A 124614-nucleotide genomic window follows, 5' to 3' on the forward strand; every position below is an offset into this window, starting at 1 on the left:
AGCTCCACCGATTGCTCTGATACAGACCTCAGACTGCCCTTTGCAGTGCACTGGTTGCGGGGTCTCACCCCAGCTCCAACCCTGCTTCAGGGTCACCCTGAGGCCCTCCTTCCCATTTTGTCTGTTTCATCTGCTGTCAGGTAGTGGAAGGCCTCCTGGTGATCTCGGCTGCTTATTTGGGGTCTTCAGCCTAAGTCCCCTGCCCCCTGGCCCCAACCCTTATTCTTCACCCACTGTCGGGCTCTGACCCTTTCCCCACCTTGACCTGGCCGAGGATGTGTGCTATGCCCTCTGTGGCTGGCCTGAGCCAGCCCAAGAGTCAGCAGTCTCAGCCTGGTGGACAGAGCTTCGGGGGTCCCATCGAGCAAACCCTTCATCTGGGGTGTCCCCTCTGTGGAGATGAGGGGTAGGCAGCAAGCCTGGGGCTCGGTGGGGAGAAGGAGGTGGAAACCTTGTCCTAATAACCAGGGGGTGGAGGGCTTGGCCTGGCCAGCTACCTCCCATGCTCAAGCATGTGTGGGATGCCACTGGGCTATTTTTACTCCTGTCAAGGAAACAGCGTGATTTATGAGAGGCCTGGTCCCCTTCAGGGCTGTGTTATAAATACATCTGGCCCCACGCTCACTCACTTGGAGGGGAAGCTCAGGCCCTGTCCTCTCTCCTGCCTCCCTCCTGGCCTCACTGGGCCGTGTCCACACGTGGCCTTCTTGGGGGCGTCCTTCCCCTATGCAGCTGTCCCGCGTGATGGCCCAGCTCTCCTCAGTCCCCAGGGCCTCGGTGTGAGTGAGTTTTTCAGGCACTTTCAAGAGTAATGGTTCTCTGAGCTGCCTTTGATGAAGGGAAGAGGAGAGAGGCTTCAAATTTGAGGTTCACACTTCCTTCAAGGGTCGGGTCTGGGTAAGAGGAAGGGGAGAGGGGCACAGGTAGGAGGCTTAAGAAAAACTCTGCCTCTCTCCCAAGATGTACCCATCTGCTCAGAGTCCCCTCCTGGAAGGTAGCAGGCCAGATGGAGAGGGGCCCCTCTGGGCCCAAGACTGGTCCCTGCCCATGCCCTCCCTTCAGCTGCAGAAGGTAGACAGTGGCCTGGCATGGGAAACGTGGGCTGGGCTGCTCCACTTACCGGCTGCGTGGTCTTGGACAATTCCCTCAACATCTCTGACCTTCCAGTTTTCCTTCTGGAAATGGATGCAAAGATGCCTGCCTTCTGGATTGATGTGTGTGAAATGCAGGCCAGGCTGGGCTGACAAGGGAGATGTTCAGGCAGGCAGCCTAGCCCATGTCCACATCATCCCCTTCCTCTGAGGAAACCTGGTCCCTCATTTGCAGGGGCACAAGGGCAACACTGATCAGAGGACCCCCCCTCTCTGTTCTGCCCACGGCAAGGTGGGGGGAGGCAGGGCTGCTTCTCCATGAGCCCCTGGGACTCAGATCCTTCACTCTTAGGAGGCAGGGATTATTCAATGCAACATCCAGTCCAGACAAGTGGGTGTTCACACCTGGCCAGGATTGGTCCTGTTGTAGAGGCTGAGAGCTGTAAGGGGTCTCAGAGTTCATCTAACAGCACCAGTCAGATATTGCCCCAGTAATGCTAAGTAACAAACTACTCAAGTGTTTATTTCTTGCTTATGCTTCTGCGGGGCAGCTGGGCTTGGCTCTAAGCCCAGTTGAGTCTCAGATTCTCCATGGAGCTCTCAACCTCCTAGGACCAGTGGGCTGGCCAGGGCACATGCTTCCTAGGACTAAGACGGGAAGCTCAAGGGGGCAAGCACTTTTCAAGCCTCTGCGCACCTCATGTCTGCTTATATCCCATTGGCCAAATCAAGTCACATGGCCAAGCCCAACCTAAACAGGGTGGGGCACACTGCTCCTGTGGTGGGGAGCGGGAGGGGAGGGAGTGACTATTACTGACCCATAATCTAATGAGCTGATTTTACAGCTCTGCGTTGCATGATGATCAGGGTTTCTGGACGCACTTTGGGGCAGGAAGAGGGTGAAGGAGCAGACTGGGTGCAACATCTCCACCCAGCTCCATCCAGAGCCAGGAAGAGTCTTGCAGGTCGGGAGTTGGGGAGACGCTTAGTTATTCATGTGCTTCACTCTTTGGTCACGTCCTTCCGTCAGCCAGGGGGAGACCAGGATTTGTTACAGAGGCAAAGAGAAAGAGGAGACACGGGGGCACCTCTGACGTTCAAAGGTACAATCTTGCCATCTTGAAAAAGAGTAAACTTAACGTCAGTATCTCCCATTGTAACTTGGTCCAGGCTTGGCGAACTAGTTTTCTGTAGAGATTATTATGAGGAAAATGATCCCATCGAGAAGAAGGGGAGGGGTCTTCCGCTTCCTGGACCCTGGGAATCGTGGGAGAGGAAGTGACTGGATTGGGTGTCCCAGTTTGGGGGACCCCACCTGGGCTTCTGCCTGGAGGGGCAGTTGTGAGGGATAAACAGAGAGGGGCACCACTGGCAGGGCTCTCTTGTGCTGCTACCTGTGGGGACTTGGCCACACGAAAGCAGACATGGTGGCCAGCGTGGTCAGGCCAGGGAAGGCCTGGAGGCAGAGCTCTCCGAAGCCCTTGCATGGGTCCTGCGGGAGGACCCCTGGGATTAAAAGCCCGTGGGTCAGCCAAGGGGACAACTCACAGACACCAGCAGGCACCAGTGCAGGCCCTGGGCAAGCAGGAAGCCGGACCCTTCACCCTGTGCCCCTTCCCCATATCCAGGCCACCCTCTTTGACAGAGAAGCGGCGTGTGGAAAGGGTGGTTCTCAGAGAGACAGGCTTTGTTCTAATCTGTGAGAGACTAAGAGCCACTTAAATGGACTTCACAAATTATCAGAGCAGACATACAGGATTCCTGCCCACCCCAGCCCAGCCTCCAGCCCCTGCCCACCACCCTAATGCAGCCCACAGAGTGATCCTGCTGGCATCATCCTCCCCCAGAATAAGTCTGAGCAGTCTTTTTTTTTTTTTAATAAATTTATTTATTTATTTATTGGCTGCATTGGGTCTTTGTTGCTGCACATGGGCTTTCTCTAGTTGCAGAAAGCGGGGGTCGCTCTTCATTGTGGTGCACAGGCTCCTCATTGCAGTGGATTCTCTTGTTGCAGAGCACAGTCTCTAGGCTGTGGGCTTCAGTAGTTGCAGCACACAGACTCAATAGTTGTGGCACACAGGCTCTAGAGCGCAGACTCCGTAGTAGTGGCTTGAGGGCTCTGGAGTGCAGGCTCAGTTGTGGTGCACGGACTTAGTTGCTCCGCAGCATGTGGGATCTTCCTGGAGCAGGGATCAAACCCATGTCCCCTGCACTGGCAGATGGATTCTTAACCACTGCGCCACCAGGGAAGTCCAAGTCTGGGCAGTCTTCACTCTCTTGCTTAACACGTACGCCCATCCCCTTGCCCGTGGGGCTGAGGCCCACTCCAGGCAGCCCCTCAGGCAGGCAGCCCCTTCTGAGCCCTTGCTGTGGCTGGTGGCACACTTCCTTCCCTAGGTCAGCCCTTCGAGGTGGCACAGCTGGGACGGAAGCCCAGGGAACTGCCGTCCACCTCAGAGCTGTTTCCACCATCAGCTGCTGTCTCCCCTGCCTGGGAGTCCCTGCTGGGGGTCCCTGGCTCCTGGGCTTCCTCTCTGGGGGCAGCCCCTGGCTGAGGGCGGGGACTAGGGGCACAGAGCAGCCCAAACCCTCTGGGGTCCTGCTCTCCCAGGGGTCAGCAAAGCTCAGGGGGTGGCGGCTCAGCCTCCCCATCCTATCCCGCCCCAGTGGCCACACACCAACTGTGGCTGTGGGGTTGGGGTTGGGGGGGGGGCAAAACCCCAACACCCCGCTTTCCACCCCAGGCCCCAGCTTCTCCGTATTTGTTTATTTACTTTGGAAAAGGCCCTGCGGCCCAGGCAGGAAACGGGCCAATTCCAGGAGGCTTGGCCGGGCTGGGGAACAAGGAGCCACATTGTGCTCCAAGCCTGGCCGCTCCCCACCCTGGGCCTGTGAGTAGCCCGGAGAGGGGGACTGGCGTGGGGGCCTGGCAGGAAGGAGGCGTGGGGCCGAGGGGCTGCCAGCGCTCCAAGCCCGCCCGCCCATGAAAGGGCTTCTGTGCAGGGGTGGGACGGGGGCTGCCTCGTTCCCACCCCACCAGTGAGTGGATGAGGTGGGGATGCTGGGCGGGGGATGGCCCCTAGTTATGGCCTAGGACCCACCAGGCACCGACCTGGCAGCCCAGGGGGGAGGGAAGAGACCTGGGAGCTGCCTGGCCCTGGTGCCTCCGGCTTCTCATGGGCAGATGCCACCCCTCCATGGGGGGACGTCCTGCCCTCAGCCTCCCCTCCCCGTCCCAATTCCTGCCAGGCAGCTGGCCCGACCTCAGGCCTCCCTGCCCAGCAGAAGCTGGAGGCTGGAGAGTCCTGTGGTCAGAGCTCAGCCCTGGCTGATGAGGCCCAGGCTGGCGTGTGGCTTGATGTCATCATGGGGGCACATGGGGAGGGCTGACCCCTCCTCGAGCCTGGACTCTTCCTCACCGACAGGCTGATGTCTATACGGGCTGATCTTCCATTCATTCATTCATTTGTTCTTTCATTCAATACGTGGCTCCCTTCCTCTCATTCCTGTCGCCCTAACTTGTGGCGACAGCCTCCTCTAAGACCCCCCTCCCTGGTTCCCAGCGTGTTGTTTGAGAAATGCAGATCTGATTATGTCACTTCTGTCTCTGAAGGTCTTCAGAGACTTCCTACGCCTTTCTGGGTAAAGAGGTTCACAGACCCATTGAGCTCAGCCCCACCTGCCCCTCAGGCCCATGAACACCAACAACTAGGTTGTGGTGGGATGTGAGGGGGTCAGATGTGAGATGGATTTCTCCCACCCAGCCCTCACAGGGAGGGGCTCTGGGTAGGCATGTCCTTCCAGCTGGAAGGGAGTCCAGGGGACCTCAGAGTTGGGGTGAAGACCTGGGACAAGAAATGTACATGGCAGTCACCTGGTCAGTGCCTCTGCGTCCTTCCAGGACAGCCCCCCCCAAATGAATTGTCACCTCCCACCCCCACTCAGGGCATTGCTCTTGGCCCCCAGCCCTGCTGTCCTCACAGCCGACAACACTCTGTGTGTGTGTTCATCTCCAGATGGGCAGGCTCGATGTTGTAAAGATGGCAGTTCCCCCCAAAGTAATCTGTAAACTTCATTAAATCATGCTCTAAATCCAATAAGATTATTTCTGGGACTAGATGACAAAGTTCATCTAGAAGAGAAAATGAGGAAGAAGAGCCAAGACAATCATCAAAGTAAAGAACAAAGACAGGGAAGCTTGCCCTTCCCAGTAGAAAAGCAAACTGCACGTTTACAATGATGAAAACAAGTGGTTCCTGCGCATTTACCACCGTTACAGCCAATGCTGTCATGCGCTTACCTGTGTCAGGCACTGTTGGGATCAGCTTTTCCTGTGTTGACCCCTTTGATCTTTGCATTAATCCCATGCCTGGTCTGCCCCAGGCCCTGTTCTAAGCAACTGGCATCCAGTATCTCATTTAATCCTCGTAGCACCCCCTGCGGTAGGTACTATTACTAATTCAGTCCAGCTGTGATATATTAATACTATAGAGAAGATGGTCCATTGAGCTTCAGATGGGCCCAAGACCCATCAAGTGAAAAAAAGTTACAGAATGACACATGTATCATTTAAGGGAAACACAAGAAAACAACTAACCTGTATACACTTGTGTATAGGGATGTAAGTGCATAGAAAAGCGGAAAGAAAGGAAATGAGACCCACATCATTAACCTTTGCAGAGGGGAGAAGGATGGGGACGTTCCCTCTTTGCCTCATATATTTCATGGGCCTTTTCCTTCTTAAATAGTAAAATACAACACACGGAAAAGCGCACAAAACTTGTTCACATTAAAGTCTGTCATCAAATGAGCACCTGGGTCACCCCACCCAGTAAAGAAGTAGAGTGCTGCCAGCCCTCAGAAGCCCCCACCTGCCCTTCCCAAACCTGCCCAACCCCTGCCCTGACCCCGACTCCACACCCTACCCAATAATTATGATGTTCCCCTCTTTGCATTTTCTTAACACCTACCATAAATATCAATCTAGTTTAATTTTGCCCATTTCCAAACTTTATATTAAGGAATCATATGTATTCTATTGGGCCTGGCTTCTTTCACTCAGCTTGTGGTTGAAAGACTCACCTTCTTGGTGCACATAGCTGCACTTCATTGCTCTGCAGATTCTTTCTCAATGTGCTTAAAAAATTTTTTTTATAATGAAACAAGAACAGGATGATGTAAAAAAGGAAAAAAATAGAGAACAAGAAAGGGCTCTTTGCAAATTAAAACTATGATCATTAAAAGTAAAAAGGACGGGGAGGGTGAGGGGGACTCGAGGGAGGGAGGGAATATGGGGATATGTGTATAAAAACAGATGATTGAACTTGGTGTACCCCCCAAAAATAATAAATAAGTAAATAAAATAAAATAAAATAAAATAAAACACAAAAAAGTAAAAAGGAGAAGGGGAAATAATAATAATACAAGTTTGGAAGATAAAGATGAGGAAGTTTCCCAGGAATCTACTAAGAAGATAAAGGGGTAGACGCTAGACAGAAAAGAATATTAGAGATCTATCCAGGGGATCCAGCATCCAGCTCATAGGCCTTCTGCATCAGGCTCAGTGGGTGCCAGGTCTGCAGCACTTTTTTTTTTTTTTTCTTTTTTAAAGATTATTTATTTATTTATTTAATTTTTGGCTATGTTGGGTCTTGTTGCTGTGCACAGGCTCTCTCTAGTTGTGGCGAGCAGGTGCTACTCTTCATTGCAGTGTGCTGGCTTCTCATTGCAGTGGCTTCTCTTGTTGTGGAGCACAGGCTCTAGGCATGCAGGCTTCAGTAGTCGCAGCATGTGGGCTCAGTAGTTGTGGCTTGTGGTCTCCAGAGCACAGGCTCAGTAGTTGTGGTGCACAGGCTTAGTTGCTCCACGGCATGCGGGATCTTCCTGGACCAGAACTTGAATCCGTGTCCCCTGCATTGGCAGGCAGATTCTTAACCACCTGAAGCACTTCTAAGGGGCCCACTGAAAGGCTTTCTCTTAAAATCAGGAAAAAATAAATTAATTTTAGATCAAAAAGTGTTTTCATAGACAATATATTCATCTTTATACTAATGTAGCCGTAAAATACAATTTTTGAAATTTTACTTTAATGGAGGAAGGGACCCAGGAAAGCAAAAGTGCCTAAAGACCATGAAAATCAAAATGCGGTCCTGATGACAACTGGGCTTCCAGTGACAGCTTGAGACAGTAGTTTACCCTAGAGTCCTGGAGAGCTGAGTGGAGGATGTGTGTGTGAGGGAGGGAGGGAGGGAGAGCAGGTTGGGGTGTGGACTGGCAGTGATGAGACACCCACTTGAATGCAGAGCCCTGGCCCACACTGTGCAGATTAGCCAACCCTCCTAGCAGCCCTGGGACACAGGCACCACCGGAGTGTTCCCTTAACGGCCAGGTGAAGTGCAGCCCAGAGAGGCTGGGCACATGAGCTAAGATGACAGCTGTGGGGTACGATTTGAGTCCAAGCCAGTGGATCCAGCACCTGTGTCATCGCCTCCCACTGCCTGGACACCTCAAAAATATACTCGAGGTGTTCCCTGTGTGGCGCCTGCAGAAGTGGTAACACAAGCAACAGAAAAAGACCTGTGGGCAGGAGGCTGGGGAAGGGGGGCTTCTGTCCTTCACATGGAATAACTTCCCCTTGCCTCACCCCACCACACACCCAGGAAAAGTCAGGACCGGGGCAAGGACCAGGAGAAGCCAAGATGCGTAGGGACACACTCCTTGCCCATGGGAGTTTCTGGTGCAGCCCCCTGTGGAGAGAGGCCAGTGAGGTCTCAGACCCGCTGACTGGGCCAGGGGAGCACGTGGACCCGTCCGGTGGGATGACCTCAGAGAGAAGTGAGGCAAGCCACAGGCTCCACCTTGCAGCCTCCCAAGGCTCAGTTTCCTCATCTGTAAAATGGGGGCAAACAAAGTGATGGGTGTGAAAGGCCCTCACCAGGCACAGCGACTGTTGGACAAAAGGAAGGGGAGGCGGGCTGTGCCATGGAGAGCTGGAAGGCCCTCCCTGGGCTGGGTGTGGTGGGAGGGCCTGGGGGCAACGTCCACACCTTTTCCTCCACACGTCCACCCCTACCTGAGGGACGACAGGGTCTGGAGTGGTTAAAGGTCACGCCTCCGCATCCGATGGGCCTCGTTGGGCTCTGCCCTCACACCTTGAGAGGCAGCGTGGCCTGAAGCCAGGGCCTGCGTTGGCTGTAGGGAGGGTTTGTGGGGACAGAAGAAGGGTTCCAGAACACACTAGGGACCGCTACCCAGGAGCTTCCCCTGGCAGAGGTGGGGCACAGCGATGAGCTGAAGCCATGGTGAGGGCCTGCTTATCCTGGTGGCAGGTGACTTTCCCTGGGAGGAGCCAGCGGGGTGGGGAGGGTCCCAGGCCCACCAGGCCCCCCTCTCCGGGGGCAGAGTGAGGCCCACAGCTGCTGGGAGAGCCTGGGCTCCATCTGAGGCTGCTGGCTGGGCCGGGCAGAGTGGTGGGGGCCAGGCAGAGGCCAGGCTAGGGCCTCTTTCCTCTTAGCTCGGCAGCTGAGGTTATTTTTTTCCCCTCTTCTGCTGCTGAATTTCCCTTCGAGTTGGATAAATAAGCCGCAGGTTCCAACATCAACGAAACAGGAGCTTGAGCGGCCGCACAAAAGCGGCTTTCAGCAGCACCAGGCGCCTCTGGCCCGTCCTGGCCGCAGGGTGGCCGCAGCGCCCTGGCAGGGGTTGGGGGGGAGGAACGCAGGATGGGGGTCTCCGGAGGTGGGGGTGCCCCTGGGCACGCAAATGCCACACCCTTTCCCAGCAGCTCCCCCAGAGCCGCAGCCGCAAATGCCCTCCCTTCCTCTCCAGGACTCACACACTTGTCGCCTCTTCTGGTCCCCACCCGCCCCCAGCAGAGCCCTCGCTTGTCCTTTGCCCCTGGTAGCACTCTATACAGACCGTGTAAAGCCCTCCCTCCCTTAAAACCTTCCGACGCATGCCTCCCCATGGCTGGAGGGTCAATCCCAGCTTTCCAGCCTCTGCTGTGGGCCCCGGGAGGCTGCTTCTGTTTTCTCTCCAAAGCTTCTGCAAAGGCTGTTCCCTCTGTCTAGAACACCCCCTGTCTCCTGCCTGGCTCCCAGTGGGCTATGCGACCCTGTTCAAGTATCACCTTCTCTGACACCCGCCCCAGCTTCTCTCTCTAGTCACAGACATCAGCTGACCCCAGAGTGGTCATGATTAATCAGCTGACCATGAGCAAACAGAAGGCAGCTTCATCTCGTGCACCCAGCGCCCAGCCCAGTCCATGTCACGTGCTGTGGGGGCACAAAGGAGGCGTCCAATTAATGTTCGCTGCTCCATATTCCCATAACGTCACCTTAAACTTCCACTTATATAAACTAAATGCAAACTGATCTATAGTGACAGCAGTTCTGTGGCTGCCTGGGAAAGGGAGGGAAGGCACAAAAAAACTTTGGGAAGTGAAGAATATGATTTTTTAAAATTATTTTTTAATTTTTTAAATTGAAGTATTGTTGATTTATAGTGTTGTGCCAATCTCTGCTGTACAGAAAAGTGACTTAGTTATATACATAAAGACATTCTTTTTGTGTGTGTGTGCTTTTCCATTGTGGTTGATCACAGGATATAGAATATAATTCCCTGTGCTATAGAGTGGGACCTTGTTGTTTATCCATCCTATGTATACTAGTTTGCATCTGCTAATCCCACACTCCCAGTCCTTCCCTCCCCACCCCCTTGGCAGCCACAAGTCTGTTCTGTGTGTCTGTGAGTCTGTTTCTGTTTTGTAGATGGTTCATTTATGCCGTATTGTGGACTCCACTTGTGAGTGGTAAAGAGTATGATGGATTTTTTTAACCTGGATGCTATCACTAGCCTGAAGCGAATTTCCTCCACTCTTTCTAAGCCTGTTTCCTCATCTAGCATTTAGGGTAATAACCACCTCATGAGGTGTTACGAGGATTAAATGAGATGTAAATTAATACTTAATAAATGGTGGTTTTATTAAGCTCATTTCACACCGTATGACCATATATTGATACATATACCAGTTATTAACATTTTAATTTACTACTTCACAGTAAGAGAGCTGCATTTTAACTAGAGGATACTTATTACCTGGATCAATTGTGATTTCCCAAGTATATCCTTATGTCAAAATGCATCGAATTGTACACTTTAAATATGTGCAAGCTATGTGTATAAAAACAGATGATTGAACTTGGTGTACCCCCCCAAAAAAAAATGAAAATTAAAAAGAAAAAACAAATAAATAAACAAATATGTGCAAGCTAATTGCACATCAGTAGTGTACCTCGATAATGCTGTAAAAAAAATTCAAAGACCCATCGACCCAGCAAGTTCTCAGAGTCTATGCTATGGAAATAAAAGCACAAGTACACTCAGGGGTCAGCAAACATCTTGTGCAAAGGGCCAGATAGTAAATGTTTTTGGCTTTGCAGGCCATTTGGTCTCTATTATAACTACTCGATTCTGCCAATGTACTATAGCTGGAAAGCAACCACAGATTCTACATAAAACAATGAGCATAGCAGTGTTCCAATAAAGCTTTATTTATAAAAACAGGCAGTGGGCCAGATTTGGACTACGGGCCACAGTTTGCAGATCCTGAAACTATATACGTCTACCTATGTTGAGATCAAAGCAGAAACAACCTACATATCTATCCCTAGGAGACTGGTTGAGTCGTTTGTAGTAAACCCACAATGTGGAAATCAGAATGGCTATTAAAAAGGATGGGTTGGATCCTGTGTGTTGACCTGGAAAGACATTCATGATAGATTATTTTTCAAATATTTTATTGTGACAATGTAAAAATATGCAGAAAATTTTGTTTATAGGGAGCACCTGAATGCCCACGAGATTCTACCATTAATATTTTATTACACTTATTCTCTATCATATGTCCATCCATCTATTCATGATAGATTCTTAGGTGAGAAAAATGAGGTGTAAAATGTACAATATTAATTCCATTTTAGTAAAAGAAAGAAAAGATCAGAAAAGACTGCACAACGAGTATTTGTTTGTAAAGCCTAGAAAAAAGTATCAGAAGAGAAGCCTGAACTCTTTTTTTTTTTAAATTGGAGTAGAGTTGATTTACAATGTAGTGTTAGTTTCAAGTGTACAAGATAGTCATTCAGTTATATAGATATAGATATTCTTTTTCAGATTCTTTTCTACAATATTATAGGTTTTTACAAGATACAGTTCCCTGTGCTATGCAGTAGGTCCTTATTGTTTATCTTTTTTATACATAGTAGTGTGTGTATGTTAATCCCAAACTCCTAATTTATCCCACCCTACACCCTTTCCCTTTGGTAATCATAAGTTTCTTTTCTATGTCCGTGAGTCTGTTTCTTTTCTTTTTTAAAAAAATATTTATTTACTTTGTTTTCTTTATTTTTTTGGTTGCATCGGGTCTTAGTTGCTGCACACAGGATCTTTGTTTAGGCAAGTGGGGTCTTTCGTTGTGGCGCATGGGCTTCTCTCTAGTTGTGGCATGCAGGTTTTTTTTTTTCCTCTCTCTAGTTGTGGCATGTGGGCTCAGTAGTTGCAATGCATGGGCTTAGTTGCCCTGTGGAATGTGGGATCTTAGTTCCCAGACCAGGGATCAACCTGTGTCCCCTGCATTGCAAGGCAGAGTCTTTACCACTGGACCACCGGGAAGGTCCCTGTGTGTCTATTTCTGTTTTGTAAATAAGTTCATTTGTATCATTTTTTTAGATTTTACATATAAGTGATACTGTATATTTGTCTTTCTCTGACTTACTTCACTTAGTATGATAATCTCTAGGTCCATCCATGCTGCTGCAAATGGCATTATTTCATTCTTTCTTATGGCTGAGTAATATTCCATTGTGTATATATCTTCTTTATCCACTCCTCTGTAGATGGACACTTAGGTTGCTTCCATGTCCTGGCTATTGTAAATAGTGCCACTGTGAACACTGGGGTGCATGTGTCTTTTCAAATTCGAGTTTTCATCTTTTCCAGATAGATGCCCAGAAGTGGGGTTGCTGGATCATATGGTAGTTCTAGTTTTAGTTTTTTAAGGAACCTCCATACTGTTCTCTGTAGTGGCTGCACCAGCTTACATTCCCACCAACAGTGTAGTAGGGTTTTCTTTTCTCCACACGCTGTCCAGCATTTATTATTTGCAGACATTTTGATGACGGCCATTCTGACTAGTGTGAGGTGGTACCTCATTATACTTTTGATTTGCATTTCTCTGATAATTTGTGATGTTGAGTAGCTTTTCATGTGCCTATTGGCCATCGGTATGTCTTCTTTGGAGAAATGTCTATTTAAGTCTTCCGCCCATGTTTTGGTGGGTTGTTTGTTTTTTTGATATTGAGCTATATGAGCTGTTGTTTATTTTGGAAATTAAGCCTTTGTTGGTGGCAGGAGATGCCTGACCTCCTGATACTAATTACCTGAGGACAAGGGTTGCAAGGGAATTAGTAATTAAAATTTTAAAAGCCTTAATAAGAAAGTTTTTTAATGCTTCTTTAGTAAGAATAGAAGAGTCTAGTCCAGCCCTTGACATCCCAGTAAAGGGACCCTGAGGCAGCAGCAGGGCTCGAGCTGCTGGGAGGTGGGCCCATTCCCTGAGCCTGCCCCGTGCAAGGGCGAGTGTGTGCACATGCAGGCATAACCAGGCCCCTGAATGTCCTTGTGTGTGTATACACACTTAACTCGCCTCCAGACCCACCTACACAGCATGCGCACGTGCTGGCGCCCACTGCTGTGTCACTCCACCCCTGCCCCAGCCCGGGTGTCAGTGTTATACCCACTGAGCCCTTCATCAGCACCAGCAGCCCCTCCTGAGGCCTGTCCTGGGCACCTGGAGGAGGTGCAGGATGGCCCTCCTCCTGGTTCCTGCTTACTCACATGGATACCTCTGTCCCCCAGGGTCCAATCAGTACTCCTTCCCCAACCCCAGGCCCCATTTACATGCAGCCTCTTCCAGAAGGATCTGCAGCTACCTCCTCATTATGACAATCTTTCATTTAACAGACATTTATGGGAGCCTATTCCAAGCTAGACACCCAGGAGCATGGCCCGTCTCCTGACCTCCTGAAACTCCCAAGTTTGTGGAGAGACAGGCACAGTGATGGCAGGCACTAGGGCCATCGGGCAGGGGGTCATCCTGGAGGAGGCAGTATCAGGGTCAAGTTGGGGAAGGGTCAGCATGCGTCTGGTAGGGGTGAGTGGTGGCTACAGTCAAGGAGGACGTGGTAAGAAGGCTCTCCAGGAGTGTGGGAAGACTAGAGGGTTGGAATTGGGGGACACAGGTCGGGAGGATGTCCCTTCCCACTTGTGCAGGGCAGCTCATTGGCCTACAGCCAAGGGCCCCTGGAAGGGAGTCATCTCTCCTGGGAGGAGGAGTTGGGAGGGGTTCTGTTCCCACCTCGCTTGATTCTGACCCCTCTGCCCAGTGAGCAGGAGTGGGGGGGTGGGCATTGATGGTAATCTCCCTCCTCCCGGCTGGTCCTCCTCATAGTCTCCTTTTCAGTGAGTGCCTGGCCTATTGTTCTGCCTTTGCAAAGACTGGGATTGAGTGACAAAGCAGGGTGGGTGGGCAGGCAGCCCAAGAGGCCTTTTCTCTCCCAGGCAGCATCTGCATGGGGGAGGGGCTGTTCCACACCCCCACCTCTGGCTTCCCAGGAGCAGCTGTTGTCATGGTGACAAGCCTGGCATGCCATAGCTCCTGGGGCATCCTCCCCACTATGGCTGCCAGAGGAAGGCCTCCCCCACCCCAACCCCGCCCCCCCCCCACCCTGGTTGGGGGCAGGGGCACAAGAAAAACCTGGCTCCCAGGCCAGTCCTAGCAGGGGGAAGCCTCCAGCATTCTCTGCCTCCCAATCCGGCTGCCTGCAGAGGGGCAGCTCCAGAGCTCCCTCCTCTACCACTACAGACACTATGATGTGGGGGCTCAGGCCATGCACCACTACTGTCCATGCATCTGTGCCTCCTTGGGGCAAGATACAGAGAGAAATAAAATGTCCCCAGGGTCCTTGAGCAGCTGCTGGCATTGGGGCAGAGGGAGGGGATGGATGGAAGGCTTACAGTACGTGGGTGTACAAGTGGGGGACAGTGGGTGGGGCAAGGACTCTGGGCCCACAGAGCAGAGCCTCCAGCCCCTTCCAGGAGAGCTGGGGGGCTGCCCCTAGGAGGCTGGTGTGCCCAACACAGCAGAAGAGAAGGGCCTTCTCGAGTGGCCGGGAGATTGGAGGCATGACATGGCATGGGTTTCCAAGGAGTTGGTTGTGGCAGAAAAGGAAGATGTGGGTGGGGCTACACCTGGAAGGGCTTCTGCTGCCATCCGCGGGAGCACGAACTTCCCCCCGGCAGTGGGAAGCTGCCACTGGCATTTCGGGAACCTCCTTGACCAGGTGGTCAAAGTCAGGTCCTTATCTCAAAATTACTCTATTTCTGTGCTACCTCTTTGGGACGTTCAGGAGCTTGCTGCTGCACTTCTCAGGGCTCAGGTGGGCCAAATATAAATTTCATGCTGGGCAGAGGGCTGGCTGCATCTCCACGGAGTCCCAATCTCTTGGGTCCTTTTGGAGAGCGAGAGGCTGTGTCCTTCTCCCTTCCCCACTCCAGCACAGCTCTCTAAGAGGAGGTGAGCACTAATTACAGCCCCTGCCCCAACTCCTTGCTGCACCCCTACCACATGCCAGGCTCTACAGCAGAGCAGTGTTGGCTGAGCGGGGCCAGCTGGGCCCTTTCTCTGGTGGTGACAGGCAGCCTCATGCAGTATAAGAGCCTGAATGCCAGCCTTGACGCTTGTGAGCTGTGTAATCCCAGCAAATATCTTGAGTTTTCTGAGTATCCATTTTTCATCTGTAAAATGGGCACTTGAAGGGCTATTAGAGTTTAAAAGGTCACTGTGTAAAATGCCTGGCCCAGGGCCCACTTGGCTCACCTTGGGTCCTCAACCAGTTTTCTAGGCCCCCTGCAGTGCAGGCCACTCCTCAATCCTTCATCTGCTAAGCATCCCTGAGCAGCTGCTAGGGCTGGACCTATGCCTAGTGCTCACGCGGGATATGAGTCTGAGTCTTCCAGGTGCGTCTAGGCCAAGAGGGTGCGGGCAGACAGGGGTGGGCCAGGCAGGAAGGAGGCAGTCTCAAAGGGAGCTCCAGACCAGAGCAGGGCCCCTTGGGTGGTCTGCTGGATGCACTTGGGTTTCACCCACAAAACTACCCGGGAACCATGGTGGAAATCTAGCTGGGCAGAGGGGTGAGGGCTGAGCAGCTTTGGGACTCCAGGTGGCCCCTGGCTACCCCAGCCTCTCAGAAACACCTTCCTAATCTTAGGGTGGATGAGTGGGGTGGTGTGGGCAGCTCAGGGGTCGCAGTCTCAGTCTTCACTCACTTATTTGTCACCTGTCGCCACGAGGCTGAGTCATATGCCTAGGACTGCCTTGATTGGTTCCATCTGTACAAAGGGAAGGACAGTCCTCTCCCCTTGCCACGGTTTAGGTGCTGCCCGTGGAAGCATAATCTGGTATCCTGAAGGCTGTCACGTTTAAGTGAGGGGGGTATGAGGTGAACTAAAATAGTTCATGGGTGTCGCTGTATGCGGCCCCCTGCTCTGCAGACACAGGAAGGAGCAGGGGGCTCTCTGGGGCCCCTGGGGGTGGGGAGGGGGAGTGGGGGGGTGAAGGGGGTTCCGGCAGAGAGCGGCAGGCTTCCTGGGCAGAGAGGAATTCACAGGGGAAACCCTGTGTACCTAGGAGCGTAGAGGACAGGAGGGGAGCGGGCAGAGGGAGACTGGGTCCTCCAGCTCTGTGGAAGCAGTTTTCAAGCGGTCCGGAGGTGTCAAGGGGGCACCCTAGACCGCAGAGCCTCCCGCGGATAAGGTGACACCTCTCCCGAGGCCCGCCTGGGAAAGGGAGAAGGTAGCGTTCCTGGACTGCGGAGAAGAGACCATGAGGTCAAGTGCGCAGTGTGACGGGTAAGTAGCACGTGAGCAACAAATGAATTGTTCGTTTTTACAGGATTATCTGCCTGTTTTGCAGAAAAGAAAACAGAGCGAAGAGGCCAGAGCCACCTACAACTAGTGAAGAGACAGAGGCTGCACTTGAATTGTCCCAGAGTACAAGGTCGAGGCGTCCCACGCGTAGAAGCCTTAGAAATGGTGCCGCCTGGGGTGAAAAGAGGTGACGCGGTATGAGGGCAGGGAAGCCCTCGGGCTGAGCGTCCTGTCGTGGGGAGACGTTGGGCAGCAGCCACCCAGCAGGGGAAGGGCCGAGTGTGAGAGGGCAGACGAGGCGGCTTGTACACCCCCGCGCCGCCAGACCGCGCTCAGGTCGGCGCCTCCCGGTGCAGCTGCGAGACGCTGCGCCTTTAAAGCCCGGACGGGGGCGTGCCCGGCGCGCGGAGGGCCCGCCCCTGGGCGTGTCTGCCCCGCGGTGGGCCCGGCCCTGGGCGTGTCGTCTCGGCGCCCCCGCCCCCCAGGCTAGTAGCCGCGGCCCCGGGAGGCGGTGTCCGCTGCGGCTCGGCGGCCGTTCGAGCGGCCGCGGCGGTGGCGGTTCGGCAGCTCAGCGCCTCCTTTTCCTCGGGCGGCTTCCCCGCACGCTTCCCAGGGCGCCCGGTCGCTCCCGGACACACGCGGCCGGCCCGGCTATGGCCCGCGCCCCGCGACGTGGCGGGCGGGCACGGGGGCGCCGGACGGCGCGGCCCGAGTGAGGCGGGGCCGCCCTCCGGCCCCCGGCCGGGGCCGTCCGGGATGGCCGTGCCGCCGCTCCGCCGGGCGCTGCTGCTGTGGCAGCTGCTGGCGGCGGGCGGCGCGGCGCTGGAGATCGGCCGCTTCGACCCGGAGCGCGGGCGCGGGCCGGCGCCGTGCCAGGCGGTGGAGATCCCCATGTGCCGCGGCATCGGCTACAACCTGACCCGTATGCCCAACCTGCTGGGCCACACGTCGCAGGGCGAGGCGGCCGCCGAGCTGGCCGAGTTCGCGCCGCTCGTGCAGTACGGCTGCCACAGCCACCTGCGCTTCTTCCTGTGCTCGCTCTACGCGCCCATGTGCACCGACCAGGTCTCGACGCCCATTCCCGCCTGCCGGCCCATGTGCGAGCAGGCGCGCCTGCGCTGCGCGCCCATCATGGAGCAGTTCAACTTCGGCTGGCCGGACTCGCTGGACTGCGCCCGGCTGCCCACGCGCAACGACCCGCACGCGCTCTGCATGGAGGCGCCTGAGAACGCCACGGCCGGCCCTGCCGAGCCCCATAAGGGCCTGGGCATGCTGCCCGTGGCGCCGCGGCCCGCGCGGCCCCCCGGCGACGCCGCCCTAGGCGCCGGCGGCGGCACCTGCGAGAACCCGGAAAAGTTCCAATACGTGGAGAAGAGCCGCTCGTGCGCACCGCGCTGCGGGCCCGGCGTCGAGGTGTTCTGGTCGCGGCGCGACAAGGACTTCGCCCTCGTCTGGATGGCTGTGTGGTCGGCGCTGTGCTTCTTCTCCACCGCCTTCACCGTGCTCACCTTCCTGCTGGAACCTCACCGCTTCCAGTACCCGGAGCGCCCCATCATCTTCCTCTCCATGTGCTACAACGTCTACTCGCTGGCCTTCCTCATCCGGGCCGTGGCTGGGGCCCAGAGCGTGGCCTGCGACCAGGAGGCGGGTGCGCTCTACGTGATCCAGGAGGGCCTGGAGAACACGGGCTGCACCCTCGTCTTCCTGCTGCTCTACTACTTCGGCATGGCCAGCTCGCTATGGTGGGTGGTACTGACCCTCACCTGGTTCCTGGCAGCCGGCAAGAAATGGGGTCACGAGGCCATCGAGGCCCACGGCAGCTACTTCCACATGGCGGCCTGGGGCCTGCCGGCTCTCAAGACCATCGTTATCCTGACGCTGCGTAAGGTGGCAGGGGATGAGCTGACCGGGCTCTGTTACGTGGCCAGCATGGATGCAGGGGCCCTCACTGGCTTTGTGCTGGTGCCCCTCTCCTGCTACCTGGTGCTGGGCACTAGCTTCCTTCTGACCGGCTTTGTGGCCCTCTTCCACATCCGCAAGATCATGAAGACAGGGGGTACCAACACGGAGAAGCTGGAGAAGCTCATGGTCAAGATTGGGGTCTTCTCCATCCTCTACACTGTGCCTGCCACCTGCGTCATTGTGTGCTACGTCTATGAACGCCTCAACATGGACTTCTGGCGCCTGCGGGCCACAGAGCAACCCTGCTCGGCAGCCACCATGCCCGGTGGCCGGAGGGACTGCTCGCTGCAAGGGGGCTCAGTGCCCACCGTGGCTGTCTTTATGCTCAAGATCTTCATGTCGCTGGTGGTGGGCATCACCAGCGGCGTCTGGGTATGGAGCTCCAAGACTTTCCAGACCTGGCAGAGCCTGTGCCACCGCAAGATGGCAGCTGGCCGGGCCCGGGCGAAGGCCTGCCGGACCCCTGGGGGCTATGGCCGTGGCACCCACTGCCACTATAAGGCCCCCACCGTGGTCTTGCACATGACTAAGACGGATCCTTCTCTGGAGAACCCCACACACCTCTAGGGACACAGGCCTGCGTGGGGCGGCTGTCGCGCCCTCCTAGCCCCCCTTCGGAGGAGACAGCTGACTAGCAGCTGCCCAGCTGTCAAGGTCAGGCAAGTGAGTGCGAGGGGCCGAGGACCAGGGCGGGGAGACTCTCCTTCAACCCTCACTTGTCAGAACCCAGTGAGGCTCACTCCCCTGTTGCCTAGAGCAAAGGGGTGGGCCTGGCTGGGTCCCCACAGGGCCCTGGGGGGGGCATGTGGAGAGGAGGAGGAGTAGAAGGGGGTGTGGTCCAGCAGAGTTTATTTAATGATGTAATTTATTGTTGAGTTTCTCTGGAAGCTGTGACGAATAAACCCCCGTGTGGCACCGCTGTCTTCTCTGGACTGGAGAGGGGGAAGGTAGGAGGGTGAGGGCCCTGCAGGAGTCTCCCTTGTGAGGAGAGCTGGGGGTGGGCTCTGGGCTCATCCCCAGACCCTGTTTTCTGGCTCTCCATCAATCAGGAGGACATCCTGCCGTGAAACAACTGTTTTGCAGGAGTCCCAGATTCTGTGGGTGTGTGTTTTCTCCTCTTTGCTCCTTTTGGCAACCTGCTTGCCTGTCTGAGCCCTGGGTTCCTGCTTCCCAAAGTGAGACTGGGATGCCTGTTGGGATACTCAGGGAATCCCCTGGGACAACACTCTCCCCTCTGGCCCCAGGGAGTCTAGCCTGTTTGGGGGCTGTAAGACTCTGCTTTCCTCATTTGTATTAAAAAAAAAAAAGAGGGCATCAGCCTGTCTCAAAGTTTCCCTCGGAGGCTCAGGATCTGTTCCCACTGTCTTTCTGGACCATTCTGCTGTCCCCTCCCTTCGAAGATCACTGTTGTAGCCACTTCCCTCCTTGGAGCCCTAGTCAAGGCACCCCACCCCCCTCATCCCTTTGGGTGGAGATGGTTCTGGGCTGCTAGATGGGCATCTTGGTAGCAGACACAGGCATAGAGACAGCCCTTGAGGATAGGTGGGGATTGAGTCCCCAGCTCCTAAAGGACCGTGGAAAGATTTGAGGTGCTGGGCACAGCAGTGAGAAGGACAGATGCTGGGGCGTGTGCATGGCTCCCCTGAGGCAGCTCCCACATTCGTGTACCGGCACAGGAAAAGGTACCGTGCTGATCTGTGTGCCGGGGAGAGGCCCTGGGGCTGCCATGACCTGTGCCACTTGTGTGTGTGGCCGTCCTAGAGACCCTGTCAGCGTGGAGTCAGACCTCAGGGTCCTATCCTAGCCTCTGCTTTGGCCACTGTGACTCCAGCCAGCTGAAGGTCTTGGTTCCTGTCCCTGGGTGCACGACATGTTCAGTGTCACTGTCAGGAGGCCCCAGGGTCCGGTCCCAATGCCAGCCCAAGGGAGGCTCAAGGTCAACTGCTTCATATCACAGTAGAGTTGAGCCCCCAAACTCAGCATCTCTCTGGTCAGAGCCCTTTACGCTGCACCAACCACCAGTCTCACAGGAACAAGAACGAAGCCAAATGGAAATCAAACAGGTCGTGTCAGCTCCCTCAAGAGGTGAGAGGAAAAGGGCTGTCCCTCACAAGGAACAATACTGACCCCTTAAGGGAATTCTGCAACCCTCACATCTTTGCTTCTTGCAGGTGGAATGTGTACCCGCCCCCCCAATCTAAATCCTTCCCTTCTCATAGAGCACAGCTAAGTCCTCGTGCCTTCTTTGACCAGTGAAGCCAAGTGACCCTAACATGTTGCAACTCTCCCGGGGAGAGTCCGAGAAACGGAATGAGCTTACTGAAGGTGACAGGGGCCCAAGTTGGGGCGGGGCCGGGGGGGGGGGGTGGCGGGCAGTGGCTGCACAGAGCTTGGCTTATAGGCCAGAATTACGTGGAGCTGAGCTGAAGCCGCTGAGGGCCTGCACTAGGGCAGGAGCAGCTGGAGCCAAAGGAGAGGATTCTGGAAACAGGGGAGGAGAAAGGCAAGTGACATGTACGGGCCAAGGGTGGAAGGGAGGGTGGGCATCAGGAGTGGCACCAGTTCACCCAATTCCTTGCCAGTCAGTGGACGGGGGTGGGGGGCACTTGGCTATGTCCCGCTCAGCAGAAACAAGACTGGCTTCCAGGACAACTGGGTTGGGGGGGAGGGGGGCAGTGCAATCAGGACAGGCCCCAAGGGGGCTCTGCTTTGAGGCTGAGATGGTTCACTTGGGCCAGGACCTGGGAGGGAAGGAGGGAGGGAGGGAGGGCGGGCCTTGCCAGTTAAGGCTTCTCAGTGCTGGACGACACTATGGAAAAGTCCCAGACCCTGGAGGAAAAGGAAGAAGGAAACATTATTAAAGACTTTTTACAGAAGTCCTCCATCTGATCCACCTCTCCCCATTTTACAGACAAGGGAAGTGTCTGAAGGGCTTGGCTGGTTCAAGATCACACAGCCAGGGAGACTGTGGCCTCCAGTGCTTCTGTGACTTTACCACACCATGGAGTCCATCTGGGCATAGCGTGAGAATGGACACGGTGGGTGTTATAACCTAGGGCGGTTTTGTCCAGAGCAACCTGTCCCACAGGTGGGACCTCCCCTCACCCCCAAAGAGATTCCAGAACCCGAAAGAAATGCCTCTGAAGCCAACACCTGCTGGCCTGTGCATCTTGTGCGCCCCACCCCCGCCCCTTCCTTCAGGGGCCTGGTAGCCCAGCACAGGACCCCTTAGAGCAGCACATCTGTGCGTGTGTCCATGCCTGTGTCCGTGCCGGCTGAGCCTGAGCTTGTTCTTAAAGGAACTTCTGAGCCCTGACCTCAGTCGTATCAGTTCCAGGAAAACAATTCAAAGTTCACCAGTATCAGCAGGGGTGATCTTAATTGAGAAGTGGTCCTGGGGGGCCAGTAGCTGCCCTCACTCTCTGCTCAGTCCCACCCTGAAGGAGGAAGCTCCAGGACAATCCTGGTGTGAAAAGGTCTGGGGGTCCTGCGCAGGGGGAATAATGGAAGAGCAACCTTCTCCTCTTACCTGGTTTAAGTATCTCGCTTGGTACCCTGCTGGGGAGACCCTGGCTCTCAGGCAAGTGGGAGACCTGGTTCCCTAGTGGAAGTGGCACCACCCTTGAGGCTTTGGAATCCAGTCACCAGCTCACTGCCACCCCTGACTGTGCCCCCTCCCCAGGGACAGGGTTTGAGGAGAAAGAACAGTAGGCAGGACGAGGGAGAGGTCTCTGATGATTGCCAGAGTAATGGTTCAGAACCCTTGCCCTCAGGGAAAAAGTTCTCATCTCCAGTTGCAGTAGTCAACCCAAATTCGATGTCTCCTAATTTGGGTCACACCCTGATAGGGAGGAATGGGCTGGGATGGTTGAATAGAACCAGGATACAGACCCTAGGTGAGGTGACAGAGGCACTGTCCTAGTGTAGCCTAAGAAACCCACCCCAGCAACAGGACTTCACAGGTGTGGGTGGGCTGGGAGCCCTAAGTCAACTGTGACTATAGAGAAGATGCTTGCAGGTTGCACAACTCCCTTCTCCAGGGTGTGAGGGCTGGTCAAATTCAATTTGACCTTGGGGCAAACCACTTCCTCCCCTGCAGGACTGAAAATCTCCAAGTGCTTGGCACAGGCCTGGCGCAAAGCCCAGGCTCACCAAGGCCACAGAGGGAGGGAGTGGCAGAACCTGCACCCAGGGCTTAGGTTTCTCCTCAAATTTCTTCCTATTTTACCGTATGCCGGCCCTGGTGCAGCTGGTCAGGAACTGGCGGTTTCACTTCTCAGTGAATGGGATCATGCAGTGGCCATACAAAATCCTGGAACGCCACAGGCAGGCTGCCAGCCAGCAGTGGCCTCCTGGACTCAACCAGTCTGACTTTACAAAAACTCCCAGCATAAAATATAAATGAAGGCACAAATAAAACAAGATTGGCTATGTAGAAAAATTGCTGAAGCTGAGTAGGTGGGAATTTGTTACATTTCCACTTTTTCTGTGTATGTTTGAAATTTTCCTTGAAAAGTTTTAAAATGCCAAGAGTTTCCCCAAAATTAAGTCCTGAAGGTCTACACAAATTCCCATAGCAAAGCCTTAAAAAATACTTTCTCCTAGTTCTTATAAGTTTCAAATGGAATTGGGGGGTGGGGTTAGGGGTGGGGGTCGGGAACGACACCTGGAGAGGCTTGAAGGTCACAGCTTTAATTACCCAGGGCACCAGAACTCTCTCCTGGAAGCAAAGAAATGCAGTAGATGGATCTGACCTGTGGTTAAAAAAACTAAGTCAGAGGTCCTCTCCTGAAGCACAGGTTCCAGGAGTCCACAGGAAAATGGCGCATGGGACTGCACTATCAGCTATAACCTCCAAGAGCACAAAGAAAAATTCACCAGAATTATTTCTTCTTTATAAACACAAGTACATAATGTTTATTTGAAATTCCAATTTATTACAAGTTTACCCTTTAATGGGGCCCTTCCTCCTTAAAGACAATTTAGAAAACAACAAAACTCAGGTGTCACTGAAGTGGGAACACGGAATTCTCACTGTTAACAAGAACAGACTGGCTCTAGGGTAAGAGGCAGGGAAGGTGTTGGCGGCTGGGATTGTGAAACTGTAACTTCAGCGCTAACTCCAAGCCTGGGGGAGCCAGGATGGTAAACCTATCCAGCAGCCCCTGGAGCAAACCCCAAGGCGGCCAGGGAACAGGGACCACACCTTGAAGTTTCACTTCAAGAGGCTTTATTCTCGGGTTCTGTGAGCTGCAATCCCCTTGGTGGACTTCTTTTCCCTTAATTTAAATAGGTACAGAACAGCTTAGGTGCTCACATTTTTCCAAATTCAAAGCTGATAGAAAAGAAAAGTAAACCCTGTTTTGCATTTTTATCAAAACCTGCCATAAAAGGGAAAGAAGACTACAAAGTTTTGCCTAAACATAACTACTAGTGCTAGACTCACTGTGGGAAGGGGCCGCTGAGCCCCCCAGCCAGCCCCCCACCCCGGCACTGAGCACTGAGAGATTCAGGTTCTCCGGGAGTTCGAGTCGGAGGCCAGAACAGCACTGCAGGGGCACTGCACACACAGGCAGCGGGAGGAGCCACCAGGCAGGCAGAGGGACCGTCCGTGACCAGGTCCCCACTGCCGGCCCTGATAAGCCCCTACCCAGCTTCCCTAAAGAAGAGACGCTGGGCCGAGGGAGGAGACTGGGCAAAGTAAAGAAGCACGTTATCATATAAAGTGTACTGTACATGTGCCAAAGCAAGATGACAGAAATATTTTTACAAGATGTTCTTTATACAATATCACTGCTGAAACAAGCAACTCTTAATAACTAGAAAAGTCAATTAAAAAAAATTAAACATTTAAATTCTTCCTGCTTTTCTTCTGCTCCCCTAAGAGCTTGTCTGGTATGTGGGTGGGCTGGGCTCCAACACCCCTCTGGCCAGACCCATCAAAGTAAAGGTTATATGCATGGTTACAAGCAGGGCTCCAGTCTCTGAGTGAAGTGCCTTGGTTTTTTTTTTTTGTTTTTGAGGGGGTGAGGTGGGGCAGGAGCAGGGAGAGCTGTCACAAAGAAAGGGAGGGGTACTCGGGAATGGCTGCAGGACATGTCCCTTTACTCTGCCAAGATCAACTCAACAGACCACAACTGTTTCATGATGCTGGTGAACATAGAATTGTGTGTGGCACTCACCGATACCATCACCTGAGAGGGAAGGAGGGAGAGACAGAGCACGGGCTTAAAGAACCAAGACTGGGTATAAATATAGATGAAAAAAAATCGACACTACCTCCCCAGTTGGCCTGATTATTACCCTTCATCCTTCTATGTAATACAGTAATCCCTCCCCTGGAGACCAGAGGGCTTGGCACTGTTGTGGTGGCCAAAGTGGGAGGGACCTTAGGAAAGAAGAAAGAAAAGGAACTGGGTTCAGGAGAAAAGCCATACCGTGGACTCCTCCTGGAAACTTTCAGGAAGGGGGGTTAAGGCCATCTATCCCCCACAGTATTTCTGGGCGAAGACCACCAACCCAATACTAGGCTCTCCAAAGTGCTCTGCTTGATTAAGGCCCATGGAGAGTTTTGGAGACACGGCACAAGCTCGGATGACAGGCATTCCTGGGCTCCCCGTGACCTCCTCCCTTGCACATTCTTCTCCAGCTTCCTCTCTCGTCTCCCTACCCCCCACCCCGCTCTCTCCCTTGATTCCCCCAACCTCAGCTCCCTTACCAGAGCCCTGCCTCTCTACTTCTTCTGTCTTCGTCCCCTGGACTGTCCGGCAGGCTCTGGCTCACTGTCCCCTTCATCTTCAGCAAGCCGGTCGGGAAACTTCTTGCGTTTCCTACGGACATATGGGTGGCCAGGAAGGTGTTTATGCAACAGAGCCACCAGACACTGTTCTGTCTTCACCATGCAGTTTAGCACATGGCTGCCTCGGCAGTTGTAAAGCTCAGCGTTGGTAAACACTTGCTTCATGTCAGTAAGAAACTCCTGCACAGAGCGGTAGCTCCCACAGGAACATTTGTTCTGCATCGTCTGGAAGTCCATGGGGTGGGTGATCACATCATAGTAGTCCTCAGCCTCATCCCTGGTCACGGGCTCCCTGTGGAGAAGAACCAAATGGAGAGATTAACGCAGCCGTGAATCCAATGGACAGAAACCTGGTTATCAAACCACCAGCCCCAGAACGCCCACCCTGCTGAGGCCAGCCCAGTGGCAGGCAGAGCAGGTGTGTTCACTTGTTCTCAGAGCAGGCTCTGCCAGTCTGGAAGCTCGTGTCCCCGCTGCTGAGATACGTCATGGGGTTCAGCTGCAAGGTTGGCCCTACTCCCCTGTGCCTGAGGCCACAGAGCTCACCTGAAGGGCCAGCTGAAGCGGTACTTCACGATCTTGTAGAGGATCTCTTCACACTTCTGCAATTCCAGGCTTTGCCTCCGGGAGCTCCGCTTGGTCTGAAGTACCTGGCGCCAAAGAAAGAAGACATATTATTACAGGTCTGAGAGAAGAAGAGTGGACAGAGCAGAAAAGGCATATATCTGCTTAAAATAGAGAAGAAAAAGTTCAACCATCTTATTGGAGCAGAGACAGTCAAAATCATCTGACTTCCACCCAGGGAGTGCTCTCAGCCGGGGGGCATCAGCCCACCTGCCTCCTCCCTGGTGGACAGTGAGCAAAGCAGTGGAGGACACGCAGCAGTTGCTGTATTACAGGAGTCTCGCTAGGGGCCAGCTAGAGAGGGCCACTGTCACCAGGATGCTAGCCCTCTGAGAGCAGATGGACCCGGGGTTATGGTCACACCGTGGATGAGTTTAAGCAACTGCAGAAGGCCAGGAGGGTTACAGGGACGACCCACAGCCAATTTTGTGGGGGTGGAGTATCTGAGGGAAGAAAAGCAAGAGGTACCATCCCTTTCCTGGCTCTCCCCTGCAGGCCTGCAGCAGCTAAGCGGCTAAACAGAAAGGTGCAGGCCTCCCTTCCAGGCGGCAGGAACGGGCCATGACTCAGCAATAGGAGCACAGAGGTGAAAGGTTTGGGGCCAGGCACGTGGGAGGCACCCACAATGCCCTCTGAGCACCCTAATGACCTGCTTTATGCCCCCAGCCCACCTCCAACTCCAATTTAATCTCCCAAAACAAGCATGTTTTCAAGAGGCACAGTGGTTAAGAATCCACCTGCCAATGCAGGGGACACGGGTTCGATCCCTGGTCCAGGAAGATCCCACGTGCCACGGAGCACCTAAGCCCATGCGCCACAACTATTGAGCTTGCACTGTAGAGCCCACAAGCCACAACTGCTGAGCCTGCGTGTCACAACTACTGAAGCCCACGTGCCAAGAGCCCATGCTCTGCAACAAGAGAAGCCACCACAATGAGAAGCCTGTGCACCACAATGAAGAGGAGCCCCGGCTCGCCACAACTAGAGAAGGCCCATGCACAGCAACAAAGACCCAAGGCAGCCAAAAAAACTAAATTAATAATCAATTAATTAAAATAAAAAAAATTCAAGTGAAACCTAAGGCAAAACCACTAAAATTACATTGGTTGAGGAGCAGAAGGGAGGGTAACGTCCCTCCCATGACAACTGTCGGCAAAAGACCCAAGAGTGAGTGAGGCTCCAACATTGCTGACATTCCCACAACAGAGACCCAGCCCCTCTGAGCCACGAGAGACACATGGATGCTATTTTAAAATCCTTAACAAGTCGTGGGCTGCCTGTTAACTAGAGGAGATGTTTGCAGGCTACAGCAGGGGATGCCGGACATAGCTGCTCCCGGAGGGCTGCTGCCTCGTTTGCCTGCAGGGCCGTCCATCTGCCTCATCAGGCTCCAAAGTTAGGGAGGAGGGTGCAGAGGGGAGGCTCCCACCTGTTGCCTAATGAATTCCTAATACTGGAGTAGGGGGTATGAAACAGAAATGCTAGAGGGAAGATGATAAATGACTTTACCAGCTCATCAACTTCGGCCTCGTCCACAGGTGCTGCCTTCGGCCGAGACCTCCTGGTAGGATGCGGCTTCTTACCTGGTCGTCGGCCTGGCCTTGCCCCAGAGGGGATGATACCCTGCTTGCCCCGCACAGTCTTTCGAGGTCTCACTGAAATAAAAAAGATGCATTCAGAGCAGAAGTGAGGATGAAGGGAGCAGGCCCATGGAAGGGCGATACTCTGGACGAGCAGAGCAACGGCTCCCTTTGGTCAGGAGGTGCTCCTGCTGTCCGTCTCCCGCCGACCTCACAGGACACTTTAAGGGCAGCAGTAGCAGATGAAGAACGGATACCTTTCGTCAACTGCCAAAGACCTTTTTGAGAGTGTCTTCAGAAGGCCAATTCCTTTAGTACACCTACCCTCTGTCCCCACCCTGTTCAGTTACTCTCAGGAAGGAGGGCCCGGAAGGAGTGAACTGTAAACTAACTCAGAAGAAAAGGCCATTTGCTGATGGGTCTGCCTGGAATTCCTTCAGCCCGAGCTCAGCCTGAGAATGCATGTATTTACATGTGAGATGGAATTTGATTGTGGAACAGATCCTGTTTCATAATTCCCAGAGTCATCCTATACTCACCACCACAATCTTTCCAGAGAAAAGCTGATACTTATGTGAAGTCTTCCTCATTGAATCCAATTTAAGGTTAGCCCAGTCCTGCTTTCTTTGATTTCTAAAAACCACGGACAGTAGACCAGGCCACTTCCACAAAAGCCCTGCTTGGAATCCCCCAAGAGGGAATAAAAACTACAAAGGTCACCCAAGACTGCCTGTTTCTCAGTTTTACAACAGGCGCTCAATGTCAGACACACCAAAATTTCTCAATACATCCTCAGGAAGCAACGCTCCATAGAGATTAGCTCAAGGCCGCTCCACTAAGCAAATTTTCCCCCAGAAAATGGGGAGGGGCATTTGGACACAGACAGGGGTATACAGAGGCAATGATACAGAGAATCAACAAACAATGTTTTATATTCTACCTGAGACCATGATGACCCCTCATTGACTATTTTAGGTTCTCTAAGTTGTAAGACTAGGCAAGGAAGAGAGAGTAAGAAGCTGATGCCAAGGATGAAATCCAGCATGCAGGGAATAGCCCCTGGCCCAGGGTCTTGAGTTGCGCTAGGGAACCACATCTTTGCTGGCCTAAAAGGCTTCCTGGATTCTTCTGATAGTCAAGGCCCTAGAAACCTGGAGAAGGAACAATTCTCCTTAGAAAGAGAGCAATAAGTTGAAAGTAGAAAGCAACCATTACTTGGAAAATAAACAAAATCAGTACATCATTTATATTTAGAATCTGTTCCCAGAGGACCATGCATCCAAATCACAGCTCTCCGGCAGCACTCTGTGGTCTCTAATGTAGGGTTAATGAACTACTTGTCTCCTTACCTGGATACCTGAAAAATCATGCCTTGTGAACAAACAAAAGGACCCCTAGAGGAATGAGAGAAATGTGCGTCCCAAATTAAAACCCTGCAGGACAGGGGAAGGCGCTAGCAGGGGTGCAAGCTCCAAGCCCTCAGGTTTTGGCAGTACCAGTACAGCAAGGACCAGGCGTGCCAAACATCGTCTCTCTCCTTACACCAAGTACCATGGTCTAGAGAGCTATGATCCTGGGAACTGTACCTGTCTTCAAAAGCTCATCAAAATCTTGTATTAATCTACAAAAAAGGGTATATTTTGCAAAAAGGGAGCCTGTTAAAAGGCTAGACTGGGGGCTTCCTAGGTGGCGCAGTGGTTAAGAATCCGCCTGTCAATGCAGAGGTCACGGGTTCGATCCCAGCTCCAGGAAGATCCCACATGCCGCGGAGCAACTAAGCCCGTGTGCCCAAAAAAAAAAAAAAAGGCTAGACTGTAGGACTTCAGGTTTAACAATTTAAAATGACATGACTCTCAAAGCCTCATGAAAAATGAACATGAGAGACTAAGTCGGGACTTCCCTGGCGGTCCGGCGGTTAAGAATCCGCCTTGCAACGCAGGGGAGGCGGGTTCGATCCCTGGTCAGGGAACTAAGATTCCACATGCCGCGGGGCAACTAAGTCCACATGCTGCAACTACTGAGCCTGCATGCCACAACTAGAGAGAAGCCCACACTGCAATGAAGATCCTGCATCCCTAACTAAGACCTGATGCAGCCAAAGTAATTAATTAATTAAAATACTAAAAAAAGAGAGAGAGAGACTGAGTCAACAAGGTGAGCATAAATGATGAGGCCTTTCTCCTCTGCTGACATCTAGAGAGAAAGAGATCTGAACTTTCCTAATAGCTATGCCTAAACCATGGGAAAAAGTCTTCTCTTTTCAACTAGCAAATCTATAGCCCTGCACACTATAGGGAAGAGGAAAATCACTGTAACCGGAGAAAAAAATAACTTGCCTAAAAGCAACACTGCACCAGAGGCCAAAAGAACTGCAAGAGACAGCAATGGGTCTAGACCCTCATTACCCCCTCCTCACACCGAGGGGCTCAGAACCAGCAGACCTGTCATAAACATATTTGGGGCCTTGAATTCCACAAAATCTTGGACCAAGTGGATCTGCCATAGTTTGATGTTCTGAGACCAAGGCACCCAATCTCCTACTATGAAGATAGTTAACTGGCATCTTGAAAACCCATTTAAAACATGGCAGCAGAGTCGCCCCTCTGCCACGACTTGTGGAGAAAGGAAGATGGCATGAGGCCTTCTTAGGTATCTACTGCCAACCCAGTCTTTCCAAGTCAGCTTAGAAGACTGTGAGGTTAACTATGAAAGCAAACAATACTTACATCGCAAACCAGCCACCTCATAGTCCTCCTCCTCTTCGTCCTCCTCTTCTTCTTCCTCTTCATCGCTCTCATCATCTTCGCTGTCCTCAGAGGCAGACTCTTCAGTATAATTTCTGTCGGGGGAGAAACACTTGTAGAGAACACGGGTCTAGGCCAAAGTGGCCCTAAGAAAGGTAAAGACCCACATAAATCGCGGCAACTTTTCCCTCTTCACAGACCAGACAGATTTCATGATAAGAGGAGGGAACCTGAATCTAGGCCAGGACACAGTAAGCAGAATGAAAACCTAAGCTTTAACAGCATGTCTCCTCTACCGGGTCCCAAACGCTTTGGCTAGGACACCAATGGCAACAAAACACCAAGGCAAAATGCAACCCCACCCCTCAACCCACAAAACTCCATTCCTTTTGTCTCACAAAAACAGCCAGATAATGTAACATTTCAGGTATTAAAAGCTGTCCCCAATGCTGGGGTAGACTGAAAGGATAAACAGCCCAGACAGGTGTTACTCCACCTTGATGGCCCCCTTCCAGGAGCTGAAACAGCTTGCAGATGACCACAACATCAAAGCACTGGTAATCCCAGCTCATAACAGCTGGTCCAAAGCTTCACCATCTCAGAGCAGCAGCCTCGTGTCTCTGAGTGTAGCTGGAATGGAGTGAGAAGTAACCCAGTAATGCTGCTGGGCAGGGTGAGGATCCAACCGCTCTGCCCTTTCAAAGAGACACCAAGCCCGAGTGCCTACAAGCTGCTCTTCTACAACCTCGAATTTCAACGTGGAAAACGATGTTAACTGTGGCAAATAGTAGGTGTCTCCTCTTTACAAGGCCCTGTGTGTGGCCTTCCTGGGATGAGGGTGAAGAACCATCTCACAGGAAGACACCCGTGGATAAAACTAACCAAGGAGGCAAAATGCATCAAAATACAACTTCAGACACCGAAAGCTGAGCTGGAACACAGGCGGGCCAGGGGCAGTTTAGCCAGATGGGAGTTCTAGGGACAGGGAGGAAAGCATAAGAGGGAAGGATGCACAATGAACAGTCTGTAACAAGCACACAAATATGGAAACAAGAGCTCATAAAAACAGAAGCTAGGACTGTATAATAAGAGTCTCAAAAGTCAGGCTAGGGAGTTTGAGCTTTATTCTAGAGGCAACAGAAAGATGGATGTTTCTGAATAGGACAGTGACATAAGCAGATCTTTGTCTTGCGTAAACCGTTCTGGTATCACCTCAAAAGCTGAATGGATAAGAGGGAGGAAGAAATGAGGTAGAGTTGAGAAGCCACTGAAGGAGCCCAGAGGGCCAAACAACAGCAGGGACCAAGGGGGATGGCCAAACAACAGCAGGGACCAAGGGGAATGGACAGCAGGATGATGACTCATAAGACATCTAGACACTGAGGTGATAACACCTGGCAAGTAAATGAATATGGAGATGGGGGAGGGGAAGATGTCCAAGTTGATACCAAAATTCTAATCATGCTAAGGAAGGAAAAGAGTAGGTACAGGTGAGGAAGGTAATGAGTTTCAAGGTTTTCAGCAGTGAGTGGCTGCAGAAGTCATCACCAACTAAGAAGTGCGCAAAGTGGAAACAAAAGACAGAGGATATGTTATTTGAGAAGAAGGTATGACCAAGAAGATATAAAACTAGAAATGCCGACATTAAGCTAAAATTAAATCAGAGCCCTTTGAGCCCCCACTGTAATACCTTAAATGACGGGGCTCTGCACACAAGAGATAAACTTAAAGCTCCTCAGTATCATTCAGTCTGAATAACTGAAGCTCAAGTATAACAGCTATTCATTAATTTGTTTTTAAAAGAAGAAATTCTCACCTGCCACGGGAGTTGCGCCTGGCAGTAGCAGGCTGGCAGGCTGGGCACTGCCACTCACCATCTGGTACTTCATAGAGGGCCGGCCTCAGACAGAACAGGTGGAAGGCTTTATTACACTCGTCACACAAGATCAGCTTGTCATCCTCACCTGCAAGAAGATAAACTTGTATAGCACTGTCGGGAGCACAGCAGCAGTCAGTGAGTTGTAAGGAAGAGCTGTTCAGCCTCCATTAACCCAATGGGAGAACAACCATTCTAGTACACTGCTATCCTATTTTAAAAATGCAGTCATCTTCTGAAAAGAAATGTAGCCTTAACTAGACTATAGGTAATTTAGGATTCAGGTCTTCTAACATATCCCCAGATCTACTCAGGGCTGGAAGACGACCGATAACATTTACTAGGAGGCAGCAAAAAATCAAGCACAAACAGGATATTTCAGCTGCCCTTCTCCCACTAAGAAATGAATCCCCCATGAAGTGTTACATTTTCTGCCCTCCTTCCTCCTCCCCGACCACACAAATGCTTCCTAATTCTTATCTGATATGGTTCTCCTAAACCATTCAGTTTCCCTACATTTGAAAATACACCAAACCAACTTAAATGATCATTTCCCTCTCCAACCTTCATTCTACATCAGTTTTTAGAGCAACTGAATGACTTTACATAGACCTTTCCATTCTTGGAAAGTAAATCCTAACCTAAGTCACAAAACAGCTTTATCCACTAAAGAAGTCAGTCGCTGGGGGTTTTTTAGCCATTTAGTTCCTTTTATACATAATGGGGCTCTAAAAGTTCTCAGCATTAAACAGTCCCAAATGCTTTGCTCTGTAGGATTTCATGCCAGAAGGTCCAAACCCGACTGTTCTTCACAATGTTCAAATACTGCCCTCTACTGGTAGCACCCATCTTACATCATGGATAACTAATAAAATTCAGAGATAATAAAAGAGATTTAAAATTTTAGGTTAAACTAATTTGTTCCCTATAGAAAAGTTCAGGATTGACAAGATAAACTGCTCCCATCCTCAAAACTGAGGCACAAAGGACCTGCTTTGATCTGCCAGCATGTGACTTCAAAGACTAGCATTTTATGGGCTTTCAGGAGAAGGTAAAATCTGTCCCACCACATTTAAGAGTGGTGCACACAAAATTCTTTAGGGGGTAAAAGATCTTGGAAATGGAAGTCCTAGTGCCCAATACACTCAGATAAGCAACCCTGATTTAAATATACCTTTCTTTCGACAAACTTTGCATCTAGCATTTTCTGCTGACATATCCCATTTGATACAGGCATCAAGCATCCCAAGTAGAACATGCATTCTGGAAAAAGTCTGAGCTTCACGGATTGCTGTCTTCCACTTTTCCAGAGCAGATGCGACCTAAACAGAGAGCAAACCAGGCCAGCATTACTACAATGACTTCAAAGGCATGAAATGTGGATTTTTCACATAATACTGACAGTATACACTGAAGAGGACTAGGACTAGGTAAAGCTATTAGAAAAGCCTGCGTAAGCTCACCTCCTAGAGCTCCTCCAATCTGACCCATTTATCTTATAGAAGAAACCAAGGATCCAAAGGGTGGAAAAAAGTTGGTCACACAAAGAATTCAAGGGGAGAAATGACTAGAGAGAGGTCTCTTCTGGTGAAATCCACTTAAAGATTCAGTACGATTTAAAAGCAGTACATTATTTACACTTGTACTGTGTAAATAATGCTAGAATGCAACGTCATGTAGCTAACAAAACTCTGGTCAACACGATTATCAGTTTCTGCACTAATATGTACCACAATCCCAGATTACAGGGCCTAGAAATAGTAGAATAGTATCTGTAAAGCATTCTACAATCCTTAAAAGTATTAAGTACTGATAAGAAATATTCTCTTGACTTTACACCAACTTCTAACTTAGGTGAAAACTGTGAAGCCCCAGGGTTGGGCCGGATTTCATTCCGGGCAGTCACTCAGCATAACACACAGCTGCCCACTCTCATCATCAGAAAATGCAAATTAATTCAGAATCAGCAAGGCAAAAGAGTTAAGATGGAGAAAAACATAATCAGGAATTTTCAACCCTCTCTCTAAAAAATACACATTTTGAGGAGGAACAAAACTGCCATTTTAGGATAATTCATGTATTTGTGTTGCTGTTTCATTAATTAAAAGGTGACTTTTGGGGGCGGATGTTTTCAAAGCACTAAAAAAGCCTTACATGATTAGGTGAGCATCCACGTAAACAAATGCCACTCACTATAGGGTCATCATTCTCAGACAGTCAGAAAATACAACAGAGCTGGACATGGAAAAGCTCAGGCAGTCCACCCAAAGCTGAGAGATGAGGCTATCTCACTCTCATCTACCTTGTGGAGGTCATACTGCTTAACTCAGTCATGGCTGAACTAGAGTTAGCAATGCCGGCTACTTTTACAACCTGGCTAGCTCTAGCTAACTGACAACACCACTGCTGGGTGTCACTGCCCTGTCCTAGGCAAAAAGCCTATTTTAAGTAATAGTCTTCCTCCTATAAGAAAAGCCTGTTATCCTGGAAATCCATAGGCTTTAAAACAGAGCTGCCACGGGACAAAGACAGTTGAGCTACTTCTGAAGCTGTAGCATGAGAGTTGAGGGAGGGGAACAAAGGCTATCCTTTCTCTTTCCTACAGAAACAGAGAACCACTGAAAGCCTTGTGTGTATAAATTTATGAATAACAAGCATAAGTAAGATACACACATCAAAAAGATCTATTTAAGAGGCTGCTAAAGTTCTGATGGAAACTGACTCATTCCTTACTCCAACCTGCAGTGCGGATATTTCAGCATCTGCCTTTGCAATACGATTTCCTTCCTTCCCTTTTCAGAGTTCCTCAGTAGCACGTAAGATCTACAATCACAGCTGCCTCACTGGGCTTCTCCCCTAATGTAATGGAGAGCTGACGTATGGTACCATAGATTCTCTTACTGTAAAAACCCAAATCTCTTCATTCGATGGAATATAAACTTAAGAATTTTTGGTTCAGTTACTAAAAGAGTGTTATTGAGAACAGCCAGGGAATGGCTAAAATGGGCTTTGCCGTCCTCTAGTGGACAGTCAGATGCACATAAGTATTAAAAAAAAAAATCATCACTATACAGTATTACTTTTTACTTATTTCCTATAAATTATAAAATATGAGCACCAGCGCATGTGGCCTCATTAAAACAAGCAACCAAAAACACTGGAAGAGATCATGAGAATAAGCTTATTTAACCTCATTTTAAAAACAGATTTATTGAGATATAATTTATATACTATTAATAATAAGCTCCTCATGTAAAGCATAGTCAATGGCTTTTCATATATTCGCACAGTTGTACAACTATCAATCTTCATTTTTAGAACATCTTCATCACCCAAGAAAGAGACTTGTCACTCCCCATTCCCTACCATCATGTACAATTCCCTACCCTAACCCCCCACTTCACCAGCCCTAGGCAACCACAACCTTCTGCTTTACAGATTTACCCATTCTGACACTTCAAATAACACGTGGGCTTTTGTGACTGGCTTCTTTTACTGTGCATGTTTTCTAGCTTCATCCACATCCTAGCACGTAACAGTACTTCATTCCACTCTAACTGCTGAGTAATACCTCCATCTGGTTTATCCGTTCATCAGTTGGCAGACATTTGGATTGTTTCCACTTTTTGACTGTTCTGAATAACACTGCTATGAACGTTTGTGCACATTTGTGTAATGTTCATTTATTATTTTTTGTGAACAGAAAGTTTGCCCAAGGTCTCATGGCAGTTTAGGGCCATGTATCCTGATCCCCAATCCAATGCTCCTGGCTTTATACATTAGCATCCTGTTTTTTATCCACTGAGGTATCCATCTAGATCAGCCTCATCTCCAAAGAGCCAGTCATCTTGAGGGCAAAAACAACAGGCACTCAAGATTTTAAAGAACATCTTAGTCTCCTCCCATTGTACAAAATTCCAATCAGTCCAGAATATTAAAACAAAAAACAAAAAAAAACCACCCACAGTATCCAAGACTTTTTAAAAACAAAAACAACGGCAAGATAAAGTTTCGATATACAACATGGTGGCATCAAGTAAATATTTTGCAGTACTGCTGGGAAGCAGTAGACACTAGACACTATTCTGATGAGAAGTCAAATTCTTTAGCATATTTAAATAAAGTTGGGCTCTAGTCAGAAGTGGCAGAAGTGCATATAACAAAATCAAGGGGAAGCCAGCTTATGGTTAGTCACCATCAATCACTTTACCTAACAGTAAAAAGGCAATATCATACCTTGGCAAGAATATAATGAGGCTTCAGACCATATTCTTCCATAAAAGCACATTTAAAATGGAAAAACAGATTATCAGGTTGTCAGGACAAATGCATCCAAAGTAAACAGAGAGGCTAACAGAACCCAGGATTTGGCCAAATTATACAACATCTTCCCATTTAATGCAAGAAAATAAAATAAACATTAAATATTTGAAATAATTGACTATTACAAAAAGGGATTTGAGAGATAATCTACTTTTACAAATAAGGAAACTGATTTGTAAAGAGATTAGAGACTGATATTAGCTCATGCAGCAACCTGGTGCCAGGTGAAAAAACCCTGGCCCCGGGCTAAGTGGAAACCTTCAAAGCAAAGGACAGTGGAAAATTTCAGAGCTGTGGCAAGGTTGACCTTCGGTGGGGAACTGCAGGGCATAATGTCATTTTAATGGAGAACATTGTTGAACTACTTAGTAGGCAACCTAATTGATTTTCCAAGAAACTCTTCCATGTTTTCCATTTGTGTACTATGTGTCTGGGCCTCAAGGTTAAATCTGCAAAGTGCTCATATTTTCCTCCCCAGTCAAGCTAAGAATCGTTTCATATGACAAACTAAAGAGATTACTTCACTATGGGGTTGAATACTAACAAAGAACTTAATGAGAACTCTACATCTACTAGTTCCCAATGAGAAGAAAATGCTATGAGTAAAGAAATGGCAAGGAAAGATGACATGAAGGATACTATTCTGAATACAGCTGGGTTAAAAACAAAACCCATGTAGCATTCAGCAAGGCTGAAAATCATGCCTAATGAGAAGAGATATAGCAAAGGAGACAAACTATCTAATAGTTCGTCTAGAAGGTTACCTGGATGCTATATTCCAGTAAGATAATGACACGTGTGTGAAATCTCTGAGTCTATGCCATGAATTAATAGTTAAACGTTTATTTAATTGAATCTTAGTTCTCTGCTCACCTCTCACCCACAATGCTCCTTCTTGTATCACGTATCACTCTTGGCCTCGGGGAGAAAATCAGGGGGAACATGACTACTACGTACAACTACCCGAGGAGCTTTAGAGTAAACATTCTGTGTAGACTGAGGGCAAAACAAGGACCGGCTGCCAATGATGAGAAGGCAATTTCAGCTCAATCTAACAAACATTATGCCCGCCCCATGACCTAATTAATTTCTACTTGCTCTTCAAAAATCCAGCTGATAGGTTCTCTTCTCTGCGAAGTTCTAAGTTGCCCTTGGTATCCCTCACAGGTGAGCCAGTAGTGCTCTTTCTCACCATACATGTCACACTACTCTAACCATCTCTCACATGCAAGAGTTCCTTGAGAGCAAAGACTTCTGGCTTCTACTTATCACCAAAACCCCCAGACTTTGTACAATGACTGGCATAGGCAAGCCTTTACCAGATGTTCGTGAAAAAAAGGAAAGGAGGGAGGGAGAGAGGGAGGGAAGTCAAAAATAAGAGAAAGTATTCCACTAGATAATGGCTGAGAGCTCTCCCTTAACGTAATGTTTTCAAATTCTTTTCTTCACAAGTAATCTTAAGCAGAAATCTAATACACAAAACAGAAAAAAATGGAGCTGCTAATTATCCTAAAAATGAAAAACCAGAGACAGCATAATATTCATCAATAAGGAATTAAGATGTTAAAACAAAACAAAACAAAACAAAACAACAACCAAAAAAACCCCAAATAATATCAGGTAGATTTGTATGGACCGACAGGGAGAGGGGACAGATGCCCAGGATATGTTGATGTGTGAAAAACTGCACAATATGATGCAGAGGGTTCCACTGTAAAAATCCAACAAAACTATCTTTGTATGTATATAGAAACACATCAGACTATTCAAGAGTGATATCCCTGAGGGGTATGAAACTAAGATGGGAATTGTTTCATATTTTATCTACCTCACATTTGATTTATTTACAATGAGCTCCTTTTAAAATTAAACCAGAAAACTGGATATACACATACAAAAAAAAAATGAAGTTGGACCCTTACCTTATACTATATACAAAAAATAACTCAAAATGGATCAAAGATCTAAATTAAATGCTAAAACTATAAAACTTGTAGAAGAAAATACAGGAGAAAGCTTCACAACACTGGATTTGACACCAAAGGCAGAGGCAACAAAAGGAAAAATAGATCATCAAAGTTTACATCAAAAGACACTATCAGCAGAATGAAAAAGCAGGGAATTCCTTGGTGGTCCAGTGGTTATGACTCCACACTTCCACTGTAGGGGGCAAGGGTTCCATCCCTGGTTGGGGAACTAAGATTCCCACATGCCACTCAGCATGGCCCAAAAAAAAAAAAAAAAGAAAAGTATGAAAAAGCTCACGAAATGGGAGAATATATTTGCAAATCATATATCTGATAAAGGATTACTATTCAGAACATATAAGGAACCTACACATCTCCCCACCCCACCCCTCAAAAAACAATTAAAAAATAGCCAAATGACTCAGACATTTCCCCCAAAAGATAAGGAGCCAATAAGTACATGAAAAGATGCTCAACATCACTAATCATTAGAGAATGTAAACCAAAACCACAAGGTGTTGGGCTTCCCTGATAGCGCAGTGGTTAAGAATCCGCCTGCCAAAGCAGGCGACACAGGTTCAATTCCCGGGCCAGGAAGATTCCACATGCCGCGGAGCAACTAAGCCTGCGCACCGCAACTACTGAGACCGTGTGCCACAGCTATTAAGCCCATGTACCACAGCTACTGAAGCCCACATGCCTAGAGCCCATGCTCCGCAACAGGAGAAGCCATCGCATTGAGAAGCCTGTGCACTGCAACAAAGAGTAGCCCCCGCTCACCGCAAGTAGAGAAAGCCCACTCGCAACAAAGACCCAATGCAGCCAATAAATAAATAAATAAATTTATTTAAAAAAAACCACACACACAAGGTGTCACTTCACATTCGCTCAAATGGCTACTATAAAAGAAACATGAATTACAAGTATTGGCAAGGATGTAGAGAAATTAAGACCCTTGTGCACTGCTGGTGGGAATGTAAAGTGGTGCAGCTGCTACGGAAAACACTATGGCAGTTCCTCAAAAAATTAAACAGAATTACTATGTGATGCAGCAATTCTACTCCTGGGTATATATCCAAAAGAATTTAAAGTAGGAACTAGAACAGATATTTGTATGCCCATGTTCACAGCAGCATTATTGGATGTGAGGGTAATCTGACTACGATGTCTGTCATCCCACTGATAACCAGAGTTGATCCAGTTGATCTGGCTGGCTAAAGTGGGTGTCCCCTTCCTCCCTCACCACTCCAAGTGCATCCCATCCATCTTCAAGCTTGGTCAAAGAGGACAACCTTCCCTGACAGAGGAGGACCATTCTTCAGTCAGGGTATACAAGTAGCTGTGTTTACCTGCTAGAACCTCCAAACAAGCTCTCATGACCTATAACAGCATTATTCACAACAGTCAAAATGTGGAAGTGACCCAAGTGTCCATCGATGGACAAATAAACAAGACGTGGCCTATACACACAATGGAATATTACTCAGTCTTGAAAAGGAAGGAAATTCTGGCACATGCTACAATGCAGATAACTTTAAAGAAGTTAAACAAATTAGTCTCAAAAGGACAAATATTGTATGATTTCACTTACGTGAGGTACCTAGAGTAGTCAAATTCATAGACACAGAAAGAAAATGATGGCTGCCAGGGATTGGGCAGGAGGGTGAAATGGGTAGTTTATTGTTTAATGGGCATAGTTTTCACTTGGGAAGATAAAAAAATTCTGGAGACAGATGGTGGTAATAGTTGCAGAACAACGTGAATGCACTTAATGACACAGAACCATACATGTAACAATGGCTAAGCTGTTCACTGTGTATATTTTACAATTTTTTAAAGATTTAAAAACCATCACCTTTAAAAAAAAAGAATTAGCTATGGTAAAGGGGGAGGGGAGACTGACACATTATCCAGCTCTACAGGAAAGGCTGTACTGCACGGACCAGTTTGAAAACTGCAACATCTGGAGAAACTGATAAAGATGCAATGCTGGCTCGGGGAACAGTGCTTACACAGCTAACAAGCACAGGGTCAGATCATTTTAAAATCAGATCACATACTTCTACATAGTAATAAAACTACATCTTCCTTAGCTAAATACCTTTGCTTCCTCTGCCATTTTTTTCTCTTCATCCACCTCTTCAATTTTTGCTGAATCTTCACTTTGGAGTTTTCTTCTCTTTTGCTTGGGAGCCATGAAGCCTTGGAGAAATTTCTTTATGACACTGGCTTGAAGGGCAATCACACACTCACCAAAATCCTTCAGTTTCTCTAGTGAGATCACCTACAGAAAATGATTTAAAAACCAGACTGAGTGAAAAGCCAAGAGGAAGATGAAAGCAGACAATCACCTATTAAATTCAAATCAACCTAGACCCAAATTGGTCACGTAACATTAATTTAACTGAGTCCCTCAGTTCAATGGATGGCTTATGCATCTGAAAGGAGCCAACTACTTGGAGTTCTCTGACGAAGGCATCCATGGGATGCTGAAACTTGCTGTACTTAAGAACGTTACTGAACTCTTTCACTCAGTGACTGAGTGACTACTACAAATGGCAGTGCAAATGGCAGTCTCAAGGCAAAGAAAAACTGAGAAGTAAAAATTTACCAACCTACCAGCTTACAAACTATAAGCCAGGTAATATATTTTTATACATATCTGATCTAAGTTTCACATTTATTTTATGGATGAGGAAGCAGAAGCTAAATCGTGCTCTGACCCAAATCATGCTCTTAAAGACTGAAACTACCTTCTCAGTCACACAACACATGCCAATTAAAAAAATACAATTTTATAACTACAAAGAGAAACAAAGAATGATAATAATCCAATGTTAGCAAGCTGTGGGCCTGGGTTTGGCACAAAGTAGGCAATTGATAAGTATTTGCTAAATAAACAAAAAAGTAATTGCAATATTTGAAACTGGCAAAACTCTTTTGGTTTTGAATAATTCCTGAAAAAAGTCTTTAAGAACAATAAAGATGTTTAAATCTTTTTCCCAGGGAATGTATCAAGAATTCATAACCAGACTAATGAAAAAAAGGTACATATATAAGATGCATATATAATTTGCTGATTCTAACAGCAAAGAAACAGAAATATAAAAGTCTGACAGTAAAAGATTTACCATATCAACTCCAAGTGTTATGTACTCCAAAGTGATATAAAGACTAAAAAGTATTTATAAATGAGGGAAAATTGCACAGGGGGGTGGGGGAACGTTCAAGTGCTCATAAAAATCACATAACTATTAACACGTTGCTATAATGCAAATGAACAATATGAAAAGACTCAAATATTAACGTTTGGAGTTACAGGGACTTTATTACTGAAAATTAACCAAAAAAATTTCTTACAGTAATAACTCATGGACAGTGTTCTCCAATCTTTTCTCCAGCTTTGATACCTAAAATCTAATGTGGGACATGGGGTCTCTCGAACTGTTTCACCTATAACACTTGAGGGTCCTTCTGAGCAGTAAGTAACAAGACTTTAAATGCACCTTCACTGAAATGTACCTGTTAACAGCATGAGTGTTGCCCAACACATGTGTAACTCTACCAAGCTGATCAAGTGCAGACAATGAACAAAAAAGCAGGATCCACAAATGTTTCATAGCTTACAGCACAGACATCTCACGGGAATAGATAGGTTAAATGATGTTACATGACTAAGATTCCAGGCCTAGTTTTCATTCAACTTAATAGAAAAGCTCTTTTTGAACAAAGGTTCTGAACCAACTATTAGATTTTTCTGGATACCAGCAGAAGATGACAAAGGATAAATAACATATGTACATAGAGAATTTAGGGTTCCACATGTGTCTTTCAAGACAAACGCAAATATATGATTTCCACAGTTATCTAGGGAAGTCAAGAGCAATTATTAGGGAACAATTCCAAACTGAGTTTCCATGAGTAACAGATTCCAAAGGGTGTTTTCCTTATATTCTTACCCGGGCTTCAAATTCTGATGTTTCTTCCACATAACCAAGTCCTCCCTTTTGTAACCTTGTTGCAACTTCAATGAGATCACTCCGAAGGAAGTTTAAAAGCTCCTGGTTGCCATCACAGGATTTTAGACCCAAATTTGGCTTCCGGGCCAGATGAATAGAATGAATAATGTCCTGGTACCTAGAAAAGTTGGGGCAAAGGGGAGGAGGAATAAAGGAACTTTAAAAAATGGTCTACAAATTTCAATTACTTGAAATGACATGTTTTATTTCTAGAAGACTTATTTAGATCCTTTTCATCTCTCGTTTTTTTAAGTCTCATGTTTCTTGCACAAAATTTCAAATTTCTTATTCTTTTTTTTCGGCTGCAGCTGCGTTGGGTCTTTGTTGCTGTGTGCGGGCTTTCTCTAGCTGTGGTGATTGGGAGCTACTCTTCCTTGCAGTGCGCAGGCTTCTCATTGCAGTGGCTTCTCTTGTTGTGGAGCACGGGCTCCAGGCACGAGGGCTTCAGCAGTTGCAGCACCCAGGCCCTAGAGCACAGGCTCAACAGTTGTGGTGCAGTTGCTCCGTGACACGTGGGATCTTCCCAGATCAGGGATCAAACCCGTGTCCCCTGCGTTGGCAGGTGGATTCTCAACCACTGCGCCACCAGGGAAGTCGCTCTCTTCTTCTTTTTAAAAACGTATATTTTATTCTATTTATGGTAATTCCAGTATCTGAAGTGTGTTTCTTTACCTAGCTCTCATTCATGGTAACTGGTTTGTGTGGGTTTGTTCGTTTTCTCTTTCTTTTTTTCTCTTTCTTCTTTCTTTTCTTTTTCTCTCTCTCTCTCTCCCTCCCTCCCTCTCTTTCTTTCTTCTTTCTCTCTCTTTCTTTTTCTCTTTTACCATGAGTTTCTTGGAATTTCACCTGTGGAAATTCTTTGAGGCCTGGTGTGAAGTTAAGCTCCTCCAGAGAGAGTGTGCATTTGCTTATGTTAGTTGCCAGAAATTGCTACCAATCCAAGACAACTTTAAATTGTCTGCCTGGAATTCTTCACAACACAGAAGAAACATAAATTTGAGCTGAAAACCTATGTAAGGACCTTCAAAGTTCACATTCACACTAAAGATTAACCCTTTGAGGTCACAGTAATAAAGACTCTAATAAGATTCTCTCCCCTGGATGGGCCATAAGCTTCACTGTTGGCTTCTTACACCAAAAACTAATGTTCAAGGTCATCGAAGCTGAATATTAAGTTCTTTTCATTCTTAATAATAAGAAGTTTTAATATGATTTTCCTCTGAAAATAACGTCATTGTGTCCCACTGGTTTTCTTATAAAGGATTCTGCTTTCATTGCCTTCTATATACCACATAATTTCTCTTTTATTTTCTTCTTTGATCTAAGTGTTATCAAGACAGCACGATTCTGAATACAATTTTAATTCATTTACACATTAAGCAGTGGACTAAAACCAATGATGTACCCATTATCACTCTCAAAAGTCTGGCAAAATTGCAGAGTATGTACTGAACGGTATTTTCCTTCTCTCTTCAATTAAACCTAAATTCAAGCATGAAAGCATGCAGTCAGATATTAAAACCTATCTCAGCTTTGACAGAAACAATTGCTAGAACAGGAGAGACACGAGAAAATCTAGATGGCACTGATATTAATTAATTAATTTTGTAGGCAGTTTTTTGGTGTGGATTTTTGGAGATATATACTCACCATTTTAAGGCCTATACTTCCAGTGGTTTTCATGTTTTAGAACCATCAAAACTACCTAATTCCAGAACATTTTCATCATTCCATACAGAAATCCAGTACCGGTTAGCAGTCACTCTCAGTTGTCCTCATCCCTCATCTCCTGGCAACCACTAATCTATTTTCTGACTATACATTTGCCTATTGTGGAGTCTCATATAAATGAAACCACACAAGTGGACTTTTATGTCTGGCTTCTTGGACTCAGCATAATGTTCATCCACATTGCAGCATTTTTCAGGACTTTGTTCCTTTTTATGGCTGAATTTATGGATATAACACATTTTGTTTATCCACTCATCAGTTGATGAAATTTAGTTTGTTTTCATTTTTTTGGCCATTTTGGATACTGACAGAATACTTTTGAATACCAACTGATGTGGAACTGCATTTACAAGGCTGCCTAACCTCAGTCAGGCTCTTAGTCTGGTGTGTGGCATGTTAGTCAATGAATAATCCCGCTACCCTGTATATACATGGTTTAAATGCATACTTTTCCAAATAATCATGAGGTGTCAAGAAAATACCAAACAAGAATATAAGCGGGTTACAGATTTTTTAAATTTTCATGTATGCTTTTACAGATAAACCACCACTACAAAAAAGCCCTAAGATATGTCTAATATCTAATGCTGAAGAGAAGATGTGAGGAGTGAGATGAAAACCTTACCTCTTCTCCAGTCTCTCTTTAAGCTGACTTTCTCTTATTCCCTGAGGGTGAAGGCAGTTTAGCAACTCATCCAATTCCTTCTGACTATCACATAAAAACCTGTAGGAGCAAAACAAACAAACAAACAAAACAAAAAACCCTATTAACTCTGAAAAAAAAAAGAAGAATCAAACATTAAGAAAGGGATCTAGGGTTGGTGGTAGGAGTTGGGAAAGCAGAATTCCAACCTTGCTCAAAAGTTGAACAATTTACTGTTTTCATGAGACTTAATGTTAACTTTATCCTAGGACACTGGAGCCAATGTTTCCTACTAAAATGTACTATGAGGGGACTTTCCTGGCAGTCCAGTGGTCAAGATTCTGCACTTCCACTTCAAGGGGTGCAGGTTTGATCCCTGGTTGGGGAACTAAGATCCCATGTGCACTAGGAGTGCCCCCCCCCCAAAATAAACAAATAAAAATAAAAAATAAGCTGTAATATGAGACAAATTTTATAAAGTTAATAGTCACACTTGTCTGTACCCCTTTCAAAGAGTAAACTTATATCCAAAAATAAAAGATAAAAGGTCATTAAACCAAAGGTGATCACAGCTAAAGCAGTTAATGATATCACAAAGCAGAAGGGACCCTCTCAAAACCTAGCTCCCTGCCTAAAAGGAGAATAGACACAAAGGAAGATTAATAGTTATATTTATAATTCTTTATTTTTTAATAAAGATGAAAATCCTAAATACTTCTATTCCCAAGCAGACTGAAAGGCATTTCCAATGCTATGTAAGATCTATCATATAATATACAAAGTTACATTACAAGGAAAAAATAAAATAGTAAACCTTAAAGCAAACAAGTATATTCTTATCAAAATATCAAGTCTGCTTTTAAAGCAATGAGCTTACATATCCAAGAAATCAAAGTCACACAAAATGCTAACAGATAATCACGAACTCACTGGTGTCACTATATCAAATATTTTCTTAACACTGAAAAAGAAAAAGAAAGAGCAACCAGATGAATGCTCACATTACCATAAATTCTGTCCTTGTTTGGGTATAGTGGTCTCTACAGCAATTTCTGTTGCTGGTCCATGTTGTGTGTTCATGCTTACATTTTTGCCTAGGTTTGCTTTCTTACCTAAGAAAAAATTATACATCAGGCTGAATACAGGAAATACTCAATTCCTAGTTTCAAACCTAAGCAGTACACAGTGCAAATTCAACAACCAATAACACAGATGCTGCCTATTAAATATACCCACATGTACAACAGATGCTAATTTCTCTTACAACATCTTATATACAGCACATTATCTGAGACAGCTGCTCTCTATACAGCTATACAGATGAACAGGTCAAGGTTTAAGAGTATCACAAGTTATTGCAACAGAATGGAGAGAGATGACTAAATGTCTCAGAGCAAATAAATAATCTGCTCCTTGTACATGATGTTTATTAGCACAAAGGCATCTGTGGTGAAGTAGACACAACTGAAACATATAAACTACTACAAACCTACCTCTAGAGGCTTCAAATGTCAAATATGATTAACTTTTTGGGAAACCGGCTCCTGTATACTAATACACGACATTACTATAGATAGATTTAAGCCAGTATTTGAGGCCTTACCTAATTCTACAATTGGTTCTCTTCCCTGCTCCCCTTCTCTCCCTGCTTTAACCTGCAGTGTCTTCCCTGCAATACTAACACATAAACTTGTTTGCTCTTTTCAGTTAGGTAATTCTGAAGAAACCCTGCCATGCTGGAACTAGAAAACACAAACAACATCCACCAGGATCCTCTAGAAGTAAAGGGATGTGGATGCCAGTCTTCTCTTGGGAGCTGTAACTGTGGACCTGATTTCTAAAAACAGCCATTAAGCTTTTGAGACACATTATAAAATCACAGTCCTTCATCCCACTGGAATCTCTCTCAAGTCTGAAGATCCCAACTTCACATTTACTGCCCTCACCCAGGTATTTACAAAGTCTACCAAAACTACACTTTTCTACTAAGTGCTACAATCTAACAAATGAAAATGCCTTAAACTTGAAGTTTTGGGCTATATATTAGTTTCCTTATTTAACATTTTTGTGAGTTTAAAGTTTGGGTTATTATGAGTTTCTCTAAAATAAAACTACTTTCTGAGAAGCAATTTTCATTAGGTTACATAAAGCACAGCTGAAAGGAAGCTTATGGATTATCTACTGCAGTGGTTCTCAACAGAAAGCCATGCTGCCTCCTACAGAACATCTGGCAATATCTGTTGACATCTGGTTGTCACTAACGGCATCCAGTGGGTAGAGGTCAGGGATGCTGCTAAAAAACCTCCAATGCATAGGACAACTCCCCATTACAAAGAATTATCTGGCCCAAAATGTCAGCAACAGTGAAGTTAAGAAAACTCGATCTAACTTAAACATCTGGCATTCTTAAATTAAAAAAATTTTTCTTTGTACCTCTTTCTTGGGGGAAAAAAATACATATGTAAGTAAAAAAATTTATATCTATAGTTCAAGAAAGAATATATATACACATACACATAAATATTATATTTAGAAAAGTACACTTTTCGATTTATTTTACAAACTGAACATACTTATGTAACCAGAACCCAAATCAAGAACATTATCAGTGCCTCTTATGACCATTCTCAGTCACTTATTCTTTTTTTAATAAATTTATTTATTTATTTTATTGGCTGTGTTGGGTCTTTTTTTTTGCTGTGCGCAGGCTTTCTTTAGCTGCGGTGAGTGGGGGCTACTCTTCGTTGTGGTGCGCGGGCTCCTCACTGCCATGGCTTCTCTTGTTGCGGAGCACGGGTTCTAGGTGCATGGGCTTCAGTAGTTGCAGCACATGGGCTCAATAGTTGTGGCTCACGGGCTCTAAAGCACAGGCTCAATAGTTGTGGCGCATGGGCTTAGTTGCTCCGCGGCATGTGGGACCTTCCTGGAGCAGGGATCGAACCCGTGTCCCCTGCACTGGCAGGCAAATTCTTAACCACTGCGCCACCTAGGAAGTCCATCAGTCACTTATTTTTAGTTGGGTATTTGCTGTGTTTCTCCCCACTGGACTTTTAGATAATTGACATTCAGGACCTTTTGACATTCAGGACCTTTTATCTTGTATCACAGCGCATGAAAAACTGGTTGGCAAATAAGAGATGCTCCATAAATATTAAATAAGTGAAGTTTTTAAGTGGAGGAAGAAGACACATAACTGCCTTCTTGTCCCCTTACCTCAATTCCAGTCCTTGAAGTACCTACAAAGAGACTTCCAAGGAACAAAGTTTGAAAAGTACTTGTATAAATCTAATACCCAAATATCCTAATATTCAAGTTATCTTTTCATGCTATGCCTGGAACAAAGTTGGTAATCAAATGTTAAGTTTCTTTCCTCCTTCTACGCATTTCACATCTTCCCATCTCACTCAAATAAACCTACCTAAGAAGGTGATAAAGAAATTTAGCAAGTAAAAAAAACTGATAGAGGAAAGACAGTCTTAGCCTACTTGAACAGGGTAAAATAACTAATAGATATACATACTACGGGGACAGTAATCCTCATCAGGAGAGTCTGCATGGTCTTTTCGATGATGGCTGAATCGGTAGTCAATGCTGTCATGTACCCAGCCCTTCTCAATGAACAAACCTGGAACTTCATCTGAGAAGAGCCAGTATCTACAAATCACAACCACATATTAATATGTTAATATAAGATCATAAGCACATTATTACTTCATTGTTCAGGAAGATGATTACAGAACATCACTGAACATACAGCAGATACAAATTCTAAAGTAAAGCACAGAATACTAAAATTTGGGGAATTTGAGATTCACTTAATATCTGTAATTTTTATAACTTCGTTCCATACAATGTATGCATTGAAAACACCTTACCATTTTTAAAGACTTCTATTAGGATTATATTTCTCCTATCGCCATAATTTAAGCTTCATATCTGTGGTATCTTCAAGGACAGGATCATGTCTTATTTAACTTTGTAACCCTAGCATTTGGCACAGTAAATACTGAAATAAATGTGCGATGAGCAATTCTGTTTCCAGTACCCACGAACAGGGGAGCTTGTTTAGTCTTAGTACTAACTAGTAACAATATAGCAGCCCTAAAAGATGATAAAAATTAAGCTTAATAACTTACCTATTATGGTTTCGATCTGTACCAATTGGAGTCCTACGCATGACTAGTTTTGCCTTGGCAATTCCTTCCTGGAAAGCCTTCTCAGCAGCTGCTTTGTGCTTTCGTATTCGTTCTTCTTCAGCTTCACGCTCTAGTTTCACTGTTAAAGATAAAAAAAAAATCAATTAAGTTTTTCCTACTAAATTCTACTCTTGCAAACTTAAATAAGATATGGAGTGAAAAAGTACCTGGTATAAAGTAGATTTTCATCAAACCTTAGTTTCCCTTCTCCTAATTCTAATCTGTTATAAGAAATAATGTGTAAGGCAGCAATTTCTATCTGGTCCTTCTACATTCTTTAAATTTTGGTGATGTGTCAGCCATCAACTCGTTGCAAAATCTTTTCTCTCCAAAATTTCACTTCTTATTAACTTTATAATAAATTAATTTTATTTTATTGATAATTTAAAATGTAACTTTACAATAGTCCTTAAATGGAATTAATGGAAACATTTTCTGACATGACCAGCCATAGGATCCTCAAAATGATGAGGATGAAGGAAACCAACACAGCTGTTTCAGAATAAAACATACTTCAGTCCTAAGGAGCTTAGAACAAAGGACTGAGAAAGCTAGGGCAGGGAATCATCAGCAGATAATAATAATCACTGCATCTTTAATACTGTTTTTTGAGTTTTTCAGCAAGTTACTACTGTTAATGATGAAAAAAAGTTTTAATCAATTTATTTCTGATCATTCATTATATAAGTTAATTCTATCCAAACAGAAATTTCCCTCAATAATGAAAGCAGCCCAGGAATCTTGCCTTTTAAGTTTTTCTACAACTGTCACAAATATTGACACTGTAAATAAAGGGCACTGCTATTTACAGTGCCGGAAGTGTTACTGCTGGTCCTCTACTGATGACAACATCTACAATGTAGTGAGAATCTACAAAATACATCAGCCTAAAGACGTTGCTTAAAAAATTTAAGACAAATTTCATCTATTTAAAATCAATATGGGGGAATTCCCTGGCAGTTCAGTGGTCAAGACTTGGCACTCTCACTGCAATGGGACCAGGTTCAATCCCTAGTCAAGGAACTATGATCCCGCAAGCCGCACCATGCGGCCAAAAAACCCAAAATAAAACAATATGGTGCTTGTTACCTTTAATAAATGGTTTTCTAGCCTGAAGAGAACTGTACTTTTGCAGCAATGATTACAGTCGAAATCAGTACAAAGGTAAATGACAAAAAGAGTAATGGCCAAATCACAATAAAGGAAAAGCTCCTTCTCCTGTAGCTACAAACAAACAAAAACCAATCTAGAGAAAATCATCAAAAAAAAACTAAATTTAGTTCCAGAGGTTACAGCACTGAACTAGACATCAAAAGACCTGAACTTTAATTCATATACTGTCTTTGGCAAAGTATTGATGTTATATATTTCATAATTATATATTTTTAATATTCTCTATTCCTTGTTTCCTTTATCAATAATCAACTTATTTCTGGCTTCTCAATTCTGTTCAAGACACTGCAGTATTGGTATAAAGACACACATATCCAGAAATAAGTCAATGTGTTTATAGTCAAATTAACTCAAAATGAATCAAGCACCTAAATGTAAGAGCTAAAACTCTTTAAGGACTTTTAGAAGAATATGTAAATCTTCATGACTTTGGATTTGGCAGCAGATTCTTGCATATGACACCAAAACCACAACCAACCAAAGAAAAAAATAAATTGGACCTAATCAAAAAATTTTTAATTTGTGCTTAAATGGACACAATCAAGAAAGTAAAAAGACAACAAACACAAAACAGGCGAAAATGTTTATGGATCGTATATCTTAAGGGATCTGTATCTAGAATATATAAAGAACCCTTGTAATTCAATAACAAAAAGACAACCCAATTTGAAAATGGGCAAAAGGTCTGAGTTAATATCCTCCTAAGAAGATATACAGATGATAAACAGGCACAAGAGAGGATGACGTGATTAGTCATCAAGGAAATGCATATCAAAACCACGAGATACCAATTCACAATCATTCGAATGGCTATACTCAAAATCACATAATAACAAGCACTGGTGAAGATGCAGAAGCGGAGAAACTAGAACCCTCACATACTACTAGTAGGAAAGCAAAACTGTGCAGCCACTTTGAAAAAGAGTCTAGTACTTCCTCAGTTAAATACAGTTACCATATGATAAAGCCATTCCATCCCTAGGTATATATACCCATGAGAAATGAAAACGTACACCCATGCAAAAACTTGCAGCAGCATTATTCCTAACAGCCAAAAAAGATTAAAACAAACCAAATGTTCATCAACTGATAAATGGATAAACAAAATGTGGCATATCCAAACAATAAAATAATATTCAGCCATAAAAAGGAATTAAGTACTGAGACATGCTATAACTTGAACCTTGAAAACATGGTAAGTAAAAGAAGCCAGTCACAAAAGACTGGCTTCTTTTCATTATATAATTATGGAATTATATAATTTACTTATTATACAGCTCCACTGATATGATGTATCAGAATAGGCAAATAGAGATACAACAGTGGATGGTGACTGCTTAGGGCTGGGGAAGATGGGGTCATGGTAGCTAAAAGGCATGCCGTTTCTTATTGAGGTGATGAAAACATTCTAAAATTGCCTGTGATAAAGGCTGCACAAATCTGTGAATATATTTTTTAAAAATGAACTGTACAATAAACATGGATGAATTGCATAGTATGTGAATTATTTCTTAATAAAGCTGCTTTTTAAAAAGTCCAGACAATGGTGCTGTGAAAGCCCAAAATTTTTATTTCCTTACATCTTAATAAGGGAAAGATTAATATCTGAGTTGGTAACTGTGCTGAGGGCTTCAAATACCTTGTCACTCAATTGTCACAATAATCTTAAGCATATGAGGAAACTGATGCACAGATAAGCAACTTGCTCAAAGAACCATAGCTAAGTCGGAGGTGGGGTTTAAACCCAGGTCAGCCTATTCCCAAGCCACATGTTATTTCCATTATGTCTATTTGTGGATCTGGTCCTTTACTAGAGCCAGAAAAGATGCCAACATCACAGTAATCCAAGTCAAACTATCATTAACTGCAGAATGCCAGGCTGAACACTCCTGCCAGAATCTTACACACCTAGAAAGGTCTAGGTTATTCCACAAAGAAATAACTAAACAGTTGTGACAAATGAAGACGCTACCATTACCTTAGTAATTGCCTTCCTTCTACTATCTTCTAAAGGGCTTCCCCTTTTCTCTCAACACAAGATTTTACCTTTCATTTCTCTCTCCTGAATTTCCCGCTCCTTCTTAGCCTGAATGGCAAGCAGCCGTCTGCTCTTCACAGCACTGATCATGTCTTCAGCTTCCATATCTACTTGGGGCTCAAACTTCACGACTTCTTTTTTCCTATCAGCTTTGCCTAACCCATTCTCCTCTTTTCCATTTTCTTTATTTCTAGCTTCCATTTCTTTACGTTTCTGTTTCTCTGCTCTCTTCTTATCATTTTCTTCCTTCAATACAGCAAGCCGTTCCTTCCACAATTCTGCAGACATCTGCTGCCTCGTTTCCATGTGGTCCTGCACCGAGTACGTCATGAGAATCCGGTGGCAGAGTGCCGTCAAGATCTGCAGTTTCTCTTCTGATGTTAGTTCAAAAAATTCAGAGGTCTCCAGCTTTTCTAGAAACTCATCTTGTACCTCATTGTCCTCAAATGGTGCTGAATCTTTATTGTCATCTGTGTCTGAGCCCTCACTTTCTTCCTGAATGTCAGATTTGCGCAAGCAGAGCCGAACCAGCTCTGAAACAGAATGCAGGGTCAGAGGGATCTCTGACAGCTTCATTCCCAATTCACCATAGTCTTCTGCTATCTCATCTTGTAACAACGTCTGTAAGAGGATGACCAGCACTCTATTCAGGTATAAAAAGCCACCCTTTTCTGCACTCAAGGCTTCCATAAGGGACACAGCAGTGATAGGATACTGAGCATCTGGTAAGAGTAACCCAGAATAACAGCTCAAGAACTCCACCACCATGGCCACATCCCCAAAGAGTGTGTTGGGCAGCCCTTCAGGGGTATCCACCAACTTAAATGCTGGAAGGTTTTTGCCAGTTAACTCTTGGTCCTCATACCGCTTCTGTTTCTCCAGTTTCTCAAGCATTTCTTTCTCTCTCCGCTCCTTGGCTTTCTCCTTCAACTTTTCTTTCAGCTCCTCTCGTTTCTTTTTCAAATATTCTTTGCGCTGCTCTTCAGACATAGAAGCCCATCTCTTTTTGTGCTCTAGAAGCTCAAAGCGTTTTTGAACAATACTTCGCAATTCTTCTGGGAGACGAGCTCTATCTTCACTAGAGAGGAGACGAGCTGTTTTGGAGATGACACAGGACAGGGCACTCTTCTTGTCCTCCCTGTCTTTGTTTTCTTTGTAGTAGGCAATAAGGTGGAGGGCAGCAGGAGGCAGGTGTTTATGAGGTTTACTAGAGGACCTGGGTGTGCCCCCAGAATTCCTCGGGGCTCGTGTCACCTTCTGAGTGCCTTTGGCCATGTCCAACAAAGTCATCTGCTTCATTTTGGTTTTAGGAGTCTTCAAGCCCTTTTTAGGAGATCTGGAATTCCCTGTGGATTTCTGTCCATTCAGGATGCCTTTGCTTCTGCCCTTTGCTTTCAAAGGTTTGTCACTATGTTTCCCTGATTTCTTGCCAGGTGGGCCCTTCTTAGGAATGTGAAAGTTAGCATGTAGCTTGTTGGGAGACATCATCTTCATCACTTCTTCCAGATGCTCTTCTGGAGATTTGGAGTTCTTTGAGTTCTTCACTTTGAGTGGTGAGCCATTCAAGGATTTCTTCAAGTGTACGTGACACCATAACTTAGGATTTAGTGGTGAACTGAGAGAAGAGTTGTCTGTCTTGGATTTCTTTGAGGGCTTCCTGTCTGGAGATCCAGTATTCTTCCTCTTAGTAGAGGGATTGAGAGTCATGTACTAGAATTTAAGAACAGGAGCAAAAATAATTTTAAAAACTAATGTAAAGAAGCAATATTTAAGCATCCTAAAGGCCCTCTTCCCTATCTATTCAGGTAGAGCTACATATTCATTTCTCTTCATAGATACTCAGTCCCTGAAAAAACAAAGCCATGAATGTTAGCTAATGTTTTAGCCATATCAACACAAAACTCTCGATGCTCAGACTTAAAAATCTATACTATGGGACTTCCCTGGCGGGGCAGTGGTTAAGACTCCACGCTTCCACTGCAAGGGGCATTGGTTTGACCCCTGGTCAGGAAACTAAGATCCCCCATGCTATGTGGTGCAGCCAAAAAAAAAAAAAGAAAAGAAAAGAAAAGAAAATCTTCTATACTCTAATATTAGACACAGACATTTTGGCTATGTAACTAGTTTTCTGTTTATTATCCTTTAAACCTTTGTTACAACTGAGGGTATTCTACGCTTAGAATGGTAGAAAGTATACCATTTAAGTACCTTTGTTTAAATTCAGCATATTTTCCTATTAGGAGTAACAGTGTGTACCCTAACAACAAAACACTGCTCACAAATAAGGAGCCCTACTGATCCCGACCTCCTGGTTCCTCAACCTCCTCTTTGTCCTCGCCCCACACATCAAGAACTCATTCCCATGAATACACTAACTACAAGTCCCTTAAGTTCTCAAACTCACACAGTTCTCTTTGATCATCCCCTCACATCTTTCAAATTCACTCCCTTTAGTACTCCAACTCTGCAATCCTTCAGTCTCAGCAGCACCTTAAATCAGTTAATTCTATTATATTTTCACCAATTTCACTTCCTTGTCCTTCTTAACCCAGGTTAAATTCCAGCCAGTCATTCCAATCAATCTTGCCTAAACCTATGGTTCCCTTGTCTCTCTTGCTCTATTACATCAAGTTACTCCCTGCCTGCACATGTTCAGCTTAAACATGACTTGAATAAAAGACACAATGACAGTGTATGGACTTACTTTAAATTCATGATCAGGTACCTCAAATGGATCCTGAATGCCACTGAGTAATCACAATATATTCCCCTTCTCCATTTACCTTCTCACTCTCCTGGATATACATCTTCTCCTATCTCCTAAAATCTCCACCTTATCCCCATTATACAGAATTATCATTTTCTTCCTTCAATAAAGCAAGCCGTTCCTTCCACAACTCTACAGACATCTGCTGCCTGGTTTCCATTATTAGGTTAGAACGCAGTCAACCTGTCACGATACTATTGTTTCTGTTTAAATGTGTACTAAAACAAAAACAAAAACACTGTTGATTTTGATGCTTTAAAATATAATTAGAAAGGAAAAAAGCCTGGAAATTAAAACACAAACTACATGAAATAATAGCAAAGCAATAAAAAGTACAGCCAATTCAAAAAGAAAAATTATTGTTTCAAATGATTAGGAGAAAGACTAGAAATCCCTAGAATACTTGACTTCTATTACCAAAAGAAGCTAAGCATATAGAAGGCACTGAAAGACTGCTGAGTTTAACTTCAAGTTTCTGAGTGGAAAGGACTAACTTGTAAAGTACCAGTGTGGAGGCAGTGGATAAGACAGGCTAGTGTGAGATGAGACTGCAAGCAAGGAAACCAGTGACAACTACTGAATATGAAATTAGGACCCGTTTAAAAAGGCAATAGGGAAATGGCTATGATGAAATAAATCTCAGAGACAATACAGAAGAACACCTATGTTCTTGTTAGGAGTAAACAACACAGGAAGGGTAAAATTGAGTAAGTTGTACTACAATGCCAAGTAAGATTTAAACATTAAGGATACAATCATCAGAGAAACAAACTCACAGAACCTAAGCAGCACAAGAGGTAGAAATACAGTCTGCAATGAATGAGTGGATGATACTTAACAAATCCTACCTCTGGCTAAGTTCTCTAAAGGCCAAGCTGCCTTTTAAGAACTGTAGGCAGGGGCTTCCCTGGTGGCACAGTGGTTAATAATCCGCCTGCCAATGCAGGGGGACATGTGCTTGAGCCCTGGTCCGGAAAGATCCCACATGCCGCAGAGCAACTAAGCCCGTGCACCACAACTGAGCCTGCACTCTAGAGCCCTCGAGCCACAACTACTGAGCCCATGCACTGCAACTACTGAAGCCCACACACCTAGAGCCTGTGCTCTGCAACAAGAGAAGCCACTGCAATAAGAAGTCCATGCACTGCAATGAAGAGTAGCTCCCACTCTCTGCAACTACAGAAAGCCCGTGCACAGCAACAAAGACCCAACACAGCCAATAAATAAAAATAAATAAGTAAATAAACAATAAAATAAATCTTTAAAAAAAAAAGGAAAAAGAACTATAGGCAATTGAAGGTTACTGTTCCTCTAGCTGGTTGTTTTTGTTCCCTGACCAAAATTGTTTTGTTCCCCAATTATCATCCTCAGTATGGGTTGACAAAGACGTTTCATAGTTTATAGAATATAAACATTATCTGTGACTTAGGGGACACTTTCCCCAGAGGCAAGAATTTCCCAGTTCTAGTTCCCCAGAACTACACTTCAAAATATTAAAAAGAATAAGTGGGCTTCCTAGGTGGCGCAGTGGTTAAGAATCCACCTGTCAAAGCAGGGGAAACGGGTTCGATCCCTGCTCCAGGAAGATCCCACATGCCACGGAGCAACTAAGCCCATGTGCCACAACTATTGAGGCTGCGCTTTAGAGCCCGTGAACCACAACTAATGAGCCCATGTGCTGCAACTACTGAAGCCCACGCGCCTAGAGCTTGTGCTCTGCAACAAGAGAAGCCACAGTAATGAGGAGCCCGTGCACCACAACGAAGAGTAGCCCCCACTCACTGCAACCAAAAAAAAGCCCATGCACAGCAAAAAAAAAAAAAAAAAAGAATAAGCAATGATAACTTACGTAAGACTTCATTCTTCTTTTGGTCAGTAATAGTACCAAAACACCAAAGAGAACAATATTTCAGAGACTACCCTACAAATCACAGAGCAAGACCGAGAACTACCCTGGCAGGAATTAAAGACAAATATGTGCCTTCCAAAAGTTACTCATCCACTTCAGCTAGCCTTGGAAAATCCTCAGAGTATAGACACAACAGACTGATACTTCTTCTAGTGTGCAGGATAACAGATTATCTCTAAAGTCATTCTAAAACAAAATTTATCACTAAAAAGGAGATTGGTGTGAGACTGTTTCACTTTTACCATTTTAAATAGATATCTTGTAATAGGGTCTATTATAATTGGGCCACTTCTTAAGTTACTGATTGTATTTCTTTCTATTTAAAAAGTCACTCAAGGACTTCTCTGGTGGCGCAGTGGTTAGGAATTCGCCTGCCAATGCAGGGGACACGGGTTCAATCCCTGGGCCAGGAGGATACCACATACTGCGGAGCAGCTGGGCCCGTGTGCCACAACTACTGAGCCTGTGCTCCGGAGCCTGCGAGCCACAATTGCTGAGCCCAAGTGCCACAACTGCTGAGGCCCTCCTACCTGGAGCCCGTGTTCCGCAACAAGAGAGACCATTGCCACAAGAAGCTGCGCACAGCAGCAAAGAGTAGCCCCCACTCGCCGCAGCTAGAGAGGGCCCACACAGCAACGAAGACCCAATGCAGCCAATAAAAAATTTTTTAAAATTAAAAAAATAAAGTCACTCAAATTTAGCATACATTTCTTCTACTTAGAAGCACTGTAGAGAAAAGATGGCGGCGAAGTAGAGAGACGTGGAGTGCATCCCTCTCCACAGATGCATTGGGAATGCACGGAAGGACGCAGTAATTCCCACAGAGAACCAGCTGAACACCAGCAGACGGCCTCGGGCACCAGAAAGGGCTGCGGGGAGCCCGACATAGCCGGTAGGGAGGCATCTACGACAGCTCAAAGAGGGTGAGGCGGCGGAGCTGTGGCAGACGGGAGGGAGTGAGAAACATACGGAGGGTCCGCAGCGCAGCTCAGCGTTCCAGGACCGAGACATCGATCAGCGGCTGAACGGAGGGTCCAGGAGCGGGAGCGTGGGAACCGGAGAGCTGGTTCAGGGTGAGAAACATTGTTGCCGGTAAGGGTGATGGACCGAGAGGACAGGAGGGAGGAGGTCCGCGGAGAGGAGTGCCCGTCCCTGAGAGCTGCCAGGCCTTGATGGCGGCTGGAAGCTGCAGGCTCACGGGCGGGGGGAGGAGCCGCGCTCATAGCCTCTCTCTCTCTCTCTCTCTCTTTCGGCGCCTCTGCAACAGGCAGTGGAGAGACGCCCTGAGGGCCACCTAAGGCTCTCAGGGATAACAAGCACCCTCAGGCACTCGGGCAGGGCTCGATTAAAACCCCTTGCAACGCCAGCAGCAGGGAGGCTGCCCGAGAGAAAAAAAAAAAAAACAACAACAGCAACAACAACAAAAAAAACCGAGAGGCCCAACTCTAAGACTTTCTGTTTACGCCTGAGCCACCAGCGTCCCTCTGCAACAGGCACCTCCAAGCCCGACTGAAACAACAGTGCGCCACTGCTCACTCACTCCCAGGAGAAGGAGCCACTATTGTACCCTCTCCCTCCCCACACACTGATGCTTACAGATGAACAATAAAGGAACCTCTGCTGGTCACAGAATAATGCAAAAAAACCCAAGGCAAGGAGAAGGACACTTACAGCTGAGACGCTAAGGAAACAGAAATAGTAGTACCAATACCTATTGAACTGGTCCATTCTGGGATCAGTTCTGGATTTTTTTTTTTTTCTTTCTCTCTCTCTCTTTTTTTATTAAATACGATCTTAGCCCTAAGGGATCTACAAGTTTTATAACATAATTTTTTAAGGATTTTTTTTATTCTTTTTTTTGCCTTTTTATATACTTCTATATCTAGCTAAGTTCTTGGTAGTACAGACAATATATCTCTCATACTTTCCTTTCATCCCTATCTTTTATACATTTCTATTCCTTTCTTTTTATTTGCATATTTCCAACCACATTACGCTCTTCTGTTCCCCTTTCTTCCAGCCTTTTTAAGTTTATTTTATCTTAACATACTTATAAGCAACACTATCGGTCTGCTCAGACTCCTTGCTCTATTCTCCAGATGACGCACTGCCGTGGTATTTAATATTAGGCTTTTGTCTTTATCTTAGTTCTTAGTACAGTTGTCTAATTACATTCTGAGAATCTCCATTCTCTCTGGTGGTACTCTGGCTCTTTTCTATATTTGATCCTAGTTTACAAAATCTCCCTGGATTAATGTTTGTATGTGTAAGGTGTTATTTGTTTGTTTGCTTTTGCTTTTGTCTCTGATTTATTCTGTTTCAATTGTCAATTTCTGTTGGGTTTCTCTTTGAATATCTGATAGCACACTGGGGTTCTGTCAGGTCTTTCTAGAGCCTTATGTCCTAACGGATTCAGTAATTGTGTGTCTTATACATGTATGTGTTTCCTAGACTTAATATTCGTTTAATCCAATACTTGGACATTAGTCTGAGGCTTGGACAGTCTTCTATAAACACCTCTATCGCCAGGACAAGCAACCCCAAAAGCTTGGACAACCATGAGGAAACAAAGAAACACCATGCAGGCAAAGGAGCAGGAAAAAAACCCACAAGACCAAATAAATGAGAAGGAAATAGGAAAAATGCCTGAAAAAGAATTTAGAGTAATGATAGTAAAAATGATACAAAATCTCGATAACAAAATAGAGAAAGTACAAGAAACAGTTCATAAGAACTCAGAAAAACAAACAGCAATGGATAACAAAATAACTGAAATTAAAAATACTCTAGATGCTATAACCAGCAGAATGACTGAGGCAGAAGAACGAATAAGTGAGTTGGAAGACAGAATGGGGGAAATAACTGCCACAGAGCAGGAAAAAGAAAAAAGAATAAAAAGATTAGAAGACAGTCTCAGAGACCTCAGTGATAACATTAAGAGTACCAACATTTGAATTACAGGCATCCCAGAAGAAGAAGAAAACAAGAAAGGGTCTGAGAAAATATCTGAAGAGGTTCTAGTGGAAAACTTCCCCAACATGGGAAAGAAAATAATTAACCAAGTCCAAGAAGCACAGAGAGTCCCATACAGAATAAACCCAAGGAGAAATACACCAAGACACATATTAATCAAACTAACGACAATTAAACACAAAGAAAAAATATTAAAAGCAGCAAGAGAAAAGCAACAAACAACATATAAGGGAAAACCCATAAGGATAACAGCTGACCTTTCTACAGAAACTCTGCAGGCCAGAAGGGAATGGCAGGATATCCTGAAAGTCCTGAAAGAGAAAAACCTACAGCCAAGAATACTCTACCCAGCAAGAATCTCATTCAGATTTGAGGGAGAAATCAAAAGCTTTCCAGACAAGCAAAAGTTAAGAGAATTCAGCACCACCAAACCAGCCTTACAACAAGTGCTAAAGGAACTTCTCTAAGTAGGAAACACAAGAAAAGGAAAACACCTACAAAAACAAACCCAAAACAATTAAGAAAATGGTCATTGGAACACACATGTCAATAATCACTTTAAATGTAAATGGATTAAATGCACCAACCAAAAGACACAGACTGGCTGAATGGATACAAAAACAAGACCCTTCTATATGCTGCCTACAAGAAACCCACTTCAGACCAAGGGATACATATGGACTGAAAGCAAAGGGATGGAAAAAGATATTCCATGCAAATGGAAGTCAAAAGAAAGCTGGAGTAGCAATACTCATATCAGACAAATTAGACTTGAAAGTAAAGACTATTACAAGAGACAAGGAAGGACACTACATAATGATCAAGGGATCCATTCAAGAAGAACATATCACAATGGTAAATATCTATGCCCCCAATATAGGAGCTCCTCAATACATAAGGCAAATACTAACAGCCCTAAAAGGGGACATCGACAGTAACACAATAATAGTGGGAGACTTGAACACCCCACTTACATCAATGGACAGATCATCCAAACAGAAAATAAAGACACACAAGCTTTAAATGACACATTAGACCATCTCGACTTAATTGATATTTATAGGACATTCCATCCAAAAACGACAGACTACACTTTCTTCTCAAGTGCACACGGAACATTTTCCAGGATAGATCACATCTTGGGTCACAAATCAAACCTCAGCAAATTCAAGAAAACTGAAATCATATCAAGCATCTTCTCAGATCACAACGCCATGAGACTAGATATCAATTACAGGAAAAAAGCTGCAAAAAATACAAACACATGGAGGCTAAACAATTCACTCCTCAACAACCAAGGAATCACTAAAGAAATCAAAGAGGAAATCAAAATATATCTAGAAACAAATGACAACGAAAACACAACAACCCAAAACCTATGGGACGCAGCAAAAGCAGTTCTAAGAGGGAAGTTTATAGCAATACAGTCCTACCTTAAGAAACAAGAAAATGATCGAATAAACAACCTAACCTTACACCTAAAACTACTAGAGAAAGAAGAACAAAGAAACCCCAAAGTGAGCAGAAGGAAAGAAATCATAAAGATCAGAGCAGAAATAAATGAAAAAGAAAGGAAAGAAACCATAAGAAAAATAAATAAAACTAAAAGCTGGTTCTTTGAGAAGATTAACAAAGTTGATAAACCATTAGCCAGACTCAACAAGAAAAAAAGGGAGAAGATGCAAATCAACAGAATTAGAAATGAAAAAGGAGAAGTCACAACGGACACCTCAGAAATACAAAAGATCATGAGAGACTACTACAAGCAACTGTATGCCAACCAATTGGATAACCTGGAAGAAATGGATACATTCTTAGAAAAATACAATCTTCCAAGACTGAACCAGGAAGAAATAGAAACCATGAACAGACCAATCACAAGTACGGAAATTGAGGCAGTGATTAAAAATCTCCCAACACACAAAAGCCCAGGACCAGATGGGTTCATGGGCGAATTCTATCAAACATTTCGAGAAGAGTTAACACCTATCCTTCTCAAACTCTTCCAAAATATTGCAGAAGGCGGAACACTCCCAAACTCATTCTACGAGGCTACCATCACCCTGATACCAAAACCAGGCAAAGATGTCACAAAAAAAGAAAACTACAGACCAATATCACTGATGAATATAGATGCAAAAATCCTCAACAAAATACTAGCTAACAGACTGCAACAGCACATTAAAAAAATCATACACCATGATCAAGTGGGGTTTATCCCTGGGATGCAAGGATTCTTCAATATACGCAAATCAATCAACGTGATACATCATATCAACAAATTGAAGGATAAAAACCATATGATCATTTCAATAGATGCAGAAAAAGCTTTTGACAAAGTTCAACATCCATTTATGATAAAAGCTCTCCAGAAAATGGGCATAGAAGGAAATTACCTCAACATAATAAAAGCCATATATGACAAACCAAAAGCCAACATCGTTCTCAATGGGGAAAAACTGGAAGAATTCCCTCTAAGAACAGGAACAAGACAAGGGTGTCCACTCTCACCACTATTATTCAACATAGTTTTGGAAGTTTTAGCCACAGCAATCAGAGAAGAAAAAGAAATCAAAGGAATCCAAATTGGAAAAGAAGAAGTCAAATTGTCACTCTTTGCAGATGACATGATATTATACATAGAAAACCCTAAAGACTCTACCAGAAAACTGCTAGCACTCATTGATGAGTTTAGTAAAGTAGCAGGATACAAAATTAATGCACAGAAATCTCTTGCATTCCTATACGCTAACAACGGAAGAGCAGAAAGAGAAATTAAGGAAACTCTCCCATTCACCATTGCAACAAAAAGAATAAAATACCTAGGAATAAACCTGCCTAAGGAGGCAAAAGATCTGTATGCAGAAAACTTTAAGACATTAATGAAAGAAATCAAAGACGACACAAACAGATGGAGGGACATACCATGTTCCTGGATTGGAAGAATCAACATCGTGAAAATGACTGTACTACCCAAAGCAATTTACAGATTCAATGCAATCCCTATCAAATTACCAATGGCATTTTTCACAGAACTAGAGCAAGAAATCTTACGATTTGTATGGAAACACAAAAGACCCCGAATAGCCAAAGCAATCTTGAGAAGGAAAAATGGAGCTGGTGGAATCAGGCTTCCTGACTTCAAACTATACTACAAGGCCAGAGTGATCAAGACAGTATGGTACTGGCACAAAAATAGAAAGGAAGATCAATGGAATAGAATAGAGAACTCAGAAGTAAGCCCAAACACATATGGACACCTTATCTTTGACAAAGGAGGCATGAATATACAATGGAAAAAAGACAGCCTCTTCAATAAGTGGTGCTGGGAAGACTGGACAGCAACATGTAAAAGAATGAAATTAGAACACTTCCTAACACCATACACAAAAATAAACTCCAAATGGATTAAAGACCTACATGTAAAGCCAGACACTATAAAACTCCTAGAGGAAAACATAGGCAGAACACTCTATGACATACATCAAAGCAACATCCTTTTTGACCCACCTCCTAGAATCAGGGAAATAAAATCAAGAATAAACAAATGGGACCTCATGAAACTTAAAAGCTTTTGCACAGTGAAAGAAACCATAAACAAGACTAAAAGGCAACCCTCAGAATGGGAAAAAATAATTGCCTATGAAACATCGGACAAAGGATTAACCTCCAAAATATACAAGCAGCTCATGAAGCTTAATACCAAAAAAGCAAATAACCCAATCCACAAATGGGCGGAAGACCTAAATAGACATTTCTCCAAAGAAGACATACAGATGGCCAACAAACACATGAAAAGATGCTCCACATCACTCATCATCAGAGAAATGCAAGTCAAAGCCACAATGAGGTATCACCTCACACCAATCAGAATGGCCATCATCACAAAATCTGGAAACAACAAATGTTGGAGAGGGTGTGGAGAAAAGGGAACTCTCCTGCACTGTTGGTGGGACTGTAAGTTGGTACAGCCACTATGGAAAACAATTTGGAGGTTCCTTAAAAAACTACAAATAGAATTACCATATGATCCAGTCATCCCACTCCTGGGCATATACCCAAAGAAAACCATAATCCCAAAAGAAACTTGTACCATAATGTTTATTGCAGCACTATTTACAATAGCCAGGACATGGAAGCAACCGAAATGCCCATCAACAAATGAATGGATACAGAAGATGTGGCATATATATACAATGGAATATTAGTCAGCTATAAAAAGGGATGAGATGGAGCTAAATGTAATGAGGTGGATAGACCTACAATCTGTCATACAGAGTGAAGTAAGTCAGAAAGAGAAGGACAAATATTGTATGCTAACTCACATATACGGAATCTAAAAATGGTACTGATGAACTCAGTGACAAGAACAAGGATGCAGATACAGAGAATGGACTGGAGAACTCGAGGTATGGGAGGGGGCAGGGGGTGAAGGGGAAACTGAGACGAAACGAGAGAGTAGCACAGACATATATATACTACCAACTGTAAAATAGTCAGTGGGAAGTTGTTGTATAACAAAGGGAGTCCAACTCGAGGATGGAAGGAAGATGCCTTAGAGGACTGGGGCGGGGAAGGTGGGGGGGACTCAAGGAAGGGAGGGAATATGGGGATATGTGTATAAAAACAGATGATTGAACCTGGTGTACCCCCCCAAAAAAATAAAATAAAATAAAATTAAAAAAAGAAGCACTGTATTACACAGAAATGATGCAAGAAAGAGCTGGGATGGCTTAGCCATGAGATGGTCCAGCAGCCCATTTTTATTTTATAAGGTGTGTTTTTTTTTTACCAAGCCACACCACATAATTTTTTTTTCTTAAAAAATGAAAGAAATTAACTCACCCAACCCCCTCCCAAAAGGCCGGCTCCCGGCGTGAGCAGTCCTTCAGTAACTGGATCATCTCAGCATAGGGCATGCTGGGCAGTCACAGCCAATGGGAGCCGGCATGGCTGGACTCAGGGGGAATCTGAAAAAGTACAAAACCACTTATGTGCTAAGGGTCTCCCCTGTCCCCCATTAAGCATAAGTAATCTTCTAGAGTAGTGCACAGAGAGGGAGAAAAGAATGGGCATCTGGATTAGCAGTATTACAGTTTTTTGGCAAAGGCCCTTCTTAACTGCTAAACAGGATGTCTCAGCAACATAAGAGGCTATAAGAAAAATAATGTATACAATTCCATACTTGTTCCCTGCCACCTGGAACAAAGCACCACCACAAATAAGGAAATCCAATAAATAAGATAAAAATGAAGAAACTTAATATTTATAACAGCTCATTCAGATGCTAAATTTAACTTAATAGTAAGCAGTAAGAACCCTAAATTAGAAAACTCTGGCAATCTATATTCTGATTCTTTTTTCACTCTTCTCATTCGCCCAAGGAACCATGTTAGGAGTTTCAAGGCAACATTCACATAGTGCGCTTGTCTCAATCTCTAGATACCTTTATCAGCAAATCTGTGAAATGTTACTATAAAATATTTTTAAGTGTTTTGAAAATTAATATAATTTATCTTTATAAGTACTTCTGTTCTAGTCTCTAACTCATAAACAACCTTAACAAACTTCAAGCACCAAAATTTATTCAAAGAAAAATCTTAGGACTATAAACACTTGAAACATCAGTTATTAGGAGAGATAAGAAACATCTTTTAAAATGTATAATATTAGTATCACTAGTAATGAGACAGTTACACCATGTGCCTTCTAATAAGAGTTACTGAGAAGAATACAGCATCAATTCTGTGGTATTTCTAAGCATGAAGAAATAAACTCAAATTGAGGAGCATTATACAAAATAATTGGCTTGTATTCTTAAAAATGTCGAGGTTTTTAAAAGACAAAGGAAACCTGAGGGACTAATCCAGATTAGAGAAGGCTATAGAGACAGGACAAGTAAATGTAACACATGATACTACGCTGGATCCTAGTAGGGCCAAAACAAAGCATGTCTGGCTAAAAGGATGTTATTGGGACAACTGGCAAAACCTGTAGAATCTACAGTGTAGATCAATTCTTCCCACACCAACAGCACTCTCGCATACATGGTAACCATTCTTAAAATCTGCTGGGCTTTCTGTAGTGTCATAAGCACCAGCCCATAAAGTGACACAGTACAAGAAGCACAATGATTCTCTGTATTCTCCAGGGAAAGGAGCGTTATGACAGGAAGCAGAGTAGCTATTGTGGACAGACTTAAACCGGTTTTCCAGAAAAAGGCTAAAACCACAAAAAAGATTTTGCCTAGGCTTGAATGCACTGAACCCAACTGAAGATCTAAGAGAATGCTGGTTATTAAGAGAAGCAAGCATTTTGAGCTGGGAGAATGTAAGAAGAGAAAGAGCCAAGTGATCCAGTCCTAAGCTTCATATTGTTTTATTACGAAGATAATAAAATCTTGAGATTATGTTTACTTTAAAAAAAAAAAACTATAGTTCAAGTAATAGTATTGTTTTGATGTTAATTTCTTGATTTTGATAACTGTACTATAGTTATTATAGAAAATATTCTTGTCTTTTAGGAAACACATTTTCAAGTATTTTGTAAAAGGGCATCCTGTCTTATAACCTACTACCAAGGGCTCAGAAAAAAATAATGTATGTGTGTAAAGAGAAAAGTAATAAAACAAATGTGGTAAATGTTGAGGAATCTACTTGAAGAGTACACAGAAATTCTTTATATATTTGTCAGCTTTCCTATATGAAATTATTCCAAAATAAAATGTTTTTTAAATGTATTAAGAATCATATTAAATCAATCCAAATTATCTTAGGACTCCATATGTCTTGATAAGTGTTATTTTCTTGTTACTTCTCTATCCAAATGCTTCCCTACTGGGATATACCACTCAAAAACAAGAGTCCAAAATGTGGACAGGGAATTCCCTGGCAGTCCAGTGGTTAGGACTCCGTGCTTCCACTGTTGGGGGCACGGGTTCCATCCCTGACTGGGAAACTAAGATCCTGCATCCTGCATGCTAGGCGGTGAGGTAAAAAAAGAAAAAAAAAGGCAAAACATTATGGACAGACTAACAAAATACTAGAGCTGCAATGCATTACAAGAGGAAGATGAACTAAGATGGTTGATTTCATCTTAAGTTATTTTTATCATCCAAGTGCCTTGTAAATCATTCCAAGTCATTAGGCCTATAAAACACGTCATCCCTAAACTCAACTGTCAGTTGCCTTTTTCTCCTTAACGAACAGAACAGAACTTCTTAAAGAAATGAATTCACTGGCCATGTACATATTATACCTATGCTAAACATCACAGGATATAAAATGAGCAAGATAGCTCTTAATCTCAAGTAATTTATATTCTAAGGTTTACAAAACCACAAACATACCCTATGATTACACTAGGCCCTACTCAGATAACACTCCAAAATTCTACATTTCTCAATAACTTTCCTCTCTCCCACCTAAGCTCTCCCAGTTGGTCCTTTCCTAAAACTATTACTCACAACTTACTTTCTATCTCCAGACCTCATCTCTCTCTACAGTAGTTATATTCAGCAGCCTAGCAGAACATTAAATTCTACAAAAACCAAATAAAATAAACTTTTAACCTATTGCTTTTGGTTCCAATTTTAGTGCACATGCTGCTGAAATAAGCACAAACCCACTGCCTTTGGGACATACAGATCATATGTGATCAATTTTAATTCTCAATGCATTATTTTAAATTTCCTTTAGCCCAGGAAAGAATCCAAAGCACTCTTTTATGGTCTACTTATCCATGGCTTTACTACATTCTGTCCTCGCTGAGATGCCAAAAATTCTTTAAGAAAACCAATTTTATAAAAAGGAAAAATAAACATATATAAACTCAAAAGACAAAATCAGTGAAATGTCAAATAGTATTGGGGAATAAGAAATTATTGTTTAACGTATGCAAAATACATAAAAAGATAAGTATATGCTCTTAATTTATAGACTGGTATCTTACATGACTCTCAATTTCTCTCATTAAGTAGAATCACTGCCTTCTTATGGCAGTTTAGTCTAAACGAGCTTGCACTTCCTAGTCTCAATCAGAATTACAGCCAAAATTCATTAAGTTAATATTTTAAGCCCTCATTAGAAAATTTCAGAGTAGTCAATTTCTTCAGAAATTGCTTTTCAGGATATAATATATTCCTAAAACACAAGTAAACAAACAAACAAAAGATATAAATTCCTGGAATTCTAAGTCTCTGGCTCCTACAAAAAGTGTGGATCAGCTTTTTTGTTCTAATAAAACCCAAAGACCTTTTACCCATAAATTATACTGAGTCTTTCAAGTTATCCACGTATTTGAATCACTAAACTAAAATACATAAAAGACAACCGTAAAACTTAAAAAGAAGAAAATTTAAGGATTCAAATGATCCAAGAGTCTAAAACCCATTTAGAGATGATTGTATACAGAATTCTCATACAGTAATGATAGTAAGTTCCTATTATAACCACCAAAAGCTGTATCACAGTTCCAAAACTCTATAGCAATGAAATGAAAATGAATTAAAATTTCCCCTCAGTAAATAAAAATATTTAAGAAAAAGGTTAGGTTTACTAAATAGTGATTCATGGAAATTTCAGTCCTGATCTGGAAAAAGCCAACTAATCCCTAAATAAATCTTTTTATACAAATGATAAAAATTTAAAGAGCATAATGGAAAATAATGCTTGATGGGGCTGGTCTAGAATAAGAAAACATGCTAATGCTAAACTACAGTTGACGGTAATTACCATTGTCTGAAGAAATAAAATTATTTCTCAAAATACTTTTGTAAATGATAGCAACATAAACGAAGTAATTTAGTTGTATGACTCACTTGTAAGATGTCCTTAGTTTTTCATAATTACAAGAAAGATTAAAAAAGAAATCCTGGAACTCTGACCTAGTTTTAATCTATCAGCAGCCTTCTTGTCCCATTCTGGCCCAGAGACAAGAGGAAATATCAGTATGCAAATAAGTAAATTTACCCACAAAACAAACATAAATACTCTCAAAACCTACATTAAAAAATCTTATTGGAGAAACCCTGAGATGGAAATGGCAATCAGAAATCCAAGGTCAATGTCTTAGCTTCTGTCATTTACTTTCTGTTGGTTCTAATTAGACTAGTCTCAGTTTCCCCATCTGAAAAATAAGATTTATATATATATATATACCATACAACTTCATAAGAATATTCTGAAAATCAAATGAGATAATTAAACAGAAAAAAAAAATAAAGAGAAGTACTAAATTTTCTACTAATCTGTCATACAAAGCAATACTTATTTCAAGTCCTTTTCAAGGTTGCCAGTGTATCTGATCTTCTTACATGACCCACAAAAATCAGTTTTCATTTTTAGGAATCAATTTGGGGAATTTTTTTTTAATACCATGCCTCATTCCAAGCAAGATCTGAGACAAAAAAGCACATGCGTGTAACTTATTTCTTCGTTTTAATTATGCAACTATAGTAAAAATAAGTCAAATTAGAAGAGGAGATATTCAATGTGGCCTCTTCCCTACCAACCTCATTACCACAACCTATATGAAATAGATATATGTGAAAATTTTTGAATTCCTTATCTGAAGTTAGAGTTCAAAACGTACTATAAATCTAATCCTACTGGAGACATCAGAGTAAATAAATTCACTTAATAGTGTTCTGTCCTGCTGTCCAAAAATTAAGTGACCTTACCTTGTATGGATCAAGTAGAAAGTCACTGAACTTGCTAGGCAGGGAATATTTCTTCACTAATTCATCTTCTACCACCCAAGGTGCATTTTCACCAGTACCAGCCCGTAACGCATTATGCCGTATAAAGTATCGAAGTATCTCCTTATTTGGTGGGCGTTCTGTACGAATCAAGCTGTCTGCTGGCACGTTACTGATGATCTAGGTTAACAAATAAAAATAACTCACTACTGAGGTAAAAAGCAATTAACCAATGAGAACAAAGATTTATATTCTCTCCAGAAAACTCATAATTCCACCTATAAAATAGGATTGTAAACTAGATAGAAGTAGAATAATTTTCAGAGACAGAATGTTAATTTAAAAATACCTCTAGCCAATTTGTCAACACATATCAAAGCCCTAAAAATGTGTATATTCACTGAACCAAGAGTTCCTCTTATTAAGAATTTAGAAGTAAATGGAGGGGGACTTCCCTGGTGGTGCCATGGTTAAGAATCCACCTGCCAATGCAGGAGACACGGGTTCAATCCCTGGTCCAAGAAGATCCCACATGCCTCGGAGCAACTAAGCCCATGTGCCAAAACTACTGAGTCTGTGCACCGCAACTACTGAAGCTTGCATGCCTAGAGCTCATGCTCCACAAGAGAAGCCACCACAATGAGAAGCCCGTGCACCACAACGAAGAGCAGCACCTGCTCACAGCAACTAGAGAAAGCCCATGCGCAGCAACAAAGACCCAACACAGCCTAAATAAACTAATCAATTAATTTTAAAAAAAAAAACAGGTAAATGGAGGGATGGTAGTCCAGCGGTTAAAACTCCGTGCTCCCAATGCAGAAGGCCCAGGTTCGATCCCTGGTCAGAGAACTAGATCCCACATGCCACAACTAAGATCCTGCATACCGCAACTAAAAAAAGACCCCACACGCCACAACTAAAGATCTCGCGTGCCTCAATGAAGATCCTGGATGCTGCAACCAAGACCCGATGCAGCCAAATAAATAAATAAATATTGAAAAAAATTAAAAATGGAGAGTCATCATCAACTGCTTATAAAAGGAGGAGGGAAAAGGAAGGGAATGGAATACAACATAAAGGTACATCAATAAGGGATTCATTTCTCAAATTAAAATACCTCCATATAATGGACACTCTGCAGACATGAGGGAAAAATGTTTCTCAGTCAGGACAGATTTATTAGAATCATCTAGGGTGTTATTAAAATGCAGATGCTTAGGTCTCATCCCAAAGTTACTGAATTAGAAAAACTTGTGGTGGTAAAGTCTGGGAATCTACATTTTTAATAAACTCTCTTGGTGACTATCATACATGCTACAACTTGAGAATACTGTTTTGGAAGAAAATTTAAAGATACCATATAGTAAATTAAAAAGCAAGTTACAAAATACTATGCACAGAATATTCCCACTTTTGATAGTCACTTAAAAACTAACCATCATTAACTACATCTCTATTCACCAATTACCATCTCTAAGTATGGGATTAGAGATAACTTTTTTCTTATTTGTATTTTCTATTTGCCTATAAACCATAATTACTACATGACAACAAAACAATTTACACTCATCAGTAAGAACACAAATGATAATGAGGGAAGTGGTTGAGACTCACTAGCAACAATGTTTTAACTAGCTAACCCTGCTGAATGGGAGGTAAGAAACTTAGTGAAAAATTGTATTTAACACCCAATTTTCAAATATAAACAAATCCTAACAATCCAGTCATGTGGTCAGATCTCTAACTGTAAAACAAATGAGTCAAAATGAAATAAGACTTGTCGACATTCTGATCTGTGAAAAAAACAACACTCTAAAGAAGCAAGAGATCCAGGTTATAATCCTTCCCAATCTCACTGACTAAATTAGGAACTTTCATAGAACTATTTACTTTCTCAGGCCTCAGCTGTTTCTTCTATAACACAGTTAAAGAAGAAGACAAATGTGCAGCTGCCTTCCACAGCTAGGCGCCCTCCCACTTCTTTCTAATGATGAGATTTTCACACATACAGGAATACGAGTACCCAAGAGCAACATGCCACGTCATGAAATCTAAGATGCTATTAATGAAAGACACACTACTTTATGCACCACAAAGAAAAAAATTCTTGCCAGTTGATATTAAGATATATCCAGATTGCAGCAGATACAAACTACTATATATAAAATAAACTAATAATGCACAAGAATATGAAAATAAGAATATACATATATATGTGTAACTGAATCACTCTGCTGTACACAAGAAACTAACACAACATTATAAATAAACTATACTTCAATTTAAAAAAAAGAGATATATCCTGATTCTGGAAATGTAATAATATGAAAGTTCAACATCTTAGAATCAATAAAACATAGTATTAAGTTACTTAAAGGGTATTTACCATTTTAGATTATTAGCTCCATAGATTCTTTATAAAAGCACTGGTTAGAGTTAACTCAGTATCTGAGTTTAATTATATTACAAATTGCTCTACTTTTAACTGGGAAGAGCTATTTCCTCGAGAAGTCCATAACCACTGGAAACAGCCTTATTTTTTCAAATAACTAAGTTTGAAGCTCAAATGCAAATTACTCTTACACCCTAATAATTCCTATTAAAAAGGAAAAAGCATGCTATCTCCTAGGAAAGAAAATACAATTTAACTTAAAGTCATAATTACTAAGACCAGAAAACCACTCAAAATTTGTTGCAGAAACGTATTTATTTACATTTTTCCTTAGCACATTTTCTATGAGAAAACTAGCCCTTTGATATTTTCTTAAACAACATCTACTACATGTAAGAGGTTTGATATAAAGTGCCAACTAACCTTATCTTCATTTTGTAGTTTCACATCATATTTGTGAGGCAGAAATTTTGGAGGAGCCCATTTCCTCTCTCCTTTCTTTAATGAAGTAGGAAGTTTTCGTGGAGATCTACGTGCTCTGTCATCTAGTCAAATCAACAGAAAATTAGTGAAAAAATAATTCTTTTAATTCTATCCACTCATTAACAATAATCTTACTGAACACCTACTCTGCAACCAAGCACTGAGTGATGGGGCCCAAAGATAAAACATGAAGTCCTTACCTCAAGCAGCTAAAGTCTATGGGAGGAGACAACAATAGTTACAACACAATGTGGTGAATACTGTAATAGAGGCTGGTATAGAAAAATACTAGATTAGAGAGAAAAATACTCAAAAAGAGAGAAGCAATGTCTAATTTACTCTGGAAGATAGGCAGGGAAGGCCTAGAAAAAATATGACTTGTTCAGAGACTGCTAATAATGAGATACAGGTGAATATGATCTACAGTGCAATTAAAAAAATCAGACTAAAGAGGTAAGTCGGAGCTTATAAATTATAACGAACCTTGTATACTATTCAAATAGACTGGAATTTGTCTTATGGACACTAGGGAAACAAAAGATTTTTGATCTAACTGGATATACATTTTGGAAAGAGCACTAGTGTGAAAAATGAAAAAGAAAAAGCCCTTTTAGCAGCTAGAAAATGAGTAAAATGGAAAGGTGAAAGTGAAGAACGGAAATGAGACTCAACCCTAAACATCTGGATTAATGCATCAGGAACGATGAAGGAAACAATCAGAAGACAGACTTGGTAACCAACTAGATGCAGGAATGTTAAAGGTTTCCAAGTTTTCTGCCTTAGAAATCAAGTAGATGATGATGTATTGAAAAATAAAAAGAAGGCAGAACAAAACCATATGAAAAAAAATCTAAGGAATGGCAGTAGGGAAAAAGGAAGTTAAAAAAAAAAAGAAAGAAAGAAAAGTAGTTGGAGAAATAGGAGACTGTGATATCAAATAAACTAAAAGATAGAGTGACCAACAGTGTTAAATGTAAAAGTAAAACGGACTAAGAAGAAATCAGTGGATTTGGCAATTAGGGGCACCTATAACCTTATTAGGAACAGTTTTAGGTGTAAACAGACAGAAGTTAGACTATAATAGCATAAGGAATAAACTGATGGTTAGAAAGTGGAGGCAACATGCTCAAGAATTTTGGCTTGAATGAGTAAGACAGAAATAGAACAACAGCATCAAGAGAGGGTATTTTCTTGTTTTTAGAAAATGGGGGCTTGCCTGGTGGCACAGTGGTTAAGAATCTGCCTGCCAATGCAGGGGACATGGGTTCGATCCCTGCTCCAGGAAGATCCCACGTGCCGCGGAGCAACAAAGCCGGTGTGCCACAACTACTGAGCCTGTGCTCTAGAGCCCGTGAGCCACAACTACTGAGCCCACACGCCATAGAGCCCACATATACATACATAATTTCAACTTAAAGAGAAGAGGAAGGCAAACTTTCCTTCCCCATCTTGAGTAGCTAGGTATGTACTCACAGATTTCTAAGCAACTAGAGGAAATGAATTCCCAAATGTGTAGTGAGATTAAATTTTGATTCACTTTGTAGGTATTTTAGTTGTCTTCCAAATCATAAATGAACAAAACCATGTCTATCTATCAACAAACTCAATTACAAATTTAATTGCTAGAGAACTCAAAAAGATTTGTGCATAATAAAATAGTTGCATAGCTCATTAAGGAAAAGCTAGCATCATACATACTAATACTCTCTCTCCTTCCTTCATCCTCTTTCACAATTGCCTCCTTCTTCTGATGGTCATGGGCAATTTGGCTAGAATTCTCTTTGTCACTTGAGGGAGAATCACAGGTACCATCAGATTTCTTCTCAGTAGCCTCCTCATCCACCTTCTCCAAAGGATGAATCTTCACAATCCTCACCTTGAGCATTTTTTCCTTCCCAACCTATAAGGGAGATCACAGAAAGAATCAAATACAATAATTAGGGGGACTTCCCCAGTGGCTAAGACTCCAAACTCCCAATGCAGGGGGCCTGGGTTCCATCCCTGGTCAGAGAACTAGATCCCACATGCCACAACTAAGAGTTTGCATGCCGCAACTAAGACCCGGCATAGCCAAATAAATAAATATTAAAATAATAATAATAATTAAGAACTAGAAAGCTAAAGGTAATGTTTAGAATATATTATTCAATACACATTCCACCTCACCTGACAAACGTTCACTAAAACTCTAGTCAAGCACAGTGATTTTTTCCAACTTTATTTCTCAGATCTCCAGGTTGAAACATGACATTTTAAAAAATAAAATAATCAGAATCTAGTTCATAATTCACTTGCCAATGTACTAAGGCCAAAGGGCAACTACCCACACAAACCTGAGATATATGTAAATAAAGTTCAAGAATTTCCATTTTCTGAAAGAAATCAATTATATATATGGATATCCAATTATGCAGAACCATCTGTAGAAAAGACCATCTTTTCTTCACTTAATTACTCTTCCACCTCTATCAAAAATCAGTGGGGGAGAGTGTGTGAGTGTGTGTGTGTGTGTGAGTGTGTGTGTGCGCGCGCGCGCGCGTGCGCACATGCGCACACATCTATTTCTGGATGCTATTCTGCTCCACTGATCTACTGGTCTATCTTTATACCAATTTCATACCATCTTAATACTTTAAAATAAGACTAAAATCAGAGAGAATTAGGACTCTAACTTCATTCTTTTTCAAAGTTGTTCTGGCAAGGTTTTTTGCATTACAATTAGCTTGGCAATCCCTACAAAGAAGCTGCTGGGATTTTACTATTAATTGTCTTGAATCTACACATCAATTTGGGAAGAACTGACATCTTAAGAATATTTAGTTTTCTGACCAATGAACAAAGTCTACCTCTCCACCATTTAAGGCCTTCTTTAATTTCCCTGAGCAATGTTTTATAGTTTTGTGTATAGGTCTTGTATATCTTTTGTCAGATTTACTCCCAGAGTATTCCATACTTTTTGATGTTACTATGAATGGTACTGATTTTTAAAATTTCAATTTCCACTGTTTGTTGCTAACACATAGAAATACAAATTGATTTTTGTATAGTTGGCCCTTCATTTCCATGGATTCCACTTCTGTGGATTCAACCAACCATGGATCGAAAATATTAAAAAGAAAAAAAAACAAAGAAAAGAAAAGAAAAAGAAGAATTCCAAAAAGCAAAATCTGAATTTGCTGTACACTGGCAACTATTTACATAGCATTTACATTGTGTATTATATATTATAAGTAATCTACAGATGATTTAAAGTATACCACAGGGACTTCTTAGGTGGCACAGTGGTTGAGAATCTGCCTGCCAATGCAGGGGATACGGGTTCGATTCCTGCTCCAGGAGGATCCCACACGCCACAAAGCAACTAAGCCGGTGCACCACAACTATTAAGCCTGTGCTCTACAGCCCGTGAGCCACAACTATTGAGCTCATGTGCTGCAACTACTGAAGCCCATGCACCTAGAGCCGGTGCTCCGCAGCAGGAGAAGCCACTGCAATGAGGAGCCCGCGCACCACAATAAAGGAGTGGCCCCCGCTCACCACAACTACAGAAAGCCGGTGTGCAACAACAGAGACCCAATGCAGCCAATAAACAAATAAATAAATTTATTAAAAATAAATACCGCAGAATATGCACAGGTTACATGCGAACACTACACCATTTTATATAAGGGACTTGAGCACCTGCAGATTTTGGTATCCACAGAGTCCTGGAATGAATCCCCCACAGATACCAAGGGATGACTGTATTTATCTTGTATCCTGCTACCTTGCTAAACTCACTTATTAGTTCTAGTACCTTATATGGTAGACTCCATGAGATTTTCTACATAGACAATAGTGGTGTCTGAAATTTTACATCTTCCTTTCCAATTTGGATGCCTTTTACTTCTTTTTCTGACTAGAACCCCCAATACAATATTAAATAGAGTAGGAAAGTAGACATTCAGTCTTTTACCATTAGGTATGATGTTAGCAGTCGGTTATTCTGTAAACACCATTTATCAGGTTGAAGAAGTTTCTATTTTCAGCTCTCTGGGAGTTTTTATTAGAAATTTGGATACTGTCGAATGCTGTGTGTAAACTGAGATGATCACATGGTTTTTCTTCTTGTTTATCAATCAGGAGAATTAGAAATTTAAAACCTTGCACTTTTAGGATAAGCCCCACTTGGTCATGATGTATTATCCTTTTAACATAATGTTGGATTTCATTTGCTAAAATTCTTACTAGAATTTTTACATCTGGTTCGCAAGAGAGTTTTGTGAACATACTTTTTTTCCTTAGTCTGTGGCTTTTTCTTGTAATGTGCTAATATGGTTTTCATATCAGGGTAATGCTGACCCCACAAAATGATCTGCCAAGAATTCCCTCCTCTTTTATTTTCTAAAATAATTTATATAGAATCAGTATTATTCCTTCCTTAAATGTTTGGTAGAATTCACCAGTGATGACATCTGGGCCTGCAGTTTTCTTTGTGGGAAGATTTTTATTACAGATTCTATTTATTTAATAGATACAGGGCTATTAAATGTTTCTATTTCTCCTTCAGTGGGTTTTGGCAGTTTGTGTCTTTCAAGGAATGTTTTCATTTAAGTTGTCAGATTTATTGGCATTAGGTGTTCATGATATTCCCTTTTTATTCTATGAATATCTGTAGGCTCTGTTGGGATATCACCTAATTCTTCATATTGGTTAATTTGTATCTTCTCTCTTTTTTACCTGAGTTTGACTACAGGTTTATTAATTTTATTGATCTTCTCAAACTACCAGCTTTTGGTTTCCCTGACTTCCTCTATAGTTTTCCTGTTTTCTATTTTATTGATTTCTGCTCTGATTTTTGCTAATTTATTTCTTCTTCTGCTTCCCTTGGGTTCTTTTCTTATTTCTCAAGGTAAAAGCCAAGGTCAATGATTTGAGACCATTTTTTCCTAACAGATGTTTAGTGCTATACACTTCTCCTAAACACTACTGTAAGCAGTATCTCACAAATTCTAATACACTGTGTTTTCATTGTCATTCAGTTCAAATTACTGTCTAATTTCCCTTTTGATTTCTTCTTTAATCTATGAGCTAAGTTAAAGGTGTGTTATTTAGTTTCCAATTATTTGCAGAGTTTCCAGACATCTGTTATTGATTTCTAATTTAATTCCATTTTGATCAGAGTATATACTTTGTATGATTTGAATCCTTGTAAGTTTGACTTTTTTTTGTGGCCCAGACTATCGTCTACCATCATAAACTATGCACTGGAAAGGAATGTGTATTCTGCAGTTACTAGGTGGAATGTTTTATAAATGACAATTAGGTCAAGTTGGTTGAAAATGTTACTCAAGTTTTCTATAATCTTGCTGACTTTCTGTCTACTTTTTCTACCAATTATTGAGAAAGGGGGAGGGGGTTGAAATCAACTATAATTTTAACTTGTCTATTTCTTTTTGTAGTTCTATTTTTCCTTCATGTATTTTGAAGCTCTCATTAGTAAACACATACACATTAAGGACCACTGTGTCCTCTTAATAAACTGGCTCCTTTGTCACCATGCAATACTTCTTTATTCCTGGTATATTCTTTGTCCTGAAACCTACTCTGATGCTTACACAGCCATTCCAGATTTCTTTTGACTAATATTAGGATGGTATCTTTTTCTCACCCTTTTACAATTATTCTATTTGTATCTTTGTTATAGGCAGCATATACTTAGTTGGGTGTTGCTTTTTTATCCAATCTGATAATCTCTACCTTTTAACTGAAGTTTTTAGAACATTTATATTACATATAATTATAGATATGGTTAAGTATTTTCTTTCTATTGGGCTTCATCAAAACTAAAAAATTCTGCTCTTCAAAAGAGACTGTTAAGAGAATAAAAACACAAGCCCTAGATTGGGAAAAAAAGCAAAAGCATATTATCTAATAAAGGATTTGTATCCACAATAAATAAGTCTCACAACTTAAAAACAAGAAAATAAACAACCCAATTTAAAGTTTAAAATTAAATTTTTAAACAGACAAAGGTTTCAACAGACACTTGCCCCAAGAAAATACAAACAAAAGGATAGCAACAAGGACATAAGGCACTCAATATTATTAGTTATCAAAAGAGTAAATACTCAAGAATAAAAACCCTAGTCAAAGGGCATATTCAACTGTATTCAATTGTGCCAAAGTATTTATCAAAATAGCAGTGAATGAGCAGCTCCACATTCTTCTCAAAACTTGGCATTATTCTGACTTTTTCTTATTTACCAGTCTGATGTGTATAAAATGATCTCACTATGGTTTCAATTTGATTTCCTGGATTACTAACGAATTTAAACATCTTTTCATATGTTTATGGACACACCTATCTCCCTAATCTCTTTCTCCCTCTTTCTGGAACTTTTCCTCTTCCACCTTGCAGATGTGTATAGAGTATCTTCCTTTTGCCACTCCAAACCTGTCTCCAGTTTTACCCTGCCATGTGCTTAAACAGGCTGACCTTCAGAAACTACATCAAAGGGCTCCCTTGCCCTCTCGATTTTGGTGAGTCCTACCCATCCATGGGAAGCATGAGCAGAAAATCATATGGTGTATTTCATTTCCCTGACTGTCTCCCTAGCAGGTTGGTTACTTCTTACTACCAAAGTACTCTTCCACAATTACATTACTCTCTCCTGGTTCCTGTATCCACTCCTCCTCCCCTCATTTACTTGGGGTTTAGAAGTAGTAAAGCCTCTCCACTATTGATAGCAATGAGGTATTTAACCCTTCCTTGCTAGTTTTCCTTGACCTAGATCAGACTATGGTCTGTCATCTGTAGTTCCTTTATTAAACTCAATTCAATTACACCATTTAAATATGCCATCTGTTTCCTGCCAGGAAACTGAATGATATAAACCGTGCGATTAAAACCCAGTGATGATCCCACAGACATTACAAATATAAAAGTAGCTAGGAGATACAGGGAGTCAAAGTAAATTAAGGAAAGAACAAGGACTTTGGAATCAGACAGACATAGGCTTACTGGCTATTGTGTTGTTGGGTTACCTAAGCTATTCCCCTCCTCCTTTTCTCTTGCCAGCCTGTCTCTTTCAAGGCTTAAAAAAAAAGGGAGTATTCACTTTCTCAGCCCCCTCGCAGCTAAGGATGGTTATGTAAGCCATGGTCTAGGCAATAACATGTAAAGATAAAAGGGGACAAGGAGAAATATGCTTCTGGTAAAGATTTTCTTACTATGCTTAGATAAGCATTTGTTCACTCTGAATTTGTTCACAACCAAAAGGCAACAAAGCTAAGGACAAAACCAAACGCACCAAGAAAAGCAGAGAAGAGAGGCAGAAAGACGGAGTCAAAGTCCTTGACAGTATTATTCAGCCTCTACACCAACTCTGGAATTGCCTGCCTCTAAGACTTAACACGTGAGATAATCAAACATCTTCATCGGTTAAGCCAATGTGACTCAAAATGTTGTCCCCAGAGTGCCCATTATCATCACATTCTAGAGCTTGTTAGAACTGCAAACTTTCAGGCCCTACCCTAGACCTTCTGAGTCACGCTCTCAGGGAATGGAGCCCAAGAATGTATATTCAGAAATCCTCTAAGTGATTTTATTTAGGCTAAAGTTTGAGAAGTCCTGGCCACTGTCAGTCAGCCATTTCACTATATACAGCTGAAATCACTAATATTAACTAGTACATTATATCAACCTAAACAAGCTATTTAAACATCTTAGGCTGTTTACCACCTCAACCTTTCTGTGCAGATTCTTTAAGACATTATGTAAAGCAACTAGCCCAGTATCCAGTACATGCAGAAATTCAACAAATGTTAGTTTCCTTCCTTCCCAATCTTACTTTAAGTTTTCAAAGGATTATATAAGGATTGCTTTAGTGTTATGTAAATACTTTGCCTATTTACTTTAGTAAATCCTTTAGAAACAGTAATAATTATCCTATTTACTTCAGTAATAGTTATCCTTTAGTAATGGGCTAGAAAATTTTAAAACAAATTTAAATAGAAAAAGAAAACAGTCCACTCGATCACTGTTGTAGGGAAATGAAACTTTTGCCCGTAGATTCTATAGATGTGGACTAAAAATATCTGAAAATCTTTTAAGCAAGTATGAAAAAAATGACAGGGGCCTCCTAGGTGGCACAGTGGTTGAGAATCTGCCTGCCCAATGCAGGGGACACGGGTTCAATCCCTGGTCCAGGAAGAGCCCACATGCCGCGTAGCGGCTGGGCCCGTGTGCTACAACTATTGAGCTTGCACTTTGGAGCCCGTGAGCCACAACTGTTGAGCCCATGTGCTGCAACTACTGAAGCCCACATGCCCAGAGCCTGTGCTCTGCAACAAGAGAAGCCACCACAATGAGGAGCCTGCACACCACAAAGAAGAGTAGCCCCCACTCACCGCAACTAAAGAAAGCCCTCGGGCAGCAACAAAGACCCAACACAGCCAATAAATAAATAAATAAATTTATTTTTTAAAAAAAGACAAAATAAAAAGAGCCAATACAGTATTGAGTTACCAAAAAAGGATAAAACGGAAAACAAGGTTGTAATGGTACAGAGTGTAACAATTATTGTAATATTCAACATTCCCAATAACGAACACAGTTCTAATATTTGGTGATTAAAATATTTGATATTAAGTAAAGTGGACTTCAAATGTAACACAATTTTACTCACACAGAAATACATTCTGCAATCTGTCGGATGCTCCAATCTTGACATATGGTTAGTGAGTCAAATCACATTAAAAAAATGAAAATAGGTGCTCACCTCAAAGTCGCACTCTTCTCCCACAGCATATTTGGTCATGATCTCCAACCAAGCAGAATCTACTAACTTCTCTAAGGAGGCTGTGTTATGGTGAACCATTTCCAGAACAAGTTTCTCATACCAGGCAGGGAACTCCTCCTTCAAACTAAACAAACATGTCATTAGTTACCAAGAAAATGCAGAAAAGCCTATCCAGAAAGTTATCCAGGTCAATTCAAAAAGTTCTTTAGCAAATACATGTGGGGCACTGGAGAATACGAAGACTGAAAACTACGTGGTATACAGGAGAAAGAAAGAACCTTTAAATAGCTCTGTCTGACTGACTTATCCATGTTAATTTTCTCATCTATAAAATGAAAATAAGCACATCATTAGTAAGGCTGAACATTTTTCCATTAGTTTGTTTTTGCAGTTGACTTCCCTTTATAGGTATGAATTATTTATTCATATCCTTTGCCCAGTTTCTGGTTAGGAGACCATAACTTGATTATTATGTCTCAATCAATAAAATGCTTTCATACACATTCATTCATTTAGTTCTCACTTGTGAGGGGTCTAGAATTTTCATTTTCTGGATAAGAAAAATAAATCATGAATGGTTAAAGTGTTGGAACCATAACGTGAAATCCTTGCAAAGTGAAACAATGATGTACCACTTTTCATTTATTAAACTAGCAAAAAAGAACTTTAATTATCACACCTAATAGGAGCAAGCGAATAGTGCAAAATAGCACACACACACTGCCAAAAGCCTATGTTTCAACTCTTTTGGAAAGCAGTTTGACAACAGTTATGAAAACTGTCATATGTACACAGATATTCACTGCTGGATTCTTGATGACAGCAGAAAATGGGAAGCAACCTAAATGGAGAGTTGTTAGATATCCAATTCTGACCAGCTAGTTTAACATACCAAGGGCAAAAGGGAGGATCTGGCATGAGAACATTCATACAAATGCAACTATCAGGTTTATTATCATATTACAATATTCTCAATCACTCCCTGTGCCGTTCATAACAACAAATGTTCCTCTGACTATTAGACTTAAAACCTCTTATCATACTCCCTTCACAATTAATTAACCTACCAAGTTATCTGCTACTTTCCAGTCATGATCAACAACCTTCTCCCTGCCTTTGTTAAGACTGTTAACTTTGTCCTCTCCTCACTTTCCTCCCTCCCATCCTTCCAAGATGTCCTCAGACTTCCTTAATTCCATGAGGCCTTTCCTGGCCCCTATAAATTCACTCTCTCTTTCCATTAAGCCTCCTGGTCACTCAGGCTGAAAGCTTCATCGTCTGTGGTTACTTCTGGGGAGTGAAGTTGGACAATGACGTTCAGATTCTTTTACTAACTCTGTATTGTTTACATTCTTATAACAAATATGCATTTCTTTTATAATCAGAAAAAAAGTATTTCTACTTTGAATAAAAATTATAAAACCTGTTTTTTTCAACAATTTCTCCTATCACCTCCTATATTCCATTAGCTATCAAATCACATAAAACATTCTCCAAGTGTGTTCTTCAGAACTTCCCTCTGATATAAGGTCAAACAAGTTTAAAACCCATAAGATTAAACCAAGCTGGAGTTTCTTTACTACAGTCTTCTGAAAATCTTTAATATGCTAATGTGTATTATGACTTTTCAAGAACAAAGTTTGTAGTGGTTTTCCAAAATTATGACCAAAACCCCTTTATCAGAATGAGAACCCATCTCATTCTTTCTATTCCCAGTAATGCCATGATTCCTGCCCCAAATACTCTCCTGGCTAGCCTACACAGACTTCCCAATCTGCCTCTTTCCTCTCTAACTCATCTGGCACCCCGCTTCCGGATTAATCTTCCCAAAGCACAACCCCGATCGTCAAAATCATCAAATGCGCCTCTGCTGCTCAAAAAGGACTGCTGCCCTCACACTGTTCACCAAAGTAAATACAAACATCTCATCTTGTCTTCTGCAATGTGGCACAAATCATCCTTCAAGTGTCAGCTTTTTCATTAAGTCCCTGGGAGTTTTCCCTAGCACCTAGTTAGTGTTTCTAACCTCTAAATTCCCACCGTACTTTGTGTAGAAAAGCAATTTTTCATCTTGAAACTGAATTTTCTGATTTGTTCCTAACAGTTTTCCACCTGATTGTCTTTGGGTTTTCCAGGTACATAATCATATTACAAACAACAATAACTGACCACCCCCTTACTACTCTTTATTTTCTTTACTTGTTGTAGGTTAATGGTAATTATCTTTTATTTAAGGGAATTTTCACACACCCAAAAAGACACTGAGAGAAGGTAGCATTATCTCTGTTTTGCAAAGAGCAAACAGTAAGTGCTTATACAACACAGAGGATTGTGCCTAGGCGCTGTCACCAATTCAAGAATAAGTCAAATATGAGACCTGCCCTCAAGTTTACAGGCTACTACAGGGGTCAGCAACAGCCCATGAGCCAAATCCACTGTGTTACCAGTTTTTGTAAATAAACTTTTATTGGAACCTAGTCACTCCCATTCATTTACGTATTATCACTGGCTGTTTTCACTGTACAACCTCAAAACTGAATAGTTGAGACAGAGACCATAGGGTCCACAAACCCTAAAATATTTACTAACTGGCACTTTACAGAAAAGGTAGGCCAACCCCGAGTCTAGTACACTAAACAAGGTATATACATAAATGACAATAATCCAAAACAGAACTATGTCAGTGACCCGAGCAAAGAAGAAACAGGCTCTGGGTTAACAGACTTGACTAATTATTAATCAGTGACGGAGTCATTACTAGACCCCAGGTCTCAACTGAAGGCAGTGCTCTGTTACACAGGCAAAAGAGCAGAATGGTAACTACAAACCTGTATGCTCTCTGCTTATATACTATCAAGGGAAATCAATGAGAAGTCCACAGAAAAAGTTTCTACTCCAAATTTCCAAAAGTACTGTTATTTTTTATAGTAACTATAAATGGAGTATAACCTTTAAAAATTGTGAATCACTATATCGTACACCTGTAACATATAATACTGTATATCAACCATACTTCAATTAAAAAAAACACTTAAAAAAAAGTATTGTTTTGTCATCCCTAGTTTCTACCTATCTTTACCTCATTCAACCACCCCACTCAAATGAACTGTCTTTGAACTGTGTATTCTTTTTTCTTTTTTTTTTTTAGCTTAAAACCACCATTTTATTTTGCTCACAAGTTTGCAGGTCAGGAATTTGAGAAGGATTCAGCTAGGTGTCTGCTAGGTGGCTGGGGGCTTTCTTAATGTGTTCATAGCATCAAACAGCTTCCAAGGTTGATAGAGATTAGAGTTATGACCTAGGAGACCCCTGTTGGAAGAACTGTGTATTCATTTTTGATAGCAGCTATAAACACTGTCTTAAATTTTGAATGACCACAAAATAAAGAAAATGTTCTGCTAATTTGCTGCCTCCATATTACCTCTAGATTATATCAGCTTCCTTTGATTAGAACCACATTTTCAAAGTATTTACAAGGTACAAGTATTCAGCAAGAACACTCAAAAGCCTAGTGCCTAGTAAATACCTAAATAAGTGTACACACAGTATGTATTCCACATACCTTGTTACCTGCAAAATGACAATAGTCAAGACACCAGTACATTATACTAATCTAATGTGTTCCAATTCATGCCCCACTAATTTAAATACAAATATTGTTTTATGGTTAATACTCCCCCTTTTCTAATAATGTGAAGATAGTACAAGAGCAGTGCTTCTACTACTTACAGTTCAGCAACTTCCTGTTCCTCCTCCCAGGCCTCTTTGTGTGTTAGCTGACTGCTTCCGGTACTCTTACAGGTCCAAATGCGCTCACTGTACCTTTCCAAGCGCGCTTCATACTCTCTGTTAGCAGTGGCTCAGGAACACATTATTCAAGCAACGGAGACAACTAATCCACAAAATACTTCTCATGTATGGGAAAAAGCTATAGTATCCTTTCTATAATGTACAGCGTAAGATAAAATTGAAATCAGAGTTAACTGAAATCAACTTTCAAATGGCAAATCCAAACAAGATGATTAACACTAAAGTATGATTAGAACTGTCTACAAATATGCTTCCTTCCACTTCCTAGGTGGCGCAGTGGTTAAGAATCTGCCTGCCAATGCAGGGGACATGGGTTCGATCCCTGCCCCAGGAAGATCCCACATGCCGTGGATCAACTAAGCCTATGCGCCACAACTACTGAGCCTGCACTTTAGAGCCCGTGAGCCACAACTATTGAGCCCATGTGCAGCAACTACTGAAGCCCATGCACCTAGAGCCCGTGTTCTGCAACAAGAGAAGCCATGGCAATGAGGAGCCTGTGCACCACAACGAAGAGTAGCCCCCCACTCACCGCAACGAAAGAAAGCAAGCCCGCGCACAGCAACAAAGACCCAACAGAGCCAATAAAATAAATTAATTAATTTAAAAATATATACATATGCTTCCTTCAATTCACCCACGTTTCATTTCACAAGACTCACACAGTACTAAAAATTCGTAAGAAAATATAAAATATGTGACATAAGGAATAAGAATTTAAGGTATGTGAAATTGTTACACAACTCAGATGGTCAGCAAGTTTAAGAGTCAGGCCCACAGTAAGAGGAGATGGCTACAGCAGTCTCCCAGGCATATGCTAATGACTCATCTACTAACAGCCTTCCCGCCTACCTTGGACACACTTGCTGATTCTCTAGGGTTTAAAAAAAATTCCATAAAGTCCTAGAAATAATTCTGATATAGCAACATTTATCCAGAGTTTCTGTTATCTCCAATAATACCACGTTCACAAGCACAAGTCGTTTACCAGTCCTTATTCCGTCTGTGAGGGAAATGGAGGAAGAGAGGCCGTGTATATGGTAACTTTCCACACCATCCCAATTGGAATTATCAGCCAGCCACACTCAAATTCAAATGACAGGGGCGGGATGAACTGGGAGATTGGGATTGACATATATACACTATTGATACTATGCATAAAACAGCTAACTGAGAACCTACTGTATAGCACAGGGAACTCCACTCAATGCTGTGTGGTGATCTAATGGGAAGGAAATCCTTGCTGCACAGTTGAAACACAACATTGTAAAGTAACTATACTCCAATAAGAAGTTAAAAAAAAAAAAGGAAAGAAAAAACGCAAATGACAAGTAACTAACTTACTTTTATGTACAGCAAAAGATGCTATGCAGGAAAATAAATGGTCACCACAACTAGAGAATTAGCTGCCAATCTCTGTATATTTTCCAGGTGACAGTTTTTATATATAATGGTATTTAAACAGCTCCCCTTGTAATATTAACTCACAACTAAACAGTTAAAAGACAAATGATAGGGATAAATCCATTAATAATCCAAAACTGTAGTTTTAGTCAACAGTACAAGCACTTTCTGCCAAAAACAGCAATATGTCTCTTTTCCTCACCAGGGTGTTGCTAATATTTAAATTATTAAACAAAACAGAGTACCAGTAAAAACCAGGATTTAGACTTCCAGAGAAAGCTATGTAAATTTAATCACTGAAAATTTATAAAATCCTATAGAGAAAAGGAAATTGCATGGTTTCCACAGGGACATTATCATAACTAACTAGTCAACAAAATGGATTTGTTTTCTGTTTGTTTCCACCTGGGGAGGAGAGGTAAAATAAAGAGAGAGAATCAGTACGTGGATTTATTTAAACATTCAAAAAGCTTTATAACATTCTAATACATCACTCAGCTACACTGAAGAAATTCACTGTGTAATCAGAGAGATTATATGTCCTAAATTATATGTCCTAAAGAGAAAACATTGTTTTTAGTGTTAGTTGTTATTTTTAAAAGTAGGAATATTGTGGGAATTCCCTGGTAATCCAGTGGCTGAGGGCACAGGTTCAGTACCTGGTCGGGGAACTAAGATCCTGCAAGTCTTGAGGCTCAGGCCAAAAAAAAAAAAAAAAAAAAAAAAAAGAGTAGGAATAATGAGTCCAGTCCATTCTCCTTAGATCAAGACCCAAAGATCCATATGGCCAATAACACACAAGACTGCTATCACCTGGATGCCTCAGTGATCCCTCAAATCCAACTTTTTCTAAAACCAAACTCGTCCTACTCCTCCACTCCCTCCCAAACTTGCTCTTTAACAAATATTCCCAATCTCACTGAATGGCCCTAGTGTCCAAGTCAGAAATCAGGAAATCATCCTAACCTCTTCAGTCCCTAACTGTAACCAGTTACGTATTTCTCAATTAAGTCCTTTCTCTCCAATAACACAGCCATCATCCAAAACCAGCTTCTGATCTTCATTTCTCATCCAATCATAACATTTTAAAACATTTTAATTGGCCTCACTGGTGATGCTCTCCTTCTCCGGTCCTTTGTACTTCTTACCCTCACATCCTTTTTTCTCAGACTTATTTGTTTTCAAACCCATTTCTTCTGATTTAAAAATCTCACTTGCCCTCAGGCTCCCTGAAATGCAAATATGTTGTAAAGGGAAAAATCCTCTGGCCCCCACAGTACTAAAAATCACTCCACTCACTGAGATTTCATTGGGTTTTATTTTCTATGATTTTTATTATTTTAAGAAGAAAAAAAGGAGGAACGTTTTTTCAAACAATATGTATTTAAATACCAAATATTGATTGATTATGGTTTTTCAAATAAAGACAGTCCCTTCTACCCTGATACAGATCTTTCCCACCCTCCTTTGAAAATCATTACCAGTACAGCTTTCTTATTCTGGGTGACCTCATCCATGCCCATAACTTCAATTACTATACATATATATATGCTAATAACTTCTATCACCAACTGAGTCTCCTCTCGCTGAACACCAGGCCCATATCAGCAACATATACATCTCCATTTGGATATCCTCAGCAATTCAATATAAAATCGTCCAAACTAAACACTCACTTAATATCCACCTCCCCCACCTTCCACAATCAAAAGAAACACTTGATTCTCTTCCAGGTGAAACCCCACACCTCAGATTGGGACTCAAACCCAATCACATCTCAGATGGGACTTGAACCCACAATCTCCCTGCTGAAACCACACACCGGGTCTCAGGACTTAATGAAGCTCAGGTTCTTTGTGTCTCAATGCAGAAGGAATTCACCCAGAGGCAAAGCCATAGGCAAGAAGTAGATTAATACAGTATGCTTGTGAAGGATGCAAGCAGTCAGGCAAGGGGGTTTTCCCCAAGACCTAAGTGGGAAAGCAAGTTTATTTAGGGAGATACACACTCCATAGACAGAGTGTGGGCAATCTCAGAAGGTGAGAAGCCCTTAAATATGGGATGGTTAGTTATTATGGGCAGGATAATTTCATAGACTAACCAGTAGGAAGATTACGCCAACTATTTTGGAGAAGAGGCGGGGATTTCCAGGAATTAAGCTACCACCCACTTTCTGGCCTTTTATGGTTGGCCTCAGAACCATTATGGTGCCTGTGGGTGTCATTTAGCATATTCTACTATATTACAATGAGTGCATAATGAGGCTCAAGGTCTACTGGAAGTCGATTCTTCTGCCATCTTGGGCCTAATGGGTTCTAACCACTTTATGTCCTCAGGGGCTACGTCATTCTTTTAAGGCTGTGCCCTCCCCACTTCCCTCCTGTCTCACCGGGTCCCCTACATCAGGGGACACCACTAACCAAGTGATAACCAAAACATAATCCTTGACTCCTCCCCATTCACCAAAACCTATCAAGCCTACTTATTTCAGAAATCCATCTACTGTACTTCTCTCCACCTCAAGGGCTAGTAAATTTATTCAGACCACCATTATCTATTGCCTAGATTATTTAACTGCCCATCTAGTTGCCACTAGTCTCAAGGCTGGAAATCCATTCTCAACGCTGCAGCCACAATGATCTTCCTAATCTAAAAGCCTGCTTCTTTCCTGTTCAAATTTTTTAACAGCCTCCACTAAATTTAACAGAGTCCAAACTCCTCAGCCTATCTCACAAGGATCTGTGATGCAGCCTTTTTCAGTATTTCTCATCACTGCATCTCCATTCCCGCTTCATTTCAGCCATAGGAAACTTCTTTCAAGTTTTCAAAATCAGGAATTCCCTGGTGGTCCAGTGGTTAGGACTCCATGTTCTCACTGCCAGGGGCCTGATTCGATCCCTGGTCAGGGAACTAAGAACCCACAAGCCGCACAGCACAGCCAGAACAAACAAACAAACAAACAAAAACAGCTCACTGATATGTAACTGGCAAAATAAACTAAATTCTAACCATCCTTTAGATCTCAACTTAAAAGCAGCTTTCCCCAGGAAACATCCCCTGAACCCTAAAATGTGGCAGACTGCACTATTCTTTCCAAATGTCCACCTCCCTTCCATAAAAGGATTCTACATCTCCACCCACTGCCATGTGGCTTGCAATGCCTCCTGGGAAGAGGAAAGCACATCCCCTCCCCACAGATGTTGGACCTGGCCACATGACTTGCTCTGACCAACAGACGTGGTCACCTCCAGGAGGAAACTTAAAAAGCCGTCATGATTTCCTCCTGATCTTTCTGCCACAATAAAGGATGCTGCAGACAGGGACTGCTCCTTCAGCCTGAGTCCTGGAATAAGAAAAATGTGCCTTTCCTTTTTTTCACCCATTTCCTTTTCTTCAAATGTGGCCACAAAAAAATTTTAATTACATGTGGCTCACATCCCATTTCTGGTGGACGACACCATAAACCTAATGCTTACATCTAGGAATGAATGCCCCCTGACAACACAATGTTTAATGGACTAGTCATTCAAGTTAGATTAATTTCAAAAAATCTAAAACTGAAATTTCTACAACCCTTAACATTAGGTAGTTTTAAGTTTATATAACTCTGTTCTGGTTATTACTTTGACAACATTAAGAGAAAAGTTAAAGAAAAAATGAAAATGAAAGGAGGGGGGAAAAAGCCCATTAGAAGGATACTGAGTCAGCCACCTCTAAATCCTATTTCAGATTTTAGGCTACCAAAATAAGTCACTCATTCTCAAATAACTGCTCAGAGCAAATGCCAATTGAGGTTTTTATGTTCCAGCAACTGCTGCACTTATAATTGCAGACAAAATGTCAAAGCAATCCTCCAAAGGTTGTGTAAGCTGTAAATGATATTTTCAAATTCTAGACTATCTCATTATGCACCTACTTTTTCAAGAGTTCAAGAGCTACCTCCTTACCACCATATGCTGCTTCTTTGTTCTCTTTAGCCTTGTAAGTATTGTTTCTTTCAATAAAGTACCTGATAGCCTGAAAGGAAGTGGCCCAGAAAAGTATGGAGGTTAAATAAGCGTAACTGTAAGCCTAAAAGTTCTAAGTGAGAAGACAAAGCACCAACTCAAGGTCTGCTTTTTATCCTATTTTCTCTCTTTGGACTAGTCTGTCACTAAATTAAAAAGAACTCTAATCTGATAACTTGTTAAAGAAATTAAATTATAAAAATCAATATAAGAGCTCAGTATTCCAACTGTCCAAAAAAATCCTGTCTTGCAACTACAACTTAACCCCAGCTCTTAAAACGCTCTAGGCAAATCAGGTTATTCTTGCCTAGAGCCAGAATAACTGTATATTCTAATAACCCCTCCTTATTACACCATCTAGAAGTTCTCATATTGATACTACTAAGGTTATGAACTAGTTTTTTGGCTTTAGAAACTATGATAGTTAAAGCAATACCAAAAAAAAAAAATTAATCTAGAGCAGGCTGCTTGTAGGTTCAGTTCCTCCTTAAAATCCATCTTGACTTAAACACAGTGTAGAATTCTACCGTCAAATGATCACATCAAGAAGTGATTCTGACAGTTAATTTTTCCAACCAAGATCTACTGTCTTGCCTGTAGTAGTACTATCCCAGGAAGCAATGTGCTATAGCTTTAAAGCTACAGTACAATAATCATCAATATATAACCCAGTCATTAAATGTGTGCATCATTCACAACTACCACTGTAAGTTTAATGAAGATGTACAATAATACCTTCAGGAACACAATGCTCACAGCTTTAAGTCCACAAAATACCACACAAATTTGCTATAGAATATACATGCAATCAAAAGGTAGGTATTAGGAGAAAATTAAAGCATGAAATCCTATTAAAAATTATAACTATAAATTAAGAACTGGAAATAACAATACTTCAAATGCAGCAGTTATCCAACCACATACTTGTTCTCCTCTATGAAATCACTAATAGCCTAATAAAGAAATGTATCAACCTGCCAACCAAACAGTACAACAGTTTAAAAACCATTCTTGAAGTGCTTTCGCTTGTAGAAATTCCCAAGGAAGCAATTTCCCCCAAATATGTAACACATTTTAAGCACTCCTTTGTTAAAAGGGTTCTAAATACTGGTATGGGAAATTTTAAAGATGAAGAATTTTTATTAAATACATACCACTTAAAAAGTTTCACGTATCAGTTTTTAACTGTCATTAAAAGAAACTCCTCACTTATATCACTGTATTTCAGTGATTTCAGTAAATAATATGAAAAAGCCTAGGCTGCCAGTTCTAAATTAGCTATCTACAGTCATTTTTTCACAGAGTTCAGTACCTAGTACAGACTTAGAATCTGTCTCCTCCCTGTAGCAATTTCTTATACTCCACTAGAACCAGACCTGAAAAAGCAACACCCAGTAATATTAGTGTGAATAACCATCAACTGCTCAAAAGATGACATCTGAAAAGGATATGGCAGACTACCACAAGTAATTTTTTTACTTCACTGATGTTTTGGAATGTTATTAAAAAAAACAAATAGGGCACTTTTAGAATAATGCTGTATTTGGTAGAGCTAGAGCACTTCTCCAAAACAATCCAAAAGTCCTAACAGGGCAAGAAAAAGAACCAGACTACCACTCCAATACCTCCCTTAAATGCACCTTATCTTATACCACCAACTGACACAAACTGTGGACTAACATTATTAAAAGTGAAGGAATAGCATTCCACGTTTCTCTCTTGATTTACTTTCAGGGATGAGGTACGAAGAGCACTGGATTCCAGTCCTGACCCTCATCGTTTACAGAGTGTGTGACCTTTAACAAGCCAACCTCAACTGTCTGGGCCCACTTGGCATACCCAGGCAGGAGAACCCCACCATCTCCAAGGTCCATTTCAGCTCTGAGATGCTCTAGCTGCATTTCTTCAAGAGCCCTCCTACAGAACGGACTCACTTTCCAAGTCCCTTTATATGTAAACACCTAACATCCACAAACTGCACTCAAACAAGAATGAAGTTATTCCATAAAGCATTACATTAAAGGGAGGCTCAAAGAGAAATGAAATCAAATGATATAGCTCACAATGGCACTTTCTTCTATACTGAAGCAAGCAAACAAACTACTAAGAAATCCAGTCCTTTCAAAGGGAAAAAGGCGATAAAACTAAACAACACATTAGCTTTCACTCCTGAAGCTTTCTGTACACTAAAGAAAGCTTGATTCAGAAATCTTTTTACACTTAAGCTTCAAAAAGGACGCATCTGGCATCCATAAAAAAAGTAAATAAAAGTCGTGCAACTTCCAACTAAAAGACTAATAAGCTTGTGCAAGAAATCTTAAACAATGATTGGGAGAAAGGATGCTTCTTATTTAAAACATCAGCCTCGCGTTTCTAAAATACAACATAACTTCGAGCGAGTCTTTTTAAAACCTTGTTAAAAGACAAATACCGATTTCCTTGTACATCGTCAAAATTCCAAATCTGTGCATGCCCAGGGAAGGAAGGCATCCGCTCCTCCAAGGTAACTTTCTTACTGCCTTTTCTCTAAGTCTGGAAATTCATTCTTGGTTTTGTGCCTCACGATCCTGTCAGTTCATCACCCGCCTAAAGTCCACTCGGGAGGAGCAAGACACAAATGCCCCCGCAGAGATCGGAGAAAACGCAGTGGCGACTTGTACCACCCGGATCACGAGGCCGCTCGAGCACAATTTCCAAAACTTCGGTGCAAGGTTTAATTTAAAAAGCAAAAACCAGCAGCAAAGGAAACCCTGCTCACCCCCGGTACTTAGGGCCTAAAGCCAATCCCCCGGCCCCCCGCCCCCGGGGGGAGAGGGGGGGAGATGGAGGGTCGCTCACCGACAGCGAAGCCCGGGGACAAAGTGCGGGGCGGGGGAAACGATGGAGGGCGCAGGGCTCCGGGGTGGCCTGAGACGGGCCGGCCCGCCCGCCCCCCGGAACGGCGGGCCTAGGGCTCGGGCTCGGGGTGCAGGCCCGCCGGCGCCGGGCGCGCTGACAGCTGCCACCGGCGCGGGGCTGCGCGGCCCACCCCACCCCGCCCCACCCCACCCCGCGGGCGGCCTGGCCGGCGCAACTGGAAAAGGATACTCCCGGGTGCGGAAGGCCTCCTGAGTGTGCGCGATGGTGAAGAGCGGCTCCTCGCCGGGGAGCGGCTTCACGAGCGGGAAGGGCTTGCGGCCCAGGAGCGGCGCCATCGCGGCAGCGGCCGGCGGGGAAGGCGGCGGCGGCTGCTCCTCGGCGAGCCCGCGGCGCAACACTAGGCCCCGCGGCCCGGAGCGAACGCCTGGCTCCCGGGGGTGGGGTGGGGGAGGGGAGGGGTGAGAGGGCGGCGCGAACTCGGCTCCTTCACTGCCGGCGCCGCCGCGCTGGGGCCATGGGAAGGGACGCGAGGGCACAGAACTCCCGCGCACACTGCCACGCCGCTCCGAAGCCTCCAGCCAACCTTCGCTACAAGTCCCCGCGTTCGGCAGTCACGACTCGTCCTCAGCTGCACCGGAGGAAATTATTGAAAAATGGCGGGAGATTCCCCTCCTCCCCCCCGCCCGGCCAGCGCACACACGAACATGCTCCCCTGTGGCGCCGGTGGCGAATGCTCCAATAGGTGGAGAGCTGGTCAGCACCCAAAGTCTATTGGCTGAGAGTAGCTGCCGCTCTGCGACCGGGTCCCGCCCCCTTCCCGGGCCGCCTAGTTGGGTTGCAGCGCACTAGAGGGCAGTATGGAGAGGTGAAAGGTCACGTTATGTAAGCGCCAGTGACAGACGCGCGGGCCTCCAGCGGCGGAGTTGAAAGTGAGGAACAGCGGGGGACCGAAAGGCCGGGAATTCAAAGAGGTCAGGCCAGAGAAGCCCTCTAACATATACAGACGCTGCGCCATCTGTCACCGAAGGCGACACCGACATCCGGGCACCACTGTCCGTGTGGTGCGCCGAAGGGGGGAGGGGGAGCGTGCGGCCAGGGGCTTTGTCTTTCCACTCGGACTCCGCCCCCTTCTTAAAGGCGCCGCGCTCGGCCACGCCCGGAGATGCGCGGGTGGGGCGGATGGGAGGAGGGGTTGGAGGGAAGTCACCTCGAGACCTTACCTCGGCAAAGGTTCTACTGAGGGGTCATTTGAGCCGCAACCTTGCTCCCCTCAAAGTTAGCTTCTTCTAGACTAGAGTGTGGTTGAGATCTAGATAGTAGTTTGATGCCCGTTTCTAGGAGCTTGCTGGAAATGATAATATAGAAGCTTCCTTGGAAAAATATATTAAAGGACATGTCTATTAAAGATGAATACATTCATTCGAATAGTCTTTACTAGCACCTACAAAGTTCAGGGCCCAGCTGGGTGCTATAGGGGAAAAAAATAAGACAGAGACTATTGCCCTGAAAAAAATGAGACAAATAATCACAGTTCTATGTGATGAATGTTGTACAAGGTGCCCAGTAAGAAAACAGCAATAACCGTGCCTGGAGAGTTGAGAACATTTGAGCTTCTTCTCCAAGTGGACTGCACCCACATAGTCCAAAATCTGTTTGGCTATACAGTACAGTCAGAAACACACTGATTAATCATTCACCCTGTTAAATTGTCTCCCTTGGTTCAAAAATCTACATTGGTCTCAGAACATATCTTTGCCAGGCTGGTCTTCAACAGGACTAGAGTACTAGATGTCCCTGAATGGCAGCATGCCAATGCCAGACCCTTTTCGCCTTTTCTTCTCACTTTGAAGTGAGAAGGATACCCTCCAGTAAAAGCTAAGTTCTAGGTGTCAACTGAAAAAAAAAAAAGTGCACAACCTAGAAGTTGAGAATTATGTTTTATCTAGTGGGCCAAACCAAGAACTTAAGCTTGGGACACATCTCAGATAGCTCTGAGAGACTACTCGGAAGAGGTGAGGGAGGAGCCAGAAATATGTAGGAGCTTTTGCAAGGAAGACCAGGTAGTTGTTGAAACATTGAAAGATTACTGTTAATTAAAGAAAACCAGATATCTCAAGTTAAGGAATTTAGTGCTTTTCTATGTATGGGAAGATGCAAAAGTTGGGACTCACTGAAATCATTCTTTTGATATGCACCCAGCTATCTGGGGCCAGTATCTTGTGCTTTCTCTTCCTGAGTTTGGGGGGGGGGGGGAACATGTGGTGGGTGCTCACTGCTAGATGGCAGGCGGGCATCCTGTTTCTATCCTGAGTTCCCTCAGGGCTCAGGACGGCTGTAAGGTGATGGCTTCTTGCCTGCCACATCCTTTGTTTAATAATATGGCAGGCAACATTTTTTTTCCATTGATACAGGTCAGATGGCACCTCTACAAAGCCCCTTTTGGTCACATAGCAGAGACGGGAGCTCATCTTCCTTCAGTAGCCATTTCTTCTAAGAGGATTAGGAGAAACCTCAGAGGATGTGGCATTTGAGTTGATTGTGAAGACATAAGTAACACTTCACTAGGCAGAGAAATGAGGGACGAACATTCTAAGCAAAGGGAGCAGCAGAGCAGACTTGGTAAATTCAGGACAATGTACCTAAAACATAGGGATTTTTCAGGCAGAAAGCATCAAGAGTTGCGAGTGGCAAAGGAAGTCATCATCCTGGCCAAAGCGTGTGAGGGATGAATTGGAGTGACCACATAAAAGGGAATTGCAGTAGTTTGTGGCAGTGATAGCAAGGGCCTTGAATGTTTAGCAAGATCAGTGGAGACAGGTGGCCAGATATGAGGCACAGACCAATGGGATGGACACTTGCAGGACTAGATACTTAACAACACAGAGACCACATGCAGGATAAAAACTCCAAAAACATCAAAAAAACAAATTTTGGAAATTTTTGATATTTCAAAAAATGCATCTAATTGCACATGAGAATGGTCACCATAGTCATTTCAGTGCTTGGGGCTGCTGTGGACTGGAATCCAGCCCTGGTGTTCGTAAAGCAGAGATCTAAAATGGGGGAGTGATGCGCTCAGTTGCAGCCGTAAGAACCACAGGTACCCTGGAGAGCCATCCAGAACACAGTTGGAAATCCTGCAGACAGAAGTGGAAGCTAGAGGTGGGGCTTTGTGAATACAGCCTATCAGCTGGAGTCCCATGAAAAGCTGAGAAGTGTCTCCAGATAAAGAACAGTGCTTACCTTGGAGAGATGGAGTTACGGTTGGTTTTATTTTGTTTATCTTTCTGCATATTTTTCAATTTGTTTTTCTATAGTGATTATATTTTCATTTTAAAATAGAAAAAATAATAAACTTTAATGTGACTGTTGCCTGGTGGTTGTCTTCCATTTCTGTGGCTCCAATTTACAAACAATGGAGCTAATTTACACAAGTTTTTAACACCCATGTTTCACTGATACAGACTGAAACCCTTGATTAGACAGTTTCAGCTTCTGTCTTTTTTTTTTTCTGACTGAGCCACATGGCTTGTGGGATCTTAGTTCCCCTACCAGGGATCAAACCCATGCACCCCACAGTGGAAGCACCAAGTCCTAACCACTGGACCGCCAGGGAACTTCCCTACAGTTTGTTTCTGGCTGGCCTTTTCCAGCCTGTCCTTTTGGTTCCTAAACCTCAAAACATCCCAAACCCACTGTCTATTATCTCCCTCCCCTCCATCACCTGCTCCGTGTGGGTGTTATTTCTATTCATGGCCCCACCTTCCTCACAACCTCACAAGCTCAGCTTGACCTCTCTTGAGCTCCACCACCATAGGGTCAACCAGATGACAGCAATTCTGCCCACCTAAAGTCTTGAACCATCCCCTTCCTGCCATCCCTACAGCATCCTACTTCAATTATTTCTGGCCAAAACTACTACTATGACTTTTTTCTTTAAAAAGGTCTTAGACTACATTAAAATTATGTATTTTCATGGTAAAATGGACATGGTTCCAAAAAGGAAACATATAAACAGAGTTAAGAAAACAAATAGTTCTACAAAAAGTAGCCCTGCAGTGCTTTCCCCCACTTTCTGCTTCCCCCAGGCATCCATTTTCAATGTTGTTTCCTCTTATATTTACCTCATTTCTAAATAACATATGTATTGCTATTTTTTTAATTTTTCAGTTTTAATATCAGCTGTTGACTTTCAACAGTGGAAGATGAGAACTTAGCCCTCTTATATCCCCCCCAAACACCATACACATATACAAGCATATATAATTATACTGCAATAGTTTAAATCAATATTCAGTGTAAAACATGATTATATATTATTCACAAATGGTCCACATGGTAAATTGATTACATTTCCTTTCTTCGTTTCCCCTGGTTTGCCTCAGTGTATTTTTACTTTGTTTTCCATGTACCTAACACTGCTCTATCCTCAAACTCAGAATAAGTCTCCTCTTGTTAATGCAAACGTATCTTGATAAGGTTGGCAGTGTCCTTCCAACTTGTCCCTCTGCCTCCCTCTTTCCTCTCCATTGCGTCTGGCTACGTCATTCCCCTGTTCTCAACCTCCAATGGTTGGCTCCCTAAAGCCAACAGAATAAAACCAAACTCTTTGACCTGACCTTCAAGGCCCTCCACAATCTACCCTCAGTGTTTCTATTCCCTCAAACTCCTTCCTCTTCAGCAAACTAGGTTTATCTAGGTTTCTAAATACCATTCCCCACTAAAAGGATCCTCTGTTTGGTTCTTTTCCATAATCTGCCTGGTCATTTCTTATGGTCTTTTAGTCATTATACTTTAAATAACTTCCTTTGTTTAAACATTGACATACTTCACATACTACATACAACTCTGGTATCTGTGACATTCATTTGACAGTTTTTTAGGACCTGTTAAATTTTTAAGAAAAAACAGGGGCTTCCTAGGTGGCGCAGTGGTTAAGAATCCGCCTGCCAATGCAGAGGTCACGGGTTCAATCCCAGCTCCAGGAAGATCCCACATGCCATGGAGCAACTAAGCCCATGTGCCAAAAAGAAAAAACAAACTAGAAATGATTTTTAAAAAAGGCAATAGAATGAACTGGGATTTTAGTTTCATCCATGACACCTGGAGCCCCTAAGAGAAATGAGAGGAACTGCTTTAGGGAATATGGAAATGAAATTCTTGAAGATACACAATGTAGAATTCTTTTCAACCATGACTCTACTGTTTTAATGGGTACAGGTTTCTGTTTTGGGATGATGAAAACGTTTGGAGCTAGACAGTGGTGATGATTGTGCAATATTGTGAATGTACTTTAGTGCCACTGAACTGTGCACTTTAAAATGGTTAAAATGGTAAGTTTTATGGTTGTATATTTTAACATAATAAAAAAAAGTTAAAGAACAAAAGTCAGTCTCCTAAGTATCTAGAGCTGTGGGAAACCCATCCAGTGTACACAGGGTTGCATTCAGTGTACATAGAGACCTAAGTATAATTCAAAGTAAGTGGCAACTTCAAAGGGAGTCTCCAAATCATTTTCATCAGAAAGTCACTCTGTGGGAGTGAAGACAACTGGCAGGGCCCAGCCCACAGTGACTTCATAAACACTCAGGCACCACCACCCCCAGCCCCTTCCCCCACAGCCTTTAAGAAAGAAGCACTCAGCTACCAACAAGACATATTTCAAATAGTTTAATTTTAAAAAATATTCTATTCAGTGCTAAAATATGTCTTCACTCACTGTTGCCCATTTCCATTTTCTTAAACTTTTTTGAAACAAAAAATAAAATCACAAGGTTCAATTACACATGCAGATTTCAAAGAAAAGGGAACTTTCTAGAAAGTCTGAGCTGAAGCAGTACTGTGGGGATGGGTACTGTTGTCAGAACCTCAAGTTCTCGCTGGGGCAGAGTTTGTGGCAGGAGTGCTGGGGACCATGGCGGGAGGCAGGGGACGTGATGAAATGTCCAGGTGGAAACAGCAAAAGCTGCGTGCGTGTTTGTGTTGGGGGAAGGGGATGGTTACAGTGGGGGACAAAGGACTGTCAGCAGCCAGAGAGCCCATGAGAGGCAGGATAACCTCAGAAATGGGCAGAAGTGCCAGGACAGCAAGAAATACACGTGGACTTTTCTTCCCTCGTGTGGAGAAAAGCCCTTCCCTTCCCTCCAGAGTCTACTCAGGCATTCTCCAACAGCAGCCTACAGGGCCCCTAGCCCTATGGGAAAGTCCACGAATCTACAGTCTCCATTCAAGTAAGCCCTGGGCACTCTCTTCTCTAGAGGGTGCCCTCCACATCTCTTTCCTCTTGTAGAAGCACCAGCAGCTCGGTCCAAAGGTTCTGGAGCAGAGACTACTACCTGGAGGTGACAGATGAACCCTGGAGTGGCTGGTGCTCCAGCCACCTGGGGTGCAGAAAGGACAGGAGTGCTCCTCTTCTCAGGATCAAGCAGACACAGGTGCCAGGGACGGGAAGATGCTACTACGACCCCAAGTCCTATGTCAGCCTTCTAGCCCAGAAGGCTTCTATGTGCAGGCTCTGGACCCCAGTGCTTGCCCTCACCCCAGCAACACAGCACAGCCAGAACCAGAATGCAATAAATAGAGGCATGGGGCCAGGAGGCGAAAGGCGCCAGGGAGGTGCTAGCTTTCCGATGCTGTCTGCGGCACTGCGGGTTGGTCCACACAGAAGCGTTTCAGGGGAGGGGCACCTGAGTCTTCCTCTTCCTCAGCAATCTAGAAGCAGCATGGAATTATAGGGCCATCCCTCTGAACCAGACCTCCCCTTCCACCCTAATTACAACCCAGAAGTCCACCCCCAACCGTCTCACCTCTTCCCCTACCTGATGACCAGGAGCCCAGCGTCCGTGCTGCCTCCCCACCCCACTACAGCACATCCCATGCTATAGAGTCAGTGCACATCAACAGAGCCCTTACTCTTTTCTTAGAAACTGGGAAACCCAAAGCACCTCCTCACCTGTGTCTCTAATGGAACCGGCTCTTCCTTCGTGAGGGTGGGAGGTTCATCAGCAACTTCTGAGGCAGGCAGGGAGGGCTCTGAAAAAGCAAGGTCAGCGTAACTGCAGGGTCTCCTGAGGCAGGAGACTCTGCCTCAAGCCTGCGGGGTGTTCCTGGGAGCTATGTGGGGGCGCCTTGGCAAAAAGGCAACACCGGCCATAGAATCAACGTACGTTCTAAGAAGAAACTGACAGGATCTAGTGCAAAGAGCATGAGCTCTAAAGCAAGAAGGAACGAAATGAGACATGCAGTTCCACCAGTGTGGATCATGGCCAAGCAACTGAACTTTCCTAAGACTACCTCTTCACCTGTAAAATGGAGACAATAGCTGCTATTTCATGGGGTTTTTGAGAGAATCATACCAGACATCAAATATGAAAAGTGCCTTCCTTACAGACAGCCTGGCACTCGATTATGTTGCTGTTTTCTTTCTTCATTCTGTGAAAGGGGAAATACAACCAATTCCCCAAAATAGCCTCAAACAATTGACAAACGGCTTGAAGCTGCCAGCTCGGAGGCACCTTCTTTAACCTGTGACTCTAAAGAGAAACAGAAAGAGCAAGAGCAAGGCCCCTGCAAGATGCTCGTCCTGGGCCAACGGAGACTCACCCTCAAGGATCTCCTGGCCCAGGGTGGGGGGCTGGGAGTCATCTGTGCGGAAGTCGGAGGTGTGCGCTGGGCTCAGGGACTCGCTCTGCTGGGGGCTGGGGCTCGAGTTGGTGCTGCTGTCCACCTTGAGCTGATAGACATCAGACACGGAACTCTGGTTGCTGTTTTCATCTGAAAACCAAACATGACAAAGGCAAGAGCTGAGGGTGGTCACTTTCAAGAGTAATCAGTACAGAGCCAAGGGCCTGGTGTCTCTACAGACAGCATGGACACAGCCGGGCATGCACGACCATGGCTGCAAACAGCCCCTGAACCAAAGGCAGACATTCTCAGGGCTTCCGTACACTGCAAATTATCAACAGTCTAAATCGATTAATTTAAGCATGTTCTATTTTATGACATATATTGTAAGCAACACCAGATGCAGCCAGAATCTTTAAGTTTACGCAAAATTTATGTCAGGAAGGTCAAGATATGCTTATTAATCCGTTCTTTATTATCTACCAATTATAGCTCCGACCTGGTATTTTCTCTGTGTCCACTGAAGGGAGGGACATAGCTGTGCCTCTCAACCTTTCTCACAACACAAGAGGTGTAGCAAATGATAGTCTGTCTGCCATTCTCAACGACCTGAAGAAGGGTGGTGGTGTCTGGAGGTGGTCAGCTCAGGCCCTTGCACCTACCCAGGCTCCACCTCACTGCCTCAAGGACCACAGGATCCCACCTGGGAAGTGCTGCCTGAAGGCTTAAAGTCACCATCTAAGTTAAAAACAGTCAACAATTCCTTCCTGTCCCTCACGTCCAGCAGCCAGTCACCACATCTGACCCAGTCTACTGCTCAGATACCACCTATGTCCATTCCTTCCTCTCCCGCCGCCTCAGTTCAGGCCTCCTGATCTCTGGCCTGGCCTCCGGCAACAGCTACCTAACTGCCCTTCCTTCAGTCTCAGGCACCCCCACTGGACCTCACATCACTGCCACAGTGATCTTTCTAAACCTTTCAGTGGTTCCCTGCTGCCCACAAGATGGCCCTATCACAACCTGCAAACTCCCTTCTGACCTCCAGGCTCACTGCCTGCTGTCCTTCAATATACATACCCTTGGCTCCAGCCAAGCTGGACCCTACTCTCAAAGCAGCTGCAAGCACCAGTGTCTGGTATGACGTGCTCTTTCCAGTCTTCCTGCAAAGCCCCTACACGTGCCAACATTCGGCTCAGGCATGACTTCCTCCACAGAGCCCTGTGTCCCAGGCCCCCTTGGATGGAAATGACCACCCTCTCTTTCATGCTCCCGCTGTCTCCTGTGTGCACCTGCACTTACTATGTTACACGCCAGTCTCCCTCCATTACACTCTGTGCAGGCAGACTCTGTGGCTTACTGGTCCCTAAATCTCCGGTGCAGTACGTAGTACCTGGCATATAGCAGGAGTTCATTAAATGTTCACTGAATGAAAAGGATGAGACGGTGGCCAGACTGAGGAAATGGAGCCTCCCATGTCTCCCAGAATTTTATCATGGGACACCTCACACAGCTAGAGAACCTTTCCTTTGTAGTCTCGTCCTGAACCACACTGACCTTGCGGGGGTTGGGGGAGAGATGAGGAGGGGATACCTGGTCGCTCCCAGTCTAGTTCCGAAGAGAAATTGTAAGCCCTTTCTAGTCTTTATCCTACAATGACCACTACCTTCTACACTAAAATGGAAGTAGCATTTTATTATAAAAAAGAATAAACCTCTGTCACTCTTCAGCTTAGGCAAATACTTTTCTTCTCCAAGCACCCGTCTCCTTAAATAGGGATGATGATAACTGCCTGGTTTACACCACAGGCTGATGTAAGGATAAAAATGAGAAACTGATGTGAAAGTGCTTCATAAACAGCAACTGCCACACAGGTGTAAAAGGTAATGTTATGAGTGCAATGCTGACTCAGGCCAGACATCTATTGAAGACTGGTTTAGGAGGCAGAGCCTGGGCTAACAGTGGATGGGCAGATGCCCAGGCATGGAGGGGGGTCTCCTGTGAGGCATTCTCATTAAATACACAGTCTAAAGAAAAGAGCTTCTGATATACAAAACCAGAACCTACCATGGGGTCTGTCACTTACAAGTGATGTGACTTTAGTAGATGTGTAACCTCACCTCTCTGAGCCTGTTTCCTTAACTGTAAAGGGAGGAGACTGTCTTCTATCTTGCAGGGTTCTTGTGAGGTTTAAACAAAAAGACTTTCATAAAGTGCCCAGCAAGATACCAGCAAAACAGCAGGCACTAAAATGACACACAGACTAGTTTGCTGATTATTAATGGGTCATCTAAATGTTCATTTTCCTGCAAGGAAGACATATGGATACAACTCACCCTGGAATTCAAGAAGGAGAGAGGAATTGGCTGAGGCATCAGAGGGAAAGCCATTAGGTTCCCGGGCTGCTGAACTGTTCGATTTTGACTTTTCTTTCTAGAAAAGGAAAAAAAGAGGAATATGACAGAGCCAAGCAGAAGACTCACTGAGAGAGAGAAGGTGCTGAGATACCACAGAGGTCTGGATTAGGAACAGGGGAACAACAGCGATTTCAGAATCCAGGACCAGAGGAGTAACGGAATCCTAGATGAGGTGTCCCCAGGCCTCAGTGTCTCTATCAATACAATGGACCCTTCCAGCACTAATATCATGAATTGCAAGTGAGTCCCTAAAGGGCTCTTCTGCTTTCTGCCCTGATCAGAAGGCTCTATCCAATCCTTCCCTACACAGATGGGTGAGAAACACAAAATACTCATTTGAGAAAGATCCCTGTTTTAGTAGCACAGCAGGGAAGAAAAAGTAAAAGAAGAAAGGACCTCTGACCGGACGAAGGAAGGAGTCACTTTATATGTAACACAAGCAGTGACAGGTCAAGGGGCCCCTGCTACCTCTATTCCTGCCCAGTCCACCCCATCCACTCAAAATGATCTTCCATGTCCACCTTTGCGCCTTCAAGCAGGATGCAGGTTACACATGTGGGAAAACCACAGTGGGAAGATAAGCACTGGCTTGCAACAAGCAAGGAAATAATCCACAGGAAAGGAAATCGTCAATCCAAGCATTTGCAAATGAGAGCATCCCAAAAGCCAAAAGTTCAAATCTGAATAATCTCAAATTTACTAATTCATACTTTTTATACTTGTCTATTTATTGTTCATGCACTGTACTAGTAATACAACTTAGTTTTTGTTAATACTCTCAATCCTGTCTAGGCAATAAATCAATTGTACACATATATGTAGTCCTTCCCTTCATTTTTTCATATGCAGACAATTTTAATGTAACTACACGTTACCATTTTACTATAGAGGCTACATAAACATGATTTTTACTAGCTGCACAATATTTCAGATACCAGATTCACTTAATCACTACTCAACTAGTGGACATTTAGCTTTACCTTACTTAGGATTGTTTTTGTTTATTGCTAGTAGGAATACTCAACTTTCACTTCTTCCTGGATTATTTGACTAAATTCACACACAAAAAAATTCCCTCCAGATCAAAAAGTATAAATATATTTTTCTTAAAATACACTGTGCTTCACCACTCTCTACAAGGAGGTTGGCAATATATTTGGAGTACGAGCATCACAGCACTCATGCCAACATTTGGCTTTATTATTTTTTTTTCTGATCTCTCACTTATCTTTATTTTAATGATTCTATACTCTCATAAAATATGCATTCACTATAAGAAATTCTGAAAATACAGAAAAAGAAATGAAAATCACCTGTACAACTAGAGACAACCTATACATATATATCTGTATGAAAATAGCTCATGATTCAGTATACCTTGCCTCCCCTCCCCCATTCACTGTATTAAAAACATTTTTCTATGCCACTGAGTAATCTTCTACACCATCTTTTATAATGGTTACAAAGCTTTACAATATATAGGTGCACAATAACTTAATGAACTCCCTACAGTAAGATCTCTATTTTGCTTGCAATTTTTAAATACCACAAACAACAGTGCAGTGCTCAACACTAGGTGCACCTTGTATGCACCATGATTATGTCCTGAGGATAAATTTCTAGAGATAAAATTAGATCAAAGGCATAAATATTTTGAAAGCTTTTTGTCCCCTCAGCTTTACTGAGGTATAACTGACAAATAAAATTGTAAGATATTTAAAGTGTACCCTGGGGTGATTTGATATACATATACATTGTGAAAGGAGTCCCACCAAATGGTTAATTAAGCTTTTCGTATATATATATGATCAACCTGACCTGTAGAAAGTTTGTCCCAATTTACTCTGCCATCAGCAGTGTCCCACTCCTTTATGTCCTTCACATTTTTTTCTTTACCAATTTGATCATTTTCTATTTTTCCTAACCTAACAGGTCTATGCTAGTACCTTAGAAGATGGCATACTACCATGGACCACTGGAAGGTAGATAAACCAATGGACCTCAGGGCTCAGCTAAGAAACCAACACAAACACTGTGCGAAGCCCTTTGGAGAGACACAGGGAGCTGAGTCCTGGGCAGGGAGAACTTGAAATAGAAAAGGGCTACGGGCTTATATGGGAGGTGGGTGTTGACAGTGTCCTTCCCCCACATGTACACACTACCTAAGAAATCTAGCAGTGTGACCTTTGGCCCTTATGGGTATTGACATTACCAGAGCCAGGGTTAGATGAAAAACAAAGGGTAACTCCAGAGCCCCCCTAACTTTCACCCACCATCTCTTTGGGCTAGACAAGGATGGCTGCTCCCAGATAAAGGCAATACGTGGAAAACTGGTTGGTACTAGGGAGTCTCCTGGAAGGCAGGGGAAGATGAGAGAGGGGATAAGGGAAAGGCTGAACCCTGAGGCTAATCCCATCCCCTAAATTCATTTAGAGGAGGCAACATAAAGCTTAGGCTTACATCCTCCCCTCAGTTACACATTTCTAGCCAATGCAGCTCAGAGTCAAAAGGAATAAATGATGAGTGCACAGAAAAAACCAACCAGACACTGGAGGAAAACAAGGATCATGAAAAACAATAAACAGAACAAGCTATACCAGAAGAATCAGACTAATGGGACAGAAGAATTAAAATAAAACAAAGCAAGTCTCAGAGAGATAAGGATGACACTGGAAAGTCGTTTTGAACAATCAACAACTAAGGAAATTTGGTGTGAATAATAAAATCGTTCAAAATAAAAATTAAGTGAATGAGGGAATTCTGGCAGTCCAGTGGTTAGGACTCTGCGCTTCCACTGCCGGGGACCCAGCTTTGATCCCTGGTTGGGGAATGAAGATTCCACAAGCCAAGCTTTGCAGGAAAAAATAAAATTAAGTGAATGCGTTTCTTAGCAGAAATAGAGCTGAAGAAAAGATTAATGAGCAAAACCTGGGTTGAGAAGTCAGAATACACGAGGAAAGAATAAAGAGATGAAGCAAACTAAAAGTTAAGAAATGAAGCTAGATGTCAACATTATAGGATATTCTTACAGAAGTTCCAGGAGGCCAAACAGAAGAAATTCTAAAAGTTTCCAGGAATATAAAAGAATCACCTAAAAAGAAATCAAGAATTAGACTGATATAAGATTTCTCAACAGCAAAACCATAAGCACAACAACAGAGTAATAGTTTCAAGATGTTGAAAGAAAATAATTCTGAACCTAGAATTTCATATATAGGTAAAATGATCAATTAAACATGAAAGTAAAACAAAGATATTTTCAGGAATAAAAAGATATTTTCAGAAAGTTTTCTCCACACAAGCCCTCTTTGACAAAACTCTTGAAGGGTGTATTCCAGCAAGAAAAGAAATCAATCTAAGAGAAAGTAATAATAAACAGGTACAAAGGGTTAGTAAATAATTAGTAATGTTTACTTTGTCTAATTAAGCAATGACTAAAACAAGAAATGTCTGTAAAAACAGAAATATCTGAACAGATTATCTGATCTGAAATTCCATTCAAAACTAAGGACAGGGTAGGAATGGAAGTGGGGGAGGGTTGGAGACCAGAGGTGGTTAAAAACGTGTTCAGGCTCAGAGGGGAAACACAGATTTTGATAAGCTTTATACATTGATAGGGAAAAATAGTAAGTATAAGTCTTATTAGGTTAGAGACAGCCAATAAAAAAAATTTTAAATAGAATGTGGAACTTTCAAATCAGCAGAAGGAAATCTGTCTAGTCATCATGAGGTGAAGAGAAAAAAAAAAGTGTATTACAGCAGAAATCCTTGTCCATATAAATAGAATGTTTAGATGGTCACATTTTTCACGGCATTTCTGGACCCTAAATGTGCCACAGCTAAATGAACACATATAGTTAGTATAAATGTCCTTAGGAGACTTCTAGGAAACTCCTTAAATTCATGAAAATCTGCCCATCTTTCCACTCTCTTGCTGTCTTGAACCTGAAAGTGTTGAATGATGGCTAAAGCTCAAACTTGGATACAAGGTCAAACATGGAGCAGAGGAATGGGGAATTGTTTAATGTGTATAGTTTACCTCTGCAAGACGAAGAGTTCTGGAGATGGATTACACAACAAAGTGAATGCACTCAACACTACTGAACTGTTCACTTAAAAAATGGTTAAGATGGTAAATTGTATGACGTGTATTTTACCACAATAAAAATAAAGTAAAATGAATAGAACCATTACTCTCTTAAAAATAAATTAGGTGATACAGAAGATGTGGCATATATATACAATGGAATATTACTCAGCTATAAAAAGGGATGAGATGGAGCTATATGTAATGAGGTGGATAGAACTACAATCTGTCATACAGAGTGAAGTAAGTCAGAAAGAGAAGGACAAATATTGTATGCTAACTCACATATACGGAATCTAAAAATGGTACTGATGAACTCAATGACAAGAACAAGGATGCAGATACAGAGAATGGACTGGAGAACTCGAGGTATGGGAGGGGGCGGGGGGTGAAGGGGAAACTGAGACGAAACGAGAGAGTAGCACAGACATATATATACTACCAACTGTAAAACAGTCAGTGGGAAGTTGTATAACAAAGGGAGTCCAACTCGAGGATGGAAGATGCCTTAGAGGACTGGGGCAGGGAGGGTGGGGGGGATTCGAGGGGGGGGGCGTCAAGGAAGGGAGGGAATATGGGGATATGTGTATAAAAACAGCTGATTGAACCTGGTGTACCCCCAAAAAAATAAAAGAAAAGAAAAGAAAAAAAATAAATAAATAAATAAAGCACTGGGGCACAACTGGGCCAGAGAGCTGATTAGGACACAGGAGGGAAAAGCTTCACCAGAGGAATAAAAATGAGGTGAATGGACTGCTTTCAAAAAAAAAAAAAAAAGATGGAAGATGCCTTAGAGGACTGGGGCAGGGAGGGGGGGGGGACTCAAGGGGGGGGGAGTCAAAGAAGGGAGGGAATACGGGGATATGTGTATAAAAACAGATGATTAAACCTGGTGTACCCCCAAAAAAATAATTAAATAAATAAATAAATAAATTAGGTGGATAGACCTAGAGTCTGTCATACAGAGTGAAGTAAGCCAGAAAGAGAAAAACAAATATTGTATGCTAACTCATATATACGGAATCTAAAAAAAAAAATGGTACTGATGAACCCAGTGACAAGACAGGAATAAGGATACAGATGAAGAGAATGGACTGGAGGACCCAAGGTTGGGGGGGAGCGGGGGGTGAAGGGGAAGCTGGGACGAAGTGAGAGAGTAGCATAGACATATATATACTACCAACTGTAAAATAGATGGCCAGTGGGAAGTTGTATAACAAAGGGAGATCAACTCGATGATGGGTGATGCCTTAGAGGGCTGGGACGGGGAGGGTGGGGGGAAGTCGAGGGAGGGAATATGGGGATATGGGTATAAATACAGCTGATTGACTCTGGTGTACCTCAAAAACTGGTACAAGAGTGTAAAGCAATTATGTTCCAATAAAAAAATAAAAAATTAATTAATTAATTAATTAAAACAAACAAAAGAGAACAGAAAGGCTGCAAGAAACCTGGGTCCCTGGGGTCTCTCAGAGTAGAAGTACCACACCAGTCCTGGACTGCATGCTTCTGTTCCTCTAAGAATAAAATAAACTTCTTTTTTAAACCATTGCCATTTTGAGTTTTCTGTCACCCACAGCTAAACCTAATCTAATCCTAATATGCCCAATAAGCAGAAAAATGTAAAATGCGGAAAAACAGAATTATGAGACATACCAGGGAAATACAAATCAAAAGAAGACAGGGTAGGGCTTCCCCGGTGGAGCAGTGGTTAAGAATCTGCCTGCCAATTCAGGGGACATGGGTTCAAGCCCTGGTCCAGGAAGATCCCACATGCCGCAGAGCAACTAAGCCCGTGTGCCACAACTACTGAGCCTGTGCTCTGGAGCCCACGAGCCACAACTACTGAGCCCATATGCTGTAACTACTGAAGCCCGAGCGCCTAGAGCCCATGCTCCGCAACAAGAGAAGCCACCGCAATAAGAAGCCTGTGCACTGAAATGAAGAGTAGCCCCTGCTCTCTGCAACTACAGAAAGCCCGCGCACAGCAACGAAGACCCAAAGCGGCCAACAAGTAAAAATAAATAAAATTTTAAAAAGATCCAATGCATTAAAAACAACAAAAAAAAAGACAGGGTAGAAGCTGTAATATCAGACAAAATAGAATTTGAGGTGAAAAAGGGCTGGACACAGGGACAAAGAGGGACATGATACACTGGTAAAAGGAAGACCAGGTCAAGATCATATGACAATCATGAAATAAACACACAGGCATCAAAAACCCAACTCCAAAGCACAAAGTCATCACTGACTCATCAGCCATGAGGAAGCAAACACACCGACAATTTCACACACCCCTCTCAGAAACATGCAGAACAAACATATAAAAACAAGCAAAGATACAGAAGATTTGATAACATAATAAATGGTTCAACTGTTTAATTCCATATCTAGAGAATATATTTGTTTTAATCATAAATGAAGTGTCCAAAAATGAATCACGTACCACGTCACATAAAAAGTCCCAATAATCCCAAAGAACTAATATCCCACCAATTTCATAAAATTAGAACACCAATTTTTAAAGGATAGCTTTAAAAAAATCTCACATATCTGGAAACTAAAAATCATTCTATTAAATAACCTTTGGGTTAGAGGAAATCAAAGAGAAAACCTATGAAAAACCTTCAGCTGAATGATATCATCAATGATATCCCGACATTCACATGTGTCGAAATTCGTGGGGGACAACTAAAGAAGTAAAAATGAATTGGAAAAAAAAAAAGGAAAAAAACTAGAAAAAAAGGCTGTGTTCAACACAAGAAGTGGAAAAAGAACAGAGTAAACCCAATAAAACAAAAAAAGGAAATAACAATGGCAGAAATTAATGAAGTAAAGAAAAGAGCAGAGCAAAAAAAAAAAAGATCAACAAAAATTACAAGATGATTTTTTAATAAAGATTTTAGGACCATATTATGGAAAAAAATGCAAATAACAAATGTGAAAAAGGCAAAATAATTACCAATATAACAGAGACTTTAAAGTATCAAAGAATATTATAAACAACCACGTAGCTAAAAGAGGAAATCCAAGAGGATGCTGAAAAGGTTCTCTATTTCCAGTAAGTACGTCATTAATCACCAAATGAAAACCACGATGATATATCCTAACACATTAAGTCTGACAATACTAACTGCTGATGAGAACTTGGAGCAATAAGAACTCTCATATTTCTGGTGGGAATTTACAATGGTTACAATCACTTTGGGAACTAATTTGGCATTCGCTAGTATAGGTCAGAATACACATATCCTAAGACTTGGCAATTCTACTCCTAGGAATATAACCTAGGAAAACTCATGTACATGTTGACCCACATACTGAGTAAGAATGTTCACAGGAACATTGTTGCTACTATCCCAAACTGGGAACAACCCAAACATCCACCTACAGGAGAATCGGAAAGAAAAATTATGATACTGTCCTGTAATAAAACTCCACACAGCAATGAAAAGGAACAAACCGCTCCAAAGACAACAGGGACACTTTTACAAACATAACGCTAGGCAAAAGAAGCAAGACACACAAAAATAGATACTTCGTGATGCTGTTTATGTAAAGTAAAAAATGTTTACGAATGACTAAAGAAGTCAGAAAAGCAAAAGTAAGAGAGTGATCTCCTCTAGAGGGGAGGGGGATGATGCTGGGAAGAGTTTCAGAGGCTTCTGGGTAAGTTGGTAATGTCTATTTTTTGACCTAGGTGGTTTTTACAAGGGTACTAACTTTATATTTTTTCACTATATAGTACATTATGTTGTACTTTTTTATATTTTCAAATATAAAATTCTGTACGTGTTTTATATTTCAGATCTTTTCAAAACAATCAAGAAAAAGAGTTGGGGAAATCTGGGTGTTTATCACTTGGGGAATGTACAGATAAATGTGGTCACTGCATATAAGAGAATACAATGCAAGAGGAAAGGTAACAATTTTATTTACAATTACAGAAACATGTAGAGTTCTCAAGAACAAAAATAGAGCTTTATAGCATAATGCTATATATAGATGCAAATTTTTAAAAAATGCAAATATGAAACAATGCTATGTATTTTTTAAGAATATACAGGTGTCCAAATAAACCCATGGAAGAGGAATTAGGAAGGCATATATCCATATAAAACACATATAATAAGCTACAGTGGGCAGCAGGAATCCACAAACTTTTTCTTACAGGGCCAGATAATAAATATTTTGAGCTTTGCAGGCCATTAGGTGTTACAGCAACTACTGAACTCTGCTATCACAACTCAGAAGCAGCCATAAGTAAGGAAACCAACGGGTGTAGTGTGTTTAAATAAAACTACATTGAATCACAGGGAGCAGGCCTGGGCTGCAGTTTGCCATACCCTGGGAAAGAAGAATGGGTTAAGGAAAGGGAATAAAGGGGTGAAAATAATAAGAGGCTTTGCATGGACCAATGACAGAGGGTGCCTTGAAGTATTTTCAACTCAATTCTGGGGAAATAAATTCCATTATAATTAAGAGGCAATCAAAGAAAGAAAGAAAGAAGTCGTTACCTTTCTGTTTTGATTTTCTTCCACACTTACCTCCTTGCTGTCTGTCACAGGAACCCACTTAAATATCCTAAGCGACGTGTCACCCACAGTCACCCACTTTTTCTCCCTAAAACAAACACATTTCTTAGAACTGATAATCAATAGATTTTCTGATTAAAACTTGTACTTTCCTACTTCTCAGCAGATCATTCCTTCAATCTTAAATGCTTTCTAAACTTCTCCGTCAAATCACACCTTACCTTTCAGGACAAAATCACCCCTTCCAGAAATCCTTCTCTATCAAATTCCTTTGGCTCTGAACCCTCTACTTGCCATCTCTGCTCACTTACTGTGTACCCAAACATTTTTTTCCTCACAGAACTACAGCAGTATAGAGCATCAGCACATTTTCAAACTCAGGTATCTAACTGGCATAAACTTCTTTATTTCCCCACAATTAATTCAATTCCTGATATTTAGAAAGCCCTATTATACGAGGCCCTATACAAGATAAAGGATACATAAGATAGGGAACTCACAGCAATGAAAAGATCAGTAAAGAAATCACTGTAACATGTGAAGATGGCAAAAAAGGCTGAAAGAGCAGGACCAGGATATCCCATGGAAGGCAGAACTTCTATGACTCCTGTGGAACTCTGGATTGAAACACGATTCCATTTAAAAATAATCACAGGAGCAGGACAGGATGCTTCCAGCTAACAGAACTGAGCCTCACACTGGTTTCTGGAAGAGGTGAAGGCCAAGCCGCCATGGAAAGACTGCTTTAAGGTTTCATTTTACAGAGGAGGTTACTTTTGAGATATGCCTTAAAAAATGAGCAGTTGTTCTCCCCATCACGCACATACCTGGGGAGGGAAAGGCAAGTGACATTCTTGAACAACAGTGTAGATTATGGATGACCAGACTGGGGAGCTGGAGTACGACTTCTGAAAGTTTCAAGTCCCAATGTGAGGACAAAAAAAGAAAAAGAAAAAGTAACTGCTGTTACTGCTGCTATTGATGATGCTACTCAGCAAATGATGACATCACAGAAACGGAGAGACTGTGATGTAACAGAAAGAAGAATGAACTAAAGACTTAAGAGACTGGAATTAATTCCTGGACAAGCCACTCATTTATTCAACAAATATTTAATATACAAGACCCTATGCTAGGTCTTGGGCACACAGGGAACAAGATGCAGTCCTGACCCTCACAGAGCCCAATTCCAAATGGAAACAGACATCACACAACTTATCTCACAGCCAGAAACCTAATCATTAGGTTTAACTATATCAAACTGCTATTTCTGCTGGTTAAAAAGGCAAATATAGGAAATATCTTATGGTTCGACCTAATACAATTGTGGAAAGTTCCATGCAGGGGATCTGATTTAGACTGGGGATCTTGAAAGGTGTCCTTGAGGAAGCAACTGTACAGCAGAACTAGAAGTTAACTAGGCAAGCGGAAGGAGAGGGTAGAGGAAGGACACCAGGTAGCAGGAAAAGCAGTGTGGCCCCAAATGAAAGATGGCCAGCATCTTGGGAAAAAGGGCAGTCTGAGCCAGTGTGGTGAGGCAAGAAAGATCATCTTTGGTTTTTATCCTAAGAGCAAGAAGAGATCAATGAAGTATTATTTCCTAAGCAGAGGAGTCCTAAAAGATTCACAGTTGAGAAAAATATAACGTGATCAACGGGCTGGGGAACGAGCCAGTCTTGCGGAATGAAGCAGGCAGAGCACAGGGAGGTTGGTACAGAGTTCCCGGTGAGAGAAGATGCTCATCTGCCCTAGGCTGCAGGTGAGGATGGAGGTGGCCAGAAGAGAGAGGTATGCCCATTTTTAGGTTTCAAAAAAAAAAAAAAAACCTACAAGGATTAGGTTTGAAAGGAAAAAATTATTAATTATTTAACTAGTATCTATGAGTCCAACTTATATATGAAGCCCTTAGAAATAAAAGAGATAAGCAACTTGGTCTTGTAGAGAAAAAGACAAACATGAAAATAAAGTCCAAGGTAATGATGACTCTAAAGGGAGTGGAGAGTGAAGGGCAGGAGGACCTGGAGAAGGTTTCCTGGAGGGAGCTAACACTTACCCGAGCTTTAAAGTTACTAGTAGTACTCGGCTAAAGAAAAGCACTCAAGAAGCTGGAACAAACAGTTGGCTGTGAAATTTAAGATGATAACGCTGCGTTGTTCCTGGTACAAAATAGGCGGTCAACCGGCACCAGCAACGAACGTTACAGGAGCCGTTTCCAAAAGAAGGGTAGCTCCTGACTCCTCTACTAACAACTCCCAGGCCACCAAGAGAAAATGCCTACCCAGCTCGCTCGTGCGGGTCCGTATTAGGGGAAACACAGGGGTCCTGATTCCAATGACCACTTGCTCCCGAGGCAGGTAGGTTTGCCGAGAAGCTCACCTAACTTAGACGACTTAACACACAGAGCGCTCAGTCTGGCCAACGGTAAACTCTCAAAGATTGTTAGCTATTACATGGGCCAGTTCGGAACGCAAAAGGCTCCCGAGGCAGACGGGCGCGGGGATGAGACCCGCGCGACGACCGGCGCCCATACCAGGCCCCGTGGACCCAAAGCCGCCGGAAACTGGCAGCTCCCCCGGGCGCCGCGCCGCCCTAGGGCAGGAGGGCGGACCCGCGGGCCGGGCGACCCGCTGATTGGCCGCGGCCGGCGCGCCCTCTGACCTCACGCCGACGCGAGCGGCACCCTCCGCCCGCCTTCTCCGCCCCCCCTCCCCCAGCGCCGGCCGGTCGGCTCCCACCCCAGCCGCCAGTTCGCCACTGCTCTGGGCCCGGGCTGTCACTCCCGCCAGCACCCTCGACTCTGGCCCCTCACCATTTCCGCACTTTCTCGATGGCAGCCATCACCTTCTTGATGTCATCCTTGGCCCGGCTGCGGGTCTCGGCCCGGACCGACCGGCCCGACATGGCGGCGGCAGGAGCGGCGGGGGCCGGGGCACTGCTCCCAAGACACCGGGAATCGCGCGCCTCACGCGCCGCCGCCCGCCGGCGCAAGCAGCGTCACCGCGGCCGTCGCCCCCTCCGTGCGCGCGTGCGCGAGGAAGCGCGCGCACCCGCCCTCCTTTTGGGACTCGAGGCATCAGCGCGCCTGCGCGTCCCGTCCCAGGTGCCCCACCCCGGGCGTCCCACCCACCGTGCCCCGCCCTGATCGTCACACCCTGAGAGCCCCACCCTGGGCACCCCTCCCTGGGCGTCCCCTAGTCCACCCGGCTCCCAAGTAGGCCTGGGTATGCGGGCGAGCTGGTGGCACGTGGTGTGTGCAGGGTGAGGTGCGAGGCGCTGCCAGTGGGGTCCCTGGCTCTTTCCCAGGGGAACATCTTAATCCTCTGGCCAGGGCTACTGCCATAACCTATATTTTACGGACTTGACCGCAGTGTTTCCGAGGTTCTGCACGATCCTGTCCTGCTGCCTCTCCTGTCTGGGGCCCTGGCTCCCCAGATAAACCCTGTGCTCCAACTACAGAGAATTGCACACCTTCATTATGCCTTCCATCATTTGCATACATCTGTTCCCCACCTGGAATTCTCCTATCTCCTCACCTGATGACCACTTACTCTTCCAGCATCCAGTGTGAACTCCGACAAGCCTTCCCCTGATCTCCTGGGGTGCCACTTTGTTCATACTTGGCAATCTACATCACTGTCTCATTTAATTCAGCAATTGTTGGTGAAATGATGCCTGTGTTGTGCAAGGCTCCATGCTAAGTGCTGAGGACAGAATTTGGGGGTTTGCTTTCAAAGAGCTTCCAGTTTAGTAGAACATGAAGATCAGAAAACAGGCATTTAAAATTCCATTTTATAAACACTAGGCTAAGGGAAGTATTGTACAAGGTGCTATGACAACCCTAATCTACATGAGGAGTGTCCAGAGGCATCTGGGGAAAAACTACCTTGAAGTTGAACTTTGAGAATACAGTGGGTGCAATGGCTCTAAGTCCAGTGTCCACAAACACTGTAGATGCTCAGTAGATGTTCAGTCTTCAGTGCAGCTCTCTTGTCTTCCCCCACCATCCCAGGCATTTATTGATACTTGCAGTATGCAGAGAAGGTCCTGGAGCAGCCACTTCAGGAAACATAAAGGAAGTAGGTTACAGTTTGCATTGCTTGGTAGTGGCTAATTCTTTCACCTCTAGAGAAAATTCTTTCTATGTGCCCCAGAGAAATGTCTCACTAACCCTGAACTTGATAAAGCCTCACACTATGACCGTTCACCCTTTTATAATCCACCAACATCATGGCTTGAGAAGCATACGTCATCTTGCTAGTGAGGGGCCCAGGAATAGTGTCTGCCAGACTGAGGAGTGGAAGAGCTGAACTAGCATGTGGAGGGAAGGATGATTCTAGAAATAACAGGATCAAAGGTGGCATGTCTGTTTCTCAAAGCCACTGATCCAAAATAACTGAACGGAAGAACTATCTGAGCACCTGCTATATGCCCTACAGCAGTGGACACTGGGTGACGCAAAGATGAGTGAGACACAGGACCCACACTTGAGGCGAGGATAAGGAAAGCAATAAGAAAATAGAACTCGAGGCCGAGCATGCTGAGTGTCGTGAGAGAGGCCAGCTCTCTAGAATTCTCCAGTTCTGTTCATGGGGCCCCCTGGTCTAGGCCCACAACACCAGACAGTTAGCTATGTCTCCCTGCTCTCTCACCCTTATCCAAGTCCTGGCCAGCCCCCACCTGAGGTTTCTTGTCTATAGCTGCTCCACTCCACAGGCCACTGCTCCTCCCAGCTACATTAGCCCCCTGCACCCATCTCTCCTCCAGCCCACCCTGCCAGTCACCACCTTCCTCGGGCCATCCCCTGCTCTGAAGACCCAGTGACCTCCCTGTTTCCTGCTCACATTTGTCCACCTGGCACTACCTTCCCCCCCTATCTCCCACTGAAGCTCTCTCTGTGTAAGAGACTCGTCAAAATGGGCACCTGCCAACTCTCCCCCAAAGCCTGCACAAATGCACTCTGTTGACATACTTCTTTTTAAATAAAGATCGCACCTTGATGTTTTCCAGGAGAAAGCCCTGTGCTAGATGCAGAGGTGGGAGCTGAGATGAGCAGCCCAGACCTCTGCCTTGGGCAACCTGCATTCAAGGCCATGACTTCCCTTCTCAGAGTAAAAGCTACAGAGACCTGCAATGTCCCAACTGTCCCCACACCTCCACCCATTAATTCTCTGCCCTCACCTCTGGCAACTCTACCCTTTGCTGTCTCTGCTCCAACTACACTAGCCTCCTCGCTCATCTGAAAACACTCAGTAAAGCTCCTTGCACTGTAGATCCCTCTACCCGGATCACCCACCCCGCATGCATGTATTTACCTGGCTCACTCCTTCACCTCCTTCGGGCCTTTACTCAAATGTTATTTTCTCAATTCAGCCTTTCTTGGCCACCCTAAGACTGCAATATGCAATCGTACACACACACTCTGTGTCCCCTCCCCCCAATTAATTTTTCTCCAGAGCATTTACCACCATCTGAAATACTATTTTACCCTCTGTCTTGTTTATTGTCTGTCTCCTTCCAGTAGCTCCATGAAGGTAGCAACATGGTCCCTTTTTTTTTGTTCACTGATTATCCCTAGCACCTAGAACAGAGCCTGGCACTCAGGGAGTGATCATTAAATATCTGTTCAATAAATGAATTCCCAGCCTCAATGCTTCCTCTTCCATGAAGCCTTCCCCAGATCACTTCAAGCAGGAGGAAGGAAGCCTCGCTCCCGTGAACCCCCACAGGCAGGCAGGAGAAGCCAGCCTGAAGACCACACGACCTTGGGTGGATGTCCTTGGATGTTCCTGAAGATCATAAGCTTAATCACAATTGGAAATTCTTTGACTTTTCATTTGCTCTGTATTATCTGCTGTCCCCCATAATGACAGCCCTGTGACAGCAGGGACCCCATTGTGAAGTTCACCAGCACATCCCCAATGCCTAGCACAGCACTTGGCACAGACTCTAATATAGAGTGTTATAGAGTGAATGAATGAGTGACCACCACCTCTACCTACAGGCTCTCTCTAGGGCCTGCCATCAGCTGTTTTCTCCCTTTCTGTCCTGTCCACGTTACCTGGAAATCATCCCACTTTCTTTGTCAGAGCGATTTAGCTCATGTGCCGCACCCAATCTTCCCACAACCAGGATGCATGCCAGGCCTCTTCCAAAATCCTTTCCATGGCTCCCCATTGCCTAAGTGCAACCTCATACCATAGCATTACTCAGGGTCCCAAATATGACCTCAGCCACAGGGAAAAGAATGCTAGGAGATAGAAACCCTGGGTTGGAATCCCAGCTCAGCCATGAACTTGTCTCATGGTTTTGCTTAGGTCACTTAACCACTCTGAATCCTAGTTTTTCATTTTTTGTTTTCTGTTAAATGACTTTAATAACAATGGCTCTGTACTTCATAGGCTTATGCTGAGGACCTGGTAAGCTAGGGACTGCAGGAGCTTTGTAAACCACAAAGTGCCTTGCAGGCAGAAATTCTCTTTTTGGCTTCCTGCCACTGCTCCTGCCATACTCTTAGCTCCAGCTGAACCAGATCTGTTCCCTGTTCCCTGAACAGACTCTGCACATCAACTCCGTGCTCTTACTCACACTGCTTCTCCCCTGAGGAATGCCACCCCCAAGCCACTCACCATTCTGCTTTTGAAATACCCATCTTTCAAGACTCAACTTCCTCCACAATTATTCCAAAAGCATGTAATCCCACCATTACTTAGGCCCCCCTAGAGCATTGCATTCACCTCTCTCAGCCCTTTCCTTTTACCTCCCCAAAAGCTGAGATCCTCACCCAGGCTGCTTCAGTGGAAGACAGGGTCTGAAGAACCTAGCGAGTCCTGTAGTTCTAGCCTAGAACCTGTGTGTTCATCTCCCACACTGATATCTATGAAAATCGGTTTGAAGAAAAGCCTCGGGGACGAAGAGGCTGAACTACGCTGATGTTCCTCTTTCAGAGATGAGACAGTCTATACAATGGCCTCAATCTGGCTGCACATGGGAGTCTTCAAAAGATACTGATGGCTGGTTTCTTCCTCCCCCACCCCCTGCCCCCGTCTCCACTCCTAGAGGTTCTGATTTATGGGACGGCAGCCTGGCTATTGGGATTTGTTTTTAAACTTTCCAGATGGCTCTAATGTACAGCCAACATCGAGAACCACTCATCCACACATTTATAAATATATGTACAACAGTACATATTCACACAAATGGTTGCAGCAGTCTATGCATTATTCTATACTTTGATATTTTACATAACACGTCACTGTATTTGTTCTCTGTTGCTGCTGTGACAACAAACTTAGTGGCTTAAACTGCACAAATGTGTTATCTTGTAGATTAGAAGTCTGCTAGGGGTCTCACTGGGCTAAGTTCAAGGTTCATTCCTTCCTAGAGGCTATAGCAGAAAATCCGTTTCCTTTCCTTCTCCAGCTTCTAGGAGCTGCCCATTTTCCTTGGTTCAGGGCTTCTTCCTCCATCTTCAAGGTCAGCAACATTAGGCTGAGTCCGCCTCCTGCTGCTATCTCTCTGATTTTCTCTTTTGCCACTCTCTTCCACCTTTAAGGACATTGTGTCCCTGTGATTACATTGGGCCCATTCAGATAACACAGGATAATCTATTTTAAAGCCAGCTGATTAGTGATCTTAATTCCATCTGCTATCTTAATTCCCCTTTGGCATGTGCAGTGGACTGAATGTGTCATTGCAAAATTCACATTCTGAAATCTTAACCCCCAGTGTGATGGTATTAAGAGGGGTCTTTGGGACTTCCCTGGCAGTCCAGTGGTTAAGACTCTGTGTTTCCACTGCAGGGCACTCGGGTTTGATCCCTGATTGGTGAACTAAGATCCCGCATCCCGTGCAGTGCGGCCCAAAAAAAAAAAAACTAAGAGGGACCTTTGGGAGGAAATTCAGTCGTGAGAGTAGAGCCCTCACGAATGAATGGTATTTGTGCCCTTATAACCGGGACCCCAGAGAGCTCTCTTGCCTTTTTACTGCCATTTGAGGACACAACGAGGAGATGCTCATCTATAAACCAGAAAGCAGGCTCTCACCAGACACCAAATCTGCCAGTACCTTGATCTTAGACTTCCCATCCTCCAGAGTGTGAGAAATAAATATGTTAAGCCATCCAATTTATGGTGATTTGTTATAGCAGCCCAAACTAAGACAGCATGTATCCTAACAAATTCACAGGTCCCAGGTGTTGGGATGTGGACATCTTGGCGAGGGGGCAGGGAGGACGCACTGTTCTGCTGCCACATCACAGAAATTTGTCGAAACCAGAGGAAGATACATTTAATGTATTTTTGAAATGATGATCTTATGTGTAGCCCAGGGGCTTGTATGAGCCTCTCCCCTGGGTCCATTCTCACAAAGGTGGTGCTGCCATGGTGCACATTCTAAGGCCCGAGTGGTTGGTGGCTAAGGGGTGGGTGGTGTCTTGCAGGAATATGATGGCATATGAGGTGTGGGCTGGGGTAGCGCTTGAAATGTGGGAAAGAATCAGGTGGGAAAAGGGGAGCAGCCTTGATCATGGGATGGTTGGCTTTGACGCTTTGTGGCATAGACCTCAGTCTGAGAATTCTAAATTTGAACTTGGCCTTCCAGGATGTTATATCAAGGTAGAAGGATAGAACATATTTGAGGTCAGCTTAACTTTTTTTTTTTTTTTTTTTAATTTTGGCTGTGGCTGGGTCTTCATTTTGGTTCGCAGGCTTCTTTCTAGTTGAAGTGTATGGGCTTAGTTGCCCCACGGCATGTGGGATCTTAGTTCCCCGACCAGGGATCGAACCCACATCCCCTATATTGGAAGGCAGATTCTTAACCACTGGACCACCAGGGAATTCCCAAGCTCAGCTTAATTTATAAAAAATATTAAGACATGGCATGGCATGTGGGCTTCCATTTGTATTCTTGCCTCTGGTTTTACAAATGTTGGTTAAAGGAATGTTTTGGGGTTTGGTTTTTTTTTTCTGTTTTTTTTTTTTTTTGGCTGTGTCTTGCAGTTTGTGTGATCTTAGTTCCCCAACCAGGGATTGAACCCATGCCCTTGGCAATGAAAGCACGGAGTCCTAACTACTGGACCACCAGGGAATTCCCTAAAGCAGTGGTCCCCAAGCTTTGGGTTTTGCATATGATGGTTTTGCATCAGTCACTGCAGGTAGATTGAGCAAGCTTTGTTTTTGTGTGTGTTTGTTTTAACATGCATTCAACTAGATATGATTCAGAATAGATTAATACTCCCTTTTTATCATTATAGTTAGCTAAAAAATTGCCTGGCAGCCCACCAAACAGGATCTGCTTTAAGACCAACCCACAGAGTCAGTTGGAGACTGAGGGCGCTGGGACCTGCCGGGCCGGCCGGCTGTAGTAGTGTTTAGCTAAGTGTCGAGAGCATTAAGAAGAAAGTCCTGGTTGGAGGCACAAGGCCTGCAGCACCAGCTGTGGAACCTCCATGATGTGACTGCACAGCTCCATCTGCAAACGTTTGCAGGGTGATCACCACTGAGGGGGCACATAGCTGTAGGTGGGTGTTCCTGGGGCCCAATACGTGGGCACAGTGATGGAGCGGGGGGCCACAGGAGTTGGGGAGTGGGCAGTCAGCAAGGTACCCGCTGACATGGCCGTAGTGGTCCCTGCCACCATGCCCATGGTGACCCCGTTGCCTCTAGGCGGAGGGATGGGAGCAGGGTACACCGCCGCCGGCATGCCATTGGGCTGCACCACCGTGGTGTGGTGGATGACATGAGGGGGTGCTGCATACAGGGGCTGGGTGTAGTACGTGCCTTGCTGTGCGTACGGGCTCTGCTGGGGGTAGGCACTTCGCACGGGGTACACAGCGGTCTGATAGGGGTTAGGGGAGGAGGAGTCCGGTGGCACTGCCCCGCTGGTGGGGGAACAGGACACTTTGTAAGGTGTGCCATGAGTGTAGCCTGTCTGGAAGGTAGGATTCGCTCCAGGGTACACGTTGGGGGAGTCGGCAGGAGCTGCTGCTGCGTAGCCCATGGGGAAACCAGCTGGATAACCAATTCCTTTGGCATTTGCATAGGGAACCCCAGAAAAACCCGGGCTGTAAACAGGATTCATGATTCCAAGAACGCGCCGCGGCGGCGGCCTGGGCCTCCGTGACCAGCGCTCGCCGGCCCGTGGCGAGCTCGGCGGTCGGGCTCGGCGAGGGGCGCGCGCGCCGCGGAGGCCTGCTCCAATGCAGGGCTTGAGCCGCAAGGCCCCGGTGGTCGCCGCCGCCGCCTCCCCGGCCGCGTCCCCGCTTGGGCCGGCCCCGGTTACTGGGTTTTGCTGAGGCAAAAACATAGTGAGTTGGTTGGGATTGAAGGTTTGGCACTCAATGTTAGCCACTATTAATGTGATCAAGAAAATGCAAATGGACTCAAACTGGGTATGTATACTGAACAGAAAGCAAGTGGGAACTGCACTCATCTTCCAGCTGCCCTGAACTCTGGGATCAGAGTTGGATGCTTGAAGAAATGAAGACTTGGACATACAGTTACAATCTTGGAAGACACTCCCAGGTTTGTGTATGTGAGTCATGCTCTCGGTTGCTGTCGCTGATTCTGCAATGCCAACCTTGTGCCATCGGTGGGCCTCAGCCTCAAGAGCTGTGTGCTGAAAACAAGCCAGGCTCATCTAGAAGACTTGTATTTCTGGAATTTTGTAGAGAACATGAGTCCCAAATTATTAAGTTTCTAGATATGTGGACAATTTGGGGCAATACTGGGTCTATGATATAACCTACCATCATTGACGACTCATCACAATAGTATGTGCTTCCTACTTACCTCCTATAATCTCCAATTTCAGAACATCTTTTTTTTTTTTTGGCTGCATGGTACGGCTTGCTGGATCTTAGTTCCTCAACCAGGGATCGAACCCATGCGTCTTGCAGTGGAAGCGCAGAGTCCTAACCATTGGACAGCCAGGGAGTTCCCCAGAACATCTTTTAAATAGGAGTATTCGCATTACTTAATTGAAATTGACCAAGACTATCAACAGGCCTTTAGATGTGCACTATTGTGGTTTAAATATTTTTTCTATTTTTGATGACTGATAAAAATAATCTAGATACCACCATTTTTAAATATTTCCCCCAATTTTAATTTGAAAACTTTCAAACCCACAGAAATTGAAATAGTAGTATTAAAGTACTAACACTGCCTTCACACACAAGGATTTTTTTTATCAAAAAACGACGGTGGCCTCTGGGCTACATGAATACCTAGGTAACTTCTCCATGCTTACAAGAGAAGCAGCCTCATCTTTAGTAAGAGGAGTTTTCTGTCCTCAGGAATTCTCTGTAAAGACCTTTTTGTAGTGCTTTCACTCATCTTAGTAGACATTCATAGCCCTGAAAGCCACCCAGGACAGGATTTATTCCCATTTTACAGATGAGGAAACAGAACGGTCAAGTGATCTGGTCTGTTCAAGGTCTCAAGTCAGTAAGTGCCCCAGCTGAAACTGGAACTGAAAACTTCTGACTTCAGTAACTCAACATTCTGGGGTCACTTCCTCTCCTGGATATACAATGGGAGTAAAGCCAGAGCCAAGCAGATGTGTGAGGTGTTTTAGCCTCATTCTTCTGACAATCAGAAAGCAGACTTCACCAGCACCCAAGTGCATAGCGTTATCAATCAGAAGTCTATTCTTAGGAATACAAAGCTACAGTGGAAACTGGGAACACAAAACCGCAGTACACAGAGGGTACTGAAATTTCTGTCAACTGCCCTGGTTTGAGTTCAACATTTATTGAGTGCTTACTCTATCCCAGGTACTGTGTGTGGGACACAGAGCAAATCAGACAGACAAGGAGTCATGTCACATTCCAGTGGGTTAATGAACAATCCAGAAGCCGCCAATGAGAAACTCTTGGGCTGCATCCTACCCACAGGAGCATTTTGTTTGGTCCCTAGAGTACTTAAGTTTTTCTGTTTATAATAAATTGCCAACTTCTAGCTTCTCTGAAATAGGCAACTTCTGCTGGATTCCTGAATATTAAGTCGCAGCCACCCCTGCCCCTTACCCAGGACACACGCCCTCTAGAGAGCACTTCAGTTCCCACCATTTCCTACTGTCTTACACCCAGATGACTATGACCCAATTCACCCACTTATACTACCCACTTGACATCCATAAGCATTTAAGCTGAAACCCCTGAAGCCAACAAATATCCAAACAAGATAATTTCAGATAGCATTAAGTAACACAAAATGAAATAAAATAAGCTACTGTGATGGATGTGTTATGATTGGTGGAAAGGGCTACTTCAGATTGGGTGGTCAGGGAGCGTCTGTCTGAAGCGTAATTGAAATTGAGAACTGAATTATGACAAACATGACAAGACTGCCAATAGAAGAAAAAAAACGCTTCTAAGCAGAAGGAAAAGCATAGGCACAAGTCCCCCTTGAGGCTGGAAATAACTTGGCTTGGAGGAACAGCAAGGTTGGGGTGGCTGGGAGAGTGGTGACAAGGTCACAGAGGAAGGAAGAAGCCAGCTTACATAGGACCTTGTAGGCCATGGTGAAAGTTTTGGATTTTATTCCAAGGGCGATGGGGAGTCTTTGGAGGATTTTAACTTGGGAACAATGTGATCTGGTTTACATTTTTAAAAGATCACCCTGCTTCGCAGAAAAGTGAAGGCAAAAGAGGAAGTAGGGAGGCCGATGAGGAAGATATATGATAGTAGTCCAGTAGGTGACAGTGGCTAGGACTAGAATAGTAACAGAAAAGATGGAGGGAGGTAGCAGCAGATTCAGGATATAAACTGGAATGTAACCAAAAGAATTTTCTGATGGAGTGGGTGGTAGTAGTGTAGTAGGGTGGAGGGAGTAATGAAAAGGGAGTAACTAAGGATAACTCCAAGGCTGTGACTGGTTCGACTCATTTATAGGAATTGGGGGTGACTAGCGGAGGTCTCAGTTTTAGGGAGAGGGAGAAGGAATTCATTCTGGGTGAGTAAGTTCTGCCTAGGCTCCAGTCCTCCTAGGTGCCTCATTTCCCTTACCTCTCTCATCCAAGCAGCCCTCAAAGTCCAAAAATTTGAACTTCTAAATACCTAATCTATTAAATCTATCCCTTTGACTTCAACTTGATATTCATTGCCTCCGTCCTGATTCAGTCC

General features: G+C 43.7%; 4 protein-coding genes across 7 annotated transcripts; 1 reads left to right on the top strand and 3 right to left on the bottom strand.

Annotated features, from left to right (window-relative positions):
- The first annotated feature begins 16829 nt into the window (after window positions 1-16829).
- Window positions 16830-18815, top strand: FZD9 (frizzled class receptor 9). The gene has a single exon (XM_057750969.1). It carries the CDS (start codon window positions 16830-16832, stop codon window positions 18600-18602), a length of 1773 nt encoding a protein of 590 aa, XP_057606952.1. The 3' UTR covers window positions 18603-18815.
- A 4110-nt stretch (window positions 18816-22925) lies between these two features.
- On the bottom strand, window positions 22926-93506 carry BAZ1B (bromodomain adjacent to zinc finger domain 1B). Of its 4 annotated transcripts, XM_057748217.1 has the most exons (20): window positions 93061-93506; window positions 84482-84598; window positions 80732-80876; window positions 73668-73869; window positions 71910-72031; window positions 69077-69274; window positions 51757-53458; window positions 48478-48616; window positions 47862-47995; window positions 45348-45453; window positions 44324-44422; window positions 41908-42085; window positions 40050-40232; window positions 32833-32980; window positions 31599-31746; window positions 29765-29877; window positions 26968-27113; window positions 25381-25484; window positions 24754-25126; window positions 22935-24229 (listed from the first exon to the last, which is right to left on the bottom strand). In XM_057748217.1, the coding sequence occupies exons 1-19, from the start codon at window positions 93165-93167 to the stop codon at window positions 24769-24771; spliced, it is 4449 nt and encodes a 1482-aa protein (XP_057604200.1). In that variant the 5' UTR covers window positions 93168-93506; the 3' UTR covers window positions 22935-24229; window positions 24754-24768. The 4 variants fall into 4 exon arrangements, with proteins under 4 accessions (XP_057604199.1, XP_057604200.1, XP_057604201.1 ...); XM_057748216.1 differs by having other exon boundaries at window positions 22926-25126; XM_057748218.1 differs by lacking the exon at window positions 69077-69274 and having other exon boundaries at window positions 22935-25126.
- Window positions 93507-98487: 4981 nt separating this feature from the next.
- On the bottom strand, window positions 98488-114596 carry BCL7B (BAF chromatin remodeling complex subunit BCL7B). The gene is made up of 6 exons (XM_057748228.1): window positions 114301-114596; window positions 111504-111579; window positions 102789-102885; window positions 100435-100605; window positions 99785-99864; window positions 98488-99543 (listed from the first exon to the last, which is right to left on the bottom strand). The coding sequence occupies exons 1-6, from the start codon at window positions 114390-114392 to the stop codon at window positions 99451-99453; spliced, it is 609 nt and encodes a 202-aa protein (XP_057604211.1). The 5' UTR covers window positions 114393-114596; the 3' UTR covers window positions 98488-99450.
- Window positions 114597-116795: 2199 nt separating this feature from the next.
- On the bottom strand, window positions 116796-121589 carry LOC130860277 (myelin-associated neurite-outgrowth inhibitor-like). Its single transcript, XM_057748229.1, has one exon. The coding sequence runs from the start codon at window positions 121566-121568 to the stop codon at window positions 120981-120983; it is 588 nt and encodes a 195-aa protein (XP_057604212.1). The 5' UTR covers window positions 121569-121589; the 3' UTR covers window positions 116796-120980.
- Between the last annotated feature and the right edge of the window lie 3025 nt (window positions 121590-124614).

The sequence above is a fragment of the Hippopotamus amphibius genome, chromosome 9 (assembly GCF_030028045.1).
Source record: "Hippopotamus amphibius kiboko isolate mHipAmp2 chromosome 9, mHipAmp2.hap2, whole genome shotgun sequence".
Classification (NCBI taxonomy): domain Eukaryota; kingdom Metazoa; phylum Chordata; class Mammalia; order Artiodactyla; family Hippopotamidae; genus Hippopotamus; species Hippopotamus amphibius.

Excerpts from the sequence above, each read along its gene's own strand:
- FZD9 (XM_057750969.1), top strand. The coding sequence starts at position 16,830 with ATGGCCGTGCCGCCGCTCCGCCGGGCGCTGCTGCTGTGGCAGCTGCTG.
- BAZ1B (XM_057748216.1), bottom strand. The coding sequence starts at position 93,167 with ATGGCGCCGCTCCTGGGCCGCAAGCCCTTCCCGCTCGTGAAGCCGCTC. Across the intron at positions 72,032-73,667 it reads AGGAAGGAGAGAGAGTATTA|ATGACAGAGCACGTAGATCT; the intron begins GTATGTATGATG and ends TGATTTGACTAG. Across the intron at positions 25,485-26,967 it reads AGGCCGAAGTTGATGAGCTG|GTACTTCAGACCAAGCGGAG; the intron begins GTAAAGTCATTT and ends CTTTGGCGCCAG.
- BCL7B (XM_057748228.1), bottom strand. The coding sequence starts at position 114,392 with ATGTCGGGCCGGTCGGTCCGGGCCGAGACCCGCAGCCGGGCCAAGGAT. Across the intron at positions 102,886-111,503 it reads CTGTGACAGACAGCAAGGAG|AAAGAAAAGTCAAAATCGAA; the intron begins GTAAGTGTGGAA and ends TTCCTTTTCTAG. Across the intron at positions 99,544-99,784 it reads CGGTTCCATTAGAGACACAG|ATTGCTGAGGAAGAGGAAGA; the intron begins GTGAGGAGGTGC and ends TGCTGCTTCTAG.
- LOC130860277 (XM_057748229.1), bottom strand. The coding sequence starts at position 121,568 with ATGAATCCTGTTTACAGCCCGGGTTTTTCTGGGGTTCCCTATGCAAAT.